A 144,179-nucleotide genomic window follows, 5' to 3' on the forward strand; every position below is an offset into this window, starting at 1 on the left:
GGCCTTTCTGGTCCCCATCCTTCTTAGCTGGCGCCTTTTCCTTTCCGATTACCTGCGATCTACTCTATCTGCATCTTGTAGGTGCTTAGTTATTTAACAGGTTGTCACCTTATTCAGATGTGAGCGCCTTTGAGCACAGGGACTGTTTTGAGCTTTTTGCATGTCCTTACTACTTAGAACACTGCCTGGCATACGGTAAGCACTTAATAAATGCTGGCTGACTGATTAACCGACTGACTTTTCATCATTCTTTCTAGCTTTGTGTCATCTGCAACTTGCTAAGCGTACCATCTTAGCCAAGGCATTCGTAAGAAAATGTTGAACAGCACAGTAACAATATAGATGCTTGGAGGACTCTGTTATGGACTTTATTTAATATGTTCACATATCTTTGGTCTCAGTTATTCAGTCCTTTATCTTTTTATTCCCTCAAAGAAGTGACCAAAAAAATCAATAGTAAAGACATCAGCAACTACCAACCCACATGTTGGGGTTTTTTTTTCCATTTTTCACAACATTTTACAAAAAGTGTCTATGAATGTATTAATGATCTACTCAATGAAAATGTTAGATGATAAGAGGTCAGCTCTTGAGTAGGACAGCTTGGTGGGGAAATAGATAGAGTGCCAGGCCTGGAGTCCAGAAGACCTGAGTTTAAACCTGGCCTCAGACACTTACTAGCTGTGTGACCCTGGGCAGGTCACTTAATCCTGTTTGCCTCAGTTTCCTCATCTGTCAAATGAGCTGAAGAAGGAAATGGCAAACCACTCTAGTACCTTTGCCAAGAAAACCCCAAAAAGGGTTATGAAGAGTTGGACGTGACCAAAACAACTGAACAACAACTCAAGTGCTGTTTCTTTTTTTCATTTAAATTGTTATTGTTTTCACATCTCCATGTCCTGATATTTCCCATGCCTCTACCAGGAACCATCCCTTATAACAACAAGTAAAAAGGACGGGAAACATTCCTATTAAATAAAACTAAGCGTATCAGCTGAGTCCAACATTATAGCATATTTCTTTTTTTTTAGGCAATTGGGGTTAAGTGACTTGCCCAGGGTCACACAGCTAGTAAGTGTCAAGTGTTTGGTCTGAGACCATCTTTGAACTCAAGTCCTCCTGACTTCAGGCTCAGTGCTCTGTGAGTCCAACATTATACTCAGTATTCCGCAGTCATAGTTCTAACCTGTGCAAAGAAGGGGGAGGGGCATATTATTATATGTCTTCTTTAGGGCTAACATTGATCATTATAAATCTGAAGCATTCAATTTTGATTTTGTTGTTCTTTTCATATACATTTTTTGGGTAATTGTGAATATTGTTTTCCAGTACTGCTTGCTTCAGTTTACATCAGTTCATATAAGCTAAGTAAATAGGATTTAATATGTGGAGTCAGGAAGACCTTAGTTTGAGTCTTGCCTTAGACACTTAATAGCTATATGACCTTGGGCAAGTCACTTAAATCCTTTCAGTATTAGTTTCTTCATTTGTAACCATAGTCACTAACTCTTAAAGTTATTGTGTGGATCAGATTATATCTATCTATCTATCTATCTATCTATCTATCTATCTATCTATCTCATTTAATTATATTAAATAATATTTAATTTATATCAAGTATAATATGTTAGATATCTCAATATATAATATATTTATATATACATATAAAACACTTTGTAAACATTAAAGCCAAGTGTTGCTATAAAGCAAACCACATCTTTAGAACATTACAATACTCCAGAGATCTGTACTTGGCCCTGAGACCTAGAAGAATAGAGGATAACAATGTGTTTTGTTTGTTTGTTTATCTAGTTAAAAAAAAAAAAAAACATTTGGCACAGTAGAACCAAATACAGATTTGAAGCTTGTTGGCTTATGGTATAGTAGTAGAACCCTAGAACTGTCTTGTTCTCACCTGGGATGGTTTAAATTTACTAAAAACAATATACATCCCTCAAGCATTGTCACGTTTACCAAGTACTTGTTCCATAATTACTGGTCAGGTAGGCATCAGTCATTTCAGTCATGTCCAAGTCTCCATTACCCCATTTTTTTTTTGGCAAAGGCACTAGAGTAGTTTGTCATTTCCTTCTCCAGCTGATTTTACACATGAGGAAACTGAGGCAAACAGGGTTAAGTGACTTACTCATGGTCACACACGTAGTAAGGGTCTGAGGCCAGATTTGAACTCACAAAGATGAGTCTTCTTAACTTCACACCTGGCACTCTATCTACTGCACCATCCCAAAGGAATTAAGAATCTCTATTTTATTGGTGAGGAAACGCAACATGATTAAGTGACTTACTCATGGTCACATACCTAGTAGGTGTCTGGACGAGTAAGGATTTGAACTCAGATGTTCTCACCTAACCCCAGAGTTCTCTGATGTGATCATCAAGCTGTCTCTATGTTCACAGTTAAAGTTGATATCTTGCTTTTTGAGATTCTTTAACCCATATAATGCACATGTCTAGAAAATCAATAAATGATACTATGTTTAGGCAAAAAATATAAAACTGTTATATTTTAGCATGCTGTGCCGAGATTTACTTTAAAATTTTATATTAAATTGGAATCATGTACAATTTACTTTTCAAGAAATATGACATTTTTAATCTCTTTTTGTTTCATGCACCTCTTTGGCAGTCTAGTAAAACCTACTCACCCCTTCTCAAAATTATAGTTTTTAAAATTCATAATTAAAGGAAATGCTAAATTTCGGTTGGAGGTTAGTGAAAAGGAAGGGAAGGGCATATGTGTGTGTGTGTGTGTGTGTGTGTGTGTGTGTGTCTGCCTCCATATAAGTTCACAAATACTCTGAAATCTGTCCACTTACTCCTTGGTATTTAGGGCCACAGGTCAAGAATTTCTGACGTAAACTAAAACAACTCTCAGTTTTACACTGAAATTTGGAAAGATAATACAATTTGCCCAAGATGATATAGATTATTATTGGCAGAATCAAAAGTGGAATCTATGTTTCTTGATTCCTAATAAGGTATATTTTTCACTATGCCATGCTGTCTCAAATGTTTTAACTGATTAAAGATGACCCTTGAAATATCATTTATACAATCAATTTATTTAGCAAACCATGTCATATCTTGAGAATGAATTGGAGTGGAGAGAAACTTAAAGCAGGGCAACAATTAGAAGGTAATTGTGAGAATCTAAGGGAGGAGAAATGAGGGTCTGACCTAGGACCTGACACTTTCCTACCCAAAAACCTTCAGTGGTTGCCTATTTCCTATAAAATAAGAATCAGATATCTTAGCTTTATAAACCCTATGTGACAATTGAAATATTCCCCCATCTGTTCTCATTCCCTTCTGTTTCTGTGTATTTCTATAAATTGTCCCCCATGCATGGAATGATACCTATTAAAATCCCTCTCTTTCTTCAAAGGCCAGCTGAGGTGTCACCTCTGTCATGAAGACTTCTTTGATTCTCCCACTGGAAAACCTCTCCCTTACCAAAATTCTTTCAGGATCTTGAGTAGACCTACTTTACCTATATTACATAGAATAATGCTTATTAATTAATAAAAACAATAATATACAATCATGTACTGAAATATTTATATCAAGAACACCAGCCTTGTGAGGTTGGTATTTGTATTGGAATCTTGTTCTCTCATTAGACTCTCGACTCCTTGAGAACAAGTGTTGTTTCTCATTTTTTCATTTCGTGGCAGTTAATTAATAATCTTCCAATTAGCTGTAATGACTGGAAAGACTGTGTGTTGTACAGAGAAAATAAACTAAGAGAACTTCTTTCCTGAGACACTAAGGGAGATAATTTATCTTTGAGAAAGAGTGAAAAGACATTGACAGAACTGAGTTGACCCCAATTTAGAGAAGGTATTCTGAAAAGAGTCTGTTTTTTAATTCTGAATTAACAAACACCAAATAAAATGGACATTGATATATGTGTATATGTACGTGCTTACATACATGCACATGTGTGTATATGTATGCATATGTATATATGTATTCATATAAGTGTGTTGTATGTGTATACATGCATGTATGTATCCACAAATGTATGTGTGCATATACATTTATACACACAGAGAAAAGGGGGATTTCATATGAAACTACAGATTTCTATTATGTGCAGCATGCTTTTCTATAATAAATTCCTCATGTCACTTTCAAAGCTATTCCACTTCACTAATTCTTTCTGGCCTCTGTATATTTTTTTAAAGGTACTTTAATGGCCCTCTTTTATTCTTTTTCTCAAGAGAATTCTAGAGAGACTGAGCATTCTCTTGAGAGAACTGAATGGTGGGACTGTGTTTCCATAGTTGTGGAGATCAGCAATTGCAAGTGATGGTTGGAGTTGATACTGGCTGTGATTTTTCTCTTTGGGATTCATTGCTTAAACATATAAGTTCCTCCCACCTTAATGCTGGAGTTTCTCTTTAACTGTTGTTCTTTGTCTTTTCTGGAGGAGCTGAAGAGGTGTTTCTTATAGGACACCTGCAATTAATTCTTTTACAGTTAACTGTAGTTAATGTGGAGGCAGTTGTGTGGTTCAGTGGATAGAGTGCTAGGTCTGGAGTCAGGAAGACCTGAGTTCAAATGTGGCCTCAGACACTTACTAGCTGTGTGACCCTGTTTGCCTTAATCCAATGGAAAAGGAAATGACAGACCACTCTTGTATCTTTACCAAGAAAACCCCACAGACCACATGGTCCATGAAGTCACAAAGATATAAGTATGGCTGAACAACAGCATAGTTAATGTAGGAGGAACTAGAATCATAGAGTCCTGGAGTGAGAAAATACATTATAGTTACAGCTAATCTGATGCCTTCATTTTCCAGATAAATAAATTGAGGCTCTGTGAAATTGTCTCTTTTTAAGTTCACCTAGGTAGTTGGTGGCAGAAGTAGCTTAAAACCCTATCTCCTAACATTGTGTTCAATGCTTCTTTCCCACAAATCCCACTATCTATATCCCACTATCCTACAAAGTTATGACTGATTCTTTGTCACATAAGAATTTCTGCCTTGCTGTTTTTTTTAGTTTTATCTAATATACATTTGTTATACATGTGTATATATGTATATGTATTTATATATGTGTACATATAGCATAATTAGGCATCCCAGATTTCACTAGGGGAATTCCTTTACTGGAGGATTATTAATCATATGATAGTAACTTGTTAAATATCATAGATCATAGTTTTAATGGGAGAAGGGAATTTAGGAGTCATTTAGTTCAACCCCTTAATTTTGTAGAGGAAGAATGAGGGCCCAAAGAGGTTAAGTAATTTTCTCAAAATAATACAAGTAGTAAGTAGGAGTCCAAATTTGAACCCATTTTTTCTGACTCGAAAAATAGCCTCTTATCCATGCTGCCTCCCAATTTCAGCTCATTCATCTAATTCTATACTGTGTAGCTTTGGTCTTGAGGATTCTGGTATTTGAGAATGACCTACATTTTAAAACATTCCTCAGCCTTTCACCTAGAGAGTCAATTCTTGCAGCTCATCTCGAGGATAAAGCAAATGACCTAGAGTTCAGGGGTTAAATGCTACCCTAATTGTTTGACATATTTCAAACAAAGCCTAGCAGGAAATCATCTCTAATCTCTTGATTGGTTAATTTCTGGGTTTAGAATACATTTCTAAATGAAGAATCCTGAGGGAATAAGAACCTATAGTAACCAGGATGCAGGAAGATTTGTGTTTCTATTTCTCATTCTAGCAGAAACTTTTTGGAAAAATCTCTATGCCTCCTTTACTCAATCAGTATTCCTACTTTCCCTTTCATTTCTAGTTGTCATTGAGAATAACAATGCTGTCCCACATCATTAGTCAATCAATCAAACAAGGCATATTTTAGGACTACTAACTTTGCACTCTGAAATCCCATATGTGTGGAACACAAGAGAAATAGGAGGCTGTTGCTGTTCTTAAAGTGTTTCTATCTATTTTGAGACTCAATTCTTAACTCACTAAACTATTAAAGAACAAGGCAGTTTATAGTTAAGTGCTAAATTGCATGGTGAAGGTAATGGCTGCAATAGTAACTCTTAGGAGCTGAGTAGCATAAATGGGGATGATTGCAAGATGTTCCATTAGGAGCTAATAGAAAGGTTTTCTTTCTGCTTCCTTCCAAGGCCAACTTATATTTTTATTTATAGCCTCATAAAATCATAAAATTTCCAGCTAGAAATGTTGGAGGTTCTTACACTCAGAGTTGAAAGGGACCTGAGGGGTCATCTAATAAAACTGCTTCATTTTACAGATAAAAAACAAGGCTGAGAACAATGAAAGTGACCTTGCTCAAGGGAATTCAAGTAGAAGGGACCTTTGAGGTCATCTACTTCAACAGTCTCATTTTACAGACAGGGAAATTGAGGCCCATAGATAATAAGTGACTTCCCCAAGGTTATAAAATTAGTATCAGAACTATCAACAAATCACAATATTTATTGGTTTTCTACTATAACTAAAGCATTGTGCTGAGCATGAGGCAGTATAGAATAATGGATATGGTATAGGAAGACTTCAGTTCCTATCTTACCTCTGACACTTCTGAATCCTGGGGATTTATGGGCCAATCACAACTTTCTGACCTTTAGATTCTTCATTTGTAAAATGGGAAATCACAATACCCGTAGTGCCTAGCCCACAGGGTTACTGTGAGGCTGAAGTGAAACAAGGCAGAGTGCTTTGCAAACGTTAAAGATCTATATAAAATTCAACTGTATTAGGCCTTAAAGGGCATGCAAAGATCTACATAGTTCTTGCCTGAGCTTATAGTCTCTTGTGAGGAAAATAAAATGTTCACTAATTATGAAAATAAAATGAATCATGTGATAAGCACTAGTTCCTTAAGACACTGTCTAATTAACTGATGAATTCATCTCACTCCATCTTTCACACCTTCAACACACAGCACAGACTATTCAGGAGGGTGGGTTGAAGGATAAGGATTCAATAGATAAATTATACACCTTGGTAATTGCAAAGGCTCTGTCAGCAGTAAGGTACCTATAATCCTACCAAGCACATTTAAGCCATTTGAAATCATTTTTTAAAAGCCATTTTAAATCAGTTTAAGCCATTTTCCTTACCTCTGTGTTATACAACAAGTTTTGTTTTGTTTTTATACATTTAGAGAAGACCAGAGTAATACCCTGTCACAATAACTATATCATTTTAAGCCTAGGGACCATATAAATAGCCCCTAGGGTCCACATAGTTATTTTCTCTGTGACTTTAGAGGGTTTATTTTAGACGTAAAGTTTTTAAGTTCAATCACTATTAAGCCCACAGTTAGTAAAATTCCTAACATTAGACACAGGTTGGGCTTTTTGCTTAAATTTACACTTATAGCTATCTCCAGTTCACCTCTCGCCTCTTTGTGGTTGAAGCAAAATTCAGGTTATTTGAAACATTTGTACAACAAAACATATTTTAGTGTCTTTGAATAGATGGGTGGGTGCTTTCCCTTGGGGAAAGAAAGAAGTTGGGAAACTTCTTCCTCCATTAGGTGAGTATAGTATATTTCTGGCACCAGCTAGGTCTTATTCTCTGAGATGTCTGCAGAGCTGATGGCCTGCCCTCCTTAATATCTCCCTTCCTCCCGCACCTGAGCCCTACAAATAATTTCGAAGTGTATTAAAAAAATAAATAGAAAGCATGGGGGTGAGGGGGAGTGAAATTGGGAGGGGGAAGCTTCAGGAAATGTCTTGTGTTGAAGGTGGTACCTGAGTTTCATGCACTGAAAGAAACCAGGATTCCAAAAGGCAGAGGGGAGAGCAAGACTCTCAGACATGGGAATCAATTTGTGGCAAAATATGGAGTCAGGAGATGGAGAAGGAATATCCTGTACAGAGAAGAACGTAGAGGCAAGGTTCATTGGAACTCTAGAAGGCATGGAAGGGAGAAACATGGGAAAAGACCACAAAGATGATTTGGAGCCAGTCTATCACTCCTGCTTCCAGACAGGATTATATTCAAACCACTCTATTAAGATAAAGCGAGCAGATAGAGTGCCTGGCCTGAAGTCAGGAAGATTCATCTTCCTGAGTTCAAATCTGGCCTCAGACACTTACTAGCTGTGTGATGCTGGGCAAGTCATTTAACCCTGTTTGCCTCAGTTTCCTCATCTATAAAATGAGTTAGAGAAGTACATAGGAAACCACTCTAGTATCTCTGCCAAGAAAACCCCAAATGGAGTCATGAAGAGTTGGGATATGACTGAAACAACTAAACAACAAAAGCATTGAGATAACTGCCTACCTGATCCTTAAAAATAAAAAAAAATAATTCCACACTTCCCTAAAGTACATATTTTCTTTATATCATTCAGTACATCCAGTTACAAAGAAATACAGTAAAGCTCTCATCAATAATATATCAAATGACAGATGAGGAAGGTCTAGAAACAAAATCTAGAGTTCACTTCAGGATTCTAAGGGAGACATCTTGAAAATAGTCACTTGGTCATGTACCATTAGTAAACAGCAACTTGCAGCAAACCAGGGAGAAAAGGACTGGGCTTGAGATTTCACTGATACAAGACAGCATGTTCTATGTAACGTATGCTCTTAGAGAGTTGTCTACAGTATTGAGAAGTTAAGGCCCAACGTCATAAGCCCAACATGTGTCAGAAGCAAGACTTCAGTGTTGGTCTTCCAGGTTCTGAAACCAGCTCTCTATCCACTAAGCCACCTTGCCTCTCTAGACAATCAATAAAAGCTAATAATGCAATTTACCTCCCTCTACTTCTCTATTTCTGTGGGAGCAGATGAAAAGATCAAGGTTGTGTAACTGGAAAGGACCATATAGACCATCAGCTTCAACCTTCTCATTTTACAGATGAGGAAACTAAGGCACAGGAGGTTAACTGACTTGCTCAGGGTCACAGACATAGGCAGCTGGTTTTCTTAATTCCAAAGCCAGGTCTATATCCACTATGCCATGCTGCTTCTCCTGATAAACTATAAAGTATATTGATTTATTCATTTTCTTTTTTCTTTCAAAAAATTCTTAAAAAATGGAAGTAGGAAAAGTAATAACATTCTGTAGAATGAGTAGGGTTTTTTTGTGTGTGTGTTTTTAAAATTTTGCCCTTAGGTTCTAGGTTAAAATCTAACCTGAGACAGCAATGCTGTTTTCAAACAAGAGAAGTAGTCTTTTGCTATGATAAAGATGATTAATGATATCCAAACCTATTCTAATAGGAGCTAATAGAGGGAGGGTGCCTGCTTTCTTCCTAGGATAATAGGTCTTCACAATCAGGGGCGGTAGAAGTCAGTGTGTGTGTGTGTGTGTGTGTGTGTGTGTGTGTGTGTGTGTGTGTGTGTGTATCTGTCACAAAGGAAGGGCAGGTGATAGTTATCTATTTGGTATCATCTATGATCAACCTCTGTTCTTTATTTCCATATCAAAAGAACCTAGTTTTATACCCAGGAAAACAGATACTTCCTTCCTAGAAACTGCCATCCTCAGCCATTGCCTCAGTGTTGAAAAAGAGCTTTATTATTATTATTATTATTATTATTTTTTTTTTACTAAAAGCCATTCTGAAAAGCATGACTTCATCTCAGATGCTCCTCACCCACAGGCTTGCTTTCTCAGTAGACATTATCTCCCCAGTCACAGTATCAGATAAAGACAGATTGTCTTAAGGTTTATGATGGGAAGCAGAAGTGAAAGCTGAAAACAAAAGTTCCTGAGTCCCATACATCATATCCCTTGGGTGATCTCTGGTGAGCCAATCCAGAGCTCCTCTGATGAATGCAGGAAGAAAAACAAAAGCATAGAAATGGACCTTCTTAATAAAGTCCTAGGAGGTGACTTAGCTTAGCTCTTGGGGGCAAAGAGGAATGTTGTTGTTTATTTGCTTATAGGAATGGGCTTAAAAATAGAGAGCCAACAGCAGTAGAGGTTCTATAATCATATGGCTTTTTTTCCCCTGGTTTTTCTACAGGTCAGCGGCACCATAAAATCTATGCTATGTTATTTAAAGTAGATCAGGTCATCTGAAACCTTCTCTAGGTAAATGAAGAAGAAAAGAATGTATCATTTCTCCCTCTGCAAGTCTGATGGTCACAGATTTTTGGTAACTATCATTCCAACTCAACATACAAACCTGAGGATGCAGAAGTAGAATTTGCTGAATTTTTGTTTTCCCAGCAAAGAAGCACTAAGAGAAGAAATCAGCAAAAGGAATAGGATATTGCAAGGGCCTTGTCATTTAGTCAGTCAACAAGCATTTATTTATGCTGACTGTGGGCCAAGGAGAGCTGGGAAAGACAAAGAATTTCCTTCTTCATAGACCAGGGAAAGTGGAGCTCTGTACATAAAAGTCCTAGAAACTAGTTTATGTTTTTAAAATTGCATCCTCTTGTAGTATCAAGAAAATGAAACAGTCACCAAGCATTTATTAAGCGTCTATTGCATCTCTGCCAATCAATAAAAAAAAAAATTTATTAATGCACTGGACAGGGTGTGTGTGCTAGGGTGTGGATATACAAGGACAAAAATGCAAGGTTCCTCCCCCTTAAGGAGCTTGCTTATTTTCCGCTTCGTTACTGTTCCAAATCAGGGTGACTAAAAGTGTGAAATTGGAGAGAAAGAGCAAAGGATAAGGCATTTTACAGGTTGTGATCATTGGCCTAAACAAAGGTGAACAGGAGGGTCTTGGATGACATTTTGAGCTATTAAAACACAAGGAAACTGAGTGATGAGAACCACCAGGGTCACATTTAGGATGGGTTCCCATTAGGAACTTTAGCACGAAAGAGTCCAGTGTTGAGTGTGTGTGTGTGTGTGTGTGTGTGAGAGTGAGTGAGAGAGAGAGAGAGAGAGAGAGAGAGAGAGAGAGAGAGAGAGGTTTTTTTGTAGCTACATTTACAAATCGGAAAGGATTTGGAGCAGCCACTGTCTGGTATTCTGAGAATTTAAGGGGTAGGGAGAGGAGGGGGAGAAATGCACCTGACTTTAGAGACAATCCCATGCTTTCTTTGGCAGAGGACAAAGTACTTCTTAGAGATAGTATCCCACTAAGAGCTGTGAAATCACCCTGGGGTGGAATTCCAACATCCTCTTCATCTTTCAGATAAGATAACAGTCTAGGAGAAGTTCAGGCAATTTCCCAGTGGGGAACAAAGGGGAACTCCTGGTCTCCCCACTAACTTCCAAAATTCCACCCATGATGTAGCCTGTTCAAAGCAAAGGGTATGTTGTTTCATGACTTCCATCCCATCCTGAGCCTTATTCCTCTTTACTTTAGGTGTTAATTGTGTATCTTTCACCATAACTTCTGAACTAAATGCTCATGACAAGACCACTATGGCAATTTTGAGGTAATGAAAACCTAGTAAGCAGACCTAAGAGGGCACTATTTCAACAGAGGAGAAAGAAGCCTGAGACAGTCTTGTGACAAGTGTTCTTTGCTCCTGTAAGGAGGTAGATCACCTTTTAAGTAACCCAGGGTAGGCAGATAAACCCTTAGAATGTTTCTTTGTTTTCTATAGTAAAGATTTGTTTGATAACAGTGCTATTTGATGTAGATAGACACCTAAACCCTTTTCTCTCCACTTCCAGGGCCAGGGGAGCCGGTGTAATCTCCAAAAGATTCCAGGACTCTTAGGCAACTCTATGTTGCTCTTCAGAAGTATAAGGTCTCATCACCATGACTGCTTACAAATGTAACCCAAGATTTTTGGTTTGAATTCTGGTTCTGAATTCTGTTTAGCCCCAAAGGAGGTAAAAGGGAAGGGGTGGGGCTGGAGTCATGTGTATGCTGCAATTATTTTCTTTGAAACTTGTCTGCTGGCTGAAAAAGCATAGGATTATAGAACTTTGGAGTTGGAAAAGATAGAAAGATTGTATAGCCAGGTCCCTTCATCTGAGAGATGAAGAAATTGGGACCCAAAGAGATGGAATAAGTTGTTGAAGGCCACAGAGCTAGTTAGTGGAAGAATCAGAACAAGAACCCAGGTCTTGACTCCTTGTTTGAAGGGGAGTAGGGGAGTGTCTTTTCCATACCCTATGGTGCATTGGGATACTTCTTTGCCGAAGTTGGTTTGATTGGTTTTTTTTTGTTTGTTCAATTTTTGAGGCAATCGGGGGTTAAGTGACTTACCCAGGGCCACATAGTAAGTCTCTGAGGCTAGATTTGAACTCAGGTCCTCCCGACTCCTGGACTGTGCCATATCTAGCACCACCTAGCTTCCCCTCTTTGTCCAAGCTGGGAAGCAGTTCCTCCCAGGTAGAAGATGATTGGGAAGCACTGGTTGGAAGAGGGCATATTGACATACATAAAGGGAAAATGAGCATCTTTTCCTCAGGAGTTGTCACTATTTAGTAGGTGTGCCTACAACATTTAATTCCTGCTGAATTCCTACTCACCCTTTACAGCTTAACTCAATGCTAACTTTTCCAGGAAGTATGCCCTGGTCCTTGTGGGTGGTAATTACTTTTCCTTCATAGTCCTCACATAGCACCTTGTTCAAACCTCTGGGATTCAACCATCACAAAAGGAGCCATAGCATAGTAGAGGGAGCTCTGGACCTCAAGTCAAGAGGATCTGGGTTCAAATCATGCTTCTGAGTTTTGCTATCTGTGTGATCCCAGGAAAATCAACTCTCTTAGTCTTGGTTTATCAGTTTAAAATGAAGATGATACCGTACTTCACCACCACATAATTGTTGACCCTGTTTTTTCAGCCCCAAAATTGGTTTATAACCTTTCATCTCATAATCATTGCATGATATAATTCTGTTTGTCACACTGCTTAAAAGGTAAACAGAGCAACAATGTATTCACCAGTGGCATATGGATACACATTTATCTATCTCTCTGCAAGCCTCAAGCCTAGAATTCTCAGGCCACAAGCATTATCAGTATTCAATTGTTACATATATTCACAAGTATTCTGTGCATCTTAATCTTGCACCAGGCAGCTCTATAATAAATGATTTTTAAGTAATACCAGCACATTTTTAAAAGCTTCACATAATGGTCACACTCCACCTTTTTGCAAAAAATTTGTCATGAAATCTGCAACAATTATGCTGTGAAATACGGACTACATTGGGTTATTGGGAGGCTCAAATAAGAAAATGAATATAAAGTACTCTGTAGATGTCTGTTATTATTTACCATCGTTTATGTATCATACTCCCCACTATTGTGTAAGCTCAGTAAGGGAGCAATGTCTTATCTGCGTCTCACCCACTGTTCTACACAGTTGGAACTTAATAAGTGACTATTGAAATTATAGTTGAATTGCCTCTTGATTTGAAATTATTTGAGTAAATAATGGGGACATATGGTTGTGAAGAAACTGCTATAAATTTTTTTAAAAGCTGTTCTATTTCAGTATCATAAATTTCACTACAGGTGGAAGGTGTCTTAGGCAGTCTCTAGACCAGGGGTTCTTAATCTTTTTTTGTGTTGTGGATTTCTTTGGAAGTCTGGTGAAATCTATGGACTCCTCAAAGTCATGTTTTTAAATGCATAAGATTACAAAAGAAACCATTTATATTGATATGCTTTTATAAAAATAATAAATGTATGGACCCCAGGTTAAGATCGCTTGATATTAGTCCAAACATATCACTTAATAGATGAAGAAACTGATTCCTGCCAAAGCCGACTGACTGGCAGAAGGTAACAAAATGGTAGAACTTATGCCAGAGTCCACCCAGGTTTCATGATTTTCAGGCCAGAATACTTTTTCTCCTATACTCTGCCATCTTCCAAAAGTTCAAGGTTAGGTTAGAAGTGAGATTAAGACCCATGCCTCTAAACCTTAGGTCAAGAGGCAGCTAGCAGGGTGGCATAGTGCTAGATGTGGAGTCAAGAAGATCTAAATTCCAATTTTCCCTCCGATACTTGTGTGATCCTAGGTAAGTCATTGAATCTTTCTCTTCCTCAGTTTCCTCTTCTGTAAAATAAGGTGGTTAGACATGATGATCTCTAAGGTCCCAGCTCTAAATCTGTGGGCCTTTAAGATTTGGCCTGAACTTGGTGCCTTGGGATATTTCATTTAAAAAAAATATTCAGAAAGCAATAGTTTGGTCACTTAAAAAACCTCTGTCAAAAAGTCGGTCTGAGAGCAACTTCTATGGCTCCTGATTCAGTGAAGCTAACTTGTGCCAGGTGCAATTAGGCATTGATCAAGGTTGAGTGCAGACTGAGAGGTGACTTAGCCAGCAGGTAGTTACAGAGGCGTGATTGACATAGTAACTGCTCTGGCTAGAATGGGATCATTAGGTCCTTTCCAGCTTTATATTTATAAACTTGGGATCATGAGGGAAGGGCAACTAGGTGGTACAATGGATAGAGCACTGTGCCTGGAGTCAGGAAGACTCATCTTCCTGACTTCAAATCTGACCTCAGACACTTAGTAACTGCATGACCCTGGAAAAGTTACTTAACCTGTTTGCCTCAGTTTCCTCATCTGTAAAATGAGCTAGAGAAGGAAATGGCAAATCACTCCTGTATCTTTGCCAAGAAAACCCCAAAAAGACTCACAAAGAGTGAGATACAACTGAAAATGACTAAACAACGGCAATGATCTTGGGAAGTCATGTTACATTTCTACCCTAATGCTCTCTCCTCCCCTTCTCTCTTTTCTTTTCTCCATTCCATCCACCTTGACCAACAAAAAGTGGGAGGGAGGGAGGGAAAGAAGGAGAGAGAGAGAGAGAGAGAGAGAGAGAGAGAGAGAGAGAGAGAGAGAGAGAGAGAGAGAGAGAGAGAGAGAGATTAGAGTATTGGGCAATAATTAATGCTTGTTCGCTGATAAACTGGAAACTAGTTAAGGGTTAAAGCTTTCAGGATCTTTTTTGTTTCTGTTGTTGTGAAAGCTGCTTTTCTTCTAGAGGCAACTAGTGCTAGAACTGGAGTAAGGAAGATCGGAGTTCAAATGGGACTTTAGGCACTTACCAGTTGTGTGACCCTGGGCAAGTCACTTAACCCTGTTTGCCTCAGTTGCCCTTTTTTAAAAATAGGGATAATAGCACCTACTTTAGATGAGTTGTTGTGATGATCAAATGAGATAATCTATGTAAAATGCTATGGAAATTCTAGCTATTATTTCTTAGGAAGGACAATCAGAGTTGACAACTGAAGTTTAGCATGTAACTTGTCTTTAAACCTTGTTCAGTGTCCAACATAAGACAAAGAAAGTTAGAGCTGGAAAGTACTTCTGAGGTCATCTCATTCACCCACTTCATTTTACAGAAGAGGAAGCCAAGGCCCAAAGTGGGGACTTGACTTATACTATATATAAGTAAAAATTAGAGTTTAATAACAACCCTGGTGGAGTTTGCAGTGTGTTTTTTTTCCAGTATGGGAAAAGTGTATGTAAGTATGTGACTACACAGTTCTGTTTCATTTAAGAAGCACAAAGACATATCTTTTTTTTTTAGAGTAACATTTTTTACTCTCATCACCACAATTAGGGCCCATTGTCAAAGGTGTACTTTTCTGGGGAAAGGAAATGATAATGTAATTCAGGTTTTGCTACCTTGACTCAGCTCATCAGAAAATCTCCTACTGAGGAGTAATAAACCATCTGTCTACCATAGAGCCTTGGTTTAGTATGGTTTTCTGTTGGTTCACTTCTAGATCAGTACAGAACAGATGAGTGAGATAACTCCACACAGCTCTCTTCACTCAATACTTTACCTTCCAGTAAAGACACTTCCAGGAATGAGCAGGAAGTGATTCACTTAATTCAGTTCAAGAATTAGCTAAAAACCTGCTAAATGTTAGGCATGGCAGTAGGTATGGAGAATACAAAGACAAAAAAAAAAATGAAAGATTTTGCCTTCAAAGATCTTGAATTCTACAGGGAGAAATACCATGTATAAAAATAAATACAAAGTATAAGTAAAACAATCCAAACTAACTTCATGAGGGAGAAAATGCTAATTAACTCATAGTGTCCTTGCAGAGGAGATAGTATGTCTGTGCTATTTTGAAGGAAGCTAGGAATTCCATGATTTGGAGATGAGGAGGGTCCTTTTACTTACTGACTCTCGTGAATCCTAATGCTAGGTTTGATGCCAGTGGGACATTTGGGTCATAGAAATATAACAAGGCCACCTAAACCCCCAATAACCATGATCCTGTTATACCTAAGGATTCTGGTACCTATGGTACCATGAAAAAAGAATAAACGTGATATTATTGGAAGATATTGATTTAAGTCTTAGTTCTGACATTTACCATTACTTATTACTGACAATTACATTTTTGGCTATGGGAAATTTACTTAATTTCTCTGAGTTGTGTACTTATCCAAAAATCAATGATGATGATACAAGAGGAGAAGAAAAGGAAGAGGAAGAAAGGGAGGAGAGGAGGAGGAGAAAGAGAGAAGGAAGGAGGAAGAGCAAGAAGAAAATTAAGAAGAACAGGAACAAGGAAGAGAAGGAGGAGGATGAAGAAGACGAAGTAGAAGAATAAGGAGGAGGATGAGGAGGAAGAAAAAGAAGAAAGAAAGAAAAGAAGAAGAATCCTGTGTACCTTACAGCATTGTTATAACGAAAGCATTTTAGAAAGACTATCAGTGTGACTTATTATTACTAAAGGACACAGAGGACAGGAATCTTCTCTTCCATGTCTGCAGTATCCCATATCCTATCTCAAACCCAGGTCTAGCAGATTTTTATTGCTTCCTCTCCTTTTTCTTACTGTCCTCCAATAAAGACCCACCCAGAAACATAAAACAGTTGTTCTTACATCTTCCCACTCCCCAAAATGTAGCATCAATTTAACAGATAAAGATAGACTAGAAGTTTGAAAGCCAGGCTGCTGAGACTGAAGTCTTGAGCATGTTAAAATTGTGCTGCACATATAACTGTTAATGAAAAAAAAAACATATGTGAAAGCTAGCGTGAGGTAAGACAGTAAGATACCAGAGAAATTGTACTGTGACTAAAAGAAACCAGGCTACAGGCAAGAACAAAGTTTTAAAAATTAGAACAAGAACCATATCCAGCCCCTCCTTTCTGCTTGCACTGCGGTCACCTGAGTCCAGGCCTTTCTCTTCTCTCACCTTGACTATTGTAGTAGACTCTAATTTGTCTTCTTATGTCTGGTCTATAATCCACTTCTTATGTTCTTTCCTGAGTAATCTTAATATCACAAATCACAGACTTAGAGTTGGAAGAAGGGACCTTATACACAAAGCATCTATCTGATCTCTCATTTTTCAGATGAGGAAACTTAGGCCTAGAGCAGTTAAACGACTTCAAAGAATCATAGATTAAGAGCTGGAAGGCATTTCATCTGCCATCTTGTCCAACCAACCCCCTAATTCTGCAGATGGTCTAGAGAGGTGAGGTAACCTACCCAAGGTTACAAGGCTGTAAATGTCAAAGACAGGATTTGAACCCAAACCTCTGATCTACATGGATCTATGATAGATCTATAAATCCATAGCCCCATGCATTCATCTACATAGACTATTAGCTCACAAGTCATATAGTCCAGTATGATCATTTTACAAATGAGTAAACTGATTTATAAAATGATGGAGTGACTTGCCCAAGGTTCTGAAGGCAATAAGTATAAAGATTTGAACCCAAGCCTCCTAATACATTGCTCTAATGATGTCACTCCTGTACTTAAAACCTCAGTGGCTCCCTATTACCCATGAGATAAAATATGAATTTCTGAGCCTGTCTTTCAGAATCTTATCTTCTACTTCTCCCCTTTGTGTACACTAAATTACAGACAAATCAGACTATTCTCCCTCCTTGTCTTCACCCTAGCTGTCTCTTGCATCCTCAGAGTGATTGATGTTGGGTTTGTTTTTTTCAATCTTTCCTAAAGGCTACAATTGATTAACTCATGTCTGCAAAGTATTGTTTGCCATCTTTTACAGGTCAAAGGTTCTGAGAGTAGTGAGACTTGCCTGTGAGATAGATGCCCAAGGGGGACAGTTCAAATATGCCATGGCCTTGTATCTCATTAATACACTATGAGCTGATACCTACTTGGTGGTGGACAGGGATTGATGGAAATAATTTATAGTGGAAAAACTCATTCTGGGAAGTTTGAGGTCCCTAAAAGGAGAGAAATCTGAAGCCTACTACTTGTTCCCTGGCCCATCTAGTTTAGGGCTTAGCCATTCATTCCTCACTAAAGATACTGATACTGTTAGCTTCTCCAGTTATTCTCCAATTATCCCAATTATGGTCAGTTTAAGCCATTTCTAGGCTAGGAGTGAGGAAGCAGGAAGGAAAAAAGGGAAAGAAAAAAGAAATTCACACAATAACTTTATTATCTATTTAAAAGGAATAGCAAGTTGTACATAATAGATTTGTAGTTTCATGCACAATCGTCTTTTTTATTGTACAGTTATGAAAATGCTTGTTTTATTCCATAAATTAAAAATAAATAGAAAAAATACCTTTAAAATTTTTAGATGTTTATGTTTTTGGTTTTTACATTACTTTCATATCCCTCCTTATCTATTCATTGCCCTCCTTTTCCCAGTGAACCATCTCTTGTGACAAATTATAAAAAAGAAAGAGGGGGAAAAAGCAATTCAGCAAAATTAATCAATACATCAACCAAATCTCTCAGGATATACAATGTTCCATATATATGTAATTCCCCATCTCTACAACAATGCATTTTCTTATCTCTTCTCCAGGATTAAGGTTTGTTATTGGAATATAAGAATATAAGACAGTATTCCATTTCTTTTTTTTTCTTTCCATTTACATCCTTATAGTCATTCTGTATATCATTTTCCAGGTTCTGCTAATTTCATTTTGCACCTGTTCGTATAAGTCTTCCTGTATTTTCTCTGAATGCTTCATATTCACTGTTTTTTATAACACAGTATAACACAGTTTTTTATAACACAGTATATTCAAGTACCATAATTTATTCAGCCATTCTCCTCTCTAAGTTTATGATAGGCTCAAAGGGAATAGGAAAAAGGATATCAGTGGCCATGTCTATCTACACATTTTAAGAAGAAAATGCATTTAATCCTATTTTCAGGGGATGAATAGGACAAAATTGTTCCCCATAAACAGAGTTCTTTCTATCGTTGCCTTATCAAAACCTACTCTCAGAAAAGGATCTGAAAGTCATTTACATCGACTGACAAATTCATTCATGTTTCCTGAATACCTATGATGCACTAAATCCTGAGGAGTAATATTTGGTATTCTGTCTCCCACACCCTATCATATGAAATTGACCAAGTCTTAACATATATATATGTGTGTGTGTGTGTGTGTGTGTGTGTGTGTGTGTGTACAAATACATATATACATATATATACATACACACATACAGATAGATAGATAGATAGATAGATAGATAGATAGATAGATAGATAGATAGACAGATAGATAGATATCCTCATCCCTCCATTCACATGGCCACTACCCTAGGGTACCTCATCACCTTCACCTATTGTAATGGAAGTGACTTATGGCTTTGTTCCCAATCTCTCTAATCCATTCATAATCTTCCTGAGACACAGAATGAGCCATGACATTTTCCTGCTTAAACACCTTCACTGGCTCCCTATTGCTTCTAGGGTAATATATAGAAAGTTCTTATTCTGGTATAGGCACACAACCTGTCTCCAGTCTGCCTTTCCAGATTTATTTCCCATTACTTCTTCATGTACTGTCTATATTCTAGCCAAACTGGATGGTGAGCTGATTCCTTAAATTCACATGTAACCTTCTGATTTCATGTCCTCATAAAGGCCATCCCCGTACCTGAAATACATCCTTTTATCTCCGCAATTCATATCCCTTCAGAGCCTTCCTTACAAGTGAGGCTTGTAGTAACTTCCATTGTTGTATCTTTTCCCAATCCCCACCAGCTCAGGGGTCTGGCAGTCTGGTGAAGCCTGTGGACTCTTCTGAATAATGTTTTCATTTCTTTTTTGGGGGGGGAAGGCAATGGAGGTTAAGTGACTTTCTCAGGGTCATATAGCTAGTAAGTGTCTGAGGCTGGATTTGAACTCAGGTCCTCCTGACTCCAGGGCTGGTGCTCCACTTAGCTGCCCTCAGAGAATAATGTTTTAAAGTGCATAAAATAAAGTACATAAGATATCAAAGGAAGCCAATTATGTTGAAATACGGTTATTGAAATATTTTTTTTTAATTCATGAGCTCCTTAAAAGTGCTTCACAAACACCAGGTTAGGAATCCCTGTCCTGACTCAAAGTGTCCTCTGTTTCTAATTATGGACTTTCCAGTTGAGTAGCTTTTGGAGAGAGATAAGGAGACCTCACTAATGTTCTTGAGCTCACTCTACTTGCTGATCAGCCTGACCCTCCCATTGCAGCTTGCCCAATATGGAAAGTGTCCACTTTGATGAAAACAACAACAACAAAAACCCTGCAAATCCACAGTGTAGTCAGCTCTGTTCCTAGGAGACTCAGGCTTCCCATTCTAACGTGAATACTTCAGGCTGGAGGTAAGCATGAGGGTTGTGTGGGAAAGCATGCATGGAACCTGCTTGCATGATGTGTCTCTATCATCCTCTAAGTTACTTTTTGCACGAGCATTAAAGTCACCCATAGAGTGCCAGATGTAGGAGGAGAAAGAGGGAGAGAGAAACAGAGACAAAGACAGAGAATCAGAGCTCTGAATGGGACAGAGGAAGATTCCATATAAACACAAGTTTGGCTGTTTGTTGAACTGTTTATCTGGCCTCTGAAATGAAAAGCAATAACAAACAGGTTCTAATGCTAGTCTAGACGAGGTTTTGCAAGTTTACGGGTTGCTAATTGCACTAATAACTGCCTGAGAACAATTATACAGACACCACCAAACATTTATCTGTGGTGAATCCATTGTCCTATTAATAAACAGCCATGAGGTTATCTCTTTCTGGAAAAACCACTCGGGTTAGTTTCGTCCTCCAGGAGACTCAGGGTTGGTTTGTTCCCACACATTCATTATGTGGACTGAGGCAGCTGTGGCTGCACTAACTAGAGACCTTCCTCGTCTTCCTCTTCCTCCTCCCCTCAGATAGGATGAGAAAGAGAGCAGTGGGAAATGATGAGACTCCTGTTCCTAATTAAAGCCATTAGCTAGGAGCACCTCTGTCCAATCTGCCCGAGTGCCAATCATTTGTAAACAAATGGCCATGGTTTGCATGGTGGGAGTTCCTCTTCTTTCCCAGCTCCACTCCTTGCAAATTGACTTCTTAAATACCCTTCCTCAGGGAAGCAATTTATTTATAATCTCTCCATCAAAAGAAAAACCCGCAGAGGCAACTTTTCTCCCTAATCTAAGGCAGCTATCTCTTTCTCCCCTTCCCACCCAAACCCACTCTCTGGGTCCTTACTTTCATTTGCCTCCTTTTATCATGGAAAATCTCGAGGAGAGATTTTCCTCAAGAGTCTGTGCTGTCTTGCAATTCTACCCCTACATCCAAATCCTTTCACTTCTAGAACCTTTAGCTGTCTGTCAATCAAACTATTTTCTGGTCTTAGATCTGCTGAGTCAATTCAACACTGAGAGGAGGACCAAGGAGGCTGTGAAAGCTATTCATAGACAAATACTGCCTTGAAGGCCTGGAGAGGTTGCTCATGACGCAAATATGCATATGCTGTGTCCCAGGGAGGAGGCACTTACCTGAGATGAAGTGCATAAGATTAGAGATTTAAAGTTGGCAAGGGATTTGGGGATAATTTATTCCAACCTTATGGTTTTACACATGAGGAAACTGAGGCCCAGAGACATGAAGTGAATTTCCCAAGACCATGGAAAACCAGGATTCGAGCCTAGCCTAGGTCTTTCAATTCCAGACCAAGTACTTTTTCCATTCAAGAACATTTATTGAGCTTCCACTATGTACAAGGATTTATGGGTGCTAAATTCTGGGAACACAAAAGGTAAGACACAGTAGTTCCCTCAAAGAGATTATGATAACACTTCAGATGATGATAACTGACATTGTAGAAGCACTTTAAAGTTTGCAAAATCTTTCACATTCATTATCTCATTCAAGTCTGACAACAATGAAGGTGAGAAATGCAGATATTATCTGTTTTACAGCTGTGGAAACTGAGGTTCAGAGTGGTTCAATGACTCAATCCATAATGATACAGCTAAGTGAGTGTCAAGCATGGATTTTGAACTCAGGCTTTTGTGGCTGCTGCCTTCTTATATGGAAAAATAAGACAAGTACATACATAGCTATAGAACAAATTTCTGAATATCAAATTTATGACCATCTTCTATAGCCTAACTCTTGGGGTGATGGAGTCAGACAAGATTTGAAAGCATAGCCCAATTCAAAAGTGATCTCCTCTGTAAATCCTCCTCTTATCCCCTTCATTCTTCCCTCCTTGGTCATCACATAACTTATGACTTGCACTTCTTTTACGCTCTTATGCATTTTTGGGGGGGATTATAGGTATTAGATAGCTCTACTAAATGTTAAGCTCCATGGGGGCAAATCCATATCTAAACTTTATATCCCACACTTTTGGTGCCTTATAAATGTTTATTGGGTTTAATTGAATGGAATGTCCCAAACTGAACTCATCATCTCCTTTCTCCCTAAACCTTCCCCTCTGTCAAATGTCCCTATTTTTGATGAGGGGACAGTTATCCTTGTAGTCACTCAGGTGGCTTGATATAACCCCAAGAGTCATCTCTGACTCTTTCCTTATCTCCACCTTTCACATCTAATAAGCTCAGGACCTTACCTGCTCTGGCCTGGACTTGTAGATTTATCTGCTAAATGATCTTCCCATCTCTAGCATCTTGAGTCTCCAAATCAACCTCCACATAGCTGACAAAATGATCTATAGAAAAGATGCGACCATATGACTTTTCCTGATCAAAAACAACCAGTGGCTCCCTACTTCTAAGATTAAATGCTTACTCCATAGACAATGTCTTTTATATTCCTTTTGAGTCTCCTTCCTTACATCACACAGTGTTTGCTCCTGCCAAACTAAACAATCAAAGCTGTTCCTTGAACTCTGTTTTCTCCCACCTCTGTGCATTTGCACAGACCATCACACCATCACCGAAGTCTAGAATTCCTCACCTTTTCATCTTTGGTTGTTTTTTTGTTTTGTTTTGTTTTGTTTTTTAATTTTCCTTCAAGGGCATGCCTAGGTGCTACTTGCCTCAAGTAGCTTTCTGTGATTCCTCCAGATAAAAATGTTCTCTCCCTCTCCAAATATTCCCAAAGCATTTTCTTTGAATCTCTTCTTTGCTTGCATTATTCCATAGCTTTGTTCAGAATTTCAACCTGCACAACTTGGCTTTGACTACCTACTTTTCCAGACACATTGTACATTACTTCCCTTGTTATATTCTATGATCCCATCAAACTGACCTTCTGTTCATCCTGTCCATCTCTCATCTCCGTGCTTTTCACAGGCTTTCCCCTATGCTTGGAATGTGCTCCTTCTATACTTCTTCCTATTAGAATCCCTAGCTTTCTTCAAAACTCTGCCCAAATTCTATTTCCTACATGAGTCCATTCCTGATTTCCTGCAGCTACTACTACTTCCACCCTACATACACATATATACATACATATGTGTGTGTGTGTGTCTGTGTGTGTGTGAGTGAGTGTTCCCAGATAGACTATAAGTTTTATGAGGGCAAGAGTTGTTTCATTTTTATCTTTGAGTTTCCAGTGCCTACCATAGTGCTTGGCACATAGATGCACTAATACATGCTTGTGGATTGTTTAGATCATAATTCTCTGTGTATATGCCATATCACACCCAGTCCCCTAAGCTCTTTAGGCTGGGCCTGAAGTCAGGAAGACTTATTTTCACAGGTTCAGATCCAACCTCAGACATTTACTAGCTGTGTGATCCTGGGCAAGTCACTTAACCCTGTTTGCCGCAGTTTCCTCATCTGTAAAATGAGCTGGAGAAGGAAATGGCAAATCACCCCAATATCTTTGCCAGGAAAATCCCCCAAAATGGGATCATAAAGAGTTGGGCACAACTGAAGAAATGACTGAACTGAACCCCTCCACCTCCTATGCCTAGTATAAAACCTTATTTCAAGTGCTTTTATAAGTATCTATTGAATTGAATTGAACTTAATTGGAGAGGTCTTCAGTTTGGGGGAGGAGGTAGAGGAGGGGGAGATATTTCCAGCTGAGGTAATCAAGGGAGAAAGTAGCACCTGAGTTAAGCCTTGAAGAGGTTATTGATAAGCAGATGTGCTGGGAGGGTTCCTTTTAGTCATAGGAAACACTAGAAACAAAGTCACAGAAGCAAGAGAAACAAAAGGAAGATCCTTGGCCATGGCCATCCATAAGACAAAGTAAGACACATCATGGTCTTCCATCCTGTGCCCTTCCTCTTCTGAAAGGCAGCAGAAAAGGAGTCAAAGGACACTAAGAACTGTATAATTTTTATATGGTCAATGAACATTAGTTTAACTGTTGGTATAGAGTAGTAGTGCAAAGATTCTCATTCAACAACTAGTGGGTTGACATACTTTTGGAAGAATTAAATCACACCAATGGTAAGATTCAAAAATAAATAAATGAAGAGGTGAAGTAGTTATGTCATGAGAGCAAGAGTTAACCAATGGGTGACTCTTAAGCAGCATTGGTACCCGTGGATATGTAAAGGAAGAACCCTAGAACTTTGAGTCAATCCCCATGGAGAATTTATTGGAAAGAAGACATGGACAAGAGTCCCAGAGAATGAGAGCAAATATACACCATGGGAGGGAATACCCATTCTGGTGATCTCAGGCACATTGATGTATTGAATATAATCTCATTACCATGGTTTGAAGAACGCCATAGGATAGACCTCCAAAAGATGGGTCATTTATACTAGTATCTAGTATGTGTAGTGATCATTTCTTTGCCAATAGTGGGATTAAAAGGTTTGCCCTGCTGCAGAGGGTCCCTGGAGGTTGAGAAGCAGAATCTCCATGTAGAATCTCATGGAGCTTCTAATTTAGTGACTATAGAAAAGCAATTGCTTTGTTAGAACAAATTCTGGTCTTAAAGACTGTCTTCCAACAGTGGTATCACGTAAGCAGAAATCATAATCATGTGAGGTTCTATGAAAGATGTAAAAGAGATAACTTTGGCCACCAACTGGTTATTAATAACCGGGCACCATTTTTTCTGGGTGCTCTTGCTTTCACATAAAATTGGGCTGATTGCATCCCAGGATCATTGCAGAGCCTCCTATGTTCACTCAGAAAAGTTTGACCTAATTACACACACAGTGAAAACCAAATGGATCAAAAATATCTGTTATCCAGACTATGATATGCCATTATATGGAGAGTCAATAGGTAGTACATACTAGACATTGGTGATGTTATGTACAAATACACAGAGGGAGGGGGGTAAGTAGAGGTCAAAGGACAGCTTCATAGTGAAGTTTAGCATAATTAGGCAAAAGAGATGGGTTAGAATCAGATTTTTAGAGAGCACTAAACACCATTCTGAGGAGTTTGTATTTTATCCTATAAATAAGGAGCCACTGAAAGTGTTTTGGAGCAGGGAAGTCACTGGTCCATAAGTACATGTACTTGGATAGACCTTGCAGGTGAACTGTGAGTTGATCTTAAAATGGATCAAGAGGAAGTGAGCTGTTGGACTGTTTTGGGGAATTGTATGGTGTTTTTAGTGACCCCCAAACTTCTCCCTAGGAAAAAAGTGGGAACAAAAACAAGGCTCCATTTTTCAACATTAGTATATTTCTAGTGATATTGTACAATTGTGAATCACAGAATAAATGCTACAGCCTCTGAAGAAACAAAGTTGAAGGTCACCCAATGAGAGATGGTGGATGGGAAGTACGTGGTGGATGAGAAGAGATTGTGCCATATTACCAATAAAATATTGTGCAGGAGAACCAGCAGAAAGGATATCAACAGAGAGATGTATAACTGGAAAAGGAGGTACCTATCATATAATCAGAATAGCTGATGAAAAGCTCACTAGCTCGTTTCAATACCCATTCAATATCAAAACATCCTGAAGGAGGTCCCTAGCGCACTAGAAGGATATGAAAGATTTATGGCAGAACATGGATAAGAGTTATACAGGATGAAAAAGGTTGGAGGGGTTGAGATTTGTACCCTTGGGGGAGTTAGTACCCAGGCTGATAGGACCCCAGAGTCACTAAATATCAAAGGACCTTTTCTATTTTTATGCCAATTAGTGCAAATAGCCAGATGCCAGATAAACACAAGGAGATATGGTAGGCAGCTGCTCATGTGACATGATTTAAATGTCCCTGAAGTACAATCTTTCCCCAAAAACTCTCCTCCACTTTTCCCCAATCATGTTAGCACAATGCCTGAAACTCTCACCATTACAGTAATGCATTCCCTCCAGAAGACCCTATTGAAATTTATTCTATTAACTGAGAAAGCTAATGTGGTAAACTACTAGCACTTACTAATACATTATCACCAATTAGTTTATTAGATTAACTAAGCTAATAGAAAAAAATGGGAGATAAGATAACTGAATAGTTGGGGAGGGGCAGGGACATTGAAAGAGGGGATATTCCCAAAGGTCCAGATGGGGAAGAGTCAATGTGGCAGCCACCGTGGGGGTTAGATGGGTGGTAGGGATTGATAGCTTGAGGAGGAAGGAGTAAAAGAAAATAGAATGGTAAAGAACCTGGCAAACAAACTTTGATTACTTTATTATATTCCCCGGACTGGGATCCAACTCTTTACAATTCTAATTCTATTTTTGTAAAATTCTGTCAGTTTGGGCCAGGGAAACTCTTGGAAAATGACTCCCCAATTCTACTTGTTCAGAATCCCTTGGAGTCAGGACTAAGGTGAGGCTGAAGGCTAGGGCCAGGAAGCATTCCCCACTGAAGGGCTTCCTTTCTTCAGTCTTCCTTACCTAGACACCGGGGACCCTCCCCCTTTTCTTTTAGCAGGTTCTCTTAGCTTCTCTCCACTGCATCTTTCATCTCCCCAGTCCTAATCTGAATTCACAGTCAGGTCAGCCTGACCTAAAAAGCCATGCCCAAAGTCAATCCCAGCAAAGGACATTCCTTCTCTAGTGTTACAAAAATCATGAGAATTTTTATCAGTCACATGATGACCGCATGGGCCCTGAGCTTATGATCACCAGAGGAAGAGGGGTCTTGGAGGTATGTACCCCTCTGGGCAGAACACACAGACAAGCAAACTTCCAGATCCAGAAAATACAAGACAGTTGTATGCTTGTAAAATGCATCACCAGTGTGCACCCAAGAGCCATTTTTATTCTTTAATTATGAGTAGTAAAGACAAGTGTAAGTGCTTTGGCATTTAATGCTGGGGCAGGGCTGTGGCTTCTACCACTTCTGTTTCCCCAGAGGGCTGGCTGAAGGTGAAGTGCATGCGCACAAGTGTTTGGAAATAACCCCACACCACTCCTGTGAAAATATCCTTGGAATTATTTCAGCGGCAACTCGTTGGTGTCGAAACTATGCAAATCCTGAGGTTAGAGGCACTGCTGAGCCCTTGGCTTGGGTGTCTCTGCTGGGTGTCTCCTGACCTAGTCTGTCAGATACATCTTTCCACAGCCAGTGGAGGGGATTCCCACACCTTTCCCTAGTTTACCAGGTATCCCTCAGAGCCACAGAATCAGGCAGTTTGAAAACTCATTGAGACCTTTGTCCCAGTCAAGCAGGGGACAAATCTAGGATAAATGCCTTGTATGACAATATGTCCCTTTGCAGCTATTTCTATAGTTAGAGCTGGTTACCTACTCTCACATGTTTAGTACCCAGCACTGTGCTAAATACTGGTTTGGAGAAGAAGGAGAATGCCATAGAAGAATATAACTCTTGCCCTCAGAGTGGCCAGGAAAGAAACTACCACCTCTTTAAAAATAACAGTTGATAATGTGTCAAGCTGGAAAAAATCCCTGGCTCTAGAGGCAGAGAGAGAATCTGGACTCAAATCCTGCCTCTCATGTTAATTACCTGTGCAGCTGGAAGAATGTCCCTTAGCCTCTCTGGGCACCAGTTTCCTCAGCAGTAAATAAGCATTTTGGACTAGGTGAGCTCAGATTGATGATCCTATACTTACTTGCCAATTTGGGTAGTTATAGATATAGGAGATTAATAAATACTTTTTGTGTAGCTGGATTGGAGTTCAGGGAAGAGGCAGATGGGTGAGAGTGGTAATAATTAGGAATTAAAAAAACCCAAACATTTGTTAAGAGCCTACTATGTGTCAGGAAAGGTTTCTTGGAGGAGATTGTTGCCTTACAGAGCATCCTTTCAATATTTTTTCCTCATGGAGACAGGTCAAGGATGTGTATGACTCAGGGAGGAGTGTCTGCTAGGCAGAGATCTAAGAGATTTCTTTCAGGATAGGGTGTAGCAATCCTGTAGGATTAGCTGGACCTGGACCTCATCCAGTTTGCTCACTTAAGAAGGAAAAGGTTTTTATTGAAAAAAAATTATAATAGCAATTTCAGTATTTGGTCTAAAACTGATCCCAAGGCTCCAGGAGATTCTCACAGGACTCCTCCTTGCTTTCCTATCACAGACAGTGAGGACTGCTAAGCACTCCATGCCTGTTCCAGCCAGGAGGTGAACTCGTTCCACAGGTATGTGATTCCCTTACCCTCCCACACCACGCTCCTGAAAACTATTTTCCCTGTTGCTCCACTTCTCAAGGACATCAAAAGTGCTGAATCAGTGCATGACATAAGAAGGTCACAGTCATCTCTTCCTTAAAATTTTTTTTAAATGTTTGTTTTCAGTTTCAAATTCTCTTCCTCCCTCTACCTGCTCCCCCACCCACTGAGAAGACAAGAAGGTCATGTGAAACATATTTCCACATTAGCCATGTTACACTAAGCCTACTACATGCTAAGGCAAGGCTCTACGCAGTTAGCAAATTCTTGCTGACCAGGGATGCTGGGCCAAATATGACATTTGGAAATCTCAGAGCCATTCCCCAATTGATAAATGGTCAGAGTATTAACAGGCAGTTTTCTGAAGAAGAATTCAAAGCTATTGATTATCATGTGAAAAAATGTTCTGAATAATTATACTTTATTTTTACATTCATTTTTAAAAAATTAAGTTCCCAGTTCTCTTTCTCCTTCCAACCCCTCACCCATTGAGAAGACCAGCAATGCATCAATTATTCATGTGAAGTCATGCAAAACATGAAAAAAGCTCAAAATCACTAATAATTAAAGAAATGCAAATTAGAACAAGTCTGAGATACCACCTCACACCCATCACATTGGCTAACATGGCAGAAAAAGAAAATGACAAATACTGGAGAGGATATGGAAAAATAGGTACACTAATGTACTTTTGGTGGAGTTTAGAATAGTTTCGAACTATACCCAAAGGGCTATAAAACTGTATATACCTTTTGATCCAGCAATACTTCTGCTAGGTCCGTACTTCAAAGAGATCCCTCCTCCAGTAGAATGCCAATTTCTTGAAGTCAAGCTGCCTGGCATCTAGTAGGCACTTTATAAATATTTGTTCAACTGAATTGAATTCAATACTTCACACTGATTGGCTTAGAGGCAAAAACTCCTTAGAACTCCATCTAGCTATAGCCACAGACATACTATTCTTTCATTGGCAAACTTAGTTCTCAGGTTTCCAAATATCATGTTTGGTCCAGCATCCCTTGTCAACAAGAATATGGTGGCTGTGTAGAGGATTGCCCTAGTGTGCTAGGATGAAGGAGTCGAGAGAACATACAAAAACCAAACAAATCAACAACAACACAACAACAAAATCAGGCATTACAGAAACCTTAAAATTACATTTTCATTTAAAGTTCATATTTCTCTTTGTGCACTAATATTTGAATCCTTTAAAAATAGCGGATTCTTTTTTTTCTCCATTATCTCAGCCTTGAGGTTCCATTTCAAATGCAAGGTGGAGTGAAACCATTCATTCATTCATTCATTCATTCATTCATTCATTCCGAACATATTTATTAAGCAAATATTATGTACAGAGTTTATGCTAAGAGCTAGGGGAGATTAAAAAAAATGTATTCTCATTGAGTTATTCCATGTAACAACACTAGGGAATGACTTAAGCATTAGGGGAAATCATGATTAAAAATATTCCTAATTTTCTCCTCCAGATGTTAGAAATTTTCTTTTCATGCTCCCATGGAATCAATAGACAATAAATGCATATTTATTTCATTTTCATCTTATATTTTGTTTCTATTTTTATTGACCATTTAGGCTTTGCTCTTAACAGTGGCTTTTAATTAAAGAATTTTGTGCTGGCTTCCCCTGTAACTATTATTCTAAGTAAAGCAAATTTTTTTTAATCTAGTCCAGAAAAATTTAATATCAGAAAGAGAAGTAAATATACTTTCACTGTCATTTTACACCAAAATCCACTTTCTTTTTTTAGCTTTTATTTTTTCCAATTACATGTAAAAACAATTTTTAACATTTGGTTTTTTTTTTTAACTTTTAGTTCCAAATTGTCTCTGACTCTTCTTCCTTTTCCCTCCTCATTGAGATGGCAAGCAATTTAATATAGGTTATATGTATGAAGTCATGTAAAACACATTTCCATATTATTAATGTTGTGAAAGAAAATCCAGGACCTCTCACACTAAAAACACCAAGAAAAATAAAATTTAAAAAAAAAGTATGCATTGATCTGTATTCGAACTCCATCAGTTTTCTCTGGAAGTGGATAACATTTTTCATCATGAGTACTTCAGAATTGTCTTAGATTATTGTGTTGCTGAGAATAGTTGTCATTCACAATTGATCATTCTATAATATTGTTGTTGCCATATACAATATTCTCCTGGTTTTGTTCACTTCACTTTCAATCAATTCATATAAGTCTTTCCAGGTTTTTCTGAAAGCATCCTACTTGTCACCTCTTATAGCACAATAATATTCCATCACAATCATATACTGCAACTGTTCAACCATTCCCCAATTGATGGGGAACTCCTTACTTTCCAATTCCTTGCCACCACAAAAAGAGTTACTATAAATATTTTTGTGCATATAGGTCTTTTCCTTTTTTTTTTTTTAAATCTCTTTGAGATACAGACTTAGTAGTGGTATTGCTGGCTCAAGGAGTACGCACAGTTTTATAGACCTTTGGGTATAGTTCCAAATTGTTCTCCAGAACAGTTGGATTAGTTCACAGCTTCACCAGGAGTGTTTTAGTGTCCCAATTTTCCCACATTCCCTTCAGCATTTGTTATTTTCCTTTTCTGTCATATTAGCCAATCTGATAGGCGTGATATGGTACCTCAGAGTTGTTTTAATTTGCATTTCTTTAACCAATAGTAATTTAGAGCGTTTTTCATATGACTATAGATAGCTTTAATTTCTTCATCTGAAAAATGCCTCTTCATAACTTTTGACCATTTATCAATTGGGGAATAGCTTATATTTTTATAAATTTGACTCAGTTCCCTATATATTTGAGAAATGAGGCCTTTATCAGAAAAACTTGCTGAAAAAAAATTTTCCCTATTTTTCTGCTTTCCTTATAATCTTGATTGCATTGCTTTTGTTGGTGTGAAATCTTTTAGTTTAATGTAATCAAAATTGCCCATTTTATATCCTGTAATGATCTCTGTCTCTTATTTGGTCATAAATTCTTCCCTCATCCATAAATCTGGCAGGCAAACCATATCATGCTTCCTTAATTTGTTCATGGTATCGCTGTTTATGTCTAAATCATGTACCCATTTTGACCTTATCTTGGTATACGGTGTTAGTAGTTGATCTATACTTAGTTTCTGCAAACTAAGTTTTTGTCAAATAGTGAATTCTTGTCCCAAAAGCTGGGATCTTTTCATCTATCAAACACTGGATTACTATGGTTATTTACTCCTGTGTACTGTATACCTAATCTATTCCACTGATCCACCACTCTATTGCTTAGCCAGGACCAGATTGTTTGGATGATTATAGCTTTGTAATAGAGTTTGAGATCTCGTATAGCTTCCTTCTTTTACATGATTTTCATTAATTCCCTTTATATTCTTGATCTTTTGTTCTTCTAGATGAATTTTATTAAGTTTTTTTCCTGGCTATGTAAAACAAGTTTTTGATAGTTTGATTGGTATGGCACTGAATAAGTAAATTTATTCAAGTAGAATTATTTTTATTATTTTGGCTTGGCCTACCCATGAGCCATTAATATTTTTCCAGGCTTTTTGATCTGACTTTACTTGTAGGAAAAGTGTTTTGTAATTGTGTTCATATAGTTCCTAGGTTTGTCTTGGCAGGTAGACTCCCAAGTTTTTTGCATTGTCTGCAGTTATTTTATGTGGAATTTCTCTTTCTATCTTTTGCTGTTGAGTTTTGTTGGTAATACACAGAAATGATGGTGATTTATGAGGATTTATTTTATATCCTGCAACTTTTCTAAAGTTCTTAATTATTTCAACTAGTTTTTTAGTTGATTCTCTAGGACTCTCTAACTATGCCATCATATCATCTTCAAGGAGTGACAGTTTTGTTTCTTCACGGCCTATTCTAATTCCTTTAATTTCTTTTTCTTGTCTTATTAGTATAGTTAACATTTATAGTACAATATTGAATAATGGTGGTGATAATGGGCATCCTTGTTTCAGCCCTGATCTTATTGGGAAGGTTTATCCCCATTACATATAATGTTTGCTGATGCTTTTAGATAGATATTTATTATTTTAAGGAAATCACAATTCATTCCAATGCTTTCTAGTGTTTTTAATAGGAAGGGATATTGTATTTTGTCAAAAGCTTTTTCAGCATCTATTGAGATAATCATAAGGGGTTTTTTTTGGTTTCATTTTTAAGATGGTCAGTTATGCCAATATTTTTTTTCTAATACTGAACCAACTCTTCATTTCCAAGCATAAATCCCACCTAGTCATAGTGTGTGACCTTTGTTATACATTACCATAATCTCTTTGGTAGCATTTTATTTAAGATTTTTACATCAATATTGATTATGGAAATTGGTGTATGGTTTTCTTTCTATGTTTTTGCTCCTCCTGGTTTATGTATTGTCATCATATTTGTGTCATAAAAGGAATTTGGTAGGATTCCTTTTTTCTGTATTTTTCCAAATAGTTTATACAGTATTGGAATTAATTGTTTTTCAAATGTTTGCAAAATCTGCTTTTCTAAAACAATTTACTTGGCTGGAGACAGACTGGAAGCATCTATGTATCTACTTAACACTTTGTCAGACTGTGAATCCCTAACTTTATTCCATGTTGTTGTTGAGTAGTTTTAGTCATTTCTAATTTTTTGTGACCCCATTTGTTTTTGTTTGTTTTGGCAAAGATGCTGGAGTGGTTTGCCATTTCTGTTTCCAGTTCATTTTACAGATGAGGAAACTGAGGTAAACAAGGTTAAGTGACTTGCCCAAAGTCAAATAGCTAATAAGTGTCCAAGGCTGAATTTGAATGCTTCACTCCAGGCCAGGTACTCTATTCACTGTGCCCTGGACAACTGCTAATCCAATTTATTGCTCTAGCCCAGCTCTCATTTTATAGCCTAAGAGGCTCAAACATAAAGGGATTGTAGAAATACTGGAGCACATCTCTTTGCAACTAAGGAAGATTATCTCTAAAGGGTTCAATTACCCTTTGGTATAGTAAGGGTGTAATGTTCCCTCCTTAGTCTGAAGCTGAGTGCTATACTTCAGACAAACCCCTAACTCTGCAAAATGTTCTTTCCAATGGGAGTATAGGTGGATCTTCCAGAATCTCTAGGTGATACCTATGACTTTCAAAGGAACAGCGCCACCTACCTGTAATGGTTTTCAGCAAGGGCCGAGACAACCCAAACTTCTTTAATTAATCTGTTAGGAGCAGATGGTTAAAGGAACCAGATCTATTTAACCTGGTGAAGAGAGAAATTCAAAGGAACACTGTCTTCAAATATTTGAAGAATTGATACACGGAAGAAGTTCCCCACCCCTGGATTAGACATTCCTCTTTGCTCTGGAGGATGGAAGAGGGGTTAGTGAGCGAATTTTAGGGATGTTCTTCCTCTGGGAGGGGGAGAGATACAGGAGAAATTCAGTCTTTATAAAGACAAAAGATACCAATAACATTACTTTTTTTGGGCAGGAGAGAGAAGGCAATAAGAGTTAAGTGACTTGCCCAAGGAGGTGAGATTTGAACTCAGGTCCTCCTGACTACTGGGCCTGTGCTCTATCTACCATGCCACCTAGCTGTCTTTGGTAATGTTTATTTTTTTAAAGGAAAGTGATTGGAGAAATTTTGCAGTTAAGCTTGGTGTAGTTGGTTAGAGCTCTAGTGTTGGAGTAAGACTTAAGTTCAGAGCTTAGCTCAGACACACTAGTTATGTGTCCGTGGACAAGTCACTAAATCTGTCTAAAATGAGAGATTGGACTTGATGGCTTCTAAGTTTTCTTCCAAGTCTAGATCTATAATCATAAATAATATCAATATAATAAACACAATCTATGTGAATAATTATATAACATGATGAATATAATACATGATATAATAAATGTAAGTAATAAAATAAATGTAAAAATAAATAAAAATATAATCAATAAGTTTCCTTCCAGATCTAGATTCAATCAATAATATTAATAAATAAGGAAATGTGTTTCTCCTCCTTCTATCATTTTGTCATATTTCCTTTAAAAATTATGTGGGCCCTCTGGCTATTATAGGAAAGCCCTGCTTAAAAACAATTACCGTGTACTTTCCATGGTCTACTTTCACTAACCAAGAGACTTGAGGATTCAGGTGCTTTGAGTGTTTAAAAAAAAATGAAACATGGTGTTATTTACATGTTAATGTGTGAAAGAGTCTTTGGGTCTTTAATAAAAAATGACAATGAGCCTTGTGGTTAAATCCTGAAAAGGGTGACTGAGGGAGATGGCAACATTTTCCCTTCTAAGTCCGAGGTTCTCAGGGAAAGAAGTCAGCTGATCTCTCAAGATCCCTGGCAATTCTACAATTCTTCAGTTCTACAATCAAGTTCTAAATGCATTGAGCATCAGAGAAAAAAAAAGTTGTTGAAGCTGAATAAATACAGTAATATCCCTACTGAATCTGTGTTTCCTCCTGATGCCTCATATAGTAAATAGGTAGACAGAAAGATGAAGCTTTCTGGGCAAAAATTAAGCAGCTGGGGCAAGGAGGCTGTATGGGATGAACTATCTTCTTATCATCCTGATATCTGTATTATTTCACCTTCGCACCATTTCTCTTCAGTGTTCCTAGGATCATTTAGAATTGTGTTTGTTTGTTTTTACAAAGCAGCGTGTGCAGTGGAGAGAAAACAGCAACTGTCTGGGCTGGAAGTCTTTCTGTAAGGAGAGGAAGAGAGGGCTGTTTTTGACAACTCCTTCCCAGAGCTGTAGTCAGGAGCATGAATGTGCAAAAGGAGGCAATGCCTTCAAATAATGCAACTGAAAGGAATTTAATAGCGTGATAAAGGAGCAGGGCAGCATTGGGAGGAATGCAGGCTGTGGCTGGAAATAAAGGTGAAAAATGACCTGAGATATATAAAGAGCACTGAACTGAAAGCTGTGCAAGAGAAGGGAGCTCTCACTGTGCTTAAATGTGGTATGGAGGCCTATTTTCTCTCGCTACTCAACTGAAGAGATTTCTTACTCTGAGGGAGGAGTTCTGAAACCTTTTTGGGATTTTGGATCAAAAGATCTTGGCAGTGTGAGGAAGCCTATGGGCACCTTCTGAGAATAATATAAAATATGTAGGATTACAAAGAAAAAATTGTAGTGGAATATAGTTATTGAAATCCAAAAAAAAATTTTTGTGCCCATCAGGTTAAGAAACTCTATTCTAAGGCAACCAACAGAAAATGCACAGAACAAATCTAATTGGTTTCATCCAAGTGGATGTCCGTCTTCCAGTTTAGACTGATGTATCCTGGACACCTTAGGAGAAAATCCTTAGGAGTTACTGTGCTGCCTCCCCACCAGCCTACACACACACACACACACACACACACACACACACACACACACACACACACACACACACACACAGAGGCACCATTTGGTGGCCAGCCTTCTGGTGTTGAACCTCTCCCAATTTAGCTAGACTGGTCTGAAGAGATGCAGTCCTTTTTCAGACCAATCTTTTCAAGTAGGTAGACTCTGCCAGACCATGTGCTCCACTGCACACCCTTCGAGAATCCAAGCTCACTTAAAAAAAAGAAAAAGAAAAAAAGAAAGCCATTCATGTGTGCTTTAGTGACTAGGGTACTAGGTTTGGGAGTCAGGAACACCTGATTTTGAATCCTACTTCTGATGCTTCCTTATGATGTGAGGATTTAGTGGGCAAGTCATTTAACCTCTGTTTGCCTCAATTTCTTCATCTGTAAAATGGAGATAATAATAGCACCTACCTCACAGAGTTGCTGTAAAGATCAGATGAGGCTGATGCATATGTAAAGGGCTTTGTAAATCTTAAAGCAATATACAAAGGTTAGCTACCGTCATAATCATATTTAAGAATTAGCTTCCTAATAGCTTCTTTGAAATTCTCTGGGAGAATTCTTCATTAACCTGTCATTCTTGAGGTACCAAGTTATTGCCTTATATGTTCCTCAGTGGTGTAACAGAAGAGAGAACAGACAAGTTTGAAATTGTTAGCAATTACCAGGCTTGAGGCAATATCCCTTCAGGGGGAAGAGGGTCAGGGATCTAAATTGTATTCCAAGTGAGAATTAAACCCAGAATTATAGTTTCTTGGGATTACCAAGACACCAGAGAGGAAGGCAGAAGTAGGAGCTAGGGCCAGAATGAAGGTCCCAAGCCAGAGAGTCTTTGGAAATCAAATCACACAAAGCGGTTAATACCTATTGGTGTCTAATAGTAGCCATCTCTAGAGCTGGGGTTGGGAGTGGGAGAGGGAAGAGAAGAAAAAAAAAGGGAAAAAAAAGAAATTTACATGATAACTTTGTTGTATATTTGGAGGGAATAGCAAGTTGCACACGATAGATTTGCAGTTTCATGTACAATCATCTTTTTAATAGTACTGTGTTATGGAAATACTTATTTCATTCCATGAATTGAAAATAAAATACATTTTTAAAAAATGAGTGTTGGCAAAATAACTATGGAGATTATTTTTCTCTCAAAAATGTCCTTTTCATAGCTCTGGTGTGCCTAACCCACCCTGTGGCAGGTAGGTGACTCAGTAGGTAGAGCATTAGACCTGGAGTCAGTAAGACCTGAGTTCAAACCCAGCTTCAGACACTTAGTAGCTGTGTGCCCCTAGGCAAGTCACTTCACCCTGTTTGCCTCAGTTTTCTCATCTGTAAAATGAGCTGAAGAAGGAAATGGCAAACCATTGTAGTATCTTTGCTAAGAAAGCCCCAAATGGAGTTACAGTCAGACATAACTAAACAACAATTACAAGCCCACTTCATATTCATTAGTTCTGAATGATCGGTCAGTCTACCACCAGATACACTTGGCCCCCTTTACCCTAGTGCAATGGGAACAGATATTTGTGAGTGTCAGCATAGTAATGGCTTTGTGAGTTACAAAAAATCATTCCCATACATTACACGCCCACACAGTAGCAGGTCAGATAACATGATCCCCGATGATTCATCTCGCAGGACCCAGTGTAATTTTGGTACCATAGGCTCCTTGAGAAACTAGGCTTTTTCAGTCCACATAAGGTGTCTTAGGAGGGTGAGTGAGCAACTTAATAGAGAATGATATGAAATGTTTGTACCAGAGCTAAAAAAAAATGAATGTAATAATCAGAGAGCAGCCCGAGGAGACAAAGGACATTAGAGGTTGGGGGCTATCTGTGTTAATGCTTAGTCTAGATTACTGGAAAGTTCCCATGGAAAGATTCATCTGGCAAAATATGTAGATCCATAACAGGGGATTGTAAAGGTGATTCATGCCCAGTAGAGGGGGACCAAAGTGATGGGGGGGTAATAGAACTGATGTCATACAAAGATCAGTTGAAGGAAATGGCCATGTTTGATGGGGCAGCAGAATAGTTGACTTCAAGTATCTGAAGATCTGCCATGGGGCAAAAAAAGTAGCAGTTGTTCTACTTGGCCTCAGAGGACCTAAGATAGGAACAATAGGGTAGAAGAGGCTGATAGGGTGGGTTGTGGACCAAAGGAAGCAAAAATGTGTTAATAATTAAAGCTGCCACTGAAAGGTCTCATTGGGAGGTAGTAAGTCCTCTTTTGCCTCTCATTGCATGACTATTTTTCAAGGATTCTGTAGAGGGAATCCTGGCATAGGTAAGACTAGATGATTTCTTGGGTCCCTTCCAATCTCAGACTGTGGTTTTTGAAAAAGAGATTGCTAGGAAAACAGCTAGTGTTCTTGAGGAGCAGAAACAGTCAGCAGATAGGAGAGTAGCTGCAAAAGAAAAGGATTGTAAGGAATTCTAGGGCCCCATTGATTTCTTGGCGGAAAGGTTAAAATGGAATCTGGAGCTTACCTTGTTAGAAAGCCTCTGGCTCATACCCTGGTTTACTCTGAATGAAATAAAACGAAAATAAAATGAATGATCCCCTAGTTTAGGATGTTGAGCTCATCAGTCCTAACTAATCCCTGTGCAATATCAAGCTCAAGCTGTTGCCTGCACCTGGATTTCTAATCTCCTGGGCCCCCTTTCACCTTCCTGGTGCCATCCTGTCCAGGTGCACTGGATACCAGAGCAGCACCCAATCCCTTTTTCTTTTATTCTCCCTGCCATACCTAGCAATGCTCATTCACAAAATGGAAGAAAGCATAATATAAATTCAGAAACATCAAGGAAACTGAGAGAGGTAATTAACAGTGTCTATACAAGAAATACCTAGAATGAGATATTGCATCTCTAAAGCATGATGTCTTTGAGGTCTTCTCACCTGGTCCCCGAGAATATTGTTAGAATGAAGTTCAAAAATCAGAGAATCAGACAGGAGACCGTCTAGTCCAACCCATACCTGGAAAATAATGTCCTTTACAACATACCCAACAAATAGTTACCTTTTGAGCTTGTAGTATGCTATATCCCCTAGATTTTCTTCAGACAAACTATCTTAACATGCCTACCCCATCTTGTCCTCATGGAGTCATTTTTTTCTGAACCCAAGTGTAAGACTTTAACACTTATTCTTATTATATTCCATCTCATTCAAGTTGGCCCAATGCACTAGGCTAGGAGATATTTTTGGATCCTGTCTCCATTTGCCAACAATGTTTTATCTACTCCTGACATCTTTGTGTCATCTATACATTTTATAAGCCTACTATCATTGATTTTATATGTCAAGGATAAAAAATATTCAACATTTTAGTGAAGATTTTTATTACACTATTCAGACCTACCAGAGCTTCTGGTCTTGTGGAATCTAGTGTTACCTTTACACCATGAAAAAAACATCAGGAGAGAACTTAGGAAGACTGCTAGGTGGTGAGGTATTAGATTTAGAGTTGGGAAGACATGAATTTAAATCCCGATTCAGCCTCTTATTAGCTGCGTGACCATGGAGCAAGTTACTTAACTTCTCTTAGTCTTAGCTTTCTCATCTATAAAATGGGTATAACTAATAGCACCTAACTCATAGGGTTATTATGAAGATCATATTGGAAGCACCTGTGAAGTGCTTTGCAAACCTAAAGTGACTATACAAATTCTAGTCAATATTATTTTATTTCAAGTCCCTGAAGAATAATGTTGCCAAAAATTTGAAGAAATAGGATCGTGGCCTAATCAATATGGTAATGAGAATGTCCAGTAATATGTACATTCAAGGCAAATAATATCTAGGAAAATTCACCTTATGAACCCCCCCCCCATCTTATGTTTATAGTAGAACATGGAGTGAATCATGGATCTTGCCTTTTCAAAGAAGGGTGGTGTTTGGAGGAAATCATCATTTTACTTGTCCTTAGTTTGGAAAGTCTCAGGGAAGAGGAAGGGATTTCTGGAGCATTTTGAACGAAGTTAAGAGTCTAAAATTAAGAGACAGATGCCATAGGTTTAGGAGATGGCACAGGAGAAACCCCAGGGACAGCATAATCAGATAATGTGTGTGGTTCATTTCCCAATCTGATAGGAACAGAGGGGCTGAACTATTCAAGGGAGATACAGGCAAGGGAAGTAGTTTTCTAATTTAAAACAAATTATTAGGACCCTAGAAGGACTTCAGGAATCTTGTTAGAGTTAGAAGCTGTAAAGGGGAAGGATGAAGATGAAAACTCAAAATCTACTGCTTAAGACAAACAGTAGAGAGAAAATATCCAGAACGAGATACTTTGGATGAATGTTTCTGGTGTTTAAGAAAGGGACATATGATAAAAGAGTTTAATGGGGAGAAAGATATTTGGATCCTTTCAGCTTTGATTCAATCTAGCAACCATGTCCGATCATTACTATTTAGAGTATTGCTATTGGGGCAGCTAGGTGGCATAGGAGATCAAGCACCTGCCATGAAGTTCAAGAGGACCTGAGTTCAAATCCAGTCTCAAAGTCTTACTAGCTGTGTGATCCTGGGCAAGTTACTTAACCCGAATTAATTAAATGAAAAAGAATATTGCCTTTATTATTTGTACGGAGAAGTAGTGTAATTTGGCTTAGTACATAGAGGGCCAGCCTTGGAGTAAAGAAGACCTGGGTTCAAGTCCTGTGTCTGACACATAGTAGTTATATAACCATAGAAAAGCCACTCAACCTTTTGTTTCCTAAGGCATTGTAGATGAATTGCTCATCTATATTGAGGGGGGGAATTTCCACACTAATAAAATCACAGGTGCAGACAAAATAATAGTAACAATTATAACAACAGCAACAACAATAATAACACAAATATAGTGTTTTAAGATTGACAAAATACCTTTCCCATAACAACCTTGTGAAGAAAGTTTGTATGCATATTGTTATTTTCTTTTTTGAGAAAGGGAAACTGAGGGTCAGGGGGTGTTAAGAATCTCATATATATATACAGAGCATTGTAATGTTTGTTGGTAGTATGGAATAATAAAGCATAAAATTTTAGAGGTAGAAAGGACCATTCTTCTCATTTGCAAGTGAGGAAACTGAGAATCCACAAAAATTAAATTTTTTGTTCAATATCTCAAGGCAGATCCAGGATCAAAACCCAGTCTTCTTAAATTCCAGGCCAATATACTTTCTGCAGTACCTCAGCATTAGCTGTGAAGCACAAAAGAGAAATTTATTAAATACGGGTTAAATTAAATTAAGAAGAAGAATTTTTTTGAAGCCTTTACGTCTGGAAGCATAGTAGTAATGTAGTCTTTGTCTTCAGGGAACTTAGGGTCTTGTATGAGGAATGCAAAACATGCACAAATGTTCTATCCCTACATAACAAAAGAGTATTTAATGTTGAATTGAATGAGATAAATACATAAAGGAGGCATGCAGTGCTACGAAAGCTTCCCGAAAAAGAAAAATTTGATTAGACAGACCACAGAAAAGTTCAGAGACGATGTAGCATTGACTGGGTATTGGAGAACAAGTGACAACAATGATAATAATTAATATTCAGATTCTCTCTCCTGGATCTATTTTCCAGGTCAGTTGTTTTTCCAATGAGATATTTCACATTGTTTTCTAATTTTTCATTCTTTTGAATTTGTTTTACAGTGTCTTGATTTCTCATAAAGTCACTAGCTTCCAATTGCTCTATTCTAATTTTTAAGGAAGTATTTTCTTCAGTAATCTTTTGGACTTCCTTTTCCATTTGGCCAATTTTTCTTTTTAGGGCATTTTTCTCCTCATTGGCTTTTTGGACCTCTTTTGCCATTTGGGTTAGGCTGTTTTTTAAGGTGTTATTTTCTTCAGTATTTTTTTGGGTCTCCTTTAGGACGCTATTGACTTGTTTTTCATGATTTTCTTGCATCACTCTCATTTCTCTCCCCAGTTTTTCCTCTACTTCCCTTACTTGCTTCTCAAAATCCCTTTTGAGCTCTTCCAAGGCCTGGGACTGATTCATATTTTTCTTGGAGGCTTTGGATGTAGGAGCTTTGATTTTGTTGTCTTCTGGTTGTATATTTTGATCTTCTTTTTCACCAAAGTAAGATAATATAGTCTGACTCTTTTTGCACTGCTTGCTCATGATCCCTGCCAATTCCTTGAGTTTTAAACTCCTTGTTAAGGTAAGAGTCTGCTTCCAATGTGGAGAGTGTACTGTCCCAAGCTTCAGGGGTTTGTGTAGCTGTTTTCAGAGATACTTGTAGGGACCTGTAAATTTTCAGTTCTTGCAAGGTGGTATGATAAGGGGCGAGGTGTTTACTCCTTTCCTGGCCTGTGACCACAAGTACTCCTTTCTGTCCTGTAATTGTGAGGAGGGTTTCTCTCCACAGCCACTACAAGCTCTACCACGCCAGCGCTCCTCCTCACCCCAGCACTGCCACCCAGAACTGTGGCCCAGATCCACACACAGGCAAAGCAACAGATTCCTGCCTCAGCACTGGCAAAGAGATCCCTGCAATCCCTCTCTGATCAGCCACTGGATTCCCCCTCAGTCTGTGGGCTGGAAGCTCGGGAAGCAGCTGCCCCCCCCCCCACCAGTCTCTTGGGGAATGGAGCTGAAACCCCGCCTTCCTCTCTGAGCACCGACAGAAACAGACTTTTCCCACTGACCTTCTAAGTTGTCTGTGGCATTCATGGATTGAGGAGTCTGGAAACCTCCACAGCTGCCCGCGATTCAGTCCTCTGAGGCCTGCTCCAGGTTTGCTGCGGCCTGTGTACCCATGCTGCGCTGCTCTCCCGGCCCGGCGAGATACACCTTTCTGATCAATCATCCAGGTTGTCTTGGGCTGGAAATTTGTTTCACTCTGTCTTTTTGTGGGTTCTGCTGCTTCAGAATTTGTTTAGAGCCATTTTTTATGAGTATTTAGAGGGGTTTGGGGGAGAGCTCAAGCAAGTCATTGCTTTCACTCTGCCACCTTGGCTCCGCCCCTCAATAATTAATATTCATATGGTACTTTCTATGTGCTAGATACTGTGTTAAACACTTTATAATTGACATCTTGTTTGATGCTCGCAACAACCCTGGGAGTTAAGTGCTGTTATTATCCCCACTTAACAGTTGAGGAAACTGAGGCAAGCAGAGTTTAAGTAACTTGCCCAGGGTCACATTCACAGCAATCCTGAGAGGCAGGTGCTGTTATCATCTCCACTCAACAGTTGGGGAAACTAAGGTAAACAGTGGCTAAATGGCTTGCCCAGGCTCCCGTAGCCAGTAAGTGTCTGAGGTTGGATTTGAACTCCAGTTTTCCTGACTCCAGGCACAGTGCTCTCTCCACTACACCACCTAGCTGCTCATTTCACGAGGTAGAAATGAACAGAAGAGAATGTTTGATGTCAGGAATATTATGAAAAAAGTCAAGGAGGTGGGAAAGTAGAGGCTCCATACAAAGGATGACAGGTAGTGTGTTCTGACTAAAGTGGGCTCCGTGCTGGGAAATACTGAAAGGGAAGAATGATATCAGACTGTAGAAGGCCCCAGTGCTGGGTTAAAGAGTCTTAATTTAATTTGGGGAGAAATGGGGATCACTGACATGATTTTGAGTAGTAAACTGCACTGGAAAGATTAATGTGGCAGCAGTGTGATGGAAGGATGAATTGGAGGAGGGAAAGCCTAGAAGCAAGGGAACCAGTTAGGAGACCATTACACTGATTCAGGAAGATGGTGGTGCCTGCTGCTAATAGAGTGGTGGCGATCACAATGGACAGCAGGTGATGGATGGGAGAGAAGTTGCAGGGGGAGAATCACCAAGGCTTGTTGAATGATTGAATAAGGGAGGTGAGGTAGAAGGAAGAGTCAAAGGTCATTCAAATTCATTGTACATGGTTGAAACAAAGAGGGGTATAGTGAAAGGAGCACTGATTAGAGTCAGAAGCCCTAGGTTCAAATTCTCACTCAGGGAATTTCTACCTTTGTGACTTTAGGCAATTTTTAACTTTTCTGGGCCTCAGTGTCCTTATCTGTAAGAAGAAGAGATTAGACCAGATATAATAATACTGATAATGATGGTGATGGTGATAGTGATGATGATGATGTTGATGATGGTGATGGTGTGAGGACCTTTCTACCTTTAGATCTATGATCCAGGTAGTTCCAACCAGATTTACCAACTGATTGGATCAGAGAGATAAGGGAGAAGGAAAAATCAAAGATTATATGAATAAGTTGCACATGAATAAAAGAGTATGGTAGAGTGGAAAGTGCTTTGGGCTTGAAATTGAGCACCTATGTTTGAATCCTAGCCCTACAACTTCTTTCCTATGTGACCAGAGGTAAATGGCTTGATCTCTTTGGACTTTAACTTCCTCACAGATGATATCTAAAGAACCTTTTCACTCTCAGTCCTGTAGTCCAGTATGACTGTGGTGCCACTGGTAGAAATAAAGAAATTAAAAGGAGAAATAGGTTTTGTGGGAAAGATAATTAAGTTCTGTTTTAGACATGGTGAGTCTGAGGTGCACTTAGGACATTTAGGGGTGGCTGTTGAAGCAGATATTTGGAAATGTGACTCTAGAGCTTGGGGGCAGATATTAGTGCCTGGAGACTTAGATTTGAGTGGTAGAAGCTCTTCCAAAATTTAATGTTATCTCTACTTCACTGATCTAAAGATTTGTGGACAAAAATATATCTGAAGTTTGATTCAATCTTCCCTATTTCAGTGATATCTACATTGATTGAAGATTGAAATACGGGGGATTTGTAATCATGCAGGTGACATGTCCTTAGCCCTAGTGGATGCTTCCAAGTTCACTCTTTAAGAGAGGAAAATTCAACCCACACTCTCTTTCATGTCCGGGCTTTGTCTACAGAGACTACGAACAGGTTGTCACCTTTACTTCAAGGACTATACAGCTAATATGGCCCCTACTGAACATGAGAAGCTCTACTAGTGATAAGGGTTTAACTTCCATGGCATTTATCTTGCCTCCAATATAAATAAGGCATGATCACTAGCTGACAGAGAGCAGTGAGCACCATGCCAGCTTCATAAGCCATAACTGTTCCATCAATTTGTCTGCTTTCTTTTGTGCCTTCTTCTAGAACCCCATTGCTCAATTGTCTGAGACCTGAGGTGGAACACATTACTTTATTAAGGTCTTGAATATAGTGTGAGAATGACCTCATAGTTCTTGGAATGCATGCCATGCACCAGCTGTTTCATCAATGTACCTATAGTCACTCTTCAATCATGGCAGTATGTTAATGGCTCAGTGTGGTCCACTATGACATCCACAGTTGGTTTTAGTTTTTTAACTTGTTTGTTTTGCTCTCTACATACAGCTAGGCTTCTCTTGTCTTACATTAATGAAGTAATTTGTTGTTTCCTTCACTCTTCTGATTAAATCATGCTATTCAGTTCTACTTACCCATCACCAACTTATTAATGATGCCATTTTGAATGTAATTCAATTCAGTACTTACAAAGTTCCTTTGGGTACATCAGCAAGCCAGATGACTGTGCCCAGGGGTCTGAAGGACATAGAAGCAAGGTAAATAGTAAGGCCCAGATGATTTTAGAATACAGTGGGAGGGAAAATAGTAAGGCTTGCTGGTCCTCCATCTCATAGGAAAGATTAGATTTGGTGACTCCCAACTCGTATAAGCCATATATAGTCTTGTTCTTCCTCTCTGGGTACTCTATGGGGCATGGTAGAGGGAGACAGAGGAGTAGGTGAAGGGAGGGCAAGAAAGGAAGATAGTGAATTATTTGAATGTAAACCTGTGGACTACTCTTTCCTCCTTGACACTGCTTCTTCTTAATTCTGCTCCTACCTATCATGCCTTCCTGTGTCTGCTTGCTGGATCATTATCTATATCCCATCATCTAACTGTGGGTGTCTCTGAAGGTTCTGACCTATGCTCTCTCCTCTAAATACTCTCTCACTGGTGACCTCATAAGCTCTAATGGGTATTGTTACAACTTTTACAGAAGATCCCCAGATCTATCTATCTATCTATCTATCTATCTATCTATCTATCTATCTATCTATCTATCCATCTATCTATCTATCTATTTAATCACTCAGAGTTCTACTCTCACATCACCAACTGCCTATTGGGCAATCCAAGCAGGATGTCCCATAGACAAACTTAGTGTGACCAAAATGGAATTCATCATCTTATCTCTTAACCTTACCCTCTCCCCTAACTTTCCTATTTCTGTTGAGGACATCTCCATTCTTCCAGTTACTCAGGTTTGTAACTTGGAGTCATCCCATACTGCTCACTCTCTCTCATTCCATGACATCAGTGGCTCACCATGCCAGCTTCCCTGCCCAGTAGCTTCCATTGCCCTCTGTCTTCTACTGAGTGGATGAAATACTTTGTGCCTCATGCCCTAGCTATACTTTGTGGCTCCTGCCCAGGCCATTGAAATTCCTACTAACAGCTCTTCTCAGCATTCACTTTTTCTCCAAGTTACCCAGAGTACTAAGAATGCCCAATACATTGCCATTCCCTCATTTATAATTATTGGGCTCCAAGCTGCCTCAGTATCTTTGGAATGATTTTTAAAAAAAAGAGAACTGCATCAGGCTACTGTTTCAAATTCTGAATAGCTCTGTCTAAACAACTTCCACCCCCTGGAATTTACCAAGGAACATAACATTTTGCCCATATAGAAGCTCTCTCCTTTTAGTGGAGTATTTGCTAAAATGTTAGACAACATGCATCTGTGCTATAAATACTAAAGGCACTTTTAAAATAGGCACCATCCCCTACAGATACACACACACATACACACACACCACACACACACACACACACACACACACACACACACACACACACACCCCCAGTGCTTGAAAATGACTTGGAGATTCTTCCCCCTCCCTCCCCCCCAAAAAAAGAAAGAAAGAAAAAGGTTCTTCTCAATAATAGTTTAAGTGTCAGCATTACAAAGAGGGGCAGATCTTTATCCTGGGATTTGGACTTTCACTTCTCAGATTCTGCTGAACATCTGTGGCCGCAAACTAGAGCAAAAACTGACCAAACTAACATCAGATCTCAAGCTGTAGCCACCTTCCTTTGAAACTTCGGAGACAGATCTTTGTTGGATAGATTTGGGCCCTAATGCTTCATGATAATACCTACAGTATGTTCCTTTATGGTGCTGTCTCAAAAGCCATTTATTGTTGCTGAAGCATCATAGGATTCTCTTTGCCTTTTCCTTTATAGTACTTGTCACATTTAGATGTTTACTGATGAGTAAGCCTGTAATTCCTCAGAACTGCCTGGTGCCCTTTGTAGGCAGCAGGGAGGTGGGGGGGGGGGGTGAAGAATTTTTTTTTTTAAAGATTCAAAAAGGAAAAAAATAGAATATAGTTTAAAAAACAGTGAAATGTAAGGCTATATGAAAATGTTAAGAAAAATTACCTTTTGGAAAGGGTTGCTGTTAAGAAAATGCTTATAGTGAGGGGAAATATAATCCAAAACATGATAAACTCTTGACACTTAAGGAATCTCTTTTCTGGCACTGATTCAAGGTTATTTTGAATACAGGACATCTGACTTCTTCTTTATATGCCAGTTAATCTTGGTCAAAGGGCAGCTAGGTGGCATAGTAGATACAGTGCAAGACCTGAAGTCAGGAAGACTGAGTTCAAATCTGGCTTCAAACACTAACTAGCTGTGTGACCCTGGGCAAGTCACCTGTTTCTTCATCTGTAAAATGGGCTGGAGAAGGAAACGGCAAACCACTGCAGTATCTTTGCCAAGAAAACTCAAATGGGGTCACAGAGTCAGACATGATTGAAACAACTGAACAACAACAATCTTTGTCAATGGTTTCAACTTAGATCTCAAAGCCTCACTGAAATTACTTTCCAAAGTCTCTTTTGTCCTTCACTGGAAAAATTACCCTCTTCTTCCTTCAACCAAATCCCTCATACCTGCAGAGTAGAAGTGTTGCAGTTTGTATAGATATCTTTTCTATCACATATGAATCATTATTATTGTTGGAAGCACCGTCTTGGACCATGAGAAGACATCAAATACACCCCTCTACACACACACACACACACACACACACACACACACACACACAGACATTCATGCAGATCTAGGGTTAAGCTTCTTATACTTTCGTCTACAACCAGCCACCTACTGTCCATAGGATTATGTTGAAATAGGAAGAAAAAGAATAATACTTATACATACACAGAATGAAGATTCTAGTTCTTTCCTCTATAACTAACTTCCTTCTCAAAGAATGACTGGCTTCTTCTATAAGTCCAGAGAACAAGTTCAAGGACTGAATGTGGGGTAGTGGGCAGGTGTAGACACATTGGCTACCTTAAGGTGAAAATCTAGACAATTAAAGGAAGTCCTTCCCCATTCCCACAAAGCTGGATGGAGAATTGATGCATAAGCATGAACAAAAGCCATTTTAGATGTGTGGGTATGGATGTGTTGCAATATGAATCATTAGAAGGAGTATCCACAGTGGGGAAATCACAATGCCATGCAATATTAAAATTAAGGAAAATGGAATTTGAGGGATGTTTCACAGAACTGGGAAAGAAGAGAAAATTGGGAGAAAATCATTTAACATTATTAAGCTGCTCTTACAATGCTAAACTTCACTTCTAGATAAACCCTTTGATGTGGACTTGCAGAAAGAAGTCCTTCTCTTCCACTTTATTCATGATATTAACATAATGTGGTGTCAGGATCCCAGACCTTCCTATTTTGTTTTACTTCTAGAGGGCTTGACATTTCTGCCAAAGGCCAGTGTTGAATAGATATTGCTATCATGAAGCACTATCAGACAATACTTTCCCATGGGAAATCTTGCTATTTTCTTTGGAACAATGGGAATGCTAGCTTAATTTGCTGTAACTAACTAGCCATTCCTACTTTACCTAACTTTTTTCACGTTATTAAAAAAACCCCCTACAATTGGCTGCTCAGCTGCGTTAGCATACTTTGTTATAGATTTTATTAATTTCCCAATTTATATCATCCTAGCTTGATGTTTATCTTCTCAAAAGATTATGTAACCTTTCAGCTACTGAGCTGCGGTCTGGTAGTGTTGCCACAGAGATATCAGACTCCAAAAATGACTTAAAATACTCCTTGAGGACAGTTGCTTACTTGGGAACTCACAGTAAGTAAACAAAAATGTCACCCAACTGGTGAATACTGGGAGAGTCTGGTGAGCTGTTTCTGAAATCTGCCATTTATGACAATGTTCACTAGGCAGAGAGCCAGGAGTTTAAGGTTGTCAGTTATGAAAATACTGCTCAGGTCTTCATTACGGCATCTATTAATTTGTCTGTAATCTAGCTCCCCCCAACAGTGCCTTGGACAACTATGACCTTGCAAAGGATTAAATGAATTCTTCAACATGTTATCAGAACAGATTCCTTTTAGACTATGAATTATTCCCAATGGTAAATTAAATGTTTAGGGGACACATGTTCAGATCACATTGGGAGTGGCTTCAGCAACCAAAATCCCAATAAATTCTCTTTCCAGACTTATTAAAGCTTCTGCTGTCCTCTGTAAAAACTTGATTATAGATTCTCACTTGACTTTCTGAAGAGTGAATTTAAGTGAAACTTTGGACTGTCTACCTACTAACTATTTCATTTCCCAATTTCCAATGCATGACATCCCATCTAAATTGCCAGCACAGTTCCTTCTGAAAGTATGTTCCACAAATGTTACGTGATGAACTTATTCTTCTTGCATTCAGGTCCACTCTCCTGTACCTTTCCATGAACCACATGTGCCTTGTTGTTTTGAAAGCAGGATTCTCATATGGTAAGAGAACAGGGGTTGGAAAGGGATTGACCTCACTACCCACTGACCCAATTAGGTCATTTAGGCGTTATGAATTTCAAGGCTGTGTCCTAGAACTCATTATTATACCTCTTCAGTGAGGTCACATGGAACAGGTGTGTTGTTAGTGTTGACAACAGAAAACAAATCTCAAAACCATTTTAAAGATTTTCAAGTGTGGAAATATATCAAAACCTTTAACCAAAGCAAAAGTTTAAGTACCCATGAAGAAAACAATGACCTAATAATACTATTTTAATTCAGTCTCTTTTGTAGTGGACCATGAGCATGGGGAGAAGGGAAGCACAGGTTGGATGCATTATACTGGGTATACCCCTCATCAACGATCTCTTACATGTCTAAATCGATAATCCTGAAGTTGCTAGCAACTCAACAAACAACTCAAAGTAATATCTGAAGATTTGTTTCTAGATCCTTCTGACTTACAACTCACCCAAGCTCCTGTCACATAAGCAAAGCAAGGAGGTCACTTATAGATAGGGATTTGAGAGATAGCCTCCCCACCCCCAAAAAACAAAAAAAACCCCAAAACCCAAAAGACAACTCACCGTGTCATCAGAGCCACCTCTCAGATGTCCTCTGTTCTCATTTCTAAACTCAGTTTTTCTAAGATCCGAAGCACCAAATCATGTAGCGGTATTTAGTCCTTTGGTCATTACTCATAGCACGAGAATAGCAACTAACATGATGAATGTTGAATTGAATTGATGTTTGTAAATCACTATAAGGTTTACACAGTGCTGTACGTAGCTCTGCCTTGCTCAAGTTCAATCCACGCACAAATCAAGACATCATCCTCATGATGGTCCTCTTTGAGAGCAAAGGACCAGCAGCATACAATAATAATAATCATTAGCATTTAGGTAGAAATTTAAGGTTTGTGAAGCTATATATATACACACACACACACACATATATATAGATACATATATATACACATATATACATATATATGTATATGTACACACACATATATAGTATATCTATGTATATATGTACACACACACACACACATATATAAAATCATTTGATCTTCACAGCAACCCTGTAAAATAAGAGCTATTATTATCCCCATATTACATATGAGGAAGCTTAGGTTGTCTTCCTTTAAGTCCTAAGTAAAATACCAGCTTTTACAGGATGTCTTTCTTACCTCCCCTTAATTCTAGTGCTTTCTTCTGTCAACTATTTCATATGCGTCCTGTATATAAGGGCAGCTAGGTGGCACACTGGATAGAGTGCCAGGCCTGGCGTCAGGAAGACTTTTCTTCTGGAATTCAAATCTGGCCTCAGACACTTACTAGCTGTGTGACCCTGGGCAAGTCACTCAACCCTGTTTGCCTCAGTTTCCTTATCTGTAAAATGAGCTGGAGAAGGAAATGGCAAATCCCTCCAGTATCTTTGCCAAGAAAGTCCCCCATGGGGTCACGAAGAATTAGACACAACTGAAATATCTGAACGACAAGTCCTGTACATAGCTTGCTTCGTACATTTTTGTTGGCATGCTGTCTCCCCTTTAGATTGTAAGCTCCTTGAAGGCTGGGACTATATTTTGCCTCTTTTTTTATCCTTAGAACTGAGCCCAGTGCCTGAAACATAGTAGACACTTAATAAAAGCTTATTGATTGATCGATTTAAAGGTGAAATGATTTGCCTAGAGTTCCACAGAGTCTTGTTTGATCTTCACAACAACTCTGTGAGGGAGGAATATAGGTCTTACTATCCCCATATTAGGGCAAAGGAAGCTGAAACCTAGAGAAATTAGCTTCTCAGTTTCTCTATGTGACTTGCCCAAGGACACAAAGGCTAGTAAGGATTAAGGTGAAATGCAAACCCAGACTAATATGCATCTCCCTTGATCTTTATTCTTTGGAAGCAAACTGTCTTTATCACATCATTTTTTTCCCCTTTATGCTGTTCTTGTGATGCATTTCTCCAGTTCTGATTCCCAATTCCAGTTTATAGAAATGCAGGTTTAGAGCTGCAAACTACATTATTCAATACTCTCACTTTACAGACAAAGAAACCAAGGCACAGAGAGTCTAAGGGATGTGCCCAAGATCATACCAGATAGTATTGTTATCCGTTCCACATTGTGACTTTCCCCATCATAATTTTGATATATGGTGGGTTGGTGTAAGAAATTAAATGGGAATTTTTAGGAATTTTGCAGAAACTGCAGATGACACATGAAGGCCAGCAGATGACACAGAAAAAAGTCTAAAAATTCAGAAATGCGTAAATATATGTATAGCATTATATAATATGAACCTATCTTGTCTTTTAATACTGTAAACACCCCATAAAAGAAAAAGAAAACATTCAGACTTCTTCCCTGGTACAAAGGGAGGATCAAAAAATTTTATGCAGATTTTCCAGATCTCCAGGGCCCCATGCCCCTAACCCCTGCGATGTGGAAGAGTTAACTTTAAATCCAAGAACTGGGATCTGAGCCCATGACTTCTATCTTCCAAATCCAGCACTCATATCAGAAAAATGAGCTAGGAGCAATTAACTTACTCAAATTACTGCACAAATGAGCCTTGGCTGCTATTAGCAGTGCTATCTCTACCCCTAATGAGATGAGTGTCCTTATATAAGGGACTTGGCTTTTCTAGATTCACTTTTTTATTTATGAAATGAGGAGATGTCTAGTGTCCTTTCTATCCCTACATTCTATCATTCCATAATCTGTAAAATGAGGGGGAGGATTCCATTCAAAAAGCATTTATTTGATATCTACCGAGTGCCAGGCACCAGGGACACAAAAAAGAAGCAAAAAAGAAAAGAAACGGTCCCTACCTTCAAGAAGTTTATATCATACTGGGAAAAGGCCACAAGTAGATAGATAAGTGAACACAAAATAGATATAGGTAGAAAGTAATTTGGAAGTCAGGAAAACACAAAGAGCTGTGAGAATTGAGAAAAACCTTGGGTATGCTGACTCATTTAAAATCTAGGCTCCATGAGGGGACTGGTGGAGACTGGTTCTCTTTGTCCTGATATCCCAGCATTCAGCACAGTATCTGGCAAATAAACAGGATAAATGCCTGTTTGAGGTGGCATTTGAGTTTATCCTTGAAGGGAGCTAAGCATTTCAGGAGGGAGGGAGAACGTTTGGGGCTGGCAGGTATAGTCTATGCAAAGACACGGAGATGGGAGCTAGAATCTCCTGTTCAGGCCACAGCAAGTGGGTCAGTTTGTCTGGAATGGTGAGTACATGAGGAGAAATGTGAAATTCAATTCCTGCTCTAACATTCTATGATCTAAGTTAAGAGTTTTCCAAATTAAGTGAGTAGTAATAATAAGGTCCCATTTATATAATATTTTATTTATCTAAAGTATTTTAAATACAATATCTCATTTGATCTTCATAGCAACCTAATGAGACAGGTAATGTAAGTATAAGTATTATATATATTATGTAATAATATCTCTGTCATATAATTACATAAGTTTTACAATTGTGTATTATATGAAAGTATTATTGTATATACATGTATACGTACACATGTACATACACACAAATTTTATACATATATACACACACATGTTATAAATGAGGAAACTGTAGGTTAGGGAGTACCAGTGAATTAATCAAGACCATAAAGCTATTAACTTCCAGAGTTGGGACCCATGCCTTCTCCTTCCAAATCCAGTCTTCTTTTTTCACCTCTACATGTTCCCAGCTGCCCAATTCTCTTCTTTCTACCATAACATATTACTATTTAAGTTTCTCCCTCTCCTTTTTTTTTTAAAGATAACTATATCCAGATATTTTTAAAACTCCAAACTATTACGAACATGAAATCATAATTCTAGAATCTTAGGCTTTCGAGGGCACTCTGAAGTCACCTATTCAGGAATGCCCTCTATAATTTCCCTGACAAATGGACACCTAGACTCTGCTTGAAGAACTTGGGTGAAAGGGAGCCCACTCCTTCAGGAAGAAATATTTCCACATGTTAGGTGGCTTGGTGGATAAAATGCATTTAGAGTCAGGTGCTAGGTGGCATCTGCCACTTACTAGCAATGTGACCTCTCGCTTAACCACTCTGTCTCATTTTCCTAAACTGTAAAATGGGGATAATAATAACACCTGGTGTTATTCAAGTGAAGCCACAGATGTGAAATGCCATATAAACGCTAATTGTTATTATTCTAGAGGAGCTTATTTTCCAGTGGAGGCAGATAACATACAAATACAAATAACTCCATATACACAGGAGTAGATGGCAGGTAATGTGAGAGGGGGAAGCATTAGCAGCTGAGGGATTTGGGAAAGGACTCCTTCCTACGGTAGAACTTTTGCAATGCGAGGAGTACCCTCTGTCCTCTCAGCAAGCGGGTAGGGCACATATCCACCTCTGTGGGAGGTTTCCTTCCCACAAATTTATAACCCCTGTAATCTTATCAGATTGATTGGGGGATGAGGGTTCCCATTACACTTGTAATTTATGTTCTTAGAGAATTGTGTCAGGGCACTGAGAAGTTCAAGGATTTGTTGGTAGTTAAACAACCAGTATATGCCAAAGGCAAAATAAGAATGCAGGGTTTCTGGACTGCTAGGTCAGTCCTATGGACATAATGCCAGCCTTTCTCTGGTCAGAGTTTTCAGAGACTTGCAAGCTGTCTTAGTGACTGGGACAGAGGCAGAGGACTCAGAGCAGGGATTCTTTTGCATTTGGGGGGTCATGGGGAAGACAGATCTTGTTAAATTTTCAGTGGGAGCACTTACATTTTGGAAACTAGCAGAGGCTAGAAATCAAGTCTTCATTCATTGTTTTGTCGATTGCCTTGAGGAGAGAAAGTGATGGAGAAAATGTTAATAATGCAGGTTAAGCTCTGCTGTCATTTTACCCCCAGTCAGATGGTTGTTAAACATTTGCCAGCACACCCCTGCATGGATCACATTGGCAGGCTTGTGAAGCCTATGAACCCCTCCTCAGAGTAATGTCTTTAAATGCTAACTTACCGAGATATTTTAGATGGCTCCCCCCAAAATAACAACAACAACAATAAGCAAACAAAAGTAAAAACAAAACAAAAAATCCAAGGTCATGACCTCAGGTTAAGAACGTTTTACTGAGGGTAAGGAGACTTGACTTCAAAGGCTGCCTGTTGGGGTCAACATCAGGAAGCCATTTACCTTTCAGATGTCTCCGTTTCCTCATCTTTACTATTTAATTGAAGGGTTGGGTTCTTTGGTTGGTGCCCTTTGTTCTCAAAAGAGGACCAAAATGACACCCCGATGTTAGAGGCACGTTACAGTGTGTCTGACTGTGGCTCATCAGACCGATCGATGGGAACTTGGAACGTTCTACCACAAGTCGGGCACAAATAGTCCATGGGAATGTTTGCGGGGGATTCTCTAAATGTGTGCACTTTGGGTTTCTTTCGAGCCACTTCAATTCTGCTTTGCTCAGAGAGCACAGTGTGGGCACGCCATGCTGGGCAATCCTGTCCCATGTCACACAATCAGTTCCAAAGTTCTTAAGAGAGACCTTGAGAGTGTCCTTGTATTGCTATGTTTGCCTAGTGTGAGCTCTCCATAAAATAATCTTTTAGGAAAGCATATATCTGACATTTGAACAACGTGGCCACCCCCTTGAAGTTGTGCTCTCTGCAATCGAGTTTGAATGCTTGGCGGTTTAGTTCTAGAAAGGACTCCAGTATCTAGATTTAGTTGAAAGGTTGGGTAGAAGGTGCTTTGCAAAGGTTAAAGCAGAACGGAAACATGAGTTGTGGTGTGTTATTGTTGTGGAGTCATTTCAGTCTTCCCCGACTCTTGTGACCCCTTTTGGGGTTTTCTTGGTGAAGGTATTGAAGTGGCTTGCCATGTCCTTCTCCAGCTCATTTTACAGATGAGGAAAATGAGGCAAACAGGGTTTAAGTAAGTAAGTTGTTCTGGGACACACAGGTAATAAGAGTCGGAAGCCAGATTTGAACTCAAGAAGAGGAATCTTGACTCCAGGCCTGGCACTCTATCCACTGCACCACCTAGTTGTCTGTGAGTTGGGGTGACGTGTGACAAAATCAGATAATATTGGAAAATTCCCCCAAATTGATATTTTAAAGCTCCCAATTTCTGATCTCCAGATGAAAGAACTTGAAAGCCTATTCTCGACTTCCAGTCATCTACCATGCAGGGGATAAGGGTCAAAAAAAAAAAATCTGTGAGTTAATGTTTACAAATAGCTTTAATCTACTTGGATTAGACAGGGAATATCAGAATGAAGTGGCAGCCGTGGAATTTGGAGGCCATTCAAAAATCCAGCCTTGCGGGGCTAATGGTCTGTTTTCAGCATTTACTTAACCTCCTTCTGCTATCGAGAAACTTGAGAGCGCTCACAGGAAGTTTATCCTGAGGGAAATGGTAAAAGTGTACATTGTTTTCAGGCTGTTTTGTTAAAGGCTTCTGGACTGCAAGTGCGTGTTTTAATTAAGAGCGTTTGCACAGGTTGGGGAGAGCTTGTAGGTTTAAGTGATTGAATAAACCAAGATTTGTCCTTGATCCATCCCCTTCAGCAAAGCTAACTTTTTCAGAGCCTCCGTGAAGGCCCTTGAGTCTCCCCTTGAAATTAGTCCTACGTGAACTTGGCTTCCGTTAATGCCAGAGAAAAGAGCAACAAAAAGACGGCTCTGAAGAAGATGAAGAAAGGGAAAAGCTTGGTAGCCAGTTCTGTAGGCGCTTGTGACTGTCTACTCGGAGGGCACAGAATTCCCGGATCTCTGGGAACAAGCAAACAGTTCTGTTTTCTTCCCATAAACTCATTTCCCCAAGCTTTGTATTGACAATGTGAGCTATATTTACACAAAAGATCTGTATGAAAGCCTCCAGAAGGGTTAGCCTTTGCCAATATTTACTCCAGAAAGTTTTGAGCCCTGCCTACTTTGCTCTTTTTAGAAACAGGTGATAAGAGGTTGCAAAGGGAGTGATTTAGACACCATCCAAGTACCCTTCCATTTCCAAAGAGTAATAGAAACTCAGAAGTAGGCAGCCTTTGGAGACCATCCTGTCCAAATCACGCTTAGGCAAAATTCTTTTGACTGCAATTTTGAGTTCTGCCAAGGCGAGGATGAGATTAAATGACTGCTTAGGTTTATGCAAGCGCAGATTTTAGGAAGAGAAAAAATATTTGGAAAGGAAGAAACATTTATACAGTATCTACTATGTGCCAGGCACTGGGCTAAGTGCTTCTTATAAATATTATCTTATTCGAGTACCTTAACAACCTCGTAAGACAGGGACTTTTATTACCTCTATTTTATAATTGAGAATACTGAGGCAGGTAGAAATCCAGGGTCACACATGTCTGAAGCAGGATTTTAACTCAAATCTGAGTTAGGCCTAGCACTTTTATCCACTGTGCCAATGATTTCCTCTAATAAATCTAGTCCTAGGGGGATCGTCGACATCTCCATTTGGTTTGTAGAACAGGCTTCTTATAGGAGGGGGCATTTGAACTAGGCTGTGAATGAAGCTAAGAATTCTAAGAGACAGAAGAGAGGAGGGGGTGCATCCTACATGGAGAGCAGCCTGTGCAAAAGCAGAGAAATGGAAGATGGTCTGTTGAAGCTTAGGGAACAGTTATCAGGCCAGTTTTATTTCACATAGAGGACACAAATGAATGAATCCAGAAGGAGTTATTCAGTACCTATTATGAGCTAGGCACTGACACCCCACAAGATCTGGGGGATACAAGGACAAAGAATGAAACAATCCTTACTCAGAGGGAGATAGCATTCTAATAGGGAACACAGAGTCCTCATTGTGTATGTGTATGTATGGGTATGTATGTATGTGTGTGTGTGTATGTGTGTTTTTATATATATAATATATATAATATAATGTATAGGTATATATGTATGTATGCATATATGCAAATATTTGTATGTATATATGTATATATATACGTGAACAGTTCTCATTTTATGTAAATTCACATTACACAAATTCAACTTGACATGAAAAAGTCTAAAAGAAATCCACATTCCAAAAAAACCCTATGTTAACTTTACTGTATAGTCCTTTGTTCTCTCTTCTCCTGCCCTTTCACTCAGAGCTCCACAGCCTCCCAAAACCACCACCCCAAAACAACAACAACAACAAAAAAAGCTATTAAAAAAACCTCTAAGTGAAAGCAAAATTATGAATGTGCTGCTGCTGCCAGATTAGGGTCTTGGCCCCAGACCCCCATCACTGAGAGATGAGACTTTGCCTCACTCAGCCCACCCACTTGTGTGTCAGCCCCCTCAGTCCGCATGTTTTTCCTCTCTGTTCTTGTCAGGCCTTCACATGACTGGTCCCAGCCCTGTGTGTTCTTTCTCTTGCTCTCTGTTCTTTTTCCCTGAGCCCCATATATACCTGAATTATCTGCAGGCCCCCTCCTTCCACAGGCATGCTGCCCACTTCCTGCTTCCTTCCTCCACGTACATTTTCTTTTAGTCAAAATCCCTTTATATAAAGTTCTCTGGTCTACTTATATAAAATGAAAACTGTCTGTATGCACAACAATGTATATACACATATACAATATGTATGTGTACCCACCTATATGCATATACACATGTATGTGTACACAAAATAAACATAGAAAGAATTAATGGAAATAAAACAAAGTTGTTAAACTCAAAGTGATTTGGGAAAACAGGTGTTAGCAATGGGGTGACCCAGAAAGACTTCATATAAAGCGAAAATTATAAATCTGGGATCCATAAACTCTTTTTTAAATTTATTTTGATAACTGTATTTCAATATGATAGGTCTTCTTTGTAATTTGCAATGTATATTTTATTTTATGAATTTAAAGACATGATTCTGAGCAGAGGTCTATAGGCTTCACTGAGGGGTCTATGATACAGAAAACATTAAGAACCCCTTATATAACAGGTGGTGCTTAAGCTGCATATTGAAAGGAGAGACTCTGTGAGGCAGAGGTGAGGAACAGGTGCATTCCAGGCATGGAGGACAGCCGGTACAAAGGCTCGAAAACTGGAGATGAAGCATTGTATGTGAGGAACAGAGAGAAACCTGATTTGGCTTCATGGGAGAGAAGGAATAATACTAGGTTTGCGTGGGTTTGTGGAGGGCTTTAAAAGCCAAACAAAAGAGTTTACATTTCATGCTAGAGAATGAGAAGCAACTGAAATTGTCAAGAAGGAGTTACCTAGTCTTAAAATCACTTTGGTAGTAGTGAAGAGGATGGGCTGGAGTGGGGAGAGACAAGAGGAAGAGACCAATTCAATAATCCAGGTGACAGGGGTTGAGGACCTGAGTTAAGGTGGCTGCTGTGTGAGTAGGGAAACGGGGTCAGATGGGGGAGAAGTGAAGATAGAAATGGCAAGATTTGGCACCAGATTGGATGTGTGAGGTGAGAGAGAGGGAAGAGCTGATGATAATACTAAGGTTATGAACCTGGGAGACTGGGAAAATCCTTGTATTTTGTCCAGAAAGGGAAACATTTGGGACAGGGATGGGGTTGGAAGAGAGATGCTCCAAAATTATGTTTTGAACATGTTGAGAAAGCTCTGGGAATCCAGTTTGAAATGTCAACTAGGCAATTGATGAGGTGAGACCGAATCTCAGGGAAGAGACTGGGGCTGGAAGTCTGGAAGTCATTTGCATAGATATGATCATTAAACCCAGGCAAACTGAAGAAAGGTGGGGAGGGAGGGAGAAAAGGAATATGAGGAAGAGAGAGAGAGAGGAAGGAGGGAAGGAAGGAGGGAAAGAAGAAAGAGAGTAGGAGGAAGAAAAAGGAGAGAGAAAAAAGAGAGAGAGAGAGAGAGAGAGAGAGAGAGAGAGAGAGAGAGAGAGAGAGAGAGAGAGAGAGAGTCCAGAGCTTTGTAGAATACCTAGAATTAGAAGATATAATATGAACAATGAACCAGAAAATGAACCTGAGAAGGATGAAAAGGATGAATCAGATAATAATATTAATAGCTACCATTAATCTTTAAGATTTGAAAAGAACTTTATTTTCTCATGTTACCTCCATAATAACCCTAGGAAGCAAATGGATAATAGGAAAGGAGCTTTTCTTAAAATGATAAATAGTATCTATCTAAAACCAAGAGAAAGCATTATCTGTAAGAGAAAAACTTGAAGTCTTTCCAATAAGATTAGGTGTGAAATAAAGATGTCTATTATCACCACTATTATTCAATATGGTACTAGAAATGCTAGTTATAGCAATAAGACATGAAAAAGAAATTGAAAGAATAAAAATAGGCAATGAGAAAAAAAATATCACTCTTTGCAAATAATATGGTGGCATACCTAGAGAACCCTGGAGAATCAACTTAAGAACTAACTGAAACAATTAACAACTTTAGCAAAGTTGCAGGATATAAAATAAACTCACATAAATCACTAGCATTTTTATATACTACCAACAAAACCCAGCAACAAGAGATAAAGAAATTCCATTTAAAATAACTGCAGACAATATGCAATGCTTGGGAGTCTACCTGACAAGACAAACCCAGAAACTATATGAACACACTTACAAAACACTTTTCACACATAAAAAGACAGATCTAAACAATTGGAGAAATAATAATTGCTCATCACCAAGTCAATATAATAAAAATGACAATTCTATCTAAGTTAATATACTTATTCAGTGACATACAATCAAACTACCAAAGAATTATTTATAGAGGTAGAAAAAAATTGTAACAAAATACATGTAGAAGAACAAAAGGTCAAGAATATCAAGGGAATCAATGCGGGGAAAATGTGAAGAAAGGTAGCCTGACAGTTCTAGATTTCAAACTATATTACAAAGTGGTAGTCACCAAAACACTTTGTTACTGACTAAAAAAAATAGAATAGTGAGTCAGTGGAATAGATTAGGTACAGAATACACAGTAGTAAGTGACCGTAGTAATCTAGTATTTAATTAAACCAAAAGATCTAAGTTTTTGGAATAAGAACTCACTATTTAAGAAAAAACTGCTGGGAAAACTGGAAAGCAGTTTGGCAGAAACGAAGTATAGACCAACATCTCACACTAAATACCAAAGTAAGACCAAAATGAATAAATAATTTAGACATAAAGGATGCTATACTTTAAAAATAAATAAAAATTAAATTTATTTTCCTCTAGTTACATGTCAAGACAATTTTAGCAGTCATTTTTACAGGATTTTGAGTTCCAAATTTTTCTCCTTCTCCCCTCTTCTGAAAACGGTAGGCAATTTGATATAGGTTATACGTATGCTATTATTTAAAACATACTTACACATTAGTCACAGTTGTGGAAGAAGAAACAGATCAAAAGGGGAAAAATACATGAAAAGGAATAGAGTAAGAGGAAAAAAAATATCTTTCAGTCTGTATTCAGAATTTATCAGTTCTTTACCTAAATATGGATAGCATTTTCTTTTGTAAGTCCTTTGGACTTGTCTTGGATTATTGCGTTGCTGAGTAGAGCCGAGTCATTCATAGTTGGTCATGTTGCTGATACTATCTACAACGATATCTTGTTCTGCTCACTCTACCCAGCATCAGTCCATACAAGTCTTTCCAGGTTTTTCTGAAATCCACCTGCTCATCATTTCTTATTGTACAATAGTATTCCATTACAGTCATATACCACAACTTGTTCAGTCATTCCCCAATTGATGAGCATACCCTCAATTTCCAATATTTTGCCACCAAGAAAAAGGCTGCTATAAATATTTTTGCACATGTAGATCTTCTCCCTTTTTTATGATCTCTTTGGGATACAGATCTAATAGTGACATTACTGGATCAAAGTTTATACACAGTTTGATTTCCCATTGCTCATAGTTCCAAATTGCTCTCCAGGATGGTTGGATCAGTTCACAACTCCACCTACAATGCATTAGCATCCCAATTTTCCCACATCCTCTCCAACATTTATCTTCTTCCATTTTTGTCACATTAGCCAATCTGACAGGTGTGAGATGGTACCTCAGAGTTTTTTAATGTGCATTTCTCTTATCAACAGTGATTTAGAGCACTTTTTCATGTGCCTATAGATAGCTTTGATTTCTTCATCTGAAAACCACCTGTTTATATCCTTTGACCATTTATCAATTGGGGAATGATTTGTATTCTTATAAATTTGAATTAACCTCATTTGCATTAAGCTTTGTTTATCAGAGACACTTGCTAAAAAAATTATTTCCCAGTTTTCTCCTTCCCTTCTAATCTTGGTTGCATTGGTATTGTTTGTACAAAAGCCTTTTAATGTAATATAATCATGTAATCTATATAATGTAATATAATATAATATAATATAATATAATATAATATAATATAATATAATATAATATAATATAATATATATAATAAATATAATATAATACAATATAATACAATATAATAATATAATACAATATATAATATAATATAATATATATAATATAATATAATATAATATAATATAATATAATATAATATAATATAATATAATATAATATAATGTAATATGATATGACATAATATAACATAATATAATATAATATTTGGTCATAAATTCTTCCCTTCTCTGTAGATCTGACAGGTAGACTATTCCTTGCTCTTCTAATTTAGCTATAATGTTGCCCTTTATGTCTAAATCATGAACCCATTTTGACCTTATCTTGGCATACAGTGTGAGATGTTGATCTATTCCTAGTTTGTGTCTTATTGTTTTCCAGTTTTCCCAGCATTTTTTGTCAAATGAGTGCTTATACCAAAGGCTGGAGTCTTTGCGTTTATAGAATATTAGGTTACTATGGTCATTGACTACTGTGTCTTGTATACCTAATCTATTCCACTGACCTACCACTCTATTTCTTAGCCAATACCACATAGTGTTGATGATCAATGCTTTATGATATAGTTTCAGATCTGTTATTGCTAGGCCACCTTTTTTTTTTTATTAATTCCCTTCATATTCCTGACATTTTGTTCCTCCAGATGAATTTTGTTATTTTTTTCTAGCCCTATCAAATAATTTTGATAGTTTAATTGGTATGGCACTGAGTAAGTAAATTAGTTGAGGCAGAATTGTCATTTTCATTATGTTGGCATGGCCTACCCATGAACAATTGATATTTTTCTTTCTATATCTTGCTGCTGGGCTTTCTTGGCCAAATAAAGAAATGCTGATGACTTCTGTGGATTTATCTTGTATCCTGCAACTTTGCTAAAGTTGTTAATTATTTCAAGGAGTTTTTAATTGATTCTCTAGGGTTCTCTGAGTATAAAATCATATCATCTTCAAAGAATGATAGTTTTGTTTCCTCATTGCCTATTCTGATTCCTTTGATTTCTTTTGTTTGATTCTTGATTTCTCGTAGAGTCATTAGCTTCCACTTGCCGAATTCTAACTTTTAAAGAGTTGCTTTCCTCAGTTAGCTTTTGTACTTTTTTTTCTATTTGGCCAACTGTACTTTTTTTAAGGAGTTGTTTTCTTCAGTGGATTTTTATATCTCCTTTTCCATCTGGCCAATTCTACTTTTTATGCAATTGTTTTCTTTTTTCCAAGCTATTGACTCTTTTTTTCATAATTCTCTTGCATCACTCTCATTTCTTTTCCTAATGTTTCTTCTACCTTGCTTCCATGATTTTAAGCTCTTTTTTTGAGCTCTGCCATGGGTTCTTTCTGGGCTTGAGACCACTTCCTGTTTTTCTTTGGGGTTTTCCCCATAGGTGTTTTGACATTGTCCTTTTCTGAGTTTGTGTCTTGATCTTCTCTGATAAAGACTTCATTTCTGAAATATACGGGGAACTGAAGCAAATTCATAAAAATAAGAAACTTTCCCCAATTCATAAATGGTCAAAAGATATAAACAGCAGTTTTCCAAAAAAGAAATCAAAACTATCAATATTCACATGAGGAAAATTTTTCTGAATAGCCATATATTAGAGAAATGCAAATTAAGATAACTCTGAGATATCTCCTCACACCTACCAGATTGGCTAATTAGACAGAAAAGGAAAATGGCAAATTCTTGAGAGGATGTGGAAAGTTTGGGACACTAATGTGTTGTAGTTGGCATTGCAAACCAGTTCAGCTATTCTGGAGAACAATTTGTAACTATGCCCAAAGGGCTATAAAACTGTGTAAACTCTTTGAACCAACAATCACTATTAGGTCTATAGGCCAAAGAAATTAAAGAAAAGGGGGAAAGGACCCACATGTACAAAAATATTTATAGCAATTCTTTTTGTGATGGCAAGGAATTGGAAATTGAGGGGGTGCCCATCAGTTGGAGAATGGTATATGAATGTAATGGAATACTATTGTACTGTAAGAAATGATGAACAGGCTGACTTCAGAAAAACCTGGAAAGACTTGTATGGTCTGGTGATGAGTGAAGTGAGCAGAACCAGGAGAATGTTGTACACAATAACAACCACGTTGCACAATGATTAGTATTGATAAACTTACCCCTTTTCAGCAACACAAGGATCTAAGACATCTCCAAAGGCCTCATGATGGAAAATGCTATCCACAAACAAGAAAGAACTATGGAGTTTGAATGCAGATTGAAGCATTCTATTTGGTATTTTTTTTCTTCTGTTGTGTTTTGTTTCCTCTTTCTGGTGGTTCCTCCTATTGTTTATAATTCTTTCTTACAATATTAGTAATGTGAAAATATGTTTAATAAGAATGTATATGTATAGCCTATATCAGATTGCATGCTGTCTTGGGGAGGGAGGTGGGAAGGGAGGGAGAGAAAAATTTAAAATTCAAAAGCTTATAGAAGTGATTGTTGACAATTAAAATAAATTAATTTAAAAAAAAAGAAATGATGAGCAGGCAGACTTCAGAAAAAACTGGAAAGAAGTATTTGTTGTTGTTGTCATTCATTCGTTTCAGTCATGTCCAACTCTTCCAGATTCCATTTGGGGTGTCCTTGGGCATGTCACAGAGAGAAACTGAGAAGCCATTTCTCTAGGTTTTAGCTTCCTTAACTCTAAAATGGAGATAGTAAGACTTTTAGTCCTATCTCATAGAGTTGTAAAGATCTTTTGGTTTTGTTTTATAATGTCTTGATTTCCCATAAAGTTATTAACTTCCATTTGCCCCATTCTGATTTTTAATGACTTATTTTTGTCAGTGAGTTTTTGGACTTCTTTTTCCATTTGGCCAATTCTGTCTCTTAAGGCATTCTTCTCCTCATTGGCTTTTTGGACCTCTTTTGCCATTTGAGTTAGTCTATTTTTAAGGTGTTTTTTTGGGTCTCCTTTAGTAAGCTGTTGACTTGTTTTTCATGATTTTCTTGCATCACTCCCATTTCTCTTCCCAGTTTTCCCTCTACTTCTCTTACTTGCTTCTTAAAATCCTTTTTGAGCTCTTCCATGGCCTGGGACCAATTCATATTTTTCTTGGAGGCTTTGGATGTAGAAGCTTTGACTTTGTTGTCTTCTTCTGGTTGAATGTTTTGATCTTCTTTGTCACCAAAGTAGGATTCTATGGTCTGACTTCTTTTTTGTGTGCAGTTTGCTAATGTTCCCAGCCAATTACTTGACTATTAAACTCTTTGTTAAGGTAGGGGGTCTGCTTCCAGTGCAGAGAGTATACTGTCCCAAGCTTCATGGGTTTTGTGCTGCTGTTTTCAGAGATACTTCTAGGGACCTATAAATTTTCAGTTCTCCCAAGGTGGTATGATCAAGGGTGAGGTATTTACTCCTTTCCTGGCCTGTGCTCTGGTCTATGAGCTACCGCTACTACAAACTCCAACACACCAACGCTCATCCTTGCCCCAGAACCGCCACCCAAAACTGTGACCCAGATCTAAGCATGGACAAAGCAAGAGAATCCTGCCTCAGCACCAGCAAAGAGATCCCTGAAATGCCCCTCTGATTAGCTGCTTGATTCCCCCTCTGTCTGTGGGCTGAGAGCTTTGGAAGCAGCAGCCACTCCAGGGCTGTGCCAGAACTGGGGCTGGATTGAGCTCTCTCTCCCTGAAGTCCAACAGACCTTTCCTACTGACCTTCTAGGTTGTCTTTGGCATTTGTGGGTTAGAAGTCTAGAAACCACCATAGCTCCTCTTGATTCAATCCTCTGTGGCCTGCTCCAGGTTCTCTGAGGCCCAGTCTTTGCTTGTGCACCCATGCTGAACTGCATTCCTCTCCCAGCCAGGTGCAAACAGACCATTAACAATTTACTTGCATGTTTGTATGTTTGTATGTGTGGTATGTAAAAATTGTGATTTCATTGAAACTGCATCTATCTATGCAGATCAGCAACTCATCCACAGCTTTTAGTCTCAGAGAGCTACCTAGAACACTGGGGAAAAAATAAGTAAATTGTCAACGGCCTCATGATCAATATATGTGAGAGGCCAAACAAACCCCCTCATTCCAAGGCCAACTCTCTATTGAAAGTTTTAAGGTCATTTTATTAATTTGAATTCCCAATTTCCCTCACCACATTTGATAAGAGATATAAGCTATTGTTTTGGGAGGGGAAGGGGAAAACAAATTTAAAATTTTTTAAAGTGCCTCTCATCTTTTAAAAATTGTATATAATTTAAGTACCCTTGGACTCCATTAACTTGCCTATTTGTCTCAGAAACCATTTAGTTTAATTATTTCCATACTTCTGGAGTTTTTCTGTAATGTGTGTTTCCTGTCCACAGTTTGTTCAGAAGATTGGTCAATTTCCAGGTGAGGGTTGTACAAGCAATCTGAATGACTAAAATGGCCAAATGGTAATAAATTCCAGAAAGTCCTGACTCTCCTAAGTCTGCTTTTCATTTTTGTCTTGGCCAACTTCAGAGCAGACATGTATGGTTGAAAGCAATATTCAGCCGGCAAGTTTTATTTGGAATCCCCAGATTACTGTGTAACAACAAAGATAACAGCTTCCACACATAGCCAATTATTCCTCATCTAAACCTCAGCTGGGGTTGCTGGAAGATCTCGCCTACCTTTAGAGCTAATATTTTATGACTTCATTCTTTATAAGGCACTCTCCAAGACCAGAATTCATTAGTCAGAAGTACTCTGTGTGTGTGTGTGTGTGTGTGTGTATGTATGTGTGTGCACACATACATAATTGTTGTTCAGTCATTTCAGTCCTGTCCAAGTCTTTGTGACCTCATTTGGGATTTTCTTGGCAAAATTACTGGTGTTGTTGGCCATTTCCTTCTTCAGTTCATTTTACAGATGAGGAAACTGAGGCAAACAAAGTTAAGTGACTTGCCCAGGGTCACATGGCTAGTGTCTGAGTCCAGATTTGAACTCAGGAAGATAGATCTTCCTGACTTCAGGTCTAGCACTCTATCCGCTGCACCACTTAGCTTCCCCATTAATACAGATTCTATTATATATAATATGTTATATGTAATACAATATGTTACACTATATAAATTATATATACAATATAATATGCATATACACATGTATGTACATGCATACACTGTGTGTGCATATATGTGTATTTATTGACATTTATTTGCATATATATTCATGTAGAGGTGTGCTCTCTATGCATATGTGTATATATATACATATATATGCATATATATGTATGTGTACGTGTATATACATATACATATACACATACACATACACGTACACGTACGTGTATGTATGTGTATATCTATCTGTATCTGTATCTGTATCTGTATCTGTATATGTATATGTATATGTATAATGTATATGTATATGTATATACACATGGAGAGAAAGAGAGAGAGAGAGACAGGCTATGAATCACTGATGTAGAGAGTTCTACCTATACAGAAAAGCACCTCACTTTCAGTTTAGAGGTTTAGAGATTTACTGGGCCCACTGAGAGGTTACACAACTTTCCCAGAGTCACAGGGCTGCTATGTGCTTGCCAACACGAATCCAGATCTTTCACACTCCAAGGCCAACTATGAATCCATTTATGTCATTCAGCCTTTCATATTTGGGCATACACACACACACACACACACACACACACACACACACAGGACATATGTTGCACTTAATAATCACCTTGGTTTCTGAGATAAAGTGATTAGAATTACTTCATCTTAAATCACTAGCAACAAAGATAAATAATTATCAAAATGAAATCATTTCCTACATGTTACATCAGAAAAAGAATATAGGGCCCTCTTTGATGGTTAAGATATAGACTATATTTGCTCTTCAAAAAGGTAAGTTTACCAAAGATAATGCTTTGAGCTCGAGCATACATAAATGTGTAATCACTTAAAGTTGATTAAAACAACACACAGATCAGTTGTTAAAGAACTTGGCTATCTACCTGTTCTGCATTATACTTAATCTCACAATTTTTGTACCCAATTTGTGAGGCATATGTTACCAGCAAAATACATTATTTTAAGATCATCTCACTCCCTCTTGAAATGAATTTATGCCATTTATATCATTATACGATTGCTCTGTGCATACTTGCACTTATTTATTTGGTTCATGCTACATCCTACAATAACATGTAAATTCTTCCTGAGCAGGGACTGTTCCATTTTGCATTTCTCTGCCCACCCCCCTTCCAGCACCCAGCACAGTGACTTATACACAGAAGGTGATTATCTAATGTTTGTTGATGTTAATGCTTTCACAAGGGAAGGGCCCAGCAGGGAGGTCAGTTTCTAGGAGCTATACCCTGAAAGTCTGGGGTTCATAGGATAAGACGCAGGAGCTCTTTGTAGTCGGCTCAAGCCTCTGGAAGTTTTCATTTCACACTTGACATGTTCCCTTTTGGTTTATTTCATTTATAGAATGAGAACCAAGACCTATAAAGGATCTGAGAGAGATGCAGGACATATAAAGGAGTAGGAATGTCCTTGGGTATTTTAAATGACAGAGCTGGTCATTGGGAGAAAAATGACTTAAAAGTTCCATATTTTATTAAAGACATAGACTTGTCCTTGGAGACATGTGGAGTTGGAGTTTGATACAAACACACACTACACACACACACACACACACACACACACACACATACACACACACTTTTCTGTCTCCAGTGCCAAGTTCAGCAGCCACTCAATCGTTTTGAGAATTTTGGCATTTAGAGGTTTAGAAAGGCCTCCCCCTGGCCGTGCCAGCAAAGATTTTTTTTTCTTTATCATCTCCAGCAAGATATATTAAATAGCTCTATGGGTAAACATTTTCCAAATGCCATCATATTATTATTTTAGCTGAAAGGAAAACATCGTGAGCAGGAAATCATTAATTGTGGGAATTATATAAATAAAGTGATCCATAAATAAGGTTAGTGTTTTGACTAAATTGGATGGTCAATAACAGGACAACTGTATGACTGTTTGTCTAAGCTGATGAGTTAAGCCAAAGCTGCTGGGCCAGTCTGAGTGTGTAGACACAGCCCCACATTTCCTGGAATCAAAAGAACCTGTTAGAAAGCCATTTTGCACCACTCAGTTCAGCATAATCAGAAATGCAAATGGGAACACTAGGAGGTATCTACCTGCTAATGCCTCTGGTGTTTTAAAAATAAATCACAGAGAAAATTACAGTGTGAGCAAGGGAGGCAAACAGGCAGCAGACGCTGACATGGCTGTGACTGTGTGTGTTTACCACCGAGCTGAGTGAAGGAGCCTCATCCAATCTGTTCAAATTGTCTCTTACGAATAGGATGAGATAGCTAAAATCTAATAGATTCTGACTTTTTTTTGGATTCCATTTGTAAATAATTTTGATAACCTGAGCCAGTCAGATGAGTTTCTGTGGCAACCAATTTAAAAGTCCCAGAGAGACGGGCTGTTTGTTAATTGACATTCAAATGCAGTAGCTAGTGTCTTTCCTTTTGTCTCCATGGCAACCTAGCCTGTCACTTTCCATAGATAGCATGGTGACATGAGAGAGACATACACTCATAATTAGAAACACATGTATATACATATATGTCTTTTAATGTAGACTTAAATATGATTAGCTACACTTAGCCTTGATTTTTCCAACATATGTAATGCAGATATAGGTAAATATATGCATATGTGTATCTGTAGCTATATATACACATACATATGTACATATATTTTACACATAAACATATAATTCCATCATCTATATAACATGGTATTATCTTTGATATTCGTGTAGACGATGCCATTTAAACTATAGAGTCATATTAAAGAGAGGTTACTGAAAAAAAAATCCGCTCCCATGTACTTTTATGTCTGCCTTAGGTCACAGGCTGAAATTTCACCTGCACGTGTCCTAACATTTTAGCGAGAATTCTATTCAAATTTTTCTATGGCATAGCAATATTTCAAATATTCCAAATAAGAAATTATTTTATGTGGATAAGTAATAATGTTCTAAGGATCTTTCTCAGAGTTGAGAGATCACTGTTAAATGTAGGAAAATGCTGGAATGGGAGAAATTACAACCAAATCCTTGGTAACTGGTCCTACATTTTCCTGTGACTAATACATTTTAAACTCTTACCTAATGTACTTGACACAGTTTCTTTCCAACAATTGCCTATTTATAAAAATTGATGTTTTCCATATATTACTTTTCCCTTCTTTCACCCTCTCCCCATATAGATTTCAACTTTAGCTCCCCAACTCTATTCTGTGTTGTTTATGTTCTTTCCTTCCATTCCCCCAAATTTAGATACAATTCTCTCCCAATCTTAGGTAGTGAGTAGATTATTCATATTTTATCATCCCCAAGATAAACATATCACCACTTTCAATGAGGCTAAAGAAGGGGATTTAAGGAGAGTATAATAATAACCATATTGCTTACTGGGCTTTAAATTGTTATCTCTACTTTTTCTTTTTACCTCAGAACAATTTCTGGAAGTTTCTGCTCTTTTCCCCTCTTTCCAGTATTGAACTCCTCAATATAACAAAGAAATACAGTTAAACAAAACACCATGAAACAGTGAACACATTTGGCAATTTATACAATATTCTGCCTCAGTAGTACCCAACCTCTTGCTGGGAAGAGAGTAGGATTTCATAATCTTGCCTTGCTTTTAATTGCTCAAAACTTGGCTTCCATTTAGTGACCTTTCCATTCACATTATCAAGGTCATTATGTAGTCATTCTTTTGTTTCTGCTTATTTCTCTCTATATCAGTTTGTGAAAATCTTCCCAGGTTTGTCTGAATTTCTCACATTAATCATTTCTTAATGTACAATCATGTTCCACTAAATGCTTATGCCCCTTTTTTTTTTTCAGGCATTTCCCAGAGGACACCACTTTTATTTCTAGTTCTTTGCTACTATAAAAAGAACTGCTAGGAATATTTTGGTATATCTTGAACTTTTGTGTAATTGAGTCCTTTGGAAATCTATCTTTGGTCATAATGGATTATTAATGAGTTTGCTTGATCAAAGAATATGAATACACTCATTACTTTTCTTGAATAATTTCAAATTGCTGTCTAGGATAGTTTTCCAGTCTCCATCTCCTATTCAGAGTGGTTATGAGGCAGTATGGTGCAGTGAAGTGGTGTTAAATTCCAATAGAAATAAGCCACTAAACCAGCCATACATTGACTTAGAATTACATATTATACATATTAACATTATCCATGTTCAATTGTATCTTTCTTTTGTTAAATGTTTCCCAATTACATTTTAATCTGGTTGTGCATAGTAAGGAGTACTGTTTCAGCATGTAGCTGGCAGATTCTGTTTGATACCTCTGAGTAGTGGATAGAGTATTGGTTTTGGCTTAGGAAGACCTGAATTCAAATCCTAATTTTTACTAGCTGTGTGACCTTGGGTAAGTCACTTAACCCGTCTCTGCCTCAGTTCTTTCTTCTGTAAAACAAAAGATCTGTACTTGATAGTCTCTAAGAGCTTATCCAGCTCCAAATCTATAAACCTGTGACCTGGTGAACTCACAGCTCCAACAACGGTGTATTAATCGTACCTGTCTTTCCATAGTTCCTCCAATGTTGACTGTTCTCATTTTTTTTTTTGGCCGTCTTTGCCCATTTGTGTATGAGGTGAAATCTCGGAGTTAATTTACATTTTAGTGATTGGGAACCTGCTTTGATAATTAATGTGCTTAATGAACATATGGATGCTTAATGAGGATTTGGGGTATACCACAGACACCCTAATTTTCTATCAGAAAAATAAACACATGGAGTATGTACTTTTTGGAAATGTAATCTGAATCTTCATAGCTAGTTAGTATGTTAGGGAATAAAGGTTTGAGATTCTGGAGCGTACAGTGTGGGGAGCTAGGAAAAAAATATCTTCCTTGGCTTCCTCCACCCCCTGCCCAGGCTATTCTAATATTATCAAAAGGGGAGACTCTATTTACACATATTTCTGGGGACTTATTTCTTAACTCTCAATTGCTTATCATTATCAGATTGTTGCTAGGATGTATAGACGTGTTTGGAAATGGCTTCTGTTAATGAGTTGCTGGGTCAGCTGCATCTTGGGAATTGAGTAGGAAAATGTGCTTACATTTAACCTGAAGCCTCACTTGATTGGATTCCTAAAAGCATCTGAGGTTAATTAGCCTGTTCCTAATTCCTGAAAGCACAACCTTAGCTGGTATAGAGACCCATTATTTGGAGTGGTGAAGCATAAAGAATATGATAAATATTTCTCACAAGATGACATCCTCTGGTATGTTCCACTTCAAATGCATTGTAATCAATATTTACATAGGAAGATTCTTGATGGTCTTAGTATTTCCTCTTTTTTCTAGCTTATCTGTCGGTATTGCACATGTGAAATCCCTGTCCAGTGATTCATCAATTGGCATATTACTACAGAAATGGAATAATATCAATATGGACATTCTCACAATAAATGAATGTGATATATAGATAGATGTTTCATACAGTTATGTAAAGAGAGAGAGAGAGAGAGAGAGAGAGAAAGACAGACAGATCAATAGATCATTTTAAAGAGCTCACTATGTGCCAGACATTGTGCTAAGTACAAAAGACAAAAATACAAGAAGATACTTCTAACTCTCAAGGCAATTATATTCTGAAGGGGGAAGACAACTTGTAAAGAGACACTGAAAAGTGGGAGAGGGAAGAGGTTAGTATGACATGAAGCAGTGGGGGAAATAGAATAGAGGCCTGGGACTCTGTAAGACAAGGCAAAAGTTGATCTATTAGAGCTGAGGGAACCAGGAGATAAAATTCAGGTTACCAATGAGGAGTAGGTGGATGTGATGACATCAGCAGAGTCAGCCTGGCATGGAGTAGACTGGTAAGTGGAGGAATGGTTCATGAAATTGTCAAACTGGAAGACAAGAGGAAATTGCATACAAATGGTGTTGCCCCTTGAGGAGATAAATAAAGGAATTTGTATGGTGAGGTGATATAGTGGAGAGAGTGTTTGCTCAGGAAGATTCGAGTTCAAATCCAGGCTAAACCACTTTTTAGTTATGTCATTGAACTTTATGCCTCATTTCTCTCAATAGTAAAAATGGAGATAGTAGCACTTATCTCTCAGGGTTGTTAAGATAAAATGAAATAATATTTGCAAAGCTTAAAGCACCATATAAATGTTAGCTATTGTTATTAATATCCCAAAATAACAAGATATATTAATTCATGGAATATTTCATCATCTCATATTATAGTACACAAGAGTAGAATTTGTAAAAATGTCACCACGAAAATCATTGCAATGTGCATGTTAATATTGATGGTGGGAGATACCATCAAAGACAAGTATGATCACAAGAGAGGTTGGCAAATACTGTGGCAAAAATGAGGAGTAACAGGTGGACACTTGGAGTGCTACACTATTGTACAGAAAATATCAAGGGAATTAAAGGAAAACTCTGGTGTATTGGATGGATGTCATCTAGAATTTCTAGAAAGACACAAGAAAGCATGACATGGAGGGAGAAGGCATGGCAAAATACCACATGCACCAGTGGAAGAGGAAGGATGTGACAGATCCATTGAGCAAAGGAAATATGTCTGAGCAGTGAGAGTGGTAGCCAAGGTTAATTTAGACACTACTACCATAAATGCCTTCTTGTCACTTACTCTTACCTCCCTGAAAGTTTTTCCTTCTCTGTTATCCATCAAAAGGAGAGTAAGAAGAGTTGTATTTCTCAAGGAGAGATAACAGGACAATGGCTACCAAGGATAGTTGGATCTAGAGGGTTTTTTTGTTTGTTTTTAAGAAGGAGAGAGTTGTGGGGGGTGTAGGCAGCAGAGAAGCAGTACATAGAAAAGGAGTGAAGGTTAATGAAAGGGCAAGAATAATACTGGGCAATTAGGTGGCACAGTGGATAGAGTGCTGGGCTTAGAATCAGGAAGATTCCTTTTCCTGAGTTCAAATCTGGCCTCAGACACTTAGTAGCTATGTGACCCTGGGCAAGTTACTTCACCCTGTTTGCCTCAGTTTCCTCATCTGTAAATGAGGTAGAGAAGGAAATAGTGGACCCCTCTACAATCTCTGCCAAGAAAACCCAAATGGGGTCATGAGGAGTCAGGCATGACTGAACAAATAAAAAATAGAATGTAAGCTTTCTAAGGCAGTGGATATCTTTTATTTTGTCTTTGTGCAAAATGTCTTGTACAAAACAGATACTTAATAAATGTGTGTTAGATTGGTTTGGATTGAATTATGAAGTAGAGAATTCTCCCTCATGTTAGGTTTTTGAGTGGAGGCTTTATGGACATTTTTCATGGATGTCTTTGGAGGTTACTCCTGTATGAGGTAGGATATATAATTAAGGCTTGTTGTCTAGGGCCAATTCTAGCTAAAGATTCTAGAATTCTAAGTATGTTGTTCCACAGCATGTATGTGAGTAGTCTAGGCAGAATTCTGTAACAGCCTTCCTTCACCTAACCATAAAGGTTAAAAAAAATTAATCGTTTACATAATACCTTAATATCAGTTCCCAAGCTTGAGGGTATCTTGACAGCCCACCTGCCAGGTCAATTCCCAGTGTAGTAGCAGAGTAGTGATATTTCCAAGGAAACACACAAAAATATCATTAACATGACTAAATGTGAATATATTTTCAAAATTCATCAGACTCAAGGAGGAAAGGGGGTTCACATTATTAGAACATTCAAGGGAAAGAGAGATGAATTCTTCTGTTGCTGTAGCACAAATTGTGAAGTTATTTTAATCTATTAAAATCACCAGATGAGGTCATTTAGAATAACGGATTATGTTTTTAATCAAGCTCTCTTTTCTCCTTTATCACAATAATTCATGAAATTTATTAAAGATATCTTCTCCACTAAATTCCAGCTCTGATACCATATCATTGTGGTATGGGGATGACTGAGCTCTTTTTTTTTTGCTAACTAGCCCTGCGTTGTTTTTTTTTTTTTCAGTAGAGAGGGAGCTCTAGTGAAAAAGTCATCCTTTTACTGGTGCAGGCTGGCAATTACTTTGTATTTATAGTCTTTCTGGGGCTCTCGCAGGTTGGGCAACTTGCCAAGGCTGATGCAGCCAGTATATTTCAGAGGGACTTGAACCCAGGTATTTTGGATTCTGAGGTTATCTCTCTGTCCATTCTACCATGCTGCCTCTGACCTTTGTTTGGGCTCTTAAAGGCTATTCTAGCAGATCGTGAACTCTAGAATATGGGTCTTTTGATTAACATCAGAGAAGCTCAATGCCAAAAGGCTGGCCACTAAGAGATGAGTGGGCCTTTGCTCAAAGCTGCTCATGAAACTGTTTACTAGAAGGCTTAGGGGCTGGGGGAGAGCAAGAAGTGCCCACACTGATGAATGCACACATTTTGTAGAGGACTGATGAAACATTAATCTATGTAGTACCATGTCTGTCAAACTGGCCCACTTGCTGTTCCTTGAACTCAGTGTTCCATCTGCCACCTTCTTCACCTTTGCATAGGCTCTCCCACATGCCTCCCTTGTGCATCTTAGGATCCATCATTTCCTTCAAGACTCAGCCTCTGTTTTCCCTCCTCCAGGAAATCTCTCCCAATCCCCCTCATCATTAATGTTCTTTCATTCCACAAACAACTGGGTGGACACTTATTACTGTGCATGCTTCTCTTTGCCCTCCCTTTATGTCCCCACTACCTCAAAGCCTAACACAATCCCTTGATCATAGTTGATACTCAACAAATAAATGTTCATTGGATCAGATTAGATTGAAAGTGGCCAAATTAGTCATGGATCTGAGAAGTATAAGGGAAAACGTTATTTTGACTTGCTAAAGCCTGGCTCAATTTTTCCCTGCTTGGAGGGAACTAGTTGTCTTCTTCAGTTTTTAAATATTTGCTCGTCTTTTTTTTCCCAGTAAAGTCTTATTTCACCACCCCCATGTTAAGATTTTCTTGGCAAAGATACTGGAGTGGTTTGCCATTTTCTTCTCTAGCTTATTTTACATATGAGGAAACTGAGGCAATAGAGTTAACTGACTTGCCCAGGCCTACTGCCTGAGGCTAAATTTGAACTCAGAAAAAGGAGCCTTCCTGACACCAAGCCCAGTGTTCTATCCACTAAATCATCTAGCCACTCCTTTTAGAGATTAACCAAGAACTCAGCTTCTTGTACAAGGTCTCTGTACCATACTTAGCTCTGTCTAGGTACAGGAGTCTTCAGAACTGTATTGCAAACTAATCTCATTGAGATAACTTAGAGTCTTTCATCAGTTGAATTCAACATTTATTTAGTTCACTCAAAGAGGAAGAATCCCCCTCCCCTTTTTTTTTAAACCTGTATAAAGGTTGTTCTGGGACAAGAAGGGATTTTACCATTTCCTCTCCTGGGCAAATGGATTTTTATAGGCAGCATGGGTGAGAGATGGAATGAGAATGGCAAGGTGATGAAATGGCCCTAGCACTGGATTTGGAGTAAGAGGCCTTAGGTTCAAACCCTACCTATACTAACTTCTGCCTTTGTAATCTTGGGAAAATAATTCAACCCTCATGGTCTTCAGTTTCCTCATTTGTAAAAAGAGAAATTTGGATTAGATGATGTTTAAGGTTGCTTAGACATGTAATATGACTGTGACATTTTCTGACACATGACTAAGACCAGATTTTAAACCTGAGTGACCAGGAGAATCACAGTGCTACAAACAGAAATGAGAGAGAATGGGAATTTTTTTTTTAGTGGGGTATGGTATAGGTGGGGCAGCTAGGTGGTGCAGTGCCAGGCCTGGAGTCAGGAAGACCTGGGTTAAAATCTGGCCTCAGACACTTACTGGCTATGTGACCCTGGGCAAGTCACTTAACTTTGTTTGCCTCATTTCCTCACATGTAAAATAAACTGGAGAAGGGAATGGCAAACCAGAGAAGTATCATGGCCAAAGAAAACCCCAAATGGAATCATGAAGAGTTGGACTGAAATGACTGAACAATAACAACAAACGGTATGGGTGAGTTAAGAGAAGACAATGGACCCAGTTTTAAATATGTTGAGTTTAAGGTGATGGGATGGGGATGATAGCATAACTTCCAAGTAGAGATATTTATCAGTCAGCTGGAAATGTATGTCTGAAATTCAGTGTTGGAGATAAAGATTTTCTAGTCATAGACCTTGGGGTAAGAGTTAAAGTCAAGGGAATGAATAAACTTTCTGAAATGTACAGGGAAAGGTATAGAGAGACAGAATGGGACCAAATTTTGCAGGACTTAAGGGATTTTAAGAATCAGAGGTGAAATAAAAGTGCTTTCTCGGTCATTAATGAGTAAGATTATATTAAAAAAGTTTCATTAGAGAAAGCCTGGTCAGTGGAAAGAGTCTGAGATTCATAATGAAGCAATCTCTGAGATGGAATATTGGCACTGGGATGGGATAATGGTACACAATGTGCGATCATGAATTTGTCTTTGAGCCTCAGTTTCCTCATTTACAAAATGGATATGGTAGTATTGTTGCTTTTATCATGTATATGAAGTGATGGGATGGAAGATGAGGTTATAGTCCATGTGTGGTAAGGTAATTGAGACATTTTCTATAAATTATTCCTTCTATAAGTATGGTGGCAAAGAGAAAAGAAGGGAAACTAACTTGAGAGCATGGCAGGACCAATGGAGGGCATAGATGAGACCTGATACCTGAGCAGTAGGGAAGGAGGAGAAAGAGAAAGACAGAGACAGACAGAGATGAAAAGAGACGAAGTCAGAGAGAGACAGAGAGAGAAAGAGTCAGAGGGGGAGAGACAGAGGCAAAGACAGACAGACAGAGAGGGAGAGACCTAAAAAGAAAAACAGAGTCTGAGGAGACAGACAGAAAGACAAAGAGAGAAATAGAGAAAGAAAGAAGCACACCCTTTCCCTTTTCCCTTCTCTATCAATATCCTCTTCTCTTCCCCCTTCCCTTTCCTCTTCCATCTCCCCCCTTCCCTTTCCCCTTCCCTTCCCTTTCTTTTCTGAGTAGCAGACAAACTAGTAAATTAAGGCTGGGTGTGTTAACACTTTTCAATGCCATTGTGGGGAAGAATGATCCTGAGCTTTTTACAACAGTGACAATTGGGTAAGAATCTATAGCTCTTGTAGTTGTATTAAAGGGAAAACGTCTGCAAGGATAGAAAAAAAAATAAGTATTCCTTTAGGACATTCAAAGAAGTGTTTTAAAATATCTAATGTGGATTTAAAAGGAAATTCCATTTAAAGACTAGTAAAATAGAAGCTGGTGTCATGCAAACAATGAAGAAACCTTGAGAGATAATATTGTTGACTTCCTGTTCCCTTCTACTCAGGAAGATAAGTAAGATCTCAATAGCATTGGGTTGCCTTGAAGGAGAAACTGACTGAATCTCTTTTACATGTTAGAAAACAAGAGAAATTCACTGGCTTAAACCAAATCCTTCTAATTACATTCCAAAGCAACGTCCAGAAATCAGGCTACTTGGGTTATGGTCAGTTCTCCACCGAGGCCAAGTTCTTCATATGACTCTGCTCCCATAAGTCTGGTCTAGGGTAGAATCCTGGCATTAGTTGATTAATTTTGAATCCTTCCTGGGGCAGCAATACTTTGAGAAGCTTTATTGTACATAGAAAGAAGGGCTTTAAGCTTTGTTTTGTCTTCCGTAATTCATTGATCTTAATGTGCTAAAGAATATGACTGGTTTTTGCATTAAGAAACTCTGGGTGCCAGGCCATTTTGAAGAGGATGAGGACGGTTAGTCTGAACGGGGCATTGGCAATTGTATATTGAACTCCCTGTCCAATTAGATTTTAAGTTTCTTGAGGTCAGCGACTGCCATTATTTTCATTTTTGTATCTCTAGTCCTAACACAGCTCCTGGAACCTGGGAAAAATGGAAGATTATTTCTTTGTTGAATTGAATTTGTTTGTCAAGACAAGCCACTTCAAGATCTTCATTAAGAAGTACCCCCTACTTCTTAGAGATCAGGGTCTGCCATCCTATAACTGGGAATGCTGATCTAGCAAACTATAGGTGAGATTGCAGAAAAGCAGAGTTTCTTTTCTTGATTTCCTTATTGACTTTCCCACATTCTGAAAGTTGGATGATTCTTTGTTTTGTTTTGTTTTTTTATTTTCCCATCAACAAAACAGAGAAATAATAACAACAAACCTTTTCAAGTTACCTATTGTGTGAAGAGTTCTGTGCTAGGTGTTTGGGGGAGAGGAGGAGTTGTGGAATGGGACGCTTAGCTGTCATATAATTCTTACCCCTTAAAAGGACCTTAAGTGGTCCACTACAAAAATGAGATACTACTTCATGGTAATTGTTGTTTAGTTCTATCTGACTCTTTGTGACTCCATTTGGGGTTTTCTTGGCAAAGATACTGGAGCGGTTTGCCATTTCCTTCTCCAGCTCATTTACAGATGAGGAAACTGAGGCAAACAGGGTCAAGTGACTTGCTCAGGGTCACACAACTAGTAAAGTATCTGAAGCCAGATTTGAACCCATGAAGATGGGTCTTCCTGATTCCAAGCCCAAAGCTCTATCATTGTACCACCAGTCTGCCTCCTATATGGTAATGTTTACCCTCAAATAGCTTACAGTTTAGTAGAGGCTAAAATGCTATAACACAAAAGTAGCTGTTACTAGCCTAGCAAGGAGGCAAGTTGTGTTTGTCAGCTATGTGTCAGTATATTTCTCTAAGATCTTACTTCAAATATGTCATCGTCATATGACTCTGTCTCTCAAAGACAACAATGACGGTGGAGTCTATTTTATAATCCTGCCAGGTTGCCAAGGAGAAGTATCAAGGTGTATTAGGAAGTGCAGCACTTCAGCTCCGCCTTCTGATACATACAGCTGTAAAACCTTAAGCAAATTGTTTAATCTCTCAGTGCCCCAGGCAACTCTTAAAATGAGGGAGAGCTCCATACCAGGAGTACCTTATGCCTATGGCATCAAAGATCCAAACCAAAGACTGATCCGTATAGGTCCACGGAGACAGTGTGCCTTTCATGCTAAGCCCAGGATGACTCATTTGGGAGAGGCATGTTAGTGAAAGGCTGGATATCAGTGGCTAGACTGTGGTGACGACTGCAACTCGGGAGTATATAAGTACTCTATGACATAGAGGCTATACGACCTGCCTCTGTGAGGGCATACTCACTTCCAATTAAATCAAGGCTTGTATGAAGTATTAAAGAAGCATTTCTACACTCCTCTAAACCAGAGGTATTCAAACATTACAGGCTGTAATATTCCTAAGTGCCTCCAGAACTAGAATAAAATGTAATTGGGAAATATTTTTAAAGCTAAATTAAAAATAGAATAGAATATAGATAACTTTAATATATGGTTTTCTCAGTCAATATGTAACACACAGGGGGTTTAGTGTCCTTCCTTTCTATTTGAGCTTGACACCGCTGCTCTAAACCCCCTTAGCTGTGAGATGTAAAAACTATCCCACCCCACCCCACAAGAACCTGAATCAGTTTAGTAGGACAGCTTACATAGTGGGAAAGAATTGTTTATATCAGGGTAGGGAACCTAAGGCCTTGTCAGTCAAAGGGCAGCACTTGAGGACCTAGAGAGCCACATGTGGCCTTGAGGTTTCATGGGTATTGAGAATTCCTGGAAGAAGAAATTTCTTCAACCAAGGCACCTCCAAGGGGTGGTAGGGAGGCACCTCTAGTCTTAGATGGTTGCCTAGCCTAAACTGACGAGAGGTTAAATCATGTGCTAAGGTTTGCATGGCCCGTATGTGTGTAGGGAAGGAGGAGCTCTGTTGATTAAATAGTTTATACTGGTTCTGAGGCCAGCTTTCTCTACTTCACTTTGATACGAGGTTTTAAATTCAACTTGGCTTCCAGCCTGGCCTGATGTTGGATTTGGGGCATCTTGCATGCTGCTTTGTATGCAGAAGAAGATGTGACTTGTAACTGGTGCATAGATTATCAACTATGATTTCATAGTGATTACCCATACACGTGGCAGTTGGAGCCAAAGTTGCTTTGTGGAGACAGACAGACAGACAGAGACAGAGGGACAAAGAGAGGCAGAACAGGGAGAGTCAGAGAGTGACAGAGGCAGACTGACACAGAGATAGAGACACACACACACACACACAGAGACAGAGAGAGGCAGAGAAAAGAGACAGACAGAGAATTGAGAAGCTGTTTACCTGGGAGGAAGGTAGCTCTTCAACATCCCTCTGATTTTTAGCCCACTTCCCTAGAGACTTTGGTCTTGGGTCAGATCAGGGTCTCTCTCAGTAGAGATATGAATGGGTAATACATGGCAGGTATTGTGGTGAACATCCTTCGAGGAATCAAATGTCAGCCTTGCCATTTACTGCTTCATTGACCTTGGGCTGTCTAGAACAGTAGAATAAAGACTGACCCTGTAGGTGTTTAAATAAGTGCTAGTTGATTGACTTCTGGGTTTTAATTCTGCCTTCCCATATGACCTGGGGCTAGTTATTTAACCTTCTTGGATTTCAATGTTCTCATCTGTAAAAATGAGGAGGTTGGACTAAGTGACCTTTGGGGTCCCTCCCAGTTTTAAATCTATCATCCTAGATCACAGATTCATGTTATCTAACCTCAACAAGCCTGTAACACTGCAACAAGGCAATCTTTTTACTTGTCCGATTTGATTTTCTATCTCATGCTCCACAGAAGCTATTTCATCCCTCTTCTCTTGTCAAGTCTCCCATATTTCTATTTCTCCACCTCCTCAGCTGAGGACCTTGTTCTTAATTTACTGAGAAAATCAGGATCATTTAAAATGCAAGTTCTTTCTTCTCCTGTTCTCTTTATCTCTTGATATCATCTTGATATCTCTTGATATCATCATAACATCCCTTGATATCATCTTCCATTTACCGCTCTTTTCCCCAGTCTCTAACATAGAGATTGCTCCCTTTCTTGTCAAGGCCAACTCTCCTGTCTGTGTACTTGATCCCATATCCTCCCATGTTTTCCAGCAAATTGTGTCCTCAATCATTTCCCCTCCTCTCAAACCTTAAATCTCTACTTATTCCTTACATAATGTCTTCAAACATTCCAAAGCCTCCCCCATCCTTTTTTTTTAAATATAAATTTATTTATTTTTAGTTTTCAACATTCACTTCCACAAGTTTTTGAGTTCCAAATTTTCGCCCCATCTCACCCCTCCCTCCACCCCAAGATGGCATGCATTCTGAATATCCCTTCCCCTAGTCTGTCCTCTCTTCTATCTCTCCCCCCTTCTCTTATCCCCTTCCCCTTCTATTTTCCTGTAGGGCAGGATAGACTTCTATACCCCATCTCCCGTATTTCTTATTTCCCAGTAGCATGTGAAAACATTTTTTTAAACATATGTTTTTAAAACTTTAGTTTCAAATTTTCTCTCTTCCTCCCCCCACCCACCCTCATTGAAAAGGCAAGCAACTCAATATAGGTTATACATGTGCAGTTATGCAAAACACTTCCATAGTAGACATGTTGTGAAAAACTAACTCTATTTCCCTTAATCCTATCCTGCCCTCCCATTTATTCTATTCTTTCTTTTGACCCTGTCCCTCCTCAGAAGTATTTCCTTCTGATTACCCCCTTTCCCAATCTGCCCTCCTCTCTATCATCCCCCTGCTCTCTTGTCCCCTTCTCCCCTATTTTCCTGTAGGGTAAGACAGATTTCCATACCCAATTGAATGTGTATGTTATTCCTCCTTAAGCCAAATCCTATGAGAATAAGATTCCCTCATTCCCTCTCACCTTCCCCTGTTTCCCCTCCACTGTAAGAGACTTTTCTTTTCTGTTTTTTTTTGTGAGATAATTTACCCCATTCTACTTCTCACTTTCTTCTTCTCCTAGTATCATCCTCTCTCATCCCTTAATTTTATTCTCCAGATATGACCCTTAATCTTCAACTCACCCTGTGCCCTCTATCTATCTATCTATCTATCTATCTATCTATCTATCTATCCATACATACATATAATTTTTTCCTTCAACTACCCTAATACTGACAAGAGTCTCATGAGTTATAAATATCATCTTTCCATGCAGGAATGTAAACAGTTCAATCTTAATAAGTCTCTTATGATTTCTCTTTCCTGTTTACCTCTTCATGTTCCACTGAGTCTGTATTTGAAAGTCAAATTTTCTTTAGCTCTGGTCTTTTCATCAGGAATGCTTGAAAGTCCTCTATTTCACTGAATGACCATTTTTTCCCCTGAAGGATTATACTCAGTTTTGCTGGGTAGGTGATTCTTGGTTGTAATCCTATCTCCTTTGCCCTCCGGAATATTATATTCCATGCCCTGTGGTCCTTTAATGTAGAAGCTGCTAAATCTTGTGTTATCCTGATTGTGTTTCCACAGTACTTGAATTGTTTCCTTCTGCAGCTTGTAATATTTTCTCCTTGACCTGGGAACTCTGGAATTTGGCTACAATATTCCTAGGAGTTTTCCTTTGGGGATCTCTTTCAGGAGGAGATCTGTGGATTCTTTCAATTTCTATTTTGCCCTCTGGTTCTACTATATCAGGGCAGTTTTCCTTGATAATTTCTTGAAAGATGATGTCTAGGCTCTTTTTTTTGATCATGGCTTTCAGATAGTCCAATAATTTTTAAATTCTCTCTCCTGGATCTATTTTCCAGGTCAGTTGTTTTTCCAATGAGATATTTCACATTGTTTTCTATTTTTCATTCTTTTGGATTTGTTTTACAGTGTCTTGATTTCTCATAAAGTCACTGTCTTCCAATTGCTCTATTCTAATTTTTAAGGAAGTATTTTCTTCAGTAATCTTTTGGACTTCCTTTTCCATTTGGCCAATTTTTCTTTTTAGGGCATTTTTCTCCTCATTGGCTTTTTGGACCTCTTTTGCCATTTGGGTTAGGCTGTTTTTAAGGTGTTATTTTCTTCAGTATTTTTTTGGGTCTCCTTTAGCAAGCTGTTGACTTGTTTTTCATGATTTTCTTGCATCACTCTCATTTCTCTTCCCAGTTTTTCCTCTACTTCCCTTACTTGCTTCTCAAAATCCCTTTTGAGCTCTTCCAAGGCCTGGGACTGATTCATATTTTTCTTGGAGGCTTTGGATATAGGAGCTTTGACTGTGTTGTCTTCTTCTAGTTATATATTTTGATCTTCTTTTTCACCAAAGTAAGATAATATAGTGTGACTCCTTTTGCGCTGCTTGCTCATGATCCCAGCCAATTACTTGAGTTTTAAACTCTTTGTTAAGGTAAGAGTCTGCTTCCAATGTGGAGAGTGTACTGTCCCAAGCTTCAGGGGTTTGTGTAGCTGTTTTCAGAGATACTTGTAGGGACCTGTAAATTTTCAGTTCTTGCAAGGTGTTATGATAAGGGGTGAGGTGTTTACTCCTTTCTTGGCCTGTGACCACAAGTACTCCTTTCTGTTCTGTAACTGTGAGGAGGGTTTCCTTTCCACAGCTGCTACAAACTCCACCACTCCAGTGCTCCTCCTCACCCCAGCACTGCCACCCAGAACTGTGACCCAGATCCAAGCATGGGCAAAGCAAGAGATTCCTGCCTCAGCACTGGCAAAGAGATACCTGCAATCCCCCCTCTGATCAGCCACTGGATTCCCCCTCGGTCTGTGGGCCGGAAGCTCAGGAAGCAGCTGCCCTCCCCCCCCCAGGGCCAGGCTCTTGGGGAATGGAGCTGAGACCCCACCTTCCTGTCTCAGCACCACAGAAACAGACTTTTCCCACTGACCTTCTAAGTTGTCTTTGGCATTCATGGATTGAGGAGTCTGGAAACCTCCACAGCTGCCTGCGATTCAGTCCTCTGAGGCCTGCTCCAAGTTTGCTGTGGCCTGCGCGCCCACACTGCACTGTGCTGCACTCCCAGCCCGGCACGATATACCTTTCTGATCAATCATCCAGGTTGTCTTGGGCTGGAAATTTGTCTCACTCTGTCTTTTTGTGGGTTCTGCTACTTCAGAATTTGTTTACAGCCATTTTTTATGAGTATTTGGAGGGGTTTGGGGGAGAGCTCAAGCAAGTCACTGCTATCACTCCGCCATCTTGGCTCTGCCCCCTGGCCTCCCCCATTCTTAAAAAAAATAACAAAACCAAAAAAAATCACTAGAGGCTACCATCCTCTTAAGTTATCATCTGCTCCCTTTCTCAGCCAAACTCCTTGAAAAAAGCTGTCTACACTCACAGCCTTCACTTCCCATCCCCTTACTTGCTCTTTGGCTCTGAAATCTGACTTTTAACCTCCTCATTCAATTGAAACTACACTCTTCAAAATTACCCAGGATCTCTTAATTCCTAAATCTGATGGTCTTTCCTTAGCTCTCATCCTTCTCAACTTACCTGCTAAATTTGCAGTCTTGACCCACCTCTCCTCCTGGATGCTCTCTTCTCTGTAGGTTTTTGTAACAGTTCTTTCTCCTGGTTCTTCTCCTCCCTGTCTGACCATCCCTTCTCAGACTCTTTGCTGGGTGATCATTCATATTCCACCCTTTAACTGTTTCTGTTCCCTTCATTTCTCCACTAAGTCATCATTTCTTCTCCCACTGTCCTTTATCTCTGGGTAACCTCATCAGCTTACATAGGCTCATCTCTATGAAGATGATTCACAGATCTATTTATCTAGACCCAGCCTGACCCTCCTGAGCTTTAGTTCCACACCCCCAATTGTCTAATGAACATGTCAAAATAGATGTTTGAGAGATATCTTAAAACTCAACACATCTAAAATTCAACTTATCTTTCACCCCAAAACTTACCCTTCTTCCAAATGTTCGTATTTTTTTTGAGTATAGTACTACTGCACCCAGTTTCCTGAGATCATGACCTTGGCATTATCCTTGACATCTTTCTTCCTATCACTCCCCATATCTAATCAGTTGCCAAATTTTACTGTTTCTATCTTCAAAACAGCAATGGCATTCAATCCATTTTTTCCATTTAGACAATTACCAACTTGGTTCAGGTTCTTGTTACCTTTTGCTTGTGTTACTGGAACTGCTTCATAATTGATCTCACTGATTCAAGTCTCTCACCATTCCAGTCTATGCTACACAGTGCTATGAAAGTAATTTTCTTTAAGTACAGATCTGACCATGTGACTCTCCCACTCAACCAGCTCTAATGCCTTCCTGTTGTCTCTAGGATAAAGTATGAACTCACTTTTAGCTTTTAAAGCCCTGTACAATCTGGCCCCAACCTGTCTTTCCAACCTCATAGGACATTATTCCTCCTCCCACACTCTGTGATCCTGACAAACTGGCCTTTCTCACCCAACACTCCATTTCTTTTCTCTGTGCTTTGGACTGAGCATCCTCCATGCCTAGAATGCATTTCCTCCTTTATTCTGCCTCAGAAAATCCCTGTCTCCCTTTAAGATGCAATTAAAAACATTATCTTCTTCAAGTAGCTTTTACTAGCTTCTCCTCTACCCACCCCACTTCCCACCAAATGCTAGGGCTTGCATTCTCAAACTACCTTATAATTTAATGACTTTGGATTTATTCACTTTATATTTATATTGTATTGATTTGTATATGCAGCTGTCTCCTCCAGTAGAATAGGAGTTCCTAGTTAGTAGGGATTGCTTTATTCTTTGTACCTGCATTTCTAGGGTCTAGCACAGTGCCTAGTAGATAGTAGACATTTGATAAATATTTGTTGATTGATTGATTAGTTAGTCACTCTACCCTTCATTACTGTATCTTTAAACTTCTAGCTCCAAATCTATGATTAAATTACACCTTCCTAGCAGGGGTAGCATCTTAACCTGACAATTCAAAGTTTTGTTGATGAAAAGCTAAATTGGCAGAGGAACAGATGGGGACAGAATGAAGCAAAAAAAAAAGGTGGGGGGAGGAACCCTAGCAGAGAGCAAGAAAGAGCTCAGAAAGCTATGAAAAAGAAGAAAAAACCTCTTTAAGAGACTTATGGATTCCTTTGACCCTGAGCCAATCTCCCTCCAGTAACTGGTAGCCTCAAGGATCTCAGGATATGATAACTTCCTATGGGCTAGTGACTTACCAAGATGGATTTCTAGAATCATGAGTGAACAGCAGCCCCCATTAAAAAAATCTGCTTAGTCTGGCTCAAGAAAATAGTATTATGAAACCATCTTTCATTTTATGAGCAGTAGTAGTACCATTTATATTGATAGCAAAGCTTTTCTTCTGTGGAACTCAAAGCACTTTACAAAAATCTGGCAAATAGCACATAATTTTGAAAACTAATTATCAAAATACTTCTCATTCTATAATAACAGCCTACCATTATGCTAAAAAGTTTCATATTAAGGTGAAATCCAGGCATAATGATGGTGCCAAGGAAGAAATCACTTTATATGTGTTCTTAATTTGGCATCCATGAATTTGATTTTAAAAATATTTTGATAGTAATTTCAATACTTCCTGTAGAATCCTACTTATTTTTTCCTCATGCATTATTCCTAGAAAATGTAGATAGATTTCATCAGGGGTGAAATAAAGGGTCTGTGACACAAAAACACATTACTTAAGAGGAAGATACATGAAAGTCAGATGCTCCCAAAGCATCTATTCTTGGATCTGAACCTTATTAGTTTCAATATTGGGAGTGTAAGAGAGAAATAGAGCATGGAGGAAGTAAGAAACTTAATTACAACAGTGTGGGAAGTTTTGTATAGGAGAAGCATGCATTTATTAAGTATCTACTATATATCAGGCATTGGGCTAAGTGATAAGGCTTTAAAGACAAAAATAAACTATCTCCTACTCTTAAGGAGCTTATATTCCATTGGGACCAAGAAAATATAAACCAAAGAAATACAAGGCCACACACTAGCAGCTAAGGGAATCAGATAAGGCCACATGAGCTAGGAGGTTGTTGCAATAGTCTAGTCAAGAAGTGATGAGGACCTGAATTAGGAATTAATTTTGCTATGCATATTTGTTACAAGCTTTTTTGTTCTTGTCCTGGGCAGGTGGGGAGAGGCCACAAGGGGGAAAGGAAATGGAATGAGAGGGAGGGGTAGAGAAGAATTAAAAGGGGAGAAAATCCATTTATTGATTTATTGTATTTGATTTATTATTGATATTATAATTGATTTATTAACCCATTTAAAAGAGCAAACCCTATTTTGGGGCAGCAATGTGCCACAGTGGATAGTCTACAAAGTCTGGAGTCAGAAAGCCCAGAGTTCGAATTTGGCCTTAGACATTTAGATAAGTAACTTGGAGCAAATCACTTAACCTCCATTTGCTTTAATTTCCTCAACCATAAAATGGGGATAATAATAGTACCTACCTCCAAGGGTTGTTTTGAGGATCAATTGAGATAATATCTCTAAAAAGTGTTAGCACAGTATGTGGCAAATATGAGATGCTATGTAAATGCTATTATTATTATCTAAAATAGCTCTTAAACATTCTCTGTTCCTCTTACTGTCACCTTTTTTTTTTCCTTAGAGACTTAGCAGGATCTGAAGAGTAGACCAAAAGATTATGGATATTTGCCTAATGGATTCCTGGGGGTGGAGCTGGGAGAACATGGAGGTGGAGAGGGATGTCTCTGTCCTTGTTGGGGATAGGGTAGAGTGGTGATCCACTGGCCCACTGGACAAAGAAACAACAGATCCAGAGGAATAGAGATCAAAAGCATGTTGTATGGTGAAGCTGGGGCTGGGGTAGGGAGCAACTTCTCGCCACAATTTTATCGGATACAGGGGTATGCTGGTAAATGTTTAACAACCAGTTCCTCCCAAAACCCTGTACGTACAACACACTTGAAAATTTAAACTGCCTTATTAACATTTTCTCCATTACTTTGTTAAGTCTAGACAATCAACAAAATAACAAATCAAGCCCTGATTTTTGCCAGTTTTGGGGATAAAAATGCTCACACTTGTCAGAAATAGGCTTGACACCAAAAATTTAGTATCAAGAAAATTTATTACAGAGAAAGTCCGGAGGATTTAGACATTTCTGGCCAGAAGTGGGCTCCACCCCTCTTCAGGAGGGGTGGGCCCTGAATACAAGGGAAAGTGTGCTTTTATGCAGTTGAATTCGGTGTGAAACCTCCCAGGCCAGGATTGGTCCATCCCTTCCCAGGTTACACCTTTCCTTACAGGTTTCCCCTTGATATGCTCAAGTATGTTTCCTCTCCCTTGGTTATAGTCCCATGACTCATTAATGAGGCTCTAATTTTATTCGGGGTGTGTCAGATAATAGTAATGAAGTTCGTTAAGCAGGCGCATTACCATTTTTCAGGTGTCCTCAGGTTGACCCTAACTGGTCTGAGCTGGCTCCACGCTTATCTTGATTTTGGGGTCTTTATATGGAACCATCAACTTACTTTTTATTGGCTAGGCCCGAGCCCACCTGCAGTGTACTACTTCTTGGAGCTGTTCTTTAAATCTCTGCATTATTCTACCTGTGGAAACGTAAGCCCTTCTAACTCTAACACACTGAAAATTTAACAATCAGCTCAAGAGTCTAAAAAAGCATGCTCTAGTACACTCCTGGCAGGTTCCCCTTTTCCTCCAGTCTAGTTCTGGATGTGGGCATTTTACTGGTATCACTGGTTGGACTGATGGTTTCCAAAATACCTTCCTACTCCAAACACTGTGGAAATGAGGAGGGTTGAGAGGTTGGGACCCCTAAAAAAAACCAAAGTACAAAATGGGTTGTCTGGAATGAATTCACAAACTCAAGCAATCTTAAGCCAAGGTGGCAAAGTTTATTGTTACGCTTTTCAGCGGGCAACGATTCTTAAAGGAACCTGCAACCTTGGAGAGGTACAGGTAGAGTTTATATAGGATAAAATGCAACAAAACGTGTCAAATATGCTAACTAGGTGATTCAGGGTGGGATTAGGGAGTAGTTAAGGAGTGGTCAGTTCTCAATTGAAACTCAAGATAAGAAAAATCGCATTATTCAAGACAGTATCTGGTCCCAGACATCCTGGGCCCAGTGATAAGAAACAGGAAGAATACTGATCAGCTCTATCTGGTCCTGGAATTTGCTTGACACAGGAAGGGGTGTTTTTTAGTTCACTCAGAGAGAAAAAGATTAATTTAGGTTTTTTGGCCCTTATTGGGGCTCAGTTGATCTTAAATGATTATCAAGGGACAGTGTTTCTGAGGCTAGGGAGAAATTGGGGTCCAAGTATAAGCAGCCAAACATAAGCACCTAAGCATAAGCACCCAAGCACCCCAACAGAAAGAGGTAATTTATAATATCTTTGTCATTTGCCATCTAGAGCTAAAAGACTAGATATGTGGAAGTAATTGAGCTCCTTAGGCTCATGTTTGTCTATGATCTGAGCTAATGGAAGAATAAGAAATATGGTTTCTTTGACTCTTTCTCTGGATATCCAGGAAGAGAAATGGAACACCATGCAATTCCCCTTCAGGAGAGAGTGGTGGAGTTGCAGAGGATCAGATTTAGAGACTTAGAGATCATCTAGTCCATTCCCTTCCCATTTTACAAGTGAGGAAACAGGACATAAAGGTTAAGTGACTTGACCAAATTCACACATGTAGTAAGCATCAAGGTCGGCATTTGAACCCAAGTCCCCTTGTTTCACATTCAGTTTCTTTGTATGGTGCCACATTATTTTGTAGAAGAGGCTATCTAGTTAACACATTCCCCAGGACTGTTTAGAAAGCAATAAACCAGACTTTTCAAATGCTAAGTTAGTGAATTCTGTGGGCTCAGAGAATTCTGGGGGCAGAGTGGAAAACCAAACACAGTGCTTCAGATGGAGCAGGGTAAAGAAAGAGACAAACAGGGATCAAATGAATGATTTTTCCAGAGTATGCTCAGTTTTGATAGGGCTATCTGTCTGTGCAATGTTTACCATCTTCAACCTGATTCCTGGATGTTTGGATTTTTTTTCTCTCCCCGTAAGGAGTGTTTGGGGGAGGGATATGAAGTACCCAAGAGAAGATGCTCCAGACATTTTGTCTTTCTCTGGTATTTCAGCACTTGGATTTCCTGGAAGGTCCCTGAGTCATTCAAGATTTAGAGTCTGAGTAAGGAGAGGATAATAAACTTTTGGGAAAATGATGATCTTTCATCACTCAACAAACAATACACAGTATTAAGAACACCTGCACACATCCTGTACACATCCTTAATACACCTGGGTTAGCTTACTGAAATCAGCATAAATCAACAGAAGAAATATGATGATTCCTCACCTCCCTTTCAGCCAAAGCTGCCATGATAAGGACAGAAAATATCACTGAGTAACCACTGCAGTAAGGAGCTAGACTAAAAATTCAATCTCTGAAGGTAAGTGGAGCTGCGGTCACATTAAGCTCTATTCCCATGGAATTAATATTAATTAATTATAAAGTAACTTTATTCTGAGGAATACTAAAAAAAAACTTTAGAAATTGGATCTCATTAATTCCCACAACATCTCTGTGAAATAGCTCACTACTGAGAAAATGAGCTACATCAGTCGTAAGAATGTATTATTCCATTAAAGTCAAGAGGCAGGAATGTGTAGAAAGAATTCAGCTCCAAGAATATGCAATTTATTGCCTGTTTTGTATTTTGCAGATCAAATGAAATTCACTTTCTCCTTGATGTTGCTAATAATCATGACAACAATAACAATAATAATGACTATCATGTGGTATTTTAATGTTTGCAAAGTGTTCACACATATGTGTATAAATACATTATATTCATATTCCTGTAAGTTTCATGTTACATATAAAATACACATATGTACATGCATACACTGAGCCACATATTATATGCACACACATATGTATATATGCACATTTATACACTGAACCATATATTAGTTATCCACAAACACACACACGTATACACAGCTCTAATTTGGAGTTAGAACTGGATTCAAATTCTAGGATTTCCTTATACTATTTATATGTCTTTGGACAAGTTATTTACCAATCTGGCCTCAGTTTCCTTATCTGTGAAATAAAGGGGTTACACTAGATAATCTCTAAAGTTCCTTCCAATGGTGAAGCTGTGATTCTGCTAACAACTCCATAAGGTACGCACTGCAGCTATCATTATCTCTCTCTTTTTCTTTTTTTTTAAAGAAAACTGAGACTCAGAAATTTTAACTTATTGCTCATGGCTTCAGAGCTGGTGTCAGAACTAGGATTTAAACCTAGTTCTTCCTGTCTCCAAGTCTGGCTCCATCCATTTGATTTCACCTAACTTTCTACGGCCTTTGGTTAATGCTTTTTTTTTTTAACCACATTGAAATAAAATGTTTTCTTTTATAATTAATTTATTTTCATTTCTGTTAACAAATAAATATATTTGAATATATAAATAAACTCTTTGGAAGAATAATCTTTGATTTTATTGAGGGGAATTTAGCATTCCTTCCTCTTGGCCCAAATATTCTCATTGAGAGTGAGAAGTTAGTGTCCAGTGTGGACCCTCAAAATAATCACCTTGCTATTCTCTAAACACTTCACTTTTTCTCTCATTTAGTAATGGCTGCTGGGATCACACACCCATAATAATTCCCAAAATATTCCCTATTAATATAAAAATATTCAGTTCCACTGGACAGCTTAAAAAACAGACAAACAAACAAAACTTCTAAAGCTAAATTTGTCTTGTAGGAGGATGAATGTATTGTAGAAAAAGCAGCAATCTTCTAACAAATCTCCGTTAAGGAAATAACTGCAGTCTTGCTTGGGAGTAGAAAAAGAGAGAACCCAACCTTGAATTTATTCTGGGGGGGAAGTCCTTTTCAAATTTAAACTCTTTCAAGGTGAAAGGTTTGATATTCCTATTGTGTGCATGTTTGCAGACCCATTTAGCTTCCTGGATGAGCCTTTGGAGACTATTATTTAAGGGTCACCTGGTACTTTCCCCTGGGCAACTTCACCTTTTACCAATTAGAAGAAAAAGAGAGCAACCGAGAGGGATTTCTCTATTCTCCATTATAATGGTAACTGATCAGGAGAGTACAGCTAGCTTTCAGAGCCAAAGTACATTGTCTGGTTAGGACTCAATGTAATACCTGGATTGAGTAAGGACTACCTGGAGATATGAACAGAATGTTTAGAATTGATTAGAATTTCAGATTCACATAGATCCTGTCTGAGATTTGGAATCTTGGAGAACTAGGTGCAAATCCCAACTGAAAGAAGAACTGTGTGCTCATAATCGTGTGAGAGATGATCTCTCAGAAGTGAAGCCTCCTCAGGGAATCAATGGTTCTTATTAATATTTCTTGATGCTTTCAAAACCCTCCCCAACTCAGACCCTGTTTTTTTTACAATGCTTAGCGGAAAGAATAAGCCCTGCCCCCAACCTGAACTGTTTTCCCTTACAAAAACTTCCCACATTTTCTTGTCTCTGGGCAAACTTGTGTAACTACCTTTGTTCTAGATTTCCGTGAAAAGATTGTGCCCCCAGAAGCCCAGGTAATGGGATAAAGGGAAGGGTGTTGGGAGGAGGAGCTCTTGTTAGGGCATAAATAAACCTTTACTTCTGTGAGGAACTTGTACTCTCCTGGCCCACAATGGTGACTAGGGGGGTACCCTTTCTCATGAAAAAGCAATAAATTCCTTTCTACTATCAAGATATCTAAGTCTTTGTTTTTATTTTTGAGCAAGTGGCTCTGTTCTACACAGTTAGGACTCTCTGGGATTTCCTTCCTTATCTGAGAAGGGCCTCTCAGCCAGTCCTAGGACAGGCTCCTGCCAGGCACTTGCCAGTGGTCTGAGGATTGGTTTGGGAGTTTCCTTTCACTTCTAAGGAATGGAGCCGAAGAAAGACAGATACCTGAAAGCAGAAACGTTGCAAAGGGAACAACGACCACCACCCACTGAAGAATTTGAAGAATTTGAATCAGTCTGTAAGTTTGTGCGCACAGGCCCAGGAAAGACAAGATCAGTGAGCCCCTATGACAGGGCAAGAACTAGTGAGTCTCTGGGTAATGGGGGGGAGGAGGCGGGTAGGGGAAACAAGTCTGAGTTTAGTGAGGTGAGAAGGCAAGATCAGTGAGCTTTCTACAAAAAGCAAGAACTAGTGAGCCCTCGGCAAGATCTAGCCAGTCTCTCCTCCCGTAAGGGGGCAAGATTGGTGAGTTGTCAAAAGAGGACAAGAACTAGTAAGCCTCCACCTCGTGGCAAGATATGGTGAGCCTTAATGGGCAAGAACTGGTGAGCCATGGGGACATCCAAAAGCGGGTAGTCAGCAACATAGTTCCTTTCCAGATGTTCCAGAGGATAGCTAATTGGATTTTGCAAAGTATAAAGGGAAAGATAAAAAGAAAATGATTATTTGAGGATTTCACAGTAATCTGTAGGATATCTGTTTTTGTGTTTGTGGTATGAATGAGTCTTATATGTGTTGTGTACCAGAACACAACCAAAAGGTAATTTAATTCATCCTGGTAATACTTTAAATGAAATGTGATGTTACACTGTTTGGCACTAAGGTGAATTGGGAAAAATATATGGATCTGAAATTTGCTATGATTGGAAGGTGCCTAACATAATGCCTAGCAGAGGGCAGACACTAAAAATGTTAACTAATATTATTAGTTCCTTAATTATACGTGACCAGTATATAATGCAAATGGTGAAGAGATGCCTGATTTTCTGTGTAAGGAAAGTTGGAAATACCGTCAACAGAATTGGAGCTACCTGACTGGTAATGTGTCTGTTTCAAGTTTTAAACCTCTAGTATTGTTTCAAATTGGTAAACCTTTGTAATGTTATGTCAAGTAGCTTTTCATAATTTGGATGTTATTAAAGTGAACTGAGGGAAACTAAAGGAAAATTGCATGAGGCCAGTTGGCCCTGCTAACCCTGTCTTGTAATTTTTTTATGTATAACTGCCATTTGGAGAATCAGGTTGTCTCCACCTTTGCCTGTAATTAAAGAAGGGTTATAGCTGAAACAGTTTGCCAGACCTTTGCCCCTTACTCCAAAAGAATTTGGGTCTCATTTGTTTGAATGAAGAGGGTTAGGATCTGAGCCCCTGAAAGGAAAAACCCTGGATATTTCCACATGGCTAAATCTCTGGCTTTCACCTGAGGCTATAATCCTTTCCTTGTGGCTACACCCAATCTCTCCTCCATTGTCTTACCTCCTTATGGCCCCAGGTCTTTTCCCCTCCCATCCAGATCTCCAGGCTAGCATAGATAGGGATGGGAGTGGCCCCAGGAGACTGCACCTGGTGAAAGAGCTCAGAAAGAAAGAAAGAAAGAAAGATTTTTATTGGGTCTGTTTTAAGTTTTTAATTGGAACTTGAAACATTTGCTTGGGTTCCATGGGTTTAACTGGAGTTGGTGAATATTCAAACCTTTGTGGGGAGCAGTGCAAGCTGATGAGCATGCTTGCAGGAAAAGAATAATTAAAAAAAATGGCACCCTTAGTAGTTACAATTTACTTATTGTAAATTTAACATTTTACAGGTAGATTTCTATGCTACCTTTTGAAATGGCATCATTGTCTTCTTAATCTTAATTGAGTTTAATAGCAGAAAAATTAATCAGGTTTAGTTTCAGTTAGGACAGCATGCCATATGACTGATGAGAAAACAAATGGTTACTTTTAATGTGTTAGTTTAAAGAAATGTTTTTCTTTTGTTCCAGTAAAGCACATTAATGGTTGTTCACATTTTGGGAACAGAAAGGAAAAGCCACAATTCTGATGTCAGCCTTGAATTTCGGGATTTCAAGCAAAAGCTGAAAAAAAAATTAAGGTTTCAGATTTTGCTATTTCAGAAAATGAAAAGTTATCAAGTATAGGAATTTGGATTATTAAATACATCCCTCTTTTTCCAACATCCCACCCTTCCTTCCCCAATGAAAAGGTTAGTTTTGTTGGAGTGTTTAAGTTGAAATTATTTAATGGATATTGCATGAAGTATGTTGGGCAAGATCTGAGTACATTTCAAAGACTGCCCTATTTTGAGGACTGTCATCTTTTATAATCCAGAATGTTGTTAAATTAATTGTGCCTTTGGAGAAAAGAGAAAAAGGAATGAATTGGGGCTGTTGGGGCATTCTAGATGGTCCTGTTTCGTAACATTTCCATTTAAGTATTGTAATTTAAGAAATAAGAACTTCTAAGGTTTGTCTATGTTTAAAGGGAAATTTTAGCTGGGATTATCTGGAACTAAGTTATTTGAAGTTACTGTTTTGATATTAAAACTTGGAATTGTTAATTGTTTACTGTGTGAAAAGGAGTAACTGCCCATTCAAAACAGTCCTCCTTGGGATATGGGGGGTCGGCAGGCAAAGGCACCAAGATTGTCTCCTCCCCGGGAGGACCTGATTGATGTGAGGGAAGCCGCAGCACCGCAGGCCCCTGTCCACCTAGAACTAAAGCAGTTACTCAAAGATCAAGAGAACTCTCTGCTCCCCTCAATAGTTCAGAGATAAGCATATGAAGAAGCTAATTGAGGACCCCTTGGGGGTTGCTGATCAGGTCAATCAGTTTTTAGGACCTAATTTGTATATTTGGGGAGAAAATGGTAGTGACATTAGATATCTTATTCACAGAGGAAGAATAAGATCAGATTCAGAGGGTGGCGATGAAGGCCTGAGATGCTGGCCACCCAATAGCACAAGGGAAACCAAGGGGAGAAGAGAAGTTCCCCCTTGTAGACCCGAATTGGGACCATAACAACCTGGCCCATAGAAAGAACATGAAGAAATTATAGGGAATTAGAAATGCCATCCCTAAAAGCCAGAACATGAATAAAGTGATGGGGATCAAACAGAAAAAAAAAAAAGGAAACTCCCTCTGCCTTTTTTGACAGGTTGAAGGAGAACATGAGGAAGTTTTCGGGGTTAGAACTTGAGGATTCCACTGAACAAAGTTTATTGAGAGTATATTTTGTAACTAACTCCTGGCCAGATATTAATAAAAAGTTGCAAAAGTTGGAGAATTGGCAGAACAGGCTTTAGATGAGTTGCTGGAAATAGCCCAAAAAGTGTATGTGGCCAGGGTAGAGGAAAGTAAGAAGGAACAGACAAAGGAGAGCACATGTGCCCTGAGGAAACAACTTGCAGTTCCTAAACAATGAACTTGGCTTGCTGAAAAGTTGCAAGTTTCTAATGATTGGCTTTTACACTGGGACAAGCTTAAATTTGAGATGTGAGTCCTGGTAAATTTTTATTGATTATTGCAACTCCATGGGAATAAATTAACTGTATCTGGCTTTAAGCCGTAATTAGTGAAATTTGCTGTTAAAGGTAAAAGGCTCTTGGGACTATAATTAATTTTGTTTTGAGTTTGAATTTGCATATAGTTGTCTGCATTAAAATCAGTATCTGAGAGAGATGCCACAAGCACCCAGAGGGAATGTGATCCTGTAGGTGGAGGTCTGCATCTGGGAAAAAGCCATGAGGACAATCTTAGCCTCAGTCTAGGATGGGATCCTTCTGGATCAGTTTCCCCATTGTGTTCCTTTGAGAAAGAATGTTTCCCACCTGACTATTCCTTCGTCTGGCTATGATATGGAATTGATACTGCATGATTGGAGAACTGTGATTCTTATCTGAATTCAAACAGAGCTAAGGATGTTCTATCTTGTCATATTTGGCATGTCACATGTCCCTGCCTTTTTCTTTGATAGTAGATTTCTCTGATTAGAGCAAGTGGTCAGTAAAAGATGTGAGATCTTCCTGTTTTGATCTGAATTTGTAGTCATCTCATGGCATAAATAAGAGTAAAATCAGTGTTTTAATTTATCATATGTAAAAGATTCAGTTTCTGAAGTATAATTAGAGAAGGATGCATATGTTAAAATGCGGAATATGTAATTGTTAAAGGTAGCAAGAGTGCCAAGTGTTAAAGGTACCATAAGAGTGATAATTTCTGTATGTGATAATATGGAAATGCAGTTGATGTTACCTGAAGTTTATTGTTTGTGTTACAAATGTTATTACTGTTTCTAAATTGTATTGTACTTCTAAAACTCTTATATTGTAAAATTTGAGGGAAATTGTTATTATCCTACTCCCGGTGTGTCTCCCCTGTATGCAAGACTCCTTGGCCCCCTTGGTTAAGATAGAAGGGAAAGGAGAAATCAAGCTGAAGAGTCAGGGTTGGGTGCCAGTCTGAGACCACCCTGATGGTTATTAAGGTTTAGTTCCTGTGAGGAGGCTTCAAATTGTAAGAAAAGGGAGGGGGAATTGTGAGAGACGATCTCTCAGAAATGAAGCCTCCTCAGGGAATCAATGGTTCTTGTTAATATTTCTTGATGCTTTCAAAACCCTCCCCAGCTCAGACCCTGTTTTTTTAAATGCTTAGCAGAAAGAATAAGCCCTGCCCCCAACCTGAACTGTTTTCCCTTGCAAAAATTTCCTGCAGTTTCTTGTCTCTGGGCAAACTTGTGTAACTATCTTTGTTCTAGATTTCTGTGAAAAGACTGTGCCCCCCAAAAGCCCAGCCAATGGGATGAGGGGAAGGGGGTTAGGGAGGAGGAGCTCACATTAGGGCATAAATAAGCCTTTACTTCTGTAAGGAACTTGTACTCTCCTGGCCCACAATGGTGACTAGGGGGGTACCCTTTCTCATGAGAAAGCAATAAACTCCTTTCTACTTTCAAGGTATCTAAGTCTTTGTTTTTATTTTTGAGTAAGTGGCTCTGTCCCACACAATCATGTAATCACTTAACTTCCTTGTACTTATTTCCTCAATTGAAAATGAGGAGGACCCTGGAGCGCTTGTAACAGAAGATCTCTAAGAACGTCTCTTCCAGCTCTAAATCTATCATACTCTGAAATCCCACCACTGTCCCCTGAAAGAGCATTGTGATCATCAGCAAGTCCCTGAAATTTCAGAACCACGATTTCTTTTAAAACAAAATTTTCCCCAATTACATATAAAGACAATTTTTAACATATTTTTTAAAAGTTTGATTTCCAAATTTTCTCCCTCTCTCAACTCCCCCCTCCTTAAGACGGTTAGCCATTTTATATAGTTTTTACATGTGCAATCATGCAAAACATATTTCCATATTAGATATGTAAAAAAAGACACAGACCCAAAGGGGAAAAAAAATCTGAAAAAATAAAGTGAAAAATAGTATGCTTTCTGCATTCAGATCCATCAGTTCTTTCTCTGGAGGTGGAGAATATTTTCATCATGAGTCCTTTGGAATTGTCTTGGATCAATGTATTGCTGAGAATAGCTAAGTAATTCACAGTTGTTCATAGTATAATGTTCCTGTTACTATGTACAGTGTTCTCCTATTTCTGCTCACATCATTGCATCAAGAATCTCAGTTTCATCCCCTACAAAATAAGGATAACAATTCCTGCATGACCTAAATTGGTCAGAAAATACTTTACAAAACACAAAATTTTCTATAAATACAAATGTTGTTATTGTTGTTGTATTTATCTCATTCTTCTCATCTTGGTTCCAGATTGAAATGGTTCTGGGACAGGTCAATACTCTACTATTATTCTTGTATGCTTAATGTTCTTTGGACTATTTCTCAGGCAGTTAAAATTATTCCTTTTATGATTGAATAAGCGTATTGGGATATAAATTTACCTTCTGTTGGCTCATCTTTGGGACATCTCCAATAGTAGAAAAGATGATGGGGATATGTCCCTTATCTTTCTCTCATATGATTTTAATCTCTCCTGCTAGGATTCTATATATTTAGAAAACTCTTCACGGGGCATAACTTAAAAATTAAAAGTAATTGGCACAGTGGTATCTATTTAAAAGTTGTTCTTAAATTTTTTTTTTTATAGATCAGTTTTATGTTCAGGAGATTATGTATAATAGTTCCCTCTGTGATAATGGTCTATTTCCAATAGTTTATTAGTTGAAATGTTAAGGACATTTTGAATACTGTATGTAGAATGGGGATATATCATCTGCTAATTTATAGATGAAAGTTTCTGATGTATCATCCTACTTCCCAAGTAGTGTCTCAGCAGGGATTAGATAGGTGCTGAATTTTTAGTCAGACTACAGTGATATGGTGCAATATTTCTATCTTTCCTGGCATAATTTCCACTAATCAAGTCCTGGTGCCTTGATGATACCACATTTTTAATCTATCACAGTCGGTTCTACAATTCCAAAAGCTATTTTAAGGCTAGTATTAAGAGGGAGAGAATCTTATGTAATCACTGAAGACCCAGATAATTCAACTCAATCAATTAATGAAAAGTAAACTCCTGGTGAATAAGTTGTTAATTAATTTGAAAGGAGTATAGGGGTTTTGGCCATCGTATGAAAAAACAGATAGCGTTAAGCAAGAAATGGTGATTGGCTGAAAGAACCAGATGTACTTCTGGTCTTATATATAATAGCAAAACAAATTAGTTTGGAATCAAATATCAAATAGTAGTGGCAAAGGACTCCTGAGAAAAAATTTCCCTTAGAGAAAAGAGTGAAAAATAAAATTAAGTTCTCAATCTCTCTCTCTCTCTCTCTCTCTCTCTCTCTCTCTCTCTCTCTCTCTCTCTCTCGCTTCTTCTTCTTCTTCTTCTTCTTCTTCTTCTTCTTCTTCTTCTTCTTCTTCTTCTTCTTCTTCTTCTTCTTCTTCTTCTTCTTCTTCTTCTTCTTCTTCTTCTCTCCTTCCAATTAGCTAGATGATGACTTTGTGAATTTCAACTAGAATTCTCATCACTGTGATGATGTTCCTGGAGCAGCAGCAGCAGCAGCTGAAAGCAGTTTGGGGGTACAGATACCCACCAAGGACAAACTAGAGACACTGAGGAAAGGCAGTTTCAGAACTACAAGGGTAGATGTTTGCTCGAAGGAGGCACTATAATTCCTTTAAACATGACATATCCATTGAGGTTCAATTTCAGGTTTGTGAAAGTCATTCAATCTTTCACCTTGACTGGCCTGGAGAAAACCAGGCTATTTGTACATTTTATCTTTGCCCACTGTTTCAATTTGACTCTGATTTCAAAGAGTTGTATATTTAAGTTCAAATATCTTTTTGATAACTTTGGAGATACCATTTTGATAACATGGAGAAAGGTTCCATGAAGTGGATAAGCTGACTAATATTTCTTTATGAAGTCATATAAATTATCATCCTTGAACATCAAGTGATTGATTAATAGGATATTTGAAACTACTCCCTCTTCCACCTGGAAGTCATAGTCACTTCAATTTAGGAGGTATGATAATGGGTTTGTGACTAGTTGGAATCACAAGGATCTTAAATTGTGTCCCAGAAAGTTACTATGTTTCATTTTTAAAAATACAACAAGTATCATTAATAGTAAATAACAACAAATTTCCTTGCTACCTGATAACTCACTCATTTAATCAGCACATTTCACTATGATCCCTAGGTTTCTCATGTAGTCATGCGGTCCTTAGAAACATCTTCCCTTGGAATAGGCCTCATACTCAGGGCAGTTCTGAAGCAAGCTCCTCCTAATAGATCTGCTTCTCTGGTTCCAATTCACTTGCAGAGATTCCTATCAGTAACAAGATAATACAATTTAGTACAATCTCCTAAATTTGCTTTTCGTGTAACCAGTTCATGTGATGAAAACTGATTCAAACTTTATAGATATAATCCTATTAATAACAGTTATAAGAACAAGAAATTATAAACCCACAATTCATCTAAAACTTCAGAAAATTTCAATTTTTACATATAACTTGCTCTTTCTATCTTTACCTGAACTCTGTACCAGATATGGCTGAAGGAAGAGGGTCTGACTTGGAAAATGAGCCCTCCCATCCCCTAATATTATCACAGAGATGCATCAAAATGGGGGAGGATATGATTTAAAATACTTTAGTAATCAAATTTTGAAAACATTACTAAAACATACTCAAGCCTGCATTTGCCATTAGACACATTTGGAAGCCAATTTTACACACACACACACACACACACACACACACACACACACACACACACACACAAACACATCTTAGTTCTTAGATTTCTAATAGTCTAATCTTGTTATTTTCCCAAAGTTTACTACATTAAATTTAAAAAAAACGCACAGCTTTTACATCTTTGTCTTAGCTTCCCTTTTTTGAGGATACTTGCACACACACACATACACACACAATTTCCTAATATGATCTTGAAGAAATGAGGTACTTTAAGGACCTAATCTCATACATGAATATAACTATTAGCAAGAGGATGGTAAACCTGAGAACTCATTTACCTAGTTGCACTGGATATAGAGTTGACCACAAATACATACTAAAAATATTAAAATCTTTTAAACTTTTGTCTTATTATAGTAACTCAAATGTTTTTGTATTAATCTATTAATTAATAGACTTAATATTGCAATGACAAAGCTTCCTTTGTTCATCTGCCCTGATTATAAAAGTTTGCTTTGAAGGGCAAAAGGAGGGATATAGTTATGACAGTATCAAGACCAGCCCCTCAAGAGCACAGACTGACCTGACATAAGGCATAATGGGGTAAGAACCTTCCTTACCTCTGCTTGATTCCAGGCAAGAGTCATAGTTAATAGCCAATCAATAGTTAATAGTTAATGGTTAAGTTCCACATTATCTGGAAGGTATCCAGAAGTATCCAGAAGCCAAGTTCAGAATTAATCAGATGAGAATTTTTCCTGTTCAGAAAGGAAATAGCACAATGAGAAATTAAGTCAAGAGGATCTCACCTTTGGTTATGTGAGGTCACCTCCTCAACTTTTCCCAGGGGCAGACATCCAATTGTAGCAGTTCTCAGACTGCATTTCCTTTGGGTAGAACATGGCATTCTCCTTGAATGGTGGACTATTGTCTTCATGACAATTCAGACAATCATACCTGAAATAAAAACTTGGTATGATGTCAAATTACAGTCCCAAGAGATTTTGTTTCAAATAGTGAAATGTGAATAATCACAGCTTAGGACTAGGTTATTATTCTTTTTTCCTATTTTAATAACAGTTAGCAATGAACACATATAAAGACATTTCATTTATCCTTCCTTTATAAATTAAGAATAACCACATTCTGGAGTTTCCTACATACAGTAAATATATTATAGTCCACTCAAAAACCCAGAAAAATTCTGGCCACTGTAAACCTCCAATCTGTATCACCTATTAACCCCAATGCAAAATGGAAATCTTTGAATCTAGATTATCTAAGTCTATTAGTGCTAAATTGGTTCAAAGATGTAACTTCAATATATACTATTGACTAACAGATACAATTTCATAATTTTCATAAGTGACAGCCAAATAATTCATCTATTTTACAACAAAATATGTCACATTCGATATTTAACAGTTTTCAAACATTTTGACCACATTCTTTTAATAACCCAGTTCATAATCTGACAGCATCCAGATTGAAAGAGAAGTTACTTTTCTAACAGCATTTTTGGTACATTAGTCTCCCAAATTTCACAATATAAGAAAAAATTTAGAAACACAATATTAACATATACAATATCATGTATTTTAAATATTAAACAAAACCATTACCAATCATAGCACATTTCCAGATTTTCTTACTAGAGAATCCCTCATTTTGTCACTTTTGGCATTCTGTACTGATTGCATTCAAGACCAATATAGAATACTTACATTTACTAACATTTATATAGTGCTTATCATGGGCCAGGCGCTGTACTCTGATAAGCACTTTAAAATTTTTATGTCCTTTGATCCTCACAACAACCCTGGGAGGTAGGTGCTATTATTATCCCCATTATAAATTAGTAAATTACTTGGTAAATGGAGGTGAAGTAACATGCTTAAGGTCACATAGTGAACAAATTTGTGAGACTAGATTATATAGCCAGTTAATGCCACCACTTGAGCTAGAAACCAGGCCTCCCCAATATAATGGTTTTTTCCCCCATTATGCCTTTCTATCTCAATCAATTGCAAAGATCCTCCTTATTATTAGTTCATTTCAAAAAGATAAATCAGACATTTCTATTAAATTTATGCAGTTAATCACTTTTAAACTTGTTTTATATTTACCTGAGTCTTATCTCCCCCTATTAGACTGAAAATTCTGTGAGGACAAGGACTACATCTCATCTTTGTATCTTATATTATAAAAAGTATTTTGCTAATTTTTTTCTTTTTTAAAGAATTTTGCTCCTGACCTTTGATTTCATCAGTGTCTTAGTGTGGAAATTCCCTCTAACAATGCAAATCAACAACAGAACTGACACATATAACCTTAGAGAGATGCCAGAGAGTGTTTAGATGTTAAATGATTTGCCATGGCTTCACAACCTGTGAATTTCAGATCTTCCTCACTCCAAGGCCATCTCTCTACTCTCTATGCTGTCTACATCTTGTCCCACCCAGAAGAGATTCCTATAAATGGTTGTTGAATGAAAGACAAGAGGAACCAATTCTTCTCCATTAAATACTAGCTTGGAGTCAATATGCCCTGCCCTCAAGAACATTAGACAAGCAAGAACTAAGTGGGGGTGGAATGCTGAAGTTGAGCTGGAGACAACAATAATGTGGGAAACATGAAGAAAGAAACCACACCATGTCACCCAAAGGACTAGGAGTTACTGCTTCAGGACTATCTGTACTATAGGTACCCTAAAGAATTGCTCATATCATTTTCCTCTCCTAACTCTGTTTTTAAACTTCTTGGTCAAGTTTTAGTAGCTTCAGAATACCCTCAAACACTTGCCATCAATTTAATTTTTAAATAGTTTCATTAGGAATCGTAGAATTTTAGAGTCAGAACGGAAGCCAGTAAACATCTCTTTCTCCCTCACTCACTTTATGGATGAAGAAACAGGCTCATTGTTCAGTCATTTTATTTGTATTTGACTCTTTGTGACCCCAGTTGGGGTTTTCTTGGCAAAGATACTGGAGTGCCTTTCCATTTCCTTCTCTAGCTGATTTTTATAGATGAGGAAACTGAGGCAGACTTGTCCAGGGTCACACAGCTAGAAAGTGTTTGAAGCTGGATTTCAACTCAGGAAGATGAGGCTTCTTGACTCCAGGCCTGGCCCTCTATCCACTGTTAATTTTACACTACTAATTTACCTAAGTAAGGTCATTCAGCTAGGTAGAGGCAGAGTCAATACTAGGTCCCCCATCTCCTAAAGCCAATCCAGCTTTCTCAGCTACCATTGCCTAGATAACCATCAGGACAAATTCCTGCTCTTCCAGCTCTACATCTAGGATACTGTAGTTCTATGTCTTGCTTCCTATGGCAAGACTGATCCATACACCTTTCTTCAGAGCATGACAGAGGATCAGCTAGGTGTACCGGACCTGGCTACAAAACCAAGAATTGCTTAATCCTTTCAGCTTTGGGATTTATTAATAAGAAGTGCAAGTATCCTCAAAAGCATTGGAGTTGTCCAAAACTGAAATGGCCTGCCTTGAGTGACAGTGAGTTGTTCATTCCTGGAGGTCTACAAGAAGAATCTGGATGATTACTTGTCAGAATGTTGTGGGAGGCATTCTCATACTTCTTTAGGTAGACTTTATTGAGATAAGTGCCAAGGATCCTTAGAACAATGAGATGCTACATTTTGTAATACTAAGACCATCATCATCATTTGTGTTTATGTTTAAATTGTTGGTGTATAGTTTTATGTATACATGTTGTCTCTATTGATAGAATATATTTCTTTAGGGAAAGGATGATTTTCTTTTTGTCTTTGTATCCCTAGCACCTAGCATAGTTCCTGGCACATAGTAGGTATTTAATAAATGTTTGTTGATTAATTTATTCATCATCAATATGGCATCAATCAATTTGACAAGGTACAGGAAATATTTCAGAGAAAGTATGTATTTATTTTTTATCGAGTATAGCATTTGAGTAGAGTAATTAGGTGGCACAGTGGATAGAGCACTGGGCCAGGAGTCAGAAAGACTCATCCTGATCTGTGCGACCCTGAGCAAGTCATTTTATCCTGTTTGCCTCAGTTTCCTCATCTGCATAATGCCTGAAGAAGGGAATAACAAACCACTTCAGTATCTTTGCCAAGAAAACCCCAAATGGGGCCATGAAGAGTCAGACACAACTGAAGACAACTGAACAAAACCACAAAATGACAATTCTTTAGTGTATAAAGCAACATAGCTTTTTTATTCCTACAAGTAGTTTTACTCTCACTTTCTACAAAACAGGACATCATTATATCTATTGCCAGATACTAACTTTGTGACCTTGGCCAAATCAGTTGGTCCTCTATACCTAAGCATCTTCATGTGTGAAGTCTAGAGGGTTTGACTAGATGGTTTCTAAGGTTGTTTTTCGTAGTTAAATTCTATCAGCCTCTTGGAGAGGAAAATATACCAATCCCCCCCCAAAATTGAAGAAAGCCACCTTTGCTTATAGAGGCAAATGAGACATGGGCCAGGCCCTTCATCTCTGAGACCAAAGATTTTCCTCTGGCTCCTTGGAACAAAGTAATGGAATTAGCCCTTTTCTAAATAGAGATCTACCTCTTTCCTCCCCCAGGACAAAATTTCCAAAGAGGGATGTTCCAAGATAGCAGTTTATAAACAGAATAATAAAGAGGTCAGGGCATTTCCCCCCAAGATCTTCCTGAAAATGGTCCCTGCTTCTCACAGCTTTGCCCTGTGAAGTCCCAACCCAGCCTTCTCCTCTGGACATGAAGGCCTTGCATTTCCTGTTGGGGATGTCTGTGCAGCTGGTCACATGGAAGAGGTACACCACACACATACACTCATATACACACATGTGTCAGAGGAAGGAAACCTGGGAGCACCTCCTTCCTCTGTGACGTGAAGGGACCAGGCTTAAATTTACAGCAAACACAGGGTGTTATTCTTAAGCATTTTCATAATGACCCGGCAACATTCCTGTAGTACAATTTCTTTCTGCCTTTTAGAGGATCAGACAACACTGAAAGCCTCTAAGTTTCCTTGGGGACATGACTTAGACAGGGGATATTGAACACTACTTGGCAGTGGTCAGTTGGTGAAATTTCACCGAACAGAAGTTTGTGGAAATTTTGAAGGAAAACCTGTTTCCCCTTTGAGGTCCAAACCAGTGCAGAGTCAGACAGGAGGTGATAGATTCTTGGACCTAGTTGGCCCATTGACTTTGCCTCTCCTCAGTGCCCTTTTCAGATGAAAGTGGGAAAAATGGTCTGGGAAATATGCTTCTTGGTGTGGGGAAACGGAGAACAAGTTAGAATTTGTGGAAGCATTTTTAGCTTGCTCTTTCTTTTCCTTCCTTCCTTCCTTCCTTCCTTCCCTCCTTCCTTCCTTCTTTCCCTCCTCCTTCCTTCCTTCCTTTCTTCCTTCCTTCCTTCCTTCCTTCCTTCCTTCCTTCCTTCCTTCCTTCCCTCCTTCCTTCCTTCCCTCCTTCCCTCCTTCCCTCCTTCCTTCCTCCTTCCTTCCCTCCTTCCTTCCCTCCTTCCCTCCTTCCTTCCCTCCTTCCTTCCCTCCTTCCTTCCCTCCCTCCTTCCTTCCCTCCTTCCTTCCTTCTTTCCTTCCTTCCTTCCTTCCTTCCTTCCTTCCTTCCTTCCTTCCTTCCTTCCTTCCTTCCTTCCTTCCTTCCTTCCTTCCTTCTTTCCTTCCTTCCTTCCTTCCTTCTTTCCTTCCTTCTTTCCTTCCTTCCTCTCTTTCTGCCTCACTATCTTTCTTTCTTTCCCCTAACTATAAATATATGATATAGTCATATTTCCCTTCTTTCATCTCATTCCTAGCCTTCTTTTGTGGTTGGCTTTTGATAGGTCCAGTTATTTCCTTCCGAAGTCAGAAATCTATTCAGTGAGCAACTTATTGGCAATTTGAAAGAGGACAAAAGCAAACAGGACCATTTCACTTGTTTATTTTGTTTGGCATTAAGCTTTAAAAATCAAGATAATTAACATGCATTCTCCCATTTCCTTTGTTTATATTTTATTAGAATGCTAATTACTATCATTACCAGCCAGTGTTTATAATAACATCTTACCTTCCAATGGGTCTTTCATCTTGAAACGTCCCAAAGCTATTTACAGCCAAATGATCAAATAGGGCGTGAGCTTGTGGATTTTCCTTCACTCTTCTCCAAAGAGAAACCTAGAAGATGCTTAACCGCACATCCCCCATAGCATGGCATGGGGCTTGGGGATATCCTCAGCACCTATTACATCACCTGGCATACAGTAGGTCCTTAATAAACATTTTTCACTGATAGCTGGAAGGACTCCACACATTTCATGCCTGTTCCATGGATCCAGTGATTAACCAGGACACTATTGTTCTCATCTAGAGATGAACAATGCAAACCTTTTGACAGTTATGGACCATTTAGCAACAGGTTGGCAGGTAGAAAATAGCCACACCTATTCTCTGTATTTAGGCTTAGTCAGGAATCAGCTGAAAACCAGTTCAAATTATATTTCTTCAATACAAATTAATTTTATCAGTAAGGGTGCTGATGAAAACTTCACTAAAATTCTGGGATGTTAATATTGGGGAGTTTTCAAGAAATTTGAGGCATTCAGCCATTTGGACCCATTCAAATGGATGACAAGTCCATGTCTTTTTTTATGTTCCCATATTTGCTATTTCATCACAAGGCTTCTGTGATGAAAGCCAGAAGGCTAGCCAATTGCATCCATATTTTTAAAAGAGCTTACCTGAATATTAGTGGCCACTTGACTTTAAATTCATTTTTCTTCCAATTATCTTAAATCCTATCCCCATGTATACACACACACACATACAGACAAGACACATAGGCACATACACATATAACCAAGCACATCTATAGATACACACAGGCACTCACATGCAGATATGAACAACAGCAAACATACTGAGTCTATTTTGCTTCTGAAAGATTTTGGGTAAGTAGGTAGCTTAACTATCTCCCTATTTTCCTACTGTTTGTTAATGGTGATTTCCTCTTCTGCAACTTTCAGCCTCCATTATATTTAGGAAGAAAATATTTGGATTTATGTTTTACTCATAGATGTTTCAAGTTCTGGATAACTGTAAAGGAAACCTCTGAGCACCAACCTACACAACATAAGATCCTTTTCCTCTGAACCTTTCTCATTCTTATTATGAGCGGAGGCAGACGATCTTCTTGATATTCTTTTTGTTCCTAACATCAAAGAAGGAGAGAGGGCACACTCAAATTGTAGATAAATATGAGAACCCTCTCCCTTGCTCTCATTCCTACCACATCCAAAGAAGAATTCCACTTAAAAAATAGAAGCCTTGATCCCTTCAATATGTTGGGATTGCCAGTAAAAAGGGAGGTTGAGGATAAGATAGAAGTCTATTTCCTCATCACACTGGAATCATAGGATTCTGGGTAGCCTGGGACTAATAATGAGCAACTTACTCAGATAATGGCAGATTATGAAGCTGGACTCTGTAACAAGAAGCAAACGCACTACCTACCGTCTCCTGATTTAGGGTTAGCCATGAATGTCTTCTCTTCTTGAACCCTTAATGTAGGTGTGCCCCAGTGTTCTTTATCTGAGACTCCTCTTTCTCCTCTGCACCCTCTCTTCTGCTGATTTCAGCTACTCCTGCAGCTTCACCTTATCAGTTCTGTCTAAGCCTTCCCTGTCCCTCCAGCCGGAAATGATCTCTCCTTTTTGTGAACCCTCTTCTCACATTGATCATATCTCTGTTGTGAGTTTATCATATTCTCATTTCTATACAAAGCTGTCTGTGCATGAGCCTTATGTTTCCTGCAGGATAATAAGCCCCTTAAAAGCAGGGTCCAATTCTGACTTATTCGTATCTTATTCAGTGATTCATAAATAAGAGGTGCTTGATAAATACTATTAAATGAATGGATGGATGATGTGACCATTGAAAATGACTTTCAAAATGGAGACTTGAAGCCATTTGCTTATACTGTGAAATGCAATCAGGGTCTATGAAAACTCATATTTGCATTTAGCTACTAATTTCTCAGCACGGATGGAGTTATTTTAAAAAAAAATATTTGCTTCCATAGGTAATCTTGAAAAGAGTTTCATAGTTGATAGATCTCATTCACTAAACTCAATTATCAGACTCACTTTCTTCTGGGGAGCCCATCTTTCTGTGCCTAGCAATATGGAAAATGAGATGACTATAATACTTGTCAAAACCTGGTGCCAGATAGTGTTGTTTGATCAATGAATAATACTTCGGAACATGACAAGAATTCAGAAGATTGTTTATCTCAAAGCTTTTGTGTATCAGTTTTGTCTTTGGCCCTATTTCCTCTGTGCACATGCACAGATCATTACCAAACTTACATCTTCACACGTGACATCTTTTCTGAGTTGCAGGCACATATCCACCCCAGCCTATGACATCAAGTCCTGTCAATGCTATTTCCAGAACATACATTTGTTTCTATCTCCTTCACTTTACTTCCATCACCGTCACACTAGGGCAGATCTAAAACCCTTGTGGAGTTTGGTTTGTTTGTTTATTTGAAGGTAGTAGAGTAGTAAAGAGGATGGGGATGGAATTGGATTTAAAGGAATGGTTTGTTGATTCCAAGCGGACTATTGCAATAGATCCCTGATCAGTCTCCCCCTTTCCCTTTTCTCCCTACTCCAAACTATTCTTTTTATGGGTCCCAAACTAATCTTCCTTATGAACTGATCTAGTCATATTGCTTCTCCACTTCAGTAGCTTCCTGTTGCATTCTGAATAAGTTTCTTACCTGGCATTCAAGGACTCCTTGATAATTTTGCACGCTAAGCTCCAGCCAAACTAGGTAACTCTCTATTCCCCAAACGTGATGAGTGATTTTTGTTGTCCCCACACCTTCCCTAACATGGTTCCTCATGCCAGCAAGGTCCTAGCTCCTCTCTTCACCTTTTAAACTCCTTCCCACACTCCAAATCGCAACACAAATATCGCCTCCTCCACGGAGTCTTTCCATATCAACCCCCTGTGGCTAAGGACCTTCCCCTTGGATATTACATACAAGAGTATAATAGAAAGTCCTATGAGCTTTTGAAAGTGATGGTATCAGTGTGATTAAATACTGCGTTCTAAGATTAAAGAGCACATGGAGAATTGCTATAGCCAATTTGATTATAGGCTACTATAGGTTATAGTATATACTATAGGTATATAGCTTTCAGCAGTTCCTAGATATATCTTAAGATGTGATGAGACCCTCATGGAGGTGGTTTGCTTCTGTGTGTTTGATGACACACGGCAAAGAATAGGATAGGCATACGAACAGATGTGGAAAGAAAGATATGGTTTGTTGATTTTAAAATTCCTTAGGTTCTCTACTTATAAGCCAGGAACTGTCATTTAACTTCCTTAGCTTCAGGGTTTTGGTTAGATGGAAGAATTATTGACAATCCTTTCCATTCCTTCTTACCTCTGGATGCCCTCTGGGATTGTGTGAGCCAGTCAAGAGCTCACCCTAAAAACAATATGCCAAGATTTGGTGCTCTGTAGAATACTAGTGTGAGTCTGTATAGGGCTGTGTATACGACATCCACAAAATGAAACCCTTTCCCCACCTCCTTCCATGACTACTTATCAAGTACCTATCTAAGCTTCCAGGTAGAATAGCAGGATCTCAGTCAACTTGTTTCCAGAGTGCACAGTGTAACTTGAAGCCAGTTGGACAACATTAATGGAGCCTTTCCATTTTGTTGCTTTAATGTTGAAGGCATGCTATAATTTAATAGGCTTTGAGTTTGATTATTTACTTTACTGTGGGGCCCAGTAGGGCTGCCCAAGTTAAGGGTTTTCCATGAGGAAAGTTTGCTCTGGCAGAAACCTGGAATTTATAGAAACATGGGGGGAAATGGTGACACTGGAGAGATAAGAGAAATTCCTTTTGGAGGGTAGGAGAGGTGTTGTTTCTCCTCCTGGATTATCACACCATGTTTAAACTAAAAATTAAACACTAGCCACCCCCAAAGGGAATAGGGGAGATTAGCTAGAACAGATGAAAATACATTCAGAGGAAATAATTTCCCCTGACTTTAACAATGGGGCAAAATGAAACACATGCTTAGTATCCTCAGCTAAGAAATCATGTGGCAGAACACTATTTGAGATGACCCTGGCTGGACTTGGCTCACAGTTCCATCCACTTAGACAGATATCACAATGATTGCTGGATGGGTCTTTTCAGGCAGTAAAAGTATGATCTGTTCAGCATGCATGCACACCGTAGCTCTCCGAGGCCATTGTTTTTGATATCACAGCTTTGGGCTTTGGGGAATTTCAGTAAAGTGGGCTGTGGTCAAGCTTCGGGAAATCAGAAGTGTGAATAAGTATGTGCTCTATGGACTTGGGAAGGAAGGGAGGAATTTTGGAACAGGTATACTGAAAAGAAAAGGGAAAAATGATGAGGGCATAAATAGGAAAGAGGCAGAATCACAATAAAAAACGAGGAGAAAAGTGTTATTTGAGAAGTAAGTATGAACAAGCAAGCACAAATATTGTTAGGCTCAGTTTTTACAGATTAGGAAACAGAGGCTCAAAGTGATTCAGTGATTTCTTCAAGATGACATAACTAACATGTGTCCATGTAGGTCTCCCAACCCCACATTTTTTTTTCAATCAGTCCCTACGTTGTTGCCTTGTTTTTAATTAGAGAGTCTCTCCAAATAAAATTTCCCTTATAGTAGAGATAGGTGGCTGAAATTTGGTAGGACAATTATTCAATTCTCTTACACATTTTCACAGGCTATGCTACTCCTTTTCTTTCTTCCCCCCCCCCCCAATTCACCTATTCTTGCACATGTAATGGAAATAACATTGAGCCCTCTGGAGATCATCCTATGGGTCATTTGTAGGGAGAGGTCCTGCACCTTAGGCCACTTATGGAGAGGGATGTGCTTTGGCTCACAATTCAAAGACTTAAGATAACAAGATAACAAATTTGGACATGTATAGGAGCTTAAAGGGCATTGAGTCAAATTCTTTTATTTTACAGAATTTAAATAACTTGCCCAAGATCACATAGCTAGTAAATGTCTGAGGCAGGATTTTTTTTTTAATTTTTAATTTGTTTTTCAATTTTCAATTCAGGGAACAAAACAAGCATTTCCATAATACAGTACAATAAAAATGATGATGGCACATGAAACTACAAATCTACCATGGACAACTTGCTATTCCTTCCTAAGGTACAACAGTTATGTAAATTTCTTTTTTGTATTTTTTTCTTCCCTTGTCCTCCACCCCCAGAGATGTCTACCATTAGACACAAATATGTGTGTGTACGTATGTATGTATGTATGTGTGTATATATGTAAAATTATTTCATATATACTTCTATTTATCAGTTCTTTCTATGGATGGAGATAGTGTTTTTCTTCATATATCCTTTATTTTTCATTTGTGTGTTTGTAATAGTCAAAATGACTTAGTCACTCAAAGTCATTCTTAAAGCAATATTGCTATTGCTGTATACAATATTCTTTTGGTTCTGCTCACTTCTCTCTCCATCATTTCACGCAAGTCTTTCATGCCTTTCTAAGATTATTCAGCTCATCACTTCTTATAGCACAGTAGTATTCCGCCACAACCACATGGCACAGCAGAGGCAGAATTTAAACCAATGTCTTCTAAACTGTAAGTGCAATGCTCTATCCTATACTTTATGCTTTGGGATAAAACAGAAAGTTTTTATTGGTTCCTTGGTCCCTGGGATTAGGCATCACTGTTTGCCAGTGGCTTTTTTGAAATTAAAACTCGTACACATATGTACATGTATGCACACATATATGTATATACAGAGCTAAAAACAAACCCCAGTATTCTGAGCAAGATAAAATCACTCTTTCAGTCATTTATTTACATGCTCACAGCCATAGCATTCTATTTAGCCCAGAATGCCTAGCTTGTTTTGACTATTCTATTTTCAGAGTTATTACCGAGGAGATTTTGAGGGGGTCTCTGGAGTGCTCGGGGAGTACTAGTAACTTGGGTATTAGCGATTGCCTAGACCTTTTCAGGACTGCTTATGCACTTTTGGTGTTCATCTTCACCCAACTCTTACCCGCAGGTCCAAGAAACGGTAGCATCCTCAGCAGTTACGTGCTGGTAAAACTCTCAGCAGATGAGCTAAACCAGGTTGAAGGTAACTGACAGTTCTCAAACCCACCGGTGAGTTGGGTGGGGGGGGATGTCTGCCCCAAGCATGTGAAGACTTTCCTTGGATGGAATGGGCAGAGGAGAACGGTTCGTTCCAACAGCCATGAAAGCAGCTGAAGCAGGCACTATGGAGTGCTTAGAGGTTGGTCAGACATCCAAGATGCCGAGGTCATCCACTGCATCCCAGACCATTGCCAATTATCTTGACTTTTGTCTTGCCAGTGGGCTTCTATGACTCTGGAAGAAAGAGCTAGGCTGATGACTTTGTGCAGCTCTGCCTCACTTAAATTCAGTTCATGCACAAGTCAAGGCATTACCCTGTGATGTCATTGGTTCACTTTGAAAATGAAGGACAAACAACAACAGCAGCAGCTGAGGAGAAAAAGATTTATGTAACTTGTTTTGAATATAGATTTATGATGTTTACTTTATATAATATAATATATAAAACAAATTACATGTTTCTCTCTTCTCAGCACATATGTATGCATATATATACTATATACACACATTACTAATTACCTATGCATGTGTGTATGGCAATGAATGCCTAAGGAAACAGACATTAACAGAAGAAAGATGATGATTGTTTATTTTGTATCAGTTATTTATAAACATTTCATTCTTGGGGAAGAGAGTAAGCCCACGGAGGTTTTGTTTTGCTTTTTACTGCTGTCCCTATTCAAATGACTTTTAAAATTTCAAAAAGGATTCATATCTCTGGGACTTATACAGCAATTATTATTTCTTAAGGAGTTGGACATTTTGATGGGGATAAATATCATTGTTTATTATTGTCTAAGAGAAATGCTAGATATTCCCATTTCTAGACTAATCACTGGTGAATTGTTTCTTTGATTGACAAGCCTCCAGGTTGAACCTTGGATAATAAATTGGATATGTCTAAAGCTAGTTTGAGAATCCAGATAATGTTTTTTTTAATAGAATGATCATAGCACTTTCTTCTTCATGCCTTTTTATAAGTTCTAAAAATAGATCATGATATGTGGCATTCTAGGATTGAATTCTATAACAATCTCTTGTACTCGGTGGAGAGAGTGAACAACTTCATATTCTTCAGGCTCCTTTGTATCCCTAGAGATTAACACCATATGGTGTATGTGGTAAGTACTTAATAAATACTTGTTGACTGTCCTGAAAGAAAAAAAAAATGGTAATTTTCTTTCATGTGCACCAGATGCAATAAACAAGGTGTTTCAAAATAGTTTAGATTTCTTCCTTATTATACACAGTTATTGCATTTTACACATGGGTAATAAAAGCAGATTCAATCAATAAGCATTTTTTAAAGCACATATTAGATGTCAGACACTGTGCCAAGAATACAAAAACATAAATAATTTTGTCATTGCCCTCCAGGATCAGAGGGAACAATGCGTATCCAAAACTACATAAAATTTAAAGAGAGGGACGGGACCTGTGATTTTGTTTGTTTAGGAAATCCTTCAGTGAGGAAATTCCCTCTGCTAGTGTGAAAACCTTCTCTGAAACTTATAGTCTTAGAGAGTTGCCTAGAGCCCTGAAAAGTTAAAAACAATTTGTCTAATGTCACGTAGCTGGTATGTGTCCAACGTGAGATATGAACCCACTTCTTCCTAGCTCAGAGGCACTGACTCTATATGAACTAATTCAGGCTTACTTGTGTATATGCATGTATACATGCACACATGCATATGCACATATACACACATATACATGCGTGCTAACATACAGGCACAAAAATAAATACAAGGTAATGTGTGGGGCCAGAGAGTCCACAGCTAGGGCATCAGGAAATGATTCATGGGGGAGATAACACTTGAGTTAGCTTTGAAGGAGGCCAGGGATTCTAAGAGCTGAAAGCACGGAGGAAACACGTTCTTGGTGTAGTTGGGAAGGAGGACTACCTGTGCAAAGTCACAGAGATGAGGAGGGGGGATATCATATGAGTAATAGCAAGAAGATGAGTTTGTTTGGATCACAGGGTTCATGAAAGGAAGTAGTGTAGAATAAACCTGAAGAAGTACATTATCATCAGTTTGTAAAGGGCTTTAAATGCCCCAAAGAGGATCGGATATTTGATCAGAGAGCCACTAGAGATATTTAGGCAGAGAGGTAATATGATCAGGTCTAGGCTTCAGGAATATCCATTAGGCTCTTGCTTGGAAGATATATCAGAGACAAGAATGACTGGAAGAAGAAAGAGCAATCGCGGGACCACCGCTAAAGTCCATGTGAGAGGTGATGAGGGTCTGAACTAGAGTAGTGGCTGTGTTAGGGGAGGAGGAAGAGGCCGGATGTGAGAGACAACACAGAGGCAGAAATTACAGGACTTTGCTACGGCTTAGGCCAAGTGGAATAAGGGAGAGTGAGAATGTGAACCTGGGTGGCCCTAAGGATGGAGGTACTCTTCACAGAAATGCAAAAGTTCAGAACGTGATGCCGTATGCCTTGTGGCTGTCTAATAATTGTTTATTTAATTGAACTCTTTGAAATGTATGTTAAATGTTTGGCACATATATTCTTAATTTATGGCCATGTATTTTAGAATGTTATCTGTTTTTCCTCAAGCTTTACAGCTAGTGGAGTTCAAAATGACCATTTTCATAGGAAGAAAACTAAGAAAAGAAGCATTAACCTCCTAAGAGGGTGAAGTTAAATATACAATAGTTAATATTATTTAACACTAACTTCCTGCCTAATCATGGCATGGAGGCGACTCTGGGCTCTTCAAGGCTGCATGTCTATCCTCAGAGGACCAGTGTAAGTACAAAAATGTTCATCACCACAAATTCAGCCTAATAGATATAATCTCCTTTAATGGAGGGATCAAATCATAGATTTTTCAAAGTGTGAAAGAAAGTTTATTATGAAAATCTAGACTGATCTCTCTTTAAAGTTTCTCACTTTCTTTCCTAGTTCTCTCATTCTTCTAGATTTGACCCTTGAATATTGAATTGTGTGCCTTTAGTATTGGCAGGTATTAAGGCTTCTTCAACTACTGTCTGCACTTTCCCCCTAAATGCCACTTCCAAGTTTTTTTATTTGACAGAGAGAGACAGAAACAGAGAGACAGAGAGAGACACAGAGAGCTAGAAACAGAAACAGAGAGACAGAGACACAGAGAGAGAGGATGCTATCATAAATCATAGAATCATAGATCTCCAGGTGGAAGGTACCCACTTGGCTATGCAAGGAAACATTGTCCCACTGTGGGACACTGGATCTTAATTTTTATTTCCTCAGGCTTGGCTAATATGCCTCTTATACATTCCACTGGTCAGATGATAATCATCTGTTCTATTTAGGTAGGAAGTAGTAGCTGTGATCTCTGTGTCCTTTGGAAATGTGACGCTTCAGACGTATCCCATCTGCTTTCCTGGAGCAGGTTCTTAAGCAGTGATGCTACTGTGCAGTGGAACAGTATCGATGGAGAAGAGAAAGCTATGGCCGTCCCCACCCCCACCCGAGATCACTTGCTTACTTAGTGTCCCATGATCAATCCCCTGATACTTTTAATTTCTTCATCCACAGTAGCCCTTCTCTGTGACATGTACCAACTGCCAAAACTAAGTAATGGTAATGTAAGTACTGTAAGTAAAGGTCTTACAGAGATGACAACAAAGAAGAATTGGCCCCTTTCTTTCTCAGCCCCTCTATCTGTCCATACCTGTCCATTTGAGTTCCCAGGCCTTGCTTCATGACCTCTGCCCTCTCTCCACATCCCTGGGCTTTGTTTGATTCAGCTAGTAGTACAGTGGTTAGAGCACTTGTCCTGGAGTCAGGAAGTTGAGTTCAAATCCAGCCTCAGATTCTTAGTGGTTACAGGACCCTGGAAAAGTCAACTTAACTTCTGTTTACCTCAGTTTCCTCATCTGTAAAATAGGGATAATAAAAGCACCTGCCTCACAGTGTTATAGTGAAGATCAAATGAGATAATATTTGTAAAAAGCAGTCGGCCCAGTCCCTGGTACAAAGTAAGTACAACATAAAACATTTTTCCTTTGTGTTGGTAGTGGGGAAGGTATTTCAACACCCAAATGAGGACAAAGGCTATTACTAAGCAACATTTTAAAAAATCCACTTGTTAGAGTATATCTTAAAGAAATCATAAAAGAAGCAATTATCCAGAAATAATAATAATGACTCAACGAGCGGAAAGGTTTGTCTCTTAAATGAGTATATGACTGGGTTGGATGAATAAACACTGCAGTTGGCAAGAGCTGTTCATTCCTGTTACCAGGCAGAAAGCAGGACGGCTCTCACTCATTGTAAGTGGAACTTTCCTGAATTGGCAGATACACGCAACAGGGTAAGTTCCAAATGACCCAAAGGACAGCCACGTGTTTCACTGCCCTGCACCTGTTAAATGTGTTGGCTCTAGGTTCCTTTCAGGATATCAAGACTCACTTGGAGAAATGAAGTTTGCTCAGAACATCCATGCAGTGATCTTTTAAGCAGGAGCAAGAATCATGGGAACAAGAATGACTGCATTTATTATTAGCTTGTGATTATGCTATTAAGACAGGGAAGACTAAATGGGGGTGGCAGATAAGCCACGTCCTTCAAAATTGATGAGAGTGAAAGGGCAGTCAGGTAATGAGTGCAGGCACAACATTTTTTGGACTGTTAAATAAAATATTAAATCAACCTCATGACTGGTGTTTACTGGAAGTTGTGTTTATACACTGTTTCCCCTCCCTTCAGGACCAGGAGTGTTCATTGAATGTATTTTGGTCTGCATTCTGATATAAACATATTCAGCAAAGTTATTAGGTTGCTCCTTATCCCTCATTTCCTGCCGCCATGCCCCAAATTAAGCCTAAGATGACCATTTCCTATATAGAGGGGCAACTGGAAATAAACTAACTGACATGACTATAAAATGGTATTTTAATGTAGAAAAAAATAAGAAAGCTTAATCCTTTATTGGTCCTGGGATTCATTCCCTTTATTTTTCATATTTTTTTCCTACTGCAGGCTCCCAACATATGTGCTAGCAGAACAATGGTAGCCAATGGTGTTAACAATGACCCTGACTTCTGAGTCATCAAATACAGAGTACATTCTGTTCAGTACCAGCTTCTAATCCTTTCTACTTGCTGCTTGAATTGCATCCCTCCACCTACTCCAGGATACTGAATAAAGATGTATGCTTCACTTCTGGCTGCCCTTATCTGCTTATGAGACAGTTTCTTCTAATGTCCCAACAGAAGAAGGAAGCAGCTTTTGTGAGCATAATATAGTATATGTATAAAACTCTTGACCATGACTTGTTTTAAGATGCTATTCCCAGGAATATGTAACTAAAAGTAAAAGCCCCAAATGAATCATATTTCATAATATTTTACCACAGTGTCAGCCAGCGAAACACCCTTACCACTGCCTCTTGGAATCCATGATGACTTTCAAGTCTCTTATAGCTGTGACACTAACTAGTCATGCAGGAGGACACCACCGATGAGCTTTAGATAGTAACAAGATGGAAGGAGGGGTTGCTGCTAGCCCTGCATTCCAGACTTCCATCCAATCATAATGTTTCCATCATCTATGATTCTTCAGACTTTGTAACCAATCATATTGTTTTGTGCTTTCTCTCTTTTGTTCTCTTGTACTTTCCAAAACTATATAAAGCCTAGTAAGCCCTGCCTCATGATCTCTTGGCTGGCCAAAGAGCCAAGAGAACCATTTTGTTGGTAATTGCTAGCCTTAGTGATAAATTGAATGAGCCCAGGCCTTCTCCCAGCTGTTAGTGCTTTCTCCTCCAAAGTTACCTGGCATCTACTTCATATGTGTTATGTAAATGGTACATTATGTGCAACTATATGCTACATATTTATAAACAACTATATGCTAAGTTCCTACTAATATGAGATTTTTATTTTAATAGAGTACTTTGAAAAACGGTATACATGGTAACCAAAGGATGCAAGTGGTAGAATAGAAAGGGTTGGTGGTGGCTCCCCTAGTTATTAGTATCCCCTCAATTATTTTTCATTTATTTTATTTATGAAGTGATTTGTAAATTACTTAGGACAAGAATTAATTTGGTGATTATTTCATTTTATGACAGCAATGAAGCACTTGTCTGTGCTTTTATCGATAGATTGACTCAGAAGTCTGACCTTGACTAGATGAAATCCAAGTGAAATAGTTTTCTTATTTTTAATTCATTTCCAATCACTCGAGTTATAAAGAAAAATGTTTCATTGCTCTCTTTTTTTGTGCTTTAAATTCTATGGTTTTTAAGAACATATATTACTCTAAGGAAACTTGCAAAAGTTGTAGTTCTTAAAAGAACATACTTCAATGACTGTTAAAGATATTGCAATAGCTGTTGGCATGGGGAATTAAAAAATTTCAAGGATTATTCAACTCTATGATGAAAAAAGGATCTCGCAAGCCAAAGCACAAAGGAAAAGAAAAAGAAAAAAAAAAGAGCTGACAATCTATTCATGTGAAATAACTTAATTAATCATCAGGAAACAGGGAAAGCCTTTCAGAGAGACCTGTAATTTGGAGGGGTTGTTACTTATTCTTCTACACTGTAGTCTAGTTGCTTGAACTTGGAAGAAGCGCAGAAACAAAAATTTAAATCATTGCAATGAAGAAAAAACAGTTCTCATGGGTAAGACACTATAATGACTAGAGTAATGAAGATTGAGGGAAAAATATATTTTTAACTGGTGCAATTCATTTTTTCCTTCAAGACTATATCCAAAACATGGTACTTTTAATGCATTTAGTATAATACCTAGCACAGAGTAGGCACTTAATAAATGCTTACTCCCTTCCTCTTTCCCTCAGAATAGTGTGAACTGAATGCTTTGTATAAATTAAATTGTGTAAAATAGATTACTAAGCAAAGAGCGCATGTTGCATATTAAACTTTTTAAATGACCTAAAATATGGAAAATTTATTGCATGTCAATACATTTATTTTATTTTGTCCCAGTTAATTTACACACTCTATTTTGTACTTACTTAACCATGCACATCTTTCAGTAGAATGTAAGTTCCTTGAAGGCAGGTGTTTTTTAATTTTTTTTTGTTTGTTTTTTGGCTTTATGCCATGAATGACTAGCATAATAAAATACTTGTAGAATGCAATTCAGTTGCTTAAAAAGTAAGACCGTAGGTATATTGTGTGTGTGTGTGTGTGTGTGTGTATATACATATGTGTATACACACATACACATATGCATATATATGTATGTATATATAACATCAACTTGATTCCCTTGCTGCCCTTCTCTGCATACAAATCAATTATAATTTTGTGATATCATCTTCTTTTCTTCTTCGAAATTAGCTTGTATTCAGATAACCAGATATCACCTGTATAAAAATAAAATAATTGGTAGGGGGAACCAAATAATATGATGATCTTTGGTCCTGCCCAGGACATATGCTCTTCTTCCCCAGGAAGGATAATCCTGGTTGGTAACCAATACCTTACTGGAGATAACCTTGTCAGTTACCAGGACAGTAATTGATGTAGGAGAGATAAAATGGAGCTGTTCCCCTTTCTTGAACTGACCTGCATTTTAGAGAGGTACTAGTGAACTCAAGTGATCCTCATAACAGCTATGAGAGGTAGGTGCTATAATTATCCCTATTTTACAGTTGAAGAAGCAGAGACAAACAGATGTTAATGACCTGCTTAGGGTTGTGTATCTGGTCAGTGTGTGAGGTCAGATTTCAACTCAGGTCTTCCTGCCTCCTAGCCCAGTGTCCTATCCACATATACTCTTTAATTCTTACTCTCAGCCTCAGTTTCTATATCTGTAAAATGAGTGGATTCCACTAGGTAACTTTCATTCTTCTTGTTCTAAATATTTTATCCCATATTCCCAAAGCTCTAACTATTCAGAATGCAGTTACAGGGCAACCAAAATTATTTAGAACGTGGCCTTGAAATATGAAAGAAGCCACAAAGGCCTCTGAGTAGCCGAACCAAGTGTCCCAATCTCTGCATACTACCTTTTAGGCGCCTTACTTCTATGAGAGGCATTGAGAGGCTACTAGATGCAGCCACACTGGAATCAGAAAGAAAGAAACAGTCTGATAGCATTACATATTAGCTGATTTCCCAAATTCCTTTATTAAGACCTCATAATTCTATATTAAAATGTTGCTCATTGTTTACAATGGTCTTTTCTGATTTATTGACAGAAACTAGTGATCAGAACAATAAGGCAAAGCAAAGGAACACCTCTAGACCCAGTTATACAATTCTTTGCATATTTACCTAGCATCCCATCTGGGAACTTTTTGAGCAGGTGGTGACAGGCCTGAGTCACAGTTTTAGTGAGAGGAGGTTGTTCCAAGATTCATGTAGGTGGGGAAATGGAACCATAAGAAACGATAGCAGTCCAAAAAAAAAAAAGCTACCTCTTAGCTTGGCATTCAGATCAATCTTCATTGATAAGTCACTTGGTAAAACTCATAAGTGATCCCTGGAAATACTCAGGGCAGGTTCCAAGGCAGTGACGTGAAAAGCAGGTTTAGGCTACCAGCGTGTCCTCCACAAAGGAAAAAGGGAAAAACCACAAGCAAAAACACTTGATAAGGCTTTCTAAAGAAGAGAGACACTTCCATCAGTGTGGCCGTCAGGGTCATGCAGAACGAGTTCTCCTCCCTTCTGTAATTTCAACAAGCCACACACAGGAGACTTGGTTCTCTCTTGACACCCACTTTTGCTTTAAACAGGATTCAACTCAGTCTGCTTCTTTTCCTTCCTCATAAAACCCAGAGACAATGCAGAGATAATGGGACTCATTATGACAGTGAAAGCTGGAATTCAATATGTACCCCTTTAATCCCAGAGTAAGTAAGCAGGCTGTTCTGAAAGCAATCTGGAGAGTGGTTATCCTTATCCCCTCTCCTTTTAGATGATTAAAAGTTCAAATGGTGCACATGTAGAAAATAAATATAAGGTATCAGAGAGAAACCTTCCTGCAGGATCAAGTTACATTACTTTAGTAATCTCTTTATTTTCAAATGTGAGATTCTTTATGACTAAAGGGAAAAACCTACTGGCCTGTGGACGCCTTCTCCTGGCATTGAAGAGTTGGAAAGGACCTCTGAGATCAAATAACCCGATCTGACCTGAGCCCAAACCATGAATATTCTCAACATCATTCTAAGAAGATGCAGGCCCCTCCGATCTTTGCCCAATTTACTGCCTCCCAGGGCACCATCCCACCTCAGAACAATCCTAATTTTTAGGAAGTTATTCCTCACATTAAACCAAAATCTACCTCCTCCTATATTTTACCCATTGGTCCTAGTTACACTCACTGGATTCACACAAAACATTCATGTGAACATAAACAGAATAAGGATAATACCTCATAATTAGATCCTTGTTGGGGTTGCTCGCAGAAAGGAATATGTTTATTCATAGGAACATGGAACTGAGGAGTTTTGAAGTTCATAGAATCATAGCTCCAAAGGACTTTCAAGGTCATTCAATCCAACTCTTTATTTTTACAGATGATGAGATGAAAACTGAAAGAGGTTAAGCCACAAAGATGACCATATAAAACATTAGGATTTGAATCCAGGTCCTCTGACTCAAAACCAATTGCTTTTCCAAACAAGTGTTCCTTTCTCTTCTTACATTGACTCTATCTTTTTTTCTTCATACAAAGTAGAAATATACTTGGGGATCTCAAAATTTGTGAGCATGGATGCCCATGAGGACTGGGGAAGGGGATGCTGGAACTAGCCAAAGTAAACAAATCAAAAACAAAAACAAAAGCAAACAAACAAACAAACAAACCACAAAGCAACCAAAAGGGGAAAAAAAGGAAAAAGATTTGGCTAAAGATTCCTAAAAATGTTAATGAGTTCAAACTAAAATTTGGTTTAACCATTCCTATCCTAGTGTGATTCCACAAAGTATGTGCTAAGCAATTAAGAGGCCCACAAATCAGATGGGGTTCACCAAGATGTGCTGCCTCATAAATTTTCACAAGAGCTGGGGCCTGGCGACATTTTGAGGTCAATATAGTACTTTGCTGTAGCAAGGTGACATGGTGAATAGAGTTCCTGGCCTGAAGTCAGGAAGATTCATCTTTCTTGAGTTCAAATCTGGCTTCATACACCTACTAGCTGGTTGACCCTAGGCAAGTCACTTGACCCTGTTTGCCTCAGTTTCCTCATCTATAAAATGATCTGGAGAAGGAAATAGCAAACCATTCCAGCACCTCTGCCAAGAAAACCCCAAATGGGGTAATGAAGAATCAGATACAATTGAAAAACAACTACACAATAACAACAACTTGATTTCCTTGTACCTCAGTTTCCCCCTATGTAAAATGAAAACATTGAACTAGGTGAGTATTAAGGGCCCTTTCGTATCTCAATGTGTGATTTAATAAAGACGTTCTTTACTCATGAAGAGAATATATGACTGCTCTTGCCCAATGTATCTATTGCTTTAAGCTGTTGTATCCAGATTCATTGGGGGCCTCTATGCCTTGCTCCATCTGTGTTCCCTTGAACTGCATTGATCTACTCACATTCTCTCAAATTTAACCCCAATTTAGCAGTAGCTAAAGGTGTAGCCTATGGCAGAACTGCTTTCACAGGTCAGAGTGAAATAGTCGCATGGGGAGTGGTGTGTTGAAGTCGGGATGGACTGAAGGCCTGACCTTGACATCACTGGGATTAGGCCCTAAGCTAAACACCTCCAAACAACTTCATTCTCTGGATCTTATGAATGAATCTCTCTCCCTGATTCTGGGGCTGTTGCATTCTTGCTAGATAGACTCCTTCTTGGTTCAAAGTCTGAGTCCAGTCTCTTGCTGTGTTTTATAGAAGGGTTAAATTCAGTGATGTAAGATTCTCATGTTATACAAATGAGCACTCTGGCTCTTGGATCCAAGCTATCTCATCAGCTTAAAATATGTCCATTCTAGTAAACACTGGAAGGAAGAGGAACTGGAAAAGGCACTGTTTGATTCATGACTCCAGCATGTGCCTTTGTACTTATGATAATGGATCAGAGTTGCCCTCCCCAGGGACCAAATGTATTTTGGAGTGGAAGATGTCTGGACAGTACATTGAGATTTCAGATGCTGTCATGCACAATTTATGACCTAATGAGTATATTTATAGGCACATTATGGGTACTTCGTCATCTTCGAAATCAATGAAGTAATTTCCAAAGGAAGTTAGAGTGATCTGTAGCTATCAGCTTAGCTGTCCCTCTTTATTTCATAATATACAAAAAGGTAATTCATCCATTAGGGAAAAAGGGATTGTCAGAAAGGAAAATCTGACTTTGAGAATGTTGAATCAAGTAGCTATGGAAAAAAGATACAGTCTAAAGTGAAAAGTTCTAAGTTCCCCAGGGGTTAAAATCAATTTTTCCCCACATTCTAATCCACAAATCATTCTGAGGGCTTAGAACTCATCTTAAGTGACAAAACAGTTTTAAAGGAAAAAAATATAATTCTCAATGAGTCCAACTTTAAATAAAAACAAAGGGTTGGTACTATTGACACGGCTTTTCTCTCTGATCTATTTCTCTGCAACGTGTAACGGAAAGGGTGTATTTCCAGACAAGGAAAAAAATAAAAAAACTTTCTTCCACCAAAATTAGAACCTCTTGGAAAACTGCATGTTCTAAATTTAGAATGCAATTGCAAACTTTTGAACTTCTCCTTGGGTGGTCTAAGGTAAAATATGAGTTCTGAGCCTCTGCACGTATTTCATTTGAGTAATTCTGTTCTCTTGGCCATCCTATAAGGAGAAAGAAAATAAAAAGAAAATAATAGGCTTCATTATTTGCCCACAATAGCTGCATCTCTTCTTTTTTTTTTAGAGAAATAGAAGCTTATCTTATAAATTAAAGCTTCATACTCCAATCAATATAATGATACATGACAATTCCAAAAGAATCATGATAAAAACTGCTATCCACCTTCAGAGAGAATTAATGGATTCTAAGTGAAGATTGAAATAGATATTTTTTCCATTTCTATTTTTCTTGCTTTTTTGCAGCATGGCTAACTTGGAAATATATTTTGCATAATTTCACAAGTATAATTGATATCATATGTCTTATTTTCTTAATGAGTGGGGGAGGGGCTAGAGTGAGACAGAATTTGGAACTCAAAATTTTTAAAAATGGATGTTAACAATGAGTTAAAATTTTAAAAAGAGTATTAAAGTTTCAAATTTGAAGAAAATCTGCTTTCTAGAACTGAATATTTTCTTTTTCCTCTTACATTCAATCACCTCGAAAGTCCTGTCATATACCACCTCTGTAATATCTCTTGCATTCATTCTTTCTTCTCTATTCTCATTACCACTATCAGCATAGAGTTACCTAATTTTGTCCCTGCGATAAGAATAAGAAATTAAACCTCTTTTTCCTAAGGGCACTAAGTGTTTGGGATAGCATATATATATATATATGTGTGTGTGTGTGTGTGTGTGTGTGTGTGTGTGTGTGTGTACATATATATATATACACATACATACATATATACACACATACATATATTTATTTATCTATCTATCTATCTATTTATTTTTATTTTTATTAATTCATTCATTTATTTATTTATTTATTTGTTTGTTTGTTTGTTTGTTTGTTTATATGTAAAATATATTTTTCTCTGTTCCTTACAGTTTTGTACACCTGTATTTGCCTTGCCCTAGTAATAGTTCTGGCCACCACCCAAGTCCACACCCTCATTATCAATTTATTTGGTCTTCTTACTCACCTATCTCCCTAGACTCATGTTCTTTATGCATAGACTTGGCTATGTCACTCTTCTGCTCAAAAAATATTTTGTGGCTTCCCAAAGTGAATTTCAAACTTATTTACCTAGCACTCGAGGCTCTGTGAAATCTGATGCCACCATACCTTTCCAGTCTTATCTCACACAGTATTCTTCCATAGGCTCAAAATTCTAGCTGAGCTAGACTATTCTTTATCCTCCAAATATGCCCTGAACTCTTTTGCCTCAGTGCCTGAAAGGCAGCTAGGTGGCAAAGTGTATAGAGCTTTGGGCCTGGAGTCAAGACCGGAGTTCAAATGTGATCACAGACACTTAATAACTGTGAGGCCCTGGACAAATAACATTCTAATCTCTATTTGCCTCAGTCTCCTCATTTGTTAAAAAAAAAAAAGGATAATAATGGCACCTACCTCCCAGGTTTTCAAAAGGAATCAAAAGAGTTAATATTGCAAAGTGTCTGGCATGTTTGGAATGCTAAATAAATGAATATTCCCTAGTCTCTGTGCCTAAATTTCTACCCAAGATGGACTCCTTTTATTCCCACCCTGAACCCTTTGAAATCTACCTCAAATCCCACTTCCTCCATGAAGAGCCAATGTTCAGTTCCTCCTCAGACCTTATGTAACATTTTGCATCTATCTAATACAGTTTTCATGGATATAGCTAGGAAGTGACAAAAAAAATGAAACATGAGAAAAACCATATTAAGTCCATCGTACAAGGGACATAGAAAAGGAGGTGACATGATTTCCTAAACATATAATGGTGGTGGATAAGGACTTGACCTGTGATTTCACTAGTCTGTGGAACTTCCAAATGAGTAAACTGTGTATACCAGCTCAGATTGGCAAAGGTGTATGAGAAGTGAGAATTGGAATGGGAGTGGGGGAGGGGAGGAGGAATAAAACAAAACAAAACACATCCATCCTAACATATGGAGTTGTTCCCAGTTGCTTCCTGAGCATGAGGCAAGGGAAAAATAATTACAAAGACAGATTTGCTTATATGTATCTACATATGTTTAGAGGCAGGAGGTTATAAAGTGAGAGTCAGGACCTGGTTTCAGATCCCACTTCTGATATTTATTAACTATATATCTGACCCTGGACAAGTCACTTAAAACCTCTATAAGCTTCATGCAGCTCCCTAGGATTTCCCTATTAAGTCACAGAGGTTTTCTCAGGAAGTTGTTAGAGGGCACTCCCTAGGTGGATTTTTGCTCTATTTGTGTTTCTATGTATGCATGTATACAGCTCAACACTTTTTTTTAGATGCCTGTGTCTCCTAAAGACAATTAAGGACTCTGAAATAGAACACTTACTAACAGGCCCCTGTTTACATGTGCATTTTCTACAACTATTCTTTTGGTTTTTTAAAAGACATATTAGTACCTTTAAGTTAAAGATGATACGCTAGAATTTCCATGCTGACGTTCAAATTTTACCTTTCTTGCATTTTGCAGGAGGCACACAAATTCACATATTGAAGCTTGTAATCAAGGCACAGGGTCTTGTTTACCCTTTGTAATATAACTATGAATAGAACTGATTCCTGAGCTTAGTAATATTCCTCCCCACTTTGAAGAGAATAGTCCTTGTTCAATTCCCCTCCTGGTTCTGCTACTGATTTCTTGGGCTTTGCCACTGTGCCTCAGCTGTCTCACTCCAAAACTTCCCTTAGCACCTGGGGCTTCCTCACCCTGGAATGTGTCATTTGTCCCTGGGACCTTCTGATGCTGAGATATCCCTCTGCCATGCTGGTCCTCTTCTTCCACTGATGAGCTGTTCCCAGGGCCTTCATTTGGCAAAGGGTCCCCAGGTGGTCAGCTATGCTTTAGCTTTCATCTTGCCCTCAAACTTCCCTCAGTACCTGTGGCCTCCTTACCCTGAAACATGCCTCCTCCATGTTGGCCTCTTCTCCCATTCGGTGGATTCCTCCTTGGACCTTTGTTTTGAGCAAAGACCCAGGCCGGCCAAGCTTCATTCCCTGACTACCTCTGCTTCTGACTTTCCAGACATGGACAATACAGCGAGTGTAGGTATCTTCCTTCTCTCTCTTCTCACTTTTTCAGTCCCCTTTTGGTTGTTGTCTTCACCTATTAGAATGTATGCTCCCTGAGGGCAGGGGCTCTATTTCTTTCTGCTTGTAATTGTAATCTAGTGCTTAGCACATTGGTACATTATAATCACTTAATAAATGTTTGCTGTATATCTGGTTTTTTAGCCAATCCATCTATATTAAAGATAATGCTTTGCCCTATAGGTCCAGTGATATTGGTTCTTAGGACAAAATTGTTATCCAATTAGGAGAAGACCAGTAAATGACCACTGTTTTTCTCCATACTGTCTGCATATCAAGACTGATATTCAATTTATGCCTGTAGCAGTTGTAGATGTCCATCTCTTCCGAGGATACTTTACATTTATGCTTGGTGTGCATTAGAATACTCTGTCTGTTCCTGTTTCCCAAGAAACTACAGCTCTCCCACATCATTCTGATATGCTTTAATATAGCTTTAAAGTATTTCCCTTTGTGAAAGAAAATGAATCGATTCACTTAAATCCATTTTCTTTAATGGAACCCAATCATTTCTATAAAAGATTCACTCATTTGATTTGACTAGGTATCCTAAAATATTTCCTGAGAAGGCACTTACGAATTTTGGATAAAGTTTAAAAATTTCTATCTTGCCTCAGTTTTTTTTTTTAAATTGAAAAATGTGGATAATAATAGCACCTACCTTGCAGGGTTGCTGTGAGGATCAAATGAGATAACACTTGTTAGAACACACACACACAGTACCTGGCTCACAGTAGGCACTACATAAAGGCTTGTTGCATTTTTTCCCCCTCCCTTACTTCTATCCCATTGTATTTGAAAATTGTATCGCTTGTGTGTCCCTAATCACAAGGAACATTAGGACTTCAAGTTGTGGTGACTTAGTAAAAATCTAATAACCATTTACCATAGTGAGTAGCATTAATTTGATTTAATTCAATTTAATTGCATGTGTGTGTGTGTGTGTGTGTGTGTGTGTGTGTGTGTGTGTGTGTGTGTGTTATGGTGCAAAGCTCATAAAAGAAGAAACAAAAAAAAAAGAACTGTTCTCTGCTCCCATTCTGCTGGGAGAGGATTCAACATAGACATAGAATACTTTAAGTAATAGAATGTAATTTCAGGATGGGGAGAGTACTGATGACTAAAGAAATGTTAAGAAGTATCTTTTTTTGCTCCTCTCTGAGTGTTACATGGGCGTCTAGGTGGTGCAGTGGATAGAGCACTGGGTTTGTAATCAGGAAGACTCCTTTTCCTGAGTTCAAATCTGGCCTCAGACACTTACTAGCTGTGTGACATTGGGCAAGTCACTTAACCCTGTTTGCCTCAGTTTTCTCATCTATAGAATGAGCTTGGAAAAGCATGTTAGTATCATTGCCAATAAAACCCCCAAATGGGATCATGGAAAGCTGGACACATATGAAAACAACAAACAGTGGTTTATCATAGGTGGCTGCTTTCTATAGCCCCTGCTCTACAATGCTTGTTTAAATATTATTACTGTTATTATTTTTTTTACTAATTTGAATATGACAGTTGCCAGTTCTTGTCTTTACTCTTGAAAAATCCTTGCCTCAGAAATACCTCAGTAATCAGAGGTGGGTCAAGATTCTGGAGCTGTTGACATTAATCACCTTAGAAACCATCAGAATAAATATTCTGAGTGTACTGAGTAAGTAGAAGAGTAAGAGAAAGCTCTTTCTTGACCACTCCCTCAGGTTTAAACCACATCCTACTGTGGCTTTGGAGTCTGCTTTGTTCTGCAGTGCAGTCCTCTCTATTTACACAGGTTTATCTATATGGCCAAACTGAAAGTGATGTCATTTCCTCCCTCATTATTTGGAAAGCTCTATTTTTAAGGAGTCATTGTGCTGTTATGAATTAGATTGTTTCACAGAATTGTTCCATTTGCTGGGCATGTACTTGATCTCTATTAGTAGAAGGGAAAGAAGAGAGACGAAAGGGGAAAGGGGAAAGAAGAGAAAGATGGAGTGGAGTTGATTCTCTTGTAAAATTGAGGCAGCTACTAGAGTTGAAAGGTATTGATTTATGCTCAGTTTACACAAATAATCTCCAATGGCAGGTCTTTGTTAACTTCTCAGTAAACTAAAAACTCTTTGAGGGCAGTACTTCTCTGTGTGTGTGTAGGGGGGGATGTGGGTGGGTGTGTACATAGGGAATCCCCAGGAACCACAGTAGCATAGTGCTTTTCACATAGTAGACAGTTAATAAATGCTTGAAAAATGAATGAATAGACAAAAGGTATTACAACCTGATCGCAGATTTAGAGCAAGAAGGGGCTTTAGAGCTCCAGTGCTTTGATTTTCCAGATTAAGAAACTGAGGCTCAGTCACACAGGTAGTAAGGTAGAAGAACCCAGATCCAAATCCAGTGTTATCATGCATGATACCTAGGGAGTCTTTATGCTAACTTGGCAAATATCTTTGGGCAGTGGTAATTTTGTACATGCACGCAAGTATGACACACATATATATGTTACGCGTATGTTACACACATGTGTGTATATACATGCTATAATATAGACCTATACATATTTTTACATCATATATGCATATGCATATGAGACGCACCATGACATGATAGGTAGAAAGCCAATTGTAGAGTTAGGAGACTTGGGTTCAACTCTTGGCTCTGACACATACTTATTTTCCCTTGGCCAAGTCCTTAGCCCCTCAGTAACCTAGGCAACACATTTTGACCACAGTTACAGATCAGTCACCAAATTGTATACACGGAAGCACACACAACACCAGGAGTTCCCCACCCTGAAGAAATCACACATCTAGACAAAACAAAATACACAAATAAGTAAGTATTTCATGCCAAAAGGCATTCTTTTTGTTTGAATCAGCTAAGCCAGATGCCGGACCAAAAGTTCCCCCATATGACAATATGTCTTATCTATAGGTTTGGAGGAAGGATTGGTTCCCTTATAACATTGAGGCAGTACTCAGAGGTAGGTAGCCTCTACCAAAGTTCTCAAATATATATGTACATACATCTAATAGTAGGTTTGACTAATAAATAATGCCTCTATGCACAGGTAAACCTTACCACTCTCAAAGGCCCAGTATCACTACTCTAAAGCGAACAAAGGCCAGGGCCTAACTAAAATGATCCAACCATCATTTCTTGTACCAATGGCTGCCAGTATGGAAGGTATTCTGGCTTGGGAGTCTGCAGACCTAGATTTTAGTCTTGACTTTGCCACTTATTGGTATGTGACTTAGTACAAGTCACTTAATCTCAGTGAGCATTAGTCTCATCTGCAAAATGGGAATTATAGTTCACTTCTCGTCTACCTCCTTTCATAATATGTGTAAGACATTTTACTTTATTTTATTTATTTATTTTTGCAAAGCAATTGGGGTTAAGTGACTTGCCCAGGGTCATACAACTAGTAAGTGTCAGGTGTTTGATCTGAGACCGGATTTGAACTCAGGTCCTCCTGACTCCAGGGCCAGTCCCTATTCACTTCACCACCTAGCTGCCCCTAAGACATTTTACTTTAATGACAATAAGATGAAATAATGTATATGAAAGTGCTCTGAAAACTCTCAAGTATATCCACATATAGCATATGATGTACTGGACTTAAAGTCTAGAAGACCTGAATTAAAATACTGCCTCAAACATGTGTTGTTCTGGTAACCCTGGATAAGTCATTTAAACTCTCTGAGCCTCTGTTTCCCCACCTGTAAAATAGGGGTGAAAATAGGATCTATCTCACAGGGCTGTGAAAATAAAATGAACTAATGTAAGTTTGTAAACCTTAAAGAACTTCATAATTAGAGCTATTATTAAATGATAGCGATTTTTCACTTGATAGGCCACATGTCATGAAGGGAAGTTTGAAAGGAGAGATGACCTTCTCAGGAGTCCTTATTCTGGGACCAGTCTCTTGTCCTGAGAATTCCTACACAACATGTGTGAGACTGCTCTATAACACGAGAGCAGAGCATCACCCAAAAGACAAAGTGAAGTTTCCATTTCTTTCCCCAAGGTGGGACATTTTCAAAAGCCAGATCCTGGCTGCTGCTATCAGTCAGCCTCAGAGTATTTTAACTGATGAGACACCATTTACCACTTCTAGCAAGTAGGGGTGAATCACCTCTTACTCGAAGAGTATTGTCTGTGGATGGCATTCAAGTGAGAAGCACAACTAGGTGCCTGACACACCCTTGTCACCTCCCTGCCTTCTATGGCAATGCTGAACACCTTTTGGAACTGACTCTGATATCTTCTTGTAATGGAGGTCCAACCTGAAATATATGCCATATCCTTTTTTCTATCATCTTTCAGTGAAAAATTTTAGTAGAAAATATGTATGCCCTCTGACTTGACTAAATTCATTATCTTCCAGAAAGAAAGGAAACAAACATTTACTAAGTGCCTACTATGAGATAGAGACACTTTACTAATATTATTTTATTTGACCTTCATAACAACCCTGGGCAGTAGGGGCTATTATTATTACCTCCGTTTTACAGTTGAGGAACCTAAGTCTGAGAGAGATTAAGTCATCTGCCAAGGATCACCCAGCTAGAAGGGTAAAATGCAATGAGATCTATTGGGTGAAGTGGTCCATGGTCGAGCTGCTGCAAAGGAGCCTGTGGGCCTTGACACATTGTCCAGGAAAATAAAATAATGCTAAGATTATTATGTTTCCACCAGCGTATCTTTTTATTGTAATTAGAATTAATTGGAGGGATTCTCACCTTCCAGGAGAAAGAGGCCCATAAAAAGAGTCCATCAGAAAGGAGCTTAAAAACAGATGTGCCTCTAAATTTTATTCCTGTGGCAAAGAATCCCCAAAGATCCTTGAGCTGCCTCTCTGAGCCCAAACAATGTAATCGCTCTCTTACCTTGGAAGAGCTTACTGCATTTGTTTTCTCTTAGGAGAGCTCTGGGCACAGCCCCATTCCCCCAACCCCCACCGGAGCTAAATCGAGCTCTTGCCTACAGATAGGGGTTTGTTTCCTCATCCCGCACAGGCCTTCTGAGCACCCCCCTCGCCCCCCCCCAGCTCCATTCATAAACAGCCTATGAGCTTTTGAGCATCTGAGGTCACCGAGCTTCACACCATTGTTCTCTCTGCTGTTACGTGAACCAGAATGGATGGGCTGTGTCTTGGAGTTCCTGAAAGCTGGATTTCTCAGCATTCAAGGGCTATCTCGTCTCCCGGACAAAAGCGGTGGGACTGGGAGGCTCCCCAGGCTGACCTTGGCAATTGTCCTTCCCGCTTGTGGTTTCAGCAGGGGAGGGTCTCCCTCTTTCCCAAAATAGGAGGAATGGCCTCTGAAGCGATACCATCTTGTTCTCAGGAGACCCGTATAAATCAACTTGATATCAGTATTAGGAGCAGCTCTGTTTCTAGCAGAGAAGATCTCAGCTTAATAAATATCTGTGAATTGGTTTGAATATGCAATACTGAGAAAATTATCCTCTGTTAAAATGGTATACAAAACATGATGCGGCCTCCCTTCCCATTTTCCTGCTCCTGGTCATTGCTGTTGTTCAGTTGATCTGACTCTCTGTGACCCTCATGCCAGTACTGTGGCAAAGATACTGAAGTGGTTTGCAGTCTCTTTCTCCAGTCAATTAAGGAAAACAGAGGCTAAGCGACTTGCCCAGGGTCACATGACACACACTGAGGCTGAATTTGAATTTGGTCATACTCAACTATAATACGGTGAAAACTGCGGCCTAGATTACCACCCTCACCTATCACCCATAGCTGATTTTGCAAAGCCCACTGGCTACAGCACCAGAATGCTCAGGGTTTAAATCTGGACTTTTGACACCTACTGACTTGGGGAATGGGAGGTCCTCCCTCTTCCAGCCTCAACAACCACCCTTGAGGGAAGAAATCATTATGGAGGGGGGCCTGCCTTCTTCATCACCACCAGCAACAATTACTGACCAACTACCATCAAAGTGGCAGCACTCACCAGACCACTGGTTCTGCTTCCAGACCAGCCCTCGTAGCCACCATCTGGGGAAACAACTCCTGCGAAGAAGGAGCCAGCCAACCCCATCAACTGCCACCCACAGGGCTGGCAAGCCAGCCTGGCCACAGCAGCAAGGCACCCTGAAGGAGACAGTAGGTGCCAGCCAAGCCAAACCATCATTATCATCTTGACTATCATCTCCCTCAGACTCCAAACCCAAGAGCCTTGGGAATAGTGATGCTTCCAGCCCAGTGCCATTGGCCGTCATCCTGGGAAGCAACCCCTGTATAGGTGCAGCGTGGCCACTGCTCTGCAGGAGCTATAATCACTGCTCCTGAAGACCCAGAAAAGAAAGGTCTTGCCACCAGGATCCTTGGCGGCACTATCCAATGGTTCAACATCAGAAACTGATTTGATTTTATCAGTGGAAATGATATTAAAGAAGGGCTTGCCACTTGTCCTTGCACTGCACTCCAAGGACCATGGGACCTTCCACCTGACTCGATGCTAAAATCTTCCATATGTATTTGATTTCCCCATTAGAATGTGAGTTTCTTGACAGCAGGAACTGTCTATCCCCAAGGCTTAGGCTTATAGGATCATAAAGCTGGAATGAATCTTAAGGATCACCAAGTTCAATCCCCTCATTTTACAGATGAGGAAACTGAGGTATAGGCAACATGGTACAGTTGAAAAACCACTGGGGGCAGCTAGGTGGCACAGTGAATAGAGCTCTAGCCTTGGAGTCAGGAGGACCTGAGTTCAAATCCAGCCTCAGACACTTAACACTTACTAGCTGTGTGACCCTGGGCAAGTCACTTAACCTCCATCACCTCACCAAAAAAAAAAAAGTACTGGATTTGGAGTCAGACAACTTGGTTTTAAATCATAGTTCTTCTTTTTATTATTATTGTTTGCGTGAATTTAAGCAAGCCATTGGACATTTCCTCAGTTTCTTCATTTGTAAAATAAAATTGAATTGGATGATCTCTAAGGTACCTCAAAACTTTAAATCTTTGATTTTCTTTCTACTAATACTACTCTTTCTCTGGATATGTGACTGCTGCTAATCACTTAGGCTCAGCTCTGATCTTTAGTTTTCTCATTTGTAAAATTAAAGGAATAATACTTGTACTATCAATCCTATTGGGTTTTGGGGAGGAAAGTGATCTCATCAGCTCCTCAGGGCTTAATCATTATGTCTGTGTTGATTCTCAGGAGCTATATATCCAGCCCTAGATCCTCTCCTCAGCTCCAGTCCCATATGATGCACTGTACTTTTCAAGGTAATTGTTCCATAGACATCTCAGATTCAACATGTCCAAAACAGAACTCGTTTTCTCCCTCCACCCCCCCCAAAAAAGAAAAATCCATCCATCTTTGGAACTTCCCCATTTATATCAGAGCACCACCACCCTTTCAGTCTTCCAAATTTGCAACCTTAGCAACATTGTCCAGTCCTCATTGGCACTAATCTCCCCCATATCCAATCAGTTGTCAGACTTTGTATATACCTCAATAATTTCCTCCTATATCCAACCCCATTCTTATATCACACATTCATATGCACACAGACATATCTTCTGCATGTCCTCATATATATACACATACTGTCTTCTTCCATAGATTTTAAGCCTTTTGAAGGAAGGAACTGTCTTATTTTTGTCTTTGTAGAGGTGCTTAATAAATGCTTTATGAATTCCCTCATTGAGTGAAAGCATTTGTAATCCTGAAGACATGATGCAAATGTGAGCCATTCTTGTCTTCTTGGGCTCAGTCAGTTGTTAGCATGTTGTCCTGTGTGGCTAGGGTTAATCGCCTGCTACTTAGATGATCTCTAAGATGCTTCTAATGTAAACATTCTCATTCACTGATTCTACAATTTCTAGATGAGAATGGAATGGTGAGATTGACAGCAGTATTAGAACTTTTAAAATGCTTAATCAGTAGTACCCTTTTAAAATAATGAGTTTTAATGCTATGAAGAAAAAATCAGAGCAGCTAGGTGATGCTGGGTTTGGAGTTAGGAAGACTCATCTTCCTGAATTCAAATCCAACCTCAGACACTTACTACCTGTTTGACCCTGGGCAAGTCACTTACCTCTGTTTGTTTCAGTTTCCTCATCTAGAAAATGAGCTGGAGAAAGAAATGGCAACCCCCTGCAGTATCTTTGCCAAGAAAACCCCCTAAATGGATTACAAAAGAGTTGGACATGACTGAAAAATGACTGTACAAAAGGAAAAGGACATGAAGTTTATTTTTTAAAAAATAGACTACTGATAAGACAATGGGCTGAGAGCAAAGATCACCACTGGAGATTTGGTAATTATTTGATGCTTGCAAATCTCTTTTATGCATCCTGTCAGACATTTGTACTATTTAATAAAGTAAGATCTTACAGCAACATTTGTGATAATCTAGCTTTCCCTGTCAATACAAATCCAATTAAATTTTCCATTATTCCAAATGACCTATGAAATTTCATATTAGATAGAATTGAGAGGTAATATGCACAGAGTTGCTCCAAAATAACATGACTGGTATTTTCATTACTTTCTATGAAAGTTAGAAAAAGCACAGAAACTTGTTTGTTTCCATGGTGTTTTGTGATAAGGTCCTTGAGAGCAGGAACTGCTTCATTTTTATCTCTTGCACCTCGCACAGCACCCGACACATAGTGTGTGACTGATAATTGTTTGTAGATTGAGTTTTTTTTGAAAGTTGCTTGTTGAATTTATTATGTACTTAAAAGAATAACCAAGTCATATATAACATAGTAAAACTGCAAGTAAAACACCATTTTTTTCTGTTCTACTTTTTAAAAATTAGTATTTTAACTTTTTCCAGCTACATGTAAAGACAATTTTTGATATTCATTTTTTAAAAATTGCGAGTTCAAAATGTTCTCTCTCTCTCCCTCCCTTTACCCCTCCTTAAAACGGTAAAAACTTTGATATGGGTTATATGTGTTCAATCATGTAAAACATATTTCCATATTAGTCATCTAAAAGGGAAAAAAATGAAAAAAATAAAATGAAAATAGTGTGCTTTGAAGATTGATTGTTATACACCATCTTACTTTATTCTAGCAACTTTTTGAGGTAAATCACACAACTATTATTACCTTTATTTTACCAATAAGTCTTATGGAAATCCAGAAGCTTGCTGAAGGTCACAGACCAAGTAGGTGAATTGACAAAACCAGGCAGCAGGGTATAATGGTAAGAACATTGGCTTTGAAGTCAGTGAACCCAATCTGAAATCCAACCTTTAATGTTTACCACCTGTGACCTTCACCAATTCATTGAACTTTTCTGGGACTCAGTTTCCTCATCTGTAAAATGAGGATGTTGGCCTAGGTGCACCCCAAGGTCTATTCTAGCTTTAGCTCTAGGATGACTTGACTCTTCATTTTCTTTCTTCAGATTTGGGGATCTTCTTGCTATAACATTCTGTCTCATACTTTGCCGTACCCTACCTTACCCCACCCCAGGGTTCCTTCATGCCTCTACGATTATTCTTGTTGAGGGTAGCTCAATCATTTCCAGTTTGGTCCCAGAAAGGATGAACGTTCTTGGCCTGCTCCAATGTGTGGGCAAGGAATAAATAAATTACTCACTTTAAAGGATAGTCTTAACTCTTTCAGTGCTTTACAAATTGATTTAATGTACTGGAAAATAATTTAATAAGTGGTACCATTGTGCCCTGCCAGGGTTAAATCCAATCTATAATTTTATTGATTTACCTTTTATTCAAAGCCCAGTAGAAGCAGATCCTTTCACATATTCTAGTCAGAGACATGGTTGTATATAGGCTTTTGTCTTGTTAGTATCAGAGGTATGTGGAACTCTGATTTAATTATGAAATTTATTGTCAGTTTATTGCCACATAAAATGTCTTCATGAATACTAGGATGAAATAAAGAACCAGAGCTATTAAGCCTACCTTCCCCCTATCAAAACAAAGCCAGCTTCCAAAAACAAAACAAAACAAAAACCTTAAAGTTACTCAACTTGGATTTATTCTTTGGTGAGTTTGTTGTTCTGGAGGATACCAGATGATCCTATTTTTGTTTGACATACTCACATTAGTGGAAGACTCTTTTTCCTTTTCTGTCTGATTATCCTTTTTTCTTCTTTTTCCCTTAACCCTAGGATAAGGAAACACAGACACATACACGCACATATGTGTGCACATGTGTGCCAATATGGCTTAGAGGCTATTTCTTGAGAACATCAACATAGTTCAGTGGGGAAAACCCACTGATAACTGACTTCAATGATCTCTGGTTGGATTGAACTGACAGGTCAATAGTCAAAATAAAGCAGATATGTACAGTTGCCTTTCCAAACCCAGAGAAAACAACAGACTAAAAAGCAGAGGTAAAAAAAAAATGAAGTTAAATTTAGGTCATTGCATGATTTCCATGGAGTCATTAATCATTTCTTTGGGGGCACTGAATAGAAGTCCAGAGCTTATGTTCATACTTAAATGTAGTAGCTGGTGCTCTCACAGCTAGTGTCTGAAGCCAGATTTGAACACAGTAAGATGAATCTTCCTGACTCCAGACCTAGCACTATTTTCACTGTGGCACCTATCTGCCCTTACTGTACTTGTACTATAAGAAATAATAATTATGAAGAATACAAAAAAAAACATAGGAAGACTTACTAATGCTAAATGAAGTAGGTAGAACTGTCGTTGTAAATGGAAAGAACAAGAATCAGAAGAAACTGAAGCATGCTGGGCCTGGAGTCAGGAAGACTCATCTTCCTGAGTTGAAATCTGGCCTCAAACACTTACTAGCTGTGTGACCCTGGGCAAGTCACTTAACCCTGTTGATCTTAGTTTCCTCTTCTGTAAAATGAACTGGAGAAGGAAATGGCAAACCACTCCAGTATCTTTGCCAAGAAAACCCCAAATGGAGTCATGAAGAATTGGATATGAGTGAAATGACTCAACAACAACAAAAATAATTATAATGAGCAAACTTGCTCTTCAAGGAGATATGTAAATGTTTACCTCCTCCTACCTTTTGTGGAGGTAGGGTTCTATGAATATGGAACATTGCATATGCTGTTAGATTTGGGTAATACATTGGTTAGTTTTGCTGAACCATGTTATCTTTTTTTAATCTCTCTTTTTTTTTTACTCTTTGATACTGAGACAGTGTGGCATAATGGGTAAAGAGTTGCTTTGAAACCAGGATGGACCTGGGTTCAAGGCCCATTTCTGACACATCCTAACATAAGACCCAGAGCAAATCACTTACTTAAGCAATCAGTGCTGCAGGCAACTCTATAGGCCTGTAAATTGTGCCAGAGTTACTAAGCAACATTGGTAGGCAGGGTTTCCTCATCTGGAAATTCTCTGTCCCAGTAATATCCCAGGTCTAGTCTCAGTCCTTAGACCACATAATAATAATAATTAATAGCTAGCATTTAAATAGCATTTTAAGGTTTGCAAAGTGCTCTACAAGCATTATCTCATTTGATCCTTATAACAACTCTGGGAGGTAAATGCCATTATTATTCCTATTTTGAGGATGAAGAAACCGAGGCTGAGAGAGATTAAGTGATCTGTCCAGGGTTCCACAGTGAGGAAGTGTTGGGGCAGGATTTGAAGTCTGTTCTTCTTGATTCTAGATTCAGCACTCTATTCACTTGATGCCTGTGGGGAGGGCTGTCATATTTAAGGTTATATCAAAGCAAAATGCATCAGTCTACATTTTAAAAAGGGCTGTTTCAATACAAGGAGTCTACATCAGTGGCCCCTCACTGCTGCTTTCTGGGACCTTTACTGGATACTAATATAATTTGGTACCCTCAAAAGCTTAAAAAAGAAGTGAAATATATACTACTTCAATACTTTAAGGATGTGTAATTTCATCTGAATGGGCACGGCTTCCACCATTGTACATCCTCTGTATTCTGAATTGCTGCAGTTGAAAATCCTGCTTATCTGTGGCGAGCTTTTTGGCTAGACTGGCCTCACCTCCACCTCAGACAAAAGACTTACTCTGCAGTCAGAACACAAAACTCTTGTGATCTTTTAAGATTCCAGGGTCATCTCACGATATGATGAGGCAATGACTAGGAGTCTGGCTGAAGAAAATAGCCCCTATTAAAACAAAATCATTACTTATACATTCATTCATTTACTTACTTGCTTATCTATCTATGTGTTCTTGTTTGTTTATTTGTTTGCTTATTCTTTTATATATTTACATATTAATCTATTTGCTTATTTATTTGTCTATTTATTTATGGGAGAATATTTTATTAGTTCTCATTCACTTTGCCTCCCTTTCCTCTTCTTTCAATTGAACTATGAAAAAGGAGAAAAAGAAAACCCTTATAACAAATACTTATAGTCTAGCAAAACTTATTCCCACATTGACCATGTCCAAAAAATACATATCTCATTCTGCATTTTAAATCCATTACCTTTCTTTCAGGAGGTGGGAAGAGTCCTTCATCATTGGTCCTTTTGACTCATGGTTTATCATTGTGCTAATTGTCATTCTAAAGTCTTACACAGTTGTTTTTCTTTATAATGTTGTTGTATAAATTATTCTTCTAGCTCTGTTTACTTCACTCTGCATCACCTCATAGAGATCTTTCTGGTTTCCCCTGAAACTGCCTATTTCTTTATTTCTTATGGCACAGTGATATTCTATTACATTCATATGCTGTAATTTGTTCAACCATTTTTGTGTTGATGGGTATCCCCTTGGTTTTCCAGTTCTCTACTACAACAAAAAAACTGCTATAAATATTTTTGTATACATAAATCCTTTCCCTCTTTTTGGATTTCTTTGAGGTATAGGGCTAGGAGTAGTGTTACTGTGTTAAAAGTACCCACAATTTAGTAATTTTGGGGGCGTAGTTCAAAATTACAGCACACATATATATATTTTTAATAACAGCCCTCTATGATGTGATGACCATAATACAAAAATAACAGTTTGGGTTCAGCAACCATGACATAGTCAATAAGGCACTGGACTCAGAGTCAGAAAGGTATGGTTTCAAATCCTGCCTCACTAAACTATGAGAAGCTAGGCAAATGCTTAACCTCTCTGTTCTTTAGTTTTCTGATCCGTAAATGAACTGATGAATCTAGATGGTCTGTAAGGTTCTTTTCAGATCTAAATCTATAATTCCCTATACTTAACCTAGGTGTATGAATTTTTAAAAAATATATTTGGATTAGCATATTTCAATATAATTGGTTTCCCTTATAACCTTATGTATTTTATTTTGTGAATTAAAAGCATTATTCTGAGAAAGGACCCATAGGCCATAGGCCTCAGCAGCCAGCCAAAATGATCTGTGAGACCAGGTAGGATTTATACCAGGAATATGAGACTAGTTTAATATTAGCAAAACTAATTGATCATATCAGCAACAAAACTAACAGAAACCACATGATCATCTCAATAGATACAGGAAAAGCTTTTGACAAACTACAACACCCATTCCTATTAAAAACACTAGAGAGCATAGGAATAGATGGAGTCTTCCTTAAAATAATAAATAGCATCTACCTAAAACCTTCGTCAAGCATCATATGTAATGGGGACAAGCTAGAAGCATTTCCAATAAGATTGGGGGTGAGACAAGGATGTCCATTATAACCACTGTTGTTCAATATTGTACCGGAAATTGTAGCTTTAGCAATAAGAGAAGGAAAAGAAATCGAAAGTATTAGAATAGGCAAAGAAGAAACAAAGCTATCACTCTTTGCAGATGGTATGATGATATACTTAGAGAACCCTAGAGAATCAAGTAAAAAACTTCTTGAAATAATAAACAACTTTAGGAAAGTTGCAGGCTATAAAATAAACCCACATAAATCATCTGAATTTCTATATATTACCAACAAAAAGATCTGTGATGCATAAAAAGTTACAAACCCCTGATGCAGGAGGACAATGTCCTGGGAGGTTCGTCCTCCAGTCTAGAATGATGGTCAAGGCCCCTCTGAGAGAGCTCCTCCTCTCTAGACAAGCCTTCTGCTAAAATGCCTCCCTCCCCCAAGCATAGAGAGCTGTGGGCTTCAATTTAGCTTGCGTGCTCTTCCAGATCTCTACATGGACAACGAGAGAATGAGACAAAGATCGTTATGCAGCAACCTATAATGCTGCACTGAGTGCCACTGACTTCAGGGTTTTTTTTCTTTTTATTCCACTCTGTCTCACCTAGATACATTCACAAAAGACTCTATTATCCACCTATACAAGGGAACTCCACCAAACAGCCTTGGGTCCCCTTATTTCTGGTTTTCATCGTCTGATTCAGAACCCCATATGGCTGTTCCATCTTCAAGTAGATGGTGTAGAGAGGTAATGAGTTGGCCATGTAAGTAATATAGCATACCATATTACTGCTATGGCACTGGGGAGTCTGACTTAAAATTCAAATTTTACTAGTGGTATCTGCCTCTGTGTGTGTGTGTGTGTGTGTGTGTGTGTGTGTGTGTGTGTGTGTGTATCTGTGCCCACATACAGGAGAGCAAGAGTGAGAGTGACAGACAGAACGACAGAGTCAGAGAAAGAGAGACAGAGACAGAGACAGATAGAGACAGAGACAGAGGAGCAGAAAGAAACAGAAAGGCAAAGACAGAAATAGAAAGACAGAAAGATAGAGAGATCTCTGTCTGACCCAGAGAGACAGAATGACAGAGACAGAGGCAGTTAGAGACAGAGATAGACAGATTGAGAGACAGAAATAGAGACAGAGACAAAGAGAGAATGAGATAATTTTGGTAATGATTTCTCTAATCTTTTTAGGCAAGTTTTTTTTTCTTTTCTTTTAATTAAGTTGCTAAAAAGCCCTTTCCTTTCTGTTTTCAGGGAAAATCTAATCAGTGTCTATCATCCTTTTTTTTTTATTCATCCTTGCAGCTAGTTTTAGACTAAAGTTAATTTGTCTGTCAATTATCCCTTTTCCAGGAAAAGGACAATTTCTTATCTGTTGTTTTCACAAAACGTTGGCTACCTTCTCAAAAGCAGAAGTATGTAGTAAGCAACTAAACTCATTTTTTCTGATGGTGTTCAGATGAGCCTTATACTTAGAATTCCAGACTCAGAAATGCTATCATTTCCCCCCATTTCTGTAGCAGCCATGTCTGGGGCTGACTCTGTACCTGGGAAGTAGACTGTGTATTTCATCAGCTCTCTCTCTCTCATCCATGACATCTGCTCCAAGCATGGCATCTGTTTGTGTTCTAGGTTAGGCCACAAATTTGATTTTTTATTTTCCCCATTGTTTCAGAAAGCATCTAATTATGAAAGATTATCAGATTGATGGATAGATGTGAGCAAGCTACTGAGATTAGCAAAGGTCGCAGATTTATTTTTTTCTTTATTTTAGGTATTTGGGACATTATAGATCCAGATCTAATGTAAAGGTCAGAGAGGACATAACGGA

The 144,179-nt window shown here is 38.5% G+C and overlaps 1 long non-coding RNA gene across 1 annotated transcript; it reads left to right on the forward strand.

Annotated features, from left to right (window-relative positions):
• Positions 1 to 20,331: 20,331 nt before the first annotated feature.
• On the forward strand, positions 20,332 to 115,099 carry LOC110213632 (uncharacterized). The gene is made up of 4 exons (XR_013485691.1): positions 20,332 to 20,445; positions 28,497 to 28,557; positions 112,889 to 112,986; positions 113,868 to 115,099. It is a non-coding gene; the product is annotated as an uncharacterized LOC110213632 (long non-coding RNA).
• Positions 115,100 to 144,179: the final 29,080 nt, after the last annotated feature.

This window comes from Phascolarctos cinereus, unplaced genomic scaffold (assembly GCF_003287225.1).
Source record: "Phascolarctos cinereus isolate Bilbo 61053 unplaced genomic scaffold, phaCin_HiC Scaffold_4;HRSCAF=312, whole genome shotgun sequence".
Taxonomy (NCBI): domain Eukaryota; kingdom Metazoa; phylum Chordata; class Mammalia; order Diprotodontia; family Phascolarctidae; genus Phascolarctos; species Phascolarctos cinereus.